Below are 144179 nucleotides of genomic sequence, written 5' to 3' on the forward strand. Positions count from 1 at the left end.
TTGGAATTAAATCACTCTCACTACTAAAGTCATCCTTAGGCACTTCATCTTGTCTCTAGGATGAAGATCTCATCCCTTGGACGATCTGGTCCTCAAGTGCTTCACCTCGCTTTTGGGATGAAGACCTCATCTTCTGGATAAGTTGCTTTCACAAGCGCTTGGACTAGTCTCTAATATGAAGACCTTATCCGCTGGGTGAGCTGCTCCTCAGGTACTTCAACTTGTCTAGAATGACGACGTCATCCTTCGGATGAGCTATTTCCCAAGTGTTTCACCTCGTCTTTGGGATGAAGACCTCATATTCTGGACGAGCTACTTCCCAGGCGTTTCACCTCATCTCTAAGATGAAGACCTCATCCTCTAGACGAGCTGCTTTACAAGTGCTTCACCTCGTCTCTAGGATGAAGACCTCATCCTCTAGATGAGCTGCTCCTCAGGAAATTAAGTTCATCACCGTTTTGAGGTGCTTGACTTGCGTTGGGTGCTTGAATCTTTAGACTGAGACAATACATATTATGATACGTCTTCATTGAGTCGTGCTCCAAAGTAACTATGTTGAAGTCGTTCATTCCCTGGACGGTACAAAACCCAACCTCCATAGTGGAAGTAGTAGTCAAGGTATGCTTTTTGCTGTTTTAAAATATAGCTCCACTAGTTAGCATAAAAATATAACCAAATATTGATTTTCTGGTATTAATGCAACCAATAAAATCTGAATAAAAATAGCCTATCACCTCTAAACTATCAATTTGTTTGTATATGAGCATGAAATCCTTTGATCCTTGAAGATATCTTTTTACCTTCTTTGCAACTTTGTAGTTTTCAATACTTGAATTACTCTTATATCTTCCTAAAACTCCAACTATGAAAGGTCAGGTCTAGTGCAAACCTGAGCATACATTAAACTATCAATAACTGAAGCATATGAAACATTCTTCATTTGTTCCCGTTCAAGATCATTATAATCTATTCTTGTAAATACATTTCATAATCACTAGAAATTGTTGATTGATCTTTTTATCCCCATAAATCTTCTTAGTGTTACTTTACTACCTTGATGAGAAACTTTTTGTTCAATTGGCTCCTCAACAACTTGATCTATCTCTAACAATTTTTAGAACTCGAATAATTGGTTGTTTGATACGCTTTTGAACTAAAGGAGCATGAATGACAACCACTCTATTATTTTATTTAGAGGGTTGAACTTCATTATGATTATTTTGAATTAAATCACTCTCACTACTAAAGTCATTTATAAGAAACTTCACATTTCTTGATTCCACAATTCTAGTGTTATGAGATGGACAATAAAACATTATAACCTTTGGACTTTTCAACATATCCAATGAAATATTGACTAATAGTCTTAGATTCTATAAAATGTCACTTTAGATGGACATCCCAAAGGTGTATATGTCGTAAATTGGATTTCCAACCTTTGAATAACTTAAAAGGTGTTCTTAAAACAACCTTGGTTAGAACTCGATTCACTATATACATAACCATCTTAAGTGCTTCAATCCACAAGAATTTAGGAAGCTTCGCATGACTCCTCATGTGTTTTCACCATATCCATTAAAGTTCAACTTCTTCTTTCTGCCACACAATTATGATCCAAAGAACCAGCCATTGGGTAACAATCTCATGTTCTTGAAGAAATATGCAAATGGACTAGGTGCTTGTCCCTTAATAGTGTATCTACTATAGTACTTTCACCTCTATCCCATCTCACAATCTTAAGTTACTTTCTACATCGTAATTCTACTTCAACCTTAAAAACTTTAAAGGCATCTAAAGCTTCATCCTTAGAATAAAGCAAGTAAATATATATGTTATAAGTAACCATTTATAAAGGTGATGAAATATCGTAGATTTCATAAATATATGTATAAATTATTTTTAGTAGGCTTGAACTCCTTTTTGCACCTTTTATTAATTGCTTGATTATCTTAATAGAGATATGTTACAATCTTTGATACCATAACATAAAGGAATTCTCATTCACAACACATTGTTTTAACCTAGTAGAAACATGATTGAACTATAAGTAGTGTAATTTGTAATTTACTAGAGTAAATACCATCACATACTCACAAAAACCAACAACTTTCGATTTATTCAATAAAGTAAAACCATATTCCATAAAATTAAAAGAAACACCCAAAGGTGCAAATTAGAAAATGGAAATTAAGTTTTTACCAAAACTAGGAAAAAGACCTTTTCTAAACACAAAAATAAAACCATTGTTTAAAACTAAATTGCATATCCCAATGGCCTCCACGTTGAACTCATCTTGCTTCCAAATGTAATGTTCATTTCCCATTCGCCTCCTTAGGTTTTGCATACCCTATATGGTATTAAAAACATGGATTGTAGTTTTAGAATCAATCCACCATGTGTTATGATTAATACTAATCATATTAGATTCATAACAAACAAACCAAAATATATCTTTCTTCTCTAGCCATTTCTTAAACTTTGGAAAATCCTTCTTCACGTGTCCCTTTTTTTCTTTACAAAAGAAACACCTAGACTCCTTTGCTTAGCAGGCGTCTTTCCCTTCTGATTAATCTGATTCTTCTTATTCTTAAGGAGAAGTACTCAAGTTCACCATTCCACCTTCCTCCATTGTAATATTTCTTCTTCTTGAACACACATGGTCATAAAATGCATAATTGACCACTTATGGTTATGTGTGTTATAAGAAATTTTAAAATGAGCATATTTATGAGGTAAAATGCACAAAAATATAATGTACTAGAAAGGAATCAAACGTGGTAACATTCAAAGCTTTCAGTTGAATCACAATGTCCCTTATGCGCATGATGTGATCGCACCCCTCTTAATCTTGGTAAGTTTTAAAGATGAAATACATGTTCATCACCATAATTTGAGACTATAACAAACATCATGTTTTATTGATGCAAACATGTATTAATGAATAAATCTAGTGACATAAAACTTGTTTGTGGGCTAAAGTCTTACTCAATTAGACTTATATAACCAAATGATGAAACTATTATGTTTTACCGATGCAAACACGTGTCTTAATGAATGAATCTAGTGACATAAAACTTGTTTCTAGGCTAAAGTCTTACACAATTAGACTCATATAACCAACAAATAAAACTATTATGTTTTACTAATGTAAAACACAATTAGACTCATATAACCAACAAATAAAACTATTATGTTTTACTAATGCAAACATGTCTTAATGAATGAATCTAGTAACATAAAAATTTTTTGTTGGCTAAAATCTTACTCAATTAGACTCATATAATCAAATGATAAAATTACTATGTTTTATCGATGCAAACACATGTCTTAATGAATTAATCTAGTAACATAAAACTTGTTTGTGGTATAAAGTCTTATTCAATTAGACTCCTATAACTAAATGATAAAACTATATTATGTTTTAGCGATGCAAACACATGTCTTAATGAATGAATCTAGTGACATAAAATTTACATGTGTGGTTAAAGTCTTACTCAATTATACTCATATAACCACATGATAAAACTATTATGTTCTACCTTCCAAGCATTTCAAACATTTAGAATAAATATTTGCATATCAACATTATTTATAATGCAATCAAAATAAATAATAATATTCAATATATAAATTAAAAAATTAACCCATATGGTGCATTTACGTAACGAGTTCAAAGTTTTTTCTTTCTACAAAATAATTATGTCCAACCATAATTATATAAGTATTGGTCTCGTACAAAAGTCATATATTACGTACAAAATCATATAGTGATATTTTCTTTAGTTCTATCTGACGGAGTTCTTTTATAAAATAGATTTAAAATGAATATTCATATATCAATCCTTAATAAACTTGTGTCGTAATTCAAACAAAATGCACTACTTGATAATCGCACAAGAAAATATTTCATGTTAAAATATGGATATAAAAAAATTATATACTCCTCAGTATTTTAACAAAATAAAATGTGCATTTTTAATTCATCTTTAATCTCAAAATAATAGGCACACCCATTGTCCAAAAAAATGGTGACAATTGTTATAGGTAAGTGATAGCGTTCTACACACTACATGAGTACATAAAACACATCTAAGACTCCTTGGAGCGATTTTGACAAAGCTTCAAAGGGTCGTAGTGTCGATGCTCTGAGACCTTTTGTACCTATAACAACAACACCCAACAATGGGTTAGCGCCACCTTATCAATGACAACACCTCTAAACGCTGATAATATTAAGTATGACATCAAACACAACGAAAGAACACAAATAAAGAATATATAAGGATAACCAGAACATATTCAAAACAAAGGTATTTAACCTTGCTTTAAAACTAATGAGGACAAAGGAATAACGACTAACCTTCAACCATTGTCATTGACATGAGAATCCTTTAATGTGCTTTTCAGTTTCAAACCCCACTCTCTAAACTTTGATGGTATAGTATGGTAGAAGAGAGTAGATTTGATGAACCAAAACACATAGCTCATGTGAAAGTTATAGAGCTCCCATCATAGTAATTTCCATAATAAATTGTTACCAACTATATAGGATTACGATATCAAAATTTATGCCATAACGATAAAATTGATTGTAAAATGTACAACATGAAAATAATTGCCATGTGAATATCTCATATTATCCTACCTATCATGTATTTGGGAAATTTTCAACAATGCCTAAATACCCTAACATTGAGGCACTAGACTACATAGCTTGCACACGAGTGAGCAAACTATTTTTTGTTGACCATTCATTTATATATTAGTTTTATGTTTGTCTATGTATTTAATGCAGTGGTTGTTAATCTGACTTATTAGGAAGGTTTATGTGTGAATTGAAACATCTTTATTTAAATCGTGATCTTTTGGTATATGGGTTGAGATACTCCAAGTGTGTCTTATATGTGCACAACGCGAACACAGACACACACACACACACACAGACACACAGACACACAGACACAGACACACACACACACACACACACAAACACATACACACACGTACACACACACACATAGATATAGACACAAACACACACACACACAAACACACACGCACACAAACATTTTTATTTATACTTACACATATTTTTTTATTCTTTGCCAATAAAAAAATTTGTAACATGGGGGAAAGAGTGAATGAGTAATGCGTGAGAAAGAGTGAACAGGTGATCAGTGATGGATCTTTCAGGGAGATCACTAAGGAGATACAATAATATTGATATTTGAGTTTAACTCACAAAAGAATTAACATTACTTTGAACCCAATGACGTACCATTGGAGGGAGGGGGGAGCCGTGGCCCCCCAATTTTGTTTGATTTTTTTATTTATGTTATATGAAAATTGTTCTTTTTTTCAAATTATATATAAAAAAATTGACTTTTCGGAAATTTTTAAATAATAAAAGCATATATTGGGAATTGATGAAAGTTAAAATAGGTATCTTTTTATTTATTTTATAAAATATAACATTTAATGTTAATAAATAATAAAGTATAAAGTATAAAATTAAATCTAATAAAAAATAAACAAATTTATTAAGATATTTTTTATTTTTTCTCTCACCGTTTTGTGAGTTTCTCACATATTATACCCACTCTAAACTTTTACTTGTTTTGTTTTCTTTTGTTTATAAAGAAAAAAAGAAAATTGAACACAAATTCATTATTTTGTGCTCACATTTTTTGTATGCTTTCATCCATTATTGAAAAAAAAAAGTAATTTTTTTTCTCAATTGATAATGAAATATTATTTTAATAATTAATATTATTTTTTATCTTACGAGCATTTCGTATATTCAATTTTATAAATATAGAAGAAAAAGTAATGCACTAAGTATTTTTTATATCTGATTTTTAATTGTGATTTGATTATCATATATTTTTCTTTTATTAATTATGTATTGCAATTTTTATTTAGATTATGATAAATTATCTTTTAGTCTTTTTTAAACATAAGTATATTGATGAAGAAATAAAATAATAAATTAATTATTTAGAAGTAATAAAATGGAAGATAACGCGAGGAAGAAAATAGAAAAAATCAATCTTTGACAAAAAATAGGAAAGGCAATTACATCTACTTGATTGATTTTTTAATTCGTCTTGTCTTATTTTAACTCTTCTTGGTTCTACAACTATAATAGAAAGATAATTTTCTACAATGAAAATTATCAAAACAAGATTGCGAAATAAAATAGATGATAAATTTCTTGCTGACGATATGATTATTTACATTGAAAACAAAATATAACTGAAAATTTTAATACTGATTCAATTATCAATGAGTTCAATAATTTGATTTTAAGTGTATTTTGGCTCTCGACAAATATTGAGTAAGATCCGCCACTATCTGAACCTAAAATCTTAATTTAATGAAATTATGGATCTTGTTACTCAATTTTCTCGTTTGTATTTAATGTAGGACTTAGACTCACATAGATTTTCAATTGTATTCAATGTCAAGGGTGAATTTGTTGTATTTGAGTCAAATGTGTGTTTTAGGAGAATTTTATTTATAGAGAGGCTAGAGAAATAAGATAAAAGTAGTTGGAATATGTATGGAATTATAATGTGGAATAATAAAATTATTAGTATGACAACTATTTAGTGCAACAAGCGTTATGAGCTAAAGACAACATATGTTATGATCTAAAGACAACATAGTGACATGTCATTCTACAAGAGTAAAAATAGGTGTGAGGTTGATACAAAAGTCAAAATTTGGAAAAATAGTATTTTAAAGCATACTTTTCTATCTCTGTATCTTAAGACAGTGATTGGTACATCTTGTGTTTTTGCTCTTCTTATATGTTAGTAGTGTCTATTTTTCCTCTCCAAAAAAAAAAAATGGAAGTTATAAACATTAACTCGAAGTCATACAGAAATGAATTTGAGATGACAAATCTAAGACATGGTTTTCAAATATAAGAACAGTTAAGTTAAATAAATACAAATGATAATGATTTAAGCCGGAATAGAATAAAAACTGATGAGTAAGTTGCTAAAATTTGGAGCAAGCACTTTTAATACAAGTTCTTATGGAGCCAAAGATTGCCATTTTGAGGACAAATCTCAAGGAGCAATATTAGATTTATGATATTTTGTCATACTTCGAATTTTAAATAAATTTTAGAAAATAATTTAATTATTTTATAATTTTTATTTATTATGATTTCTTTTAGTTAATTAATTCAAATTTTAAATAAATTTAGGGATTCTAATTTAATTTAAAGTCTCTATATAAGTATTCTTATTACGACTTTTACGGGTTATTCTTTATGTAATTTTAGCTTTCTATTTTGTGTACAAATTTAACTATTTCTATATTTTATTTTACAAAATATTTCCAAACCCATGAATGATTAATCCAAACAGGGCACTTCCCCGACATAACATTCTAATAATTCTTTTTCCTTTAGCGCGATGGATTTCTTAATTTTATCTCCACTTTCCTATTTTCTTAAATGAGCCAACATAACTTTTTATATGAAATTCATTCATGGTAATAGTCTTATTATAATGATAGGTGACATTCATTTCTTATGTATTATAGATTTCATCAACAAGTTAAGTTTGATGAATAAAGTGTTGTTGTTGTAATGTGTGATTATTGTAATGTTGTTATAATCTTATACTTACCCTTTTGTAGAAATTGGAATCAGAATTGGTTGAAAAAAACTATTAAACCAATAATAACATCACCTCTTCAATTGCCTCTTTGTGACTTCCAAATGGTAGCCTCACCAAGAAAGAAATGAGTGTTTGTTGTTTGCAAATTACAACCTCATTGAACTTGTGCGTGTCTGAGAAAGCATAGGGAACTTGATGATGATGACTATGGGTTCTCTGGCTCGACCAAACTCCCTCTTTTTCCGAACCAGTGGAAGGGCATTTACCCATAAAGTAGGGAGCAACAAGGTTGTGTCTTTTCAGAAGTTTACATGGAATGGTTCATTTCCCTCTGAGAAGCTTGAAGTTGAAGCAAGACAGAAGAACAAAGAAGCACCTGTTGTTGTAGTCACCGGAGCCTCCAGAGGCATTGGCCGTGCCATTGCACTTTCCTTAGGTAAAGCCGCTTGCAAGGTAAGTTCACCAATTCAGAAAATTTAACTATCTTAATAACAGATAAAGCCAACAAAATAGTGTATATAATCATAGTAACTCTCACTTCAACGCTTTTGTGCGGTTAAGTAGGAACTCCAAATTTGAAGATTTAGTGCATTTTGCATACATGATATATACTACTCTCACACTCTCATGTCATTCTCTTATTGGGGTTGCATGTTGTCTACTCTATTACAGGTTTTGGTCAACTATACCAAGTCATCCACGCAAGCCGAGGAGGTTTCCAACTTGGTAAGTACAATCTCAAAACTTCTTCCTCTTTCTATGGTGCTTTTAATTCTTATACTTTGTGACCAAGTGCATGCATAATTTATAAGATGCAAACGACTGTGTATGAAGAAATATTGGAGTAACATCGAGTGATGAAAATATGATAGAAAAGCAGATATGATGACTTGAACATATGTAAAGAAGACTATTGACACCACAGTGGTGTGAATGGTGTGTGATTCCAATGTTGGGTTTTTAATAAACTTAAATGTATTAACCATTATGGGTAACTAGCCGTTGTAAGAAACTAGCCGTTGTGAGTAGTTGATGCACTAGCTGTTGGAGTCTAGATAGTTAATAAGTTAGTCGTTTGTAGCCGTTTATAGTCATTGAGAGTACAACGGTCAGGAAATGTGGGTCTATAAATTGTATTGTGTATTGTATGAATAAACAACAACAAGAGGTGAATAAGTTTTTTCACAAGATTAGAGAGTTGTTGTCTACAAAGTGGTAACAAAATGGTATCAAGAGCTAGTTAGCTTGAGTGTCCGAGTGAAAAAAAGAGAGAGCTAGAGAGTTTGAGTGTTTGAAAGAAGAGAGCTAAAGACCTAAGTGTTTGAGAAAAAAGAGAGTGAGATGGCTAGTCTTACAAACAATGTTTCCTCGCCCAAGTTGACAAAGGTTGTCAACTATGACAATTGGAGTCTCAAAATGAAGGCCCTTCTTGGATCCCAAGAAAATTGGGAGGTGGTTGAAGATGGTTTCGATGAACCAGCCAACACTACAAGTTGGTCAAATGTCCAGTTGAAACTGCTGAAAGACGCACGTGTGAAGGACAAGGCAGCTTTGTACATCCTGTACCAAGCTGTGGATGAGTCTGACTTTAAGAAGATTGCAAGTGCCAAATCTTCAAAAGAAGCGTGGGATATTTTGGAAAAGACGTATAAGAGAGATGACCGAGTGAACCAAGTGCGACTTCAAACACTTAAAGGTGAATTAGAGAGCATGAGAATGAAAGAGACAGAAGGAGTAGCCGAGTACATTACTCGAGTTGAAACCGTGGCGAACCAACTTGCTAGAAACGGAGAGACGTTACCTACTAGCCGAGTTGTGGAGAAGATCTTGAGGTCATTGACAAACGACTTCGAGAATGTGGTGTGTGTGATTGAGGAGTCCAAGGACCTATCAAAGCTCACGGTTGAAGAGCTTGCAGGATCTCTTGAAGCACACAAACAACGAAAGAATAAGAAGTGGGAGCCACTTGATCAATTACTCCAAACGAAGATGTCAATTAAAGATGAGAAAGCTCAGAACACTCAAGGTAGAGGACGATATCGAAGAGGTATAAGAAGCGGTCCTGGTGGTAGAAGCCGAGGATCAAGAACAAAAAGAACAATCTGGTCAACAAAATTGGCACGGAGGAGGACGAGGTCCATGGAGAGGAGGTCAATCAAGCAACTCAAATGTTGAGTCCTTCAAGTGTGGCAAGTATGGTCATTATGCAAAGAAGTGCTACTCGGGCAAGTGTTTCAGTTGTGGTAAGTCCGGACATTTTGCCAAAGATTGTAGATCTGAAAGTAGAAAGGAAGAGACGATCAACCTCACAAAAGATGTTGAAGAAGAAGCAACATTGTTGATGATGACGCGTAGCTCGAGAGCATAAGCAAGTGCTGAACTCGGCAAGAAGACCGAGTAGCGTGGAGAATTCAGCAAGAAGGCTGAGTATAGTCGATAACTCGAAAAGACAGTCAAGTAATGTGGATAGCTCGGTAAGACAACCGAGTCGGTTGCATAGGATGGTGAGACATGTAGATAGCCCACAAAGGGTGGTGGAGCATGAGGCCAAACGCCTACATAGCTCGGATAAGTTAGTGGAGCAAGTGGATTACTCAGATAGCTCGGTTGAGCATGTGAAAAGCTTGAGTAGCTCAGAATTTGAAGAAGAAGAGCTTCTAATCCAAAGGTTAGAGATTGCAAAAAGAGACTTGCAATAGAGTATTGAAAAGGATGTTAGAGACAATTTAATTCTACAAGCAAGTTTAGAGAGAAGGAAACAAGCTTTGCAAGAATTTGAAGAAGATGTTTCAAGTTTGCAATAACAGTTACAAGTTGAGAAGGATTTGAGAGCTGCACTGGAGGTGCAAGATGAGAAGTGGCTACTTGAAATGGATGAGGAGATTGAGCACAACAATACGTGGGTGTGTCTGATCTTTCAAAAGGAAGTCGGCCTATTGATAAGAACTCAATTAACGACAAGTCGGCCACAAAGACAAAGAACCCAATGAGTAACAAGTCGGCCAAAGAGAAGAACAAGTTTGTCAGTAAGAATGCAAAAACTGAGAGAGCAGAGAACAAGTTAGCCACAGGGAAAGCAAAGTACAGGTCGACCATAGATAAAGTGAAAGGGAAGTCGGTCATGAAGAAAGCGAAGAACTTAACAATTCATGAAAGGGACAAGCACAATGTGAGAAAAGTTATTGCACGTTGGAAGCCATGATGAAGAATAAAGAAACAAAGATGGAGAATAAAAGAAGCATTTAAGTTTACGATGGAGTTTTGTTGGGTTTTTAATAAACTTAAATGTATTAGCCATTATGGGTAACTAGCTGTTGTAAGAAATTAGCCGTTGTGGATAGTTAATGCACTAGCCGTTGGAGACTAGATAGTTAATAAGTTAGCTATTTATAGCCGTTGAGAGTACAATGGTCAGGAAATGTGGGTCTATTGTGTATTGTATGAATAAACAACAACAACAAGAGATGAAAAATTTTCACAAGATTAGAGAGTTGTTGTCTACAAAGTGGTAACATCCAATGTCAAAAGAGGTAGATTATATTGATTTATAGTCTTGGCTTAATTATGTTTTCAGTAGTTGAAATTTGGAATAATTATAACCATATTGCTGATCTTGCATGAAGAGGCCATATTGTTGTACTTATATGTCTGTCATATTGATAGATCCACGGTTTTGGATTTGTAAATTATTATATATTTTCTTATTAATAGGAGTTGAATATAGGTATTAGGTAGTTTATAGCAGCTCACTCACTGTTCAACTGTCTAAGCTAGATTGTTATATACTTGTACTGAACATGAGTTTGGTGCTATATAGAAGTATGTGTTCAAGCTAGATCGGTTATGCTTTTTGACTAAACTGCATTAATTTATTTGATTATTACTTTCAGATTGAGGCATTTGGTGGACAAGCTCTTACCTTCGCTGGAGATGTTTCAAATGAGGCTGATGTGGAGTCTATGATTAAAACTGTGAGAAAATTTTCTTTTATTCATTAGATTGATGAAATTATACCACCTGGTTAAGTGACTAATTCGTACGTCCAATTGCAGGCAGTTGATGCATGGGGAACTGTTGATGTATTAGTGAATAATGCAGGTAACTTGGATAAATTATGCTACCCCTTATTTATTTGTGTATTTTAATTTCAGATTTCATAGATGAATCATGGGTTCAGGAATTACACGAGATGGGTTGTTGATGAGAATGAAGAAATCCCAGTGGCAGGACGTTATTGATCTGAATCTTACTGGTGTTTTTCTCTGCATTCAGGTGAACATGTTCAAAATTTGAAGTTCTTGTTGTTAAATCAAGTATAGCTGTTTTTCTTTTCTTTCATTACTGGTGCCGATGGTTTTCTTTTTACCAGGCAGCAGCAAAGATTATGACTATGAAAAAGAAGGTGACAACTACCATCATAGAACCCCCTTCGGCCATTAAGTTGACTTTTTTTTTCTCAATTTTCATCAGTTTGTGTTTTATTATGTTTATATGCTAACAACAATGTCTATGTAAATACTAGATGTAGGAATATGTTTTCATAGTTTCCTGTTACTTTTGCAGGGAAGAATAGTTAACATTACATCCGTTATTGGTCAGGTTGGTAATGTTGGACAAGCCAACTATAGTGCTGCAAAGGCAGGGGTAATTGGCCTCACAAAAAGTGCTGCAAGGGAATATGCTAGCAGAAACATCACTGTAAAATCTTTGAGCCTGATAGTCAAAAGGAAGGTTTATTATTGGTTGACAAGGTTAATTAAATTTAAAACTCAGCATTTCATTACAGGTTAATGCAGTAGCCCCTGGATTTATTGCATCTGATATGACTGCCATGCTACGACCAGACATGGAGAAAAAAAGATTAGAGTTAATCCCCTTAGGTGAGTGACTGAAATACTTTTAACTCTGAAACACTTTAACTAAATTTTTAAATAATTGAAAATGTGCATGTTGCTAATAGATATTGTTCTTTTACTTCGGATTCAGGAAGATTTGGTCAACCAGAAGAAGTTGCTGGACTTGTGGAATTCTTGGCTCTTAATCCTTCTGCTAATTACATCACTGGACAGGTCATTTATTAATTTCCCTCTTAATATTGATGTTCTAAATATAGAACTAACTATTGAGTTCTATCACTAAACTATTTGTTGTTAAAGAAATTCTTTTCATGTTGAAATGAAAATGGAGTTTATTCTGATAACCTGTGCTAACATCATCTTAGGCTTTTTGTATCTTACTTTGTTTACATTTTGTCATCCAATTATTCTGCCTTCAGTTTATGTAAACCATAATTTCCACGTAGCAGGTGTTCACCATTGATGGAGGTATGGCAATGTAAGTCTCAGGAACCTGTTTCCGAATATAGCAATTTGAACTTCTTTACATCACAGTTCATCGCAGGCCACAGAATTTCAACTTCTGTCGTATGGGGATAGTTTGTCCTATAATGTTCTATGTTCTATGCCTAAGCTACCTGGTGACTTGTGGTAGAAGTTCAGTTTAGTTTTCTCACAGGTTGCTTCTTCAGATGAATTTAGCATATCGCTGGTGACTCTTATGGTCACATTACATTTTACATTTCATGCAATTTATCATTTTGGTCATTACCTTTCCTTAAGGACTAGACGCTTGAATAATGGATTTCTGTATTTTGTTTTTCTCCCATGGGAGAGGGTGTTTGGTGTTGTCTTTTCTTTAGGTACAGTATTCTAGTTGCTTATTCCAGTTTAATTCTGATTCAATGATATCAACAAAAAGGTCAACAGTATTTCTCATCTGTAATCAAGTCGGCTGTAGGCACTGTTTCCAGTCTGGTACGATTGGCGAAGTTGGTTCTTATAACACTTGATAAAACCAACCACAAGTTTAACAAATTATGATCACAACAAATATAAATTATGATGACAGTATTCCTAATCACATTTAGCAGTTTGAAATTCGAAATTAGAATTAGTACAAGAGCATGAAGCATCTGTGCATTCTTGACTCCGCACAGAACCATAAAGAAAGTTCAAGATGCTTGGTGCCCTAAGGTCAATAGTACCAACGTCAATCATGTAACGTTAAACCATAAAAGAATTGCAAAAACAGTATAAGAAAGATCAAAGACATTACACATTTTACTGAAAGAATATAATATTGTGAGACCAGATTATTAAAGATAAACGGATAGCATTTTTATCAGTTCAAAAAGAAAAAAAAAAAAGAGGATTGCAAAGTGAATGCAATTCCTAAGAAGGATTGGGTTGCTTTGGTGGTAGAGATGAATATTTTTAGCTTAGTGAACCTCTCTAAGGTTTGTGGATTTCTAAAGATATGACGGCTTAATTGCAGTATGACTGTTCTAAGTTTGATTGGAAGATGATATTGATGTATAACATTAATAGTTGTTTGAGGTATTAATTTACATCCATAGTAAAGTAAAGAATGGTTAAAAAGACAGTACAGGATAAAAGAGTGTAACATTAAGAGTTGATAGAAGTTATTAATCTACCAGCTATGCTTGTGTCTTTACATTGCTGTATCCTAAGCAAGCTACAACTGTGCTACTTGTGAGATCCTGACAGACAGATCCAAAACAAAAATCCTCACCCTTCACGAATTTAAATAATCACTCTCCTTCCCGAATAAAAATAGACAGGTGTTGATGTTGTAAAGTTGTGAAGCATTCGGTATGAAAATAGTCAGGAAATTTGTTTCTCAGTTCCAAACAATGTTAGTAATCCTTGGACAACCTTCACTGGCAACAACTATTTTGAAAGAAACTAACCAACACACTCCACCTGCACGGTTACATCCTTGATTCCAGCATTATGTAACAGATGCAAAACCTGAGACTTGGCGGATGTCTTGTCTGTATCTGTCGACAAGTGAAGATGCAGAGTACCAACAACATCTGTGTTCGTGAAGCTCCAGGCATTAAACTTTTGAATGCCATAAACACCTTTTATCTTCAAAACGTTAGATAAGGCATCCTTCAACTCACGCTCTTGCACCCTTGGCACCCTTTGGAGTAAAACTTCTGCTGAATTTTTCAGTAAAGGTATCACGGAGGATACAATTAAAATAGAAATAAAAATTGAGCAGGCAGGATCAGCAATAAGCCATCCCTTGTACTTAATTAACAGTGTAGATATAACTACACCAACACTTCCCAAGGTATCAGCAAGAACATGCAAGAATATCCCTTCCATGTTGTGATCAATATGGCGATGGCCATGCTCTTTGTCGACAAGTGGAGCTTCTTCATGGTCATGACCGTGATCAATATGGTGTTCACCATGGTCATGACAGTGAGAAGCTTCAAGATGCTTAGGACTCCGAATACTGTGATTGTCTTCATGATCGTGACACTCACCATGATGCCTACTCCCATGGCTATGATGATTATGACTATGATGATCGTCATGATCACTAATGGATATAAATTTATTATGGCTTACATGTGTTGTTTCGTGAGGATGGCAATGCAGATGATCATGATCATGATCATGGTGGGTGTGATGGTGATTATGTAACTCAGAGTGTGAGTGTGAATGGGAGCATGATGATCCAGACCATCCATGGCCATGGGCGTGATGATGCTCCTCGTGAAAGAATATCAAGCCAATGACATTGACTATAAGCCCTCCTATAGAGACAACCAACAAGCTATTAGTTGATATCTCTTGGGGATCCAATATCCTCTCAAAGGACTCGACCACTATGAGGGCTCCCACAAGAACTAGAAACACAGCATTAGCATACCCTGATAGCACCTCAAATCTTCCTCTTCCATAGTTATAGTGATTATTCGCAGGCAAACGAGATATATACGAGGCATACAACCCGATGGCCAAAGCAGCACAATCAAACAACATGTGACAAGCATCAGATATCAGCCCAAGACTATTGCTCATAAAACCAACAGAAAATTCCACAACCATATAAGCAGCATTGATGAGAAGAAAAAGCGCGATTTTCCTTGATTTCCTCTCACTCAAAACATGTCTAATAGGCTTCATAATCACGTCACTAAAAGACTCCTCTTCATTGGAATGAAAAGGATCCAAGTCTCTAACACCAATATAGAGCAATAATCCACAGAGCAACAAACCCCAGAGGGAAAGTTCAGGGAAGTAAAAAAGTTCCAATACCAGGGTACACACGAAAGTGACCAGAAACTCCCTCTGAGAGTCTCTCAAACTCACCAAACCATCATCATCGTTGTCATCGTCGCTGTAATTCTCACTCAGCAGCACACCGAAAATAACAGTGTTGGCCAGGGGCCATAGCAGATTCCCAAAGGCAACACTGTCTTCTTCAGACTCAAACACAAAGAAGCTAAAAACGGCGGGAACAAAGAGAATAAGAGTGGTGAAAAAGAGAGTAATTAACCGAACCCGTTTGTTGCCAAGCTGTTTAAGCGTGGTTCCGGAATCAACGAGCTGGTACCGAGTGAGAAAGCCGGAGAAGAAAGGAAGAAACAAAGGCCAAATCCTGCCAGAGACGCAGGTGGGAGAGAAAGGAAAGCATTCGACCCGGTCCCAGCCGAAGGAGAGCATGAGGAGGCCAAGGGAGAGGAAGAGGAAGCCGCGGAGGTTGGGCCGGCGGGGGTTTCTGGGCTGGGCCGCGACGGAGCCCATGAGTTCGGCAAGGATCATGGAGGCGGTGCTGCAGTAGCGGAGGGCTTGGAAGCGGAGGAGGAAGACGAGGGCGAGGAGGAGAGATTTGGTTAGGAGGATCCTGTGGTGGGAGTGGGGGAGGGAGAAAAGAGAGTGTTTGGGCTTGTGGTGGAGAAAGGGGTTATCTTTGGAGGAGGAGGAGGAGAAAAGGGAGAAGGTGAGGGTGAGAGTGAAGGAGAGGAGAGAGACAAGGAAGGAGAAGGGGAAGAGAGAGAAGGAGGGAGAGGAACGGAGGAAGGGGAGGAGTGAGTAGAGGGAGCGGAGGGAGAAGAAGAGGAGCAAGAAGAGGGAGGATCTGGATTTTGATTTCGATTTCGGGAAGGAAAAAGAAGCCGGTGGGCGGCGGCCTTTCGAAGGGGTGGGCGTCGGAGTAGGGAATGATGAGTATCGAAGGGCAGGGTAGGGTCCCGGAGTGCCGCCGAATGTGGCGGTTCGCGGAGGAACTGAGAGGCGGTGCGGGCGATGGTGGTGGTGATGAGGGTGAGAGTGACCGTGATCGTGATCGTGATCGTGATCGTGATCGGCCATTTGGGGGTGGACTATGGGTCTGCGGTTGTTGAGTCGACGGGCAAAAGGGGTACTGTTTGGCTGAGTTCGAGTGAATTGGGTTAACAAAAATATTTCTTAGGGTTAACTATCTTGTGAATACTCAATAATATATATTTTATTTTATTAGACAAAAAATAATTGATTTTTTTTATTGAAATGTAAAACGATGGGTTTTTCTTAAACTTTTAATGTACTTCAAGATTTTAATAATTTTCAATCATGAAATAAAGTTAATAATAGAAAAAAAAGAAAGGAATGGTAGACAATAAGATAATAGGGAGTAATTTTTTTGTATCTTATTATTGATAAGGAGAGTTATATGGGTATCAATCATATCAATAACATGAGTAATTGTATCATTGTATCGAATCAATGGACGACCATTAATTCATAACACTCTCTTGTGGGTGTCCATTGATAAAAAAATGAAAGAATGTGCTTCATTAAAACCTTAATAGAAAAAACTCTTTGGGATAAAAACAAACCTAATGAAGGAAAAAAAATGCATCATTTTATATAATATTGTTCTTTACATCTTCTATTTCTCCCCTTCATGTAAAATTACATCATTAAGATGACGAAGTTCAATCTTGTGAACCAATTGCTTAAAAGTTTTCCTTGACAAAGACTTTGTAAATAAATCTGCTAAATTTTCACATGAGCAAATCTTTTGGATCTCTACATTACCATTTATTTGAAGAGCATAAGTGAAAAAGAATTTTGGAAGAATATGTTTTGTTCTGACTCCTTTAATATATTTTTCTTTCAATAAGTACTCAATAAGACACTTATGTCACACACGTCCTCATTACTTTAATTAATAAAAGGACTTGTTCAATTTTATTGAATAACCCTCTTTAGAATTTGCCTTGTTGGGCAAATAAAATCCTTCAGGGATTTTTATAACATCATCCATTAGATGTAAATGCAAACCTTGTTGTGCAATTAGGATAATCAAATATTGCAATGTTGTTGCATCCAATACTAGAGAATATGTCTTTTCACAAATTAATATCAAGTTTTTTGAAAAACCTTGAGCAACCAATTGTGTTTTGTATCTAATAATTCCATCATTCTTAATTTGATTTTTGTGCAAAAATTCATATGTACCTAATGGGTTTCACACCTTGAGGTGTGCAAACCATAGGTCCAAAAAACCTTCCGTTTAACAAGCAAACCTAATTATGCTTATTTACATATTTTCATCTTGGCCAATCATTTCTTTGTCGACAATCTTCAATGATCATTGATTATTGATCCTCATTATCATTCATAACATTTATCGCTATATTATATGTAAAAGTTTCGTCAATGTTAACTTCATTTTGGTTCCATATTATATGATTCATGACATTATTTATTGAGATCTCATCATTTTCAACAATTTCAAGTACCTGAGGTTCTTCTGGAACCGAATCATTAATTATGTCAAATGAGTCTTTTTGAATTTCAACCTTTTTGATTAGGTCAGCTTGCATTTTAGCTCCCTTTCTCATTCAAGAGTTTTTATCTTTGGAACCAATAGACCTACCACGCTTCAAACGTGTCTTTGGAACTAACAAGTCTACCACACTTCAAGCGTGTTATGAATTATCCTTTGAACTTCCAGTTCACATTCTTTTGTACGAGGAACAAGATAAGATAATGATAATTCATTGCAACCAATATTCTTTTCCAATTGTTTTCTTTATCCCCTAATGTTGGAAAAACTTATTCATCAAAGTGATAGTCGAAAAGTCGAACTATAAATATGTTGAACTATTGGTAGTTCAAGATATTTTATTATTGAGGGAGAATCATATCCAACATATATTCTTAATTGTCTTTGTAAGACCCGTAGGATTTAATTAATTAATTAAATAATTAATTAAGAAATGCGAGTGGGGAAATAATTATGAAATTAAATTATGGTTGGTATGATGTGGAAAAGTTCTAGCTCAAGTGGTTGAGAGTACTTTGATTGTGTGAAAGGACTTGGGTCAAGTCCTATGTATGCTAACATTTGTGTTATTGTTTTATTATTTAAATCTATGTAATCATGTTCTGGTATGATATGATGTCTGAATTGGATTTGTTAAGCATGAAACATGACTTGGTTGAATTGGTTGTGCAATTGCTTTGTGATTGAATGGTTATGGGTTCAAACCTTGGAGAACTAAACTAAAAACTTTATTTTTGGCATTTTGGCTTTGAATTGAATATGAAAGGTTGGGGAAAAACCCTAGATAGTTGAGAGGCAACCTTGGGTAGCTGAAAAATAGATGATAAAGGTCAATTAAATGGTAATTAACAGTACCATTAGGTAAATTTTCGTTTTGGGTAATTAAACTTTACTAAAAGCCAAGTTTAAAAGGGTAAAAAGTGGTCATAGTGAAGGTTTTGGCAAGCTGGAATAGCAACCTGAATTAGAGCACGAAAATAAGAGAGATTGGTGAGGTTTGAGTGAGGTTCTGGTGAGGTTTGAGTGAGCACACCAAGAAGGGAGAGATGTGGTGATCATTGGAGTATCTCGAACATTTCAATTTAAGCGAAGGAATTCCAAGTTAGGGGAGCTGGACTCTATTTATTTTTGTTGTTATATTAAATTCCATGAATGATATGATGATGTGAATGCATGACTCTCGTTTTGATTGTGAAATTCTTATTTCTGGAAATTTTCCAGAAACCGCCTGGCGGGCCATACATAGCCACTAGACGGCTCATGCCTATTATATGAGTTTTAGAGTGTTTCTGGGGGCAGTTCCTGGCGGTGAAACCCTGTACCGCCAGGCGACGCAAATGGATGGCTAAATTCTGGGCTTATTTCATGATCTGCCTGACAGTGATGAATTTCCCCCGGGCGACGCGAGTTTGTCGATGCGATTTTTGATTATGTGCTTCCAGGGAGGATTCTAATCGAGGGGAAATTTGGGGATTGGTGATTATAAAATAATTGAGGTGGTATTTTGTTGATTTCCGACTTGAATGATCTGTATAAGTAATGGAACAGTGTTAGGGTTGGAAGGAAAGGAGACCTTGCTATTAGACCAATTGATGTTGAAATTGTAAGGGAGAAAGTGGTAAAGATTGAGTGGGGAATTACACATGAGTCTATATGCGAGTGAGTGAGAGTGTGAACTAAGAGAATATTTGACAGGAAACGCAACAAGAGAATGGGGGAAAATGTGATAGGCTGTAACAGAACCTGGAATTTCCAGGTCTGGTGTACCGCCTGGCGGGCTAGAGGATATCGCCAGGCGACAACGTGGAAATCAGGGGCATGTGGGAGAGTTTGGAGTGCGTTAGGTTCAGGTTAGATGCGATGATAATCTGGTCATGAAATGATAAAGGTGGGTTTGCTGGTGTTCCTTAAGTTGTGGCTCGGAACGTATCCCTTGAGTTATGGCTCGGGATAGGGGTTAAACACGTGGTATTCCTTGAATTGTGGCTCGGAATAGCATCTCTTGAGTTGTGGCTCGGGATGGCGGATGAACATGAGGAACCCTTGAGTTGTGGCTCGGGTTGGCGAATGTTGCCGGTGTGAGTGTGCTGGTTGTGGCCAGTACGGATGGGTTCAGATAGATTGCCCTCCTCAGTTGTTGGCTGACGAGTTAGGTAGTCTTGGGACGATACGGACTATGTTCGTATATGGGAACTCTACCTGGCGTTACGGTGTATGATTCGTAGCATTATTTCCCGCACGTGTTCTATCGGTTGTGGTCGATAGGTATGGCAGCAAGTCACCTTAAAGTAATAATTAGACGATGTAGAACACGAATAATCTGACTGGGGGTCAGATAGTAGGAATTAAAGTATAGAACATATGTAGAATGTTTAATTATTCCTAGTGATATGTGAATATGTATATGAAACTGTATAATTATATATGTTTTATCTGTTAAGCTCACCCTATCTGCGTGTGTTTGGCGATGATCGTGTACGCGGTACACAGGAGCAGATGTTGTTGATGCAGGTGGCTCTGGTGAAGCTTAGTTGCGGAGAGGGGATATCTTGGGGATTTTACTTTATGATTCTGAATCAGTTGTAAACATTTATGTTCTTGGACTTTTATTTTATAATTGACGAGTACTTGTTCGGAATTTTCATTATCGATGTACGAAATAAAGACTTAAATTTCCCGCGTTTTGGGAAATGAGGAATTATTAAATGTGATGTTATTATCTATTTTCTTTATTTATTTATAAATTCGTAATATCCTGACGGGATGTTACATTTGGTATGAGAGCAATGGTTTTGAAAAATGATTTTTGGGGTCTATGGGGAGTGAGCTTATCGCGTTACGCTTGTGTGACTGATTGTTTGTATTATTGTATTATTTTGGATGTGAAATCCTAATTTGAGCTGTGTGTATGAACAACTATAACATGTGGCGCGCACAAGCTATGGCCTACAGGAGGAGAAGGAACACTGTTGGAGTTGATGACATAGCCCAGGCGATTCATCGCATGGCGGACGCGATGCAGCCCATAGCTGCACCACCCAGAGCCATAGTGGCACCCACTAGACCAGTATCTATGGAGGACTTCATGAAACATCGGCCAGTTAAGTTCTCCAGCAAGGCCACTCCTGACGAGGCAGATGCTTGGATTCGGGAGTGTGAGAAGATTTGTCGAGTGCTGGAATGCACGGATGAGCAGAAGCTGTCGTTTGTCACATTTCTCCTGGTGGCAGACGTGGAGTACTGGTGGCAGGGGATGCAACAGTTGATGCAGACCCGTGAGGAGCAAGTAACATGGGCTACCTTCAGGATGAGGTTCTTGGAGAAGTACTTCCCCAATAGTGCGAGGCACGAGCGAGAGGCAGAGTTCCTTACCCTTCAGCAGGAAACGATGACCGTGCAGGCATACATTGAGCGGTTCAAGTACTTGGCACGTTTCTACTCACCTGCGATTATAGAGGAGTGGAGGTGCAGGAAGTTCGAGGGCAGACTAAAGCATGAGTTGCGTCGCTTCATTGTGCCGCTCCAGATTAGAGAGTTTCCAGTTTTGGTCGAGCAGGCCAAAACTGTGGAGCAGTTGGGGACAGGGTCTAGCAGGGGAGGGAGACAGCAGAAGACTGCTCCAGATGTCAGATCACAGAAGAAACCATATAGCAGGCCACCAACTACCTCCAAGAGGCTACAATGCTATAACTGTGGCGGGGAGCACTTGAGGAGAGATTGTACTAGACCTGCCAGCAGTACAGGTGGAGGCAGTAGCACTGGTAAGTGCTACGTGTGTGAACAGACAGAACACTTTGCACGTCAGTGTCCTAACAGAAAACCAGTTGGAGGTGCGCCAACCAAGAAACCTGTGGGAGATCGGCCCAGAGCATCAGGGCGTGTGTTCGCCTTGACGACTACAGAGGCAACCCAATCAGGTAAGTTATTGCAGTTCTTGTGTTTGTTGTGTGACCACGAAGTTGTGGTGTAATTTGACTCAAGGGCCACCCATTCATTCGTATCCAATGAATGCGTGGGGAGGCTCAGGCTTGCGATGCGAGAGTTGGAGTGCGAATTGATAGTCGTGACGCCAGCATCTGGAGAGGTATCCACCACTTCTGTATGTGTGGGGTGCCCCATGGAGGTGGCAGGCCGCAAGTTCAAGCTGAATCTCATTTGTCTGCCGATGGAGGGTCTGGACGTGATTTTGGGCATGGATTGGCTGTCGAGCAACCATGTAGTCATTGATTGCGGACGGCGCAGGGTATTGTTCCTAAATACAGCAGGGTTGGAGCTTATCTCGTCTAATCAGGTGGTGAAGGAGATTGAGGCTGGAGCTACATGTTACATGATTGTGGCTCATGCGGAGAAGATGAGTACGACCGAGAAAATCAGCAGGATTCCGATAGTGGATGAATACGCAAATGTCTTTCCGGATGAGATTCCAGAGTTGCCGCCTAGCAGGGATGTGGATTTCTCCATTGATCTCATCCCTGGCGTTGGGCCAGTTTCTGTGGCACCGTATAGGATGGCGCCTGTTGAGCTAGCCGAATTAAAGAAACAGATTGAGGATCTACTTAAGAAGAAGTTTATCCGACCGAGTGCATCACCGTGGGGACCGCCGGTTCAGTTAGTGAAAAAGAAGGATGGTAGCTCCAGATTATGTGTTGATTACCGGCAGCTGAACAAGTTAACGATAAAGAATAAGTACCTGCTGCCGAGGATTGATGACTTGTTGGATCAGCTGAGGGGAGCTGCGGTGTTCTTGAAAATAGACTTGAGGTCTGGATATCATCAGATCCTGGTCAGGCCGGAGGACGTACAAAAGACTACTTTTAGGTCACGTTATGGCCACTACGAGTATGTGGTGATGCCATTTGTGGTGACCAATGCGCCGGCCATATTCATGGACTGTATGAATAGGATTTTCTAGCCATATCTAGATCAGTTTGTGGTAGTGTTCATCGATGATATTCTGATATACTTCGAGAACAGAGAAGAACATGCAGAGCATCTGAGGGTGGTGTTGGGGATCCTTCGAGAACATCAATTGTACGGGAAGTTATCTAAATGTGAATTCTGGTTGGAGGAAGTACAATTCCTGGGCCATGTAATCTCAGCCCAAGGAATATCAGTTTATCCGGCTAAAATCGAGACAGTGGTGAAGTGGGAGAGGCCCCAAACAGTTATAGAGGTGCAGAGTTTCCTAGGTTTGACAGGGTATTATCGACGATTTATGGAGGGTTTCTCCAAGATGGTGAGTCCCCTCACACAGCTTACCAGAAAGGACCAGCCTTTCTCATGGACAGATGAGTGTGAAGCGTGCTTTGAAGATATGAAGAGAAGACTGACTACCGCACCGATATTGGTAATCCCTGACACGACTAAAACATTTGAGGTGTACTGTGATGCCTCGTATAAGGGGTTAGGTTGTGTACTGATGCAGGATAAACGACTTGTAGCCTATGCATCGATACAGTTGAAGGTGCATGAGAAAAATTACCCAACACACGACTTGGAGTTAGCGGCAGTCGTGTTTGCTCTCAAGACATGGAGGCATTATTTGTATGGGGCGCAGTTTCAGGTATTCAGCAATCATAAAATTTAAAATACTTGTTTGATCATAAGGAACTGAATATGAGACAGAGACGTTGGATGGAGTATCTAAAGGACTAAGACTTTGAGCTACTGTACCACCATGGTAAAGCTAACGTCGTAGCGGATGCCCTAAGTAGGAAGAGAATTCATGTGTCAGCTATGATGATTAGAGAGTTGGAGTTGATAGAGCAGTTGCGGGACATGAATTTTGGGGCTGGATATGGGGCCTGGACATATACGATGCAACATGCTGAGGATCACGAATGAGTTCCTAGATGAAGTTTGAGTGGAACAAGGTAAGGATCAGGAGCTGCAACAGATCATTGGTGAGTTGGACACTGAGAAGGGGAAGGATTTTCGGATGGGCAAGGATGGTATTCTACGGTTCAGAGAGAGTGTGTTCCCAGCAGCAGAGTTTTGAGGAAGATGCTCTTTGATGAGGGGCATAAGAGTCATCTTAGCATACACCCAGGTATGACTAAGATGTATAAAGATTTGAAAGTTACTTCCTGGTGGACAGGCATGAAGATAGATGTGGCCGATTACATCGCTTCCAGCTTGGTATGTCAGAAAGTGAAGATTGAGCATCAAAGGTCGGGTGGTATGTTGGAGCCTCTGGATATTCCTCAGTGGAAATGAGATGGCATTTCCATGGACTTCGTCACACATCTACCGAGGTCAGTGAGGGGGCATGACTCCATCTGGGTGATTGTAGATCGGTTGACGAAGTGTGCACACTTTTTGCCCATAAATCAGAAGATGTCCCTGGATAAGCTGACAGAGTTATACGTAAGAGAGGTGGTCCAACTACATGGTGTGCCTGCGAGTATTATATCGGATAGAGACCCAAGGTTCATATCGAGGTTTTGGCATTCTTTGGAGAAGGCCTTGGGTACTCAGCTGAGAATGAGTTCAGCATATCACCCTCAGATAGATGGACAGTCTGAGAGGACTATCCAGTCATTGGAGGATCTGCTGAGGACTTGTGTGTTAGATCATCTAGGCACTTGGAGTGATATGCTGCCATTGGTAGAGTTCACGTATGATAATAGTTACCATTCCAGCATTGGAATGGCACCGTATGAGGCATTGTATGGTAGGAATCCTATGCAGACAAGAGGAGGAGGCCACTTGAGTTTGAGGCTGGTGATCACGTATTTCTCCGAGTGACCCCTACAACAGGCATTGGCAGAGCACTTAAATCGAGCAAGTTGACTCCACGATTCATCGGGCCATATCAGATCATGAGGAGGATTGGTCTTGTCGCATATGAGATAGCTTTGCCACCGCACTTGAGAAACTTGCATAATGTTTTCCATGTGTCACAGTTGAGAAAATACATAGCCGATCCTACGCATGTTCTGGAGGATGATGATGTGCAGGTACGAGAGGACTTGACCGTTCAGGTCGGACCAGTGAGAATCTTGGATTCTCAAGTAAAGCAGCTCAGAGGGAAGGAGATCAAAACTGTGAAGGTGCTATGGGATGAGGCAACTCAGGAAATGACATGGGAGATGGAAGATGTCATGAGGCAGTCCTATCCTCATCTTTTCACTGGTAAGTTCTCTTTTTCGAGGACGAAAAATTTTAAAGGTGGGAGTATTGTAAGACTCGTAGGATTTAATTAATTAAATAAATAAATAATTAATAAATGCGGGTAGGGAAATAATTATGACATTAAATTATGGTTGGTATAACGTGGAAAAGTACTAGCTCAAGTGGTTGAGAGTACTTTGATTGTGTGAAAGGACTTGGGTTCGAGTCCTATGTATGCTAACTTTTGTGTTATTGTTTTATTATTGTTTTGTGAAATTCTGATTTTTGGAAATTTTCCATAAACCGCCTAGCGGGCCATACATAGCCATTAGACGGATCATGCCTATTATATGAGTTTTGGAGTGTTTCTGGGGGCAGCGCCTGGCGGTGAAACCTTGTACCGCCAGGTGACGCAAATGGATGGCTAAATTCTAGGCTTATTTCATGATGTGCCTGGTAGTGATGAATTTCCGTCAGGCGACGCGAGTCTGTCGACGCGATTTTTGATTATGTGCTTCCAGGAAGGATTCTAATCGGGGGGAAATTTGGGGATTGGTGGTTATAAAATAATTGAGTTGGTATATTGTTGATTTTCGGCTTGAATGATCTGTATAAATAATGGAACAATGTTAGGGTTGGAAGGAAAGGAGACCTTGCTATTAGACCAATTGATGTTGAAATTGTAAGGGAGAAAGTGGTGAAGATTGAGTCAGGAATTACATAAGAGTCTATATGCGAGTGAGTGAGAGTGTGAACTAAGAGAATATTTGACAGGAAACGCAGCAAGAGAATGGGGGAAAATGTGATGGGCTATAACAGAACCTGGAATTTCCCAGGTCTAGTGTACCGCCTGGCAGGCTAGAGGATACTGCCAGGCGACAGCGTGGAAATCAGGGGCATATGGGAGAGTTTGGGGTGTGTTAGGTTCAGGTTAGATGCGATGATAATCTGGTCATGAAATGATAAAGGGTAATTCAATGAAAAAGGCTTCTCTTTGATATATTTTTGAGTGGGATAACAAGTTATGAAGGATAAAGAATGGAAAATCCCGAGTGGGTCGTGAGGTTTGAAAATAGGTTTTAATTTGGAATGAAGTATAAAGCACAATTAAGGTTGGATGGGTATCGAACATAAGCCAGTCAGAGTCTAAGATAGTAGATTGAGATGATTAATCACATGCACAACAGGAGCAATAGTATATTATGAGGTAAAATTTATGTTTAGTATGGGTAGGAGTGGATTAAATATCATGATAACAGGTAATATTGACCTTAATCTTAAGCTTGGGTGTGGAGTAAGGGATGGAGAGGTCTGTGGAAGGGAATGAAAGATCATTATAGGTACTAAAACATGTTAAACCAGAAACAAGCTGTTCTGGTATAGCGCCTGGCGGGAGGGAACGACTCCGCCAGGCGATAGAGAGGGAATCAGAGAGAACCTAATAGCGCAACGCCTGATGGTCGGGTCTGTGGCGCCAGGCGATATATGTGCAATAGTGAGCCACTGCTACGTAGGCGCCTGGCGGTGAGGGTAATACCGCCAGGCGGTGACTGCAACGAGAGAGTTTATTGAGGCGCTGTGCTTCTGGCGGTATGAGACACCTGCCAGGCAGTCTGGGAGCTGGCAGTGCCTGGCGGCACGTGTCCTCCGCCAGGCGATTTGTACTGCTGCAACTTGGTATTTTGATTGCGAAATTGTGATCTACAAGGTGTCTAGCAGTGCTTTAAAGGTGGGTTTGTTGGTGATCCTTGAGTTGTGGCTCAGAACGTATCCCTTGAGTTATGGCTCGGGATAGGGGTTAAGCACGTGGTATTCTTTGAATTGTGGCTCGGAATAACATCTCTTGAGTTGTGGCTCGGGATGGCAGATGAACACGAGGAACCCTTGAGTTGTGGCTTGGGTTGGCGAGTGTTGCCGGTGTGAGTGTGCTGGTTGTGGCCAGTACGGATGGGTCCAGATAGATTGCCCTCCTCAGTTGTTGGCTGACGAGTTAGGTAGTCTTGGGACGATACAGACTATGTTCGTATATGGGAACTCTACCTGGCGTTACGGTGTATGATCCGTAGCATTGTTTCCCGCACATGTTCTATCGGTTGTGGCCGATAAGTATGGCAGCAAGTCACCTTGAAGTAATCATTAGACGATGTAGAACATGAATAATCTGATTGGGGGTCAAATAGTAGGAATTAAAGTATAGAACATATGTAGAATGTTTAAGTATTCCTAGTGATATGTGAATATGTATATGAAACTGTATAATTATATATGTTTCATCTGTTAAGCTCACCCTATCTGCGTGTGTTTGGCGATGATCGTGTACGCGGTACACAGGAGCAGATGTTGTTGATGCAGGTGGCTCTGGTGAAGCTTAGCTACGGAGAGGGGATATCTTGGAGATTTTATTTTATGATTCTGAATCAGTTGTAAATATTTATGTTCTTGGACTTTTATTTTATAATTGACGAATACTTGTTCGGAATTTTCATTATCGATGTATGAAATAAAGACTTAAATTTCCCGCATTTTGGAAAATGAGGTATTATTAAATGCGATGTTATTATCTATTTTCTTTATTTATTTATAAATTCGTAATATCGTGACGGGATGTTACAGTCTTTAAGGACCCAATATAGTCCCTTTTGGTGGGGAAATTGAAACATATACACCACACTCAAAAATTCTTACATGATAATATTAGGTCACCAACTGCATAATAAAGTATTTGTGATAACTTGTTGGCTTGATGCATATCAGTAATGCAACATGCAAAATTGCATATCTCCAAGTAGCCATCAAAAGATTAGCTCTCATAAGTAATGGTCTTGCAACCAATTTTAGACGTTCTAGTAATGATTTCACAAGTCTATTTTAAGTATGAACATGTGCTACTAGATGCTCAACTTCAATTCCAATTGATATACAATACTCATTAAAAGCATGAGATATAAATTCACCAGCATTATCAAGACGAATTTTCTTAATCGGATAATCTAAGATGAGCTCTAACTGTACTAATAACTTTGCAAATATGTGATTACGAGTTGATAATAAACAAATATGTGACCATCTAGTTGATGCATCGATTAAACCATGACATATATAAATGATCCACATAGTGGGTGTATTGGACCACAAATATCACCCTTTATTCGTTCTGAAAATGAGATTGACTCATTTCTAATTTTTCTGGTGATGGTCTTATATCAACTTCTATGAACGTATAGTACATGAGAACTCATTGGTTTGAAGAAGTTTCTTGACTCTTATGTGGGTGTCCACATGAGTTCAATATTGTTCTCGCAGGAACAAATTAGTTGCTCAGATGCTTTATTTCTTTCTTTAATGGTATCATCAAGACCCACTGCATCTAAATGTATTTCAACATTTCACATCCAATATAAGTAATTCTTCCTTGTAATATCAAGGGTCACAAATTCCACAAATTCAGAATTTGTAAGGTTTGACATGTTTAGAATTAGCATAACAAATAATAGTAATAATAGTCATCATAATAATAATTATCATTATAATAATAATAATAATAATAATAATAATAAGAATCAGACAGAGATGAAGATTGATAAAGTCAAACCATTCTTATGATAAAAATAACAATATAAGATAAAATTGATAAAATTATAAATGAAGAAAGGATTAGAAAGAGTCTGGATTAAGACATGCAGAATATTGTCCTTAGAGAGAAAAAACTTCCACTAGCCCATAATTGGTTGGAGCATGGTGTTGATAACGTGTTATGAAATAAAGTTATTAACATAGAGAAGAAGGAAAGGAAGGATAGAGAATAAGATAATAGGAAGCAACTTTATGTGTCTTATTACTGATAGGAAGAGTCCTATTTATAGATATAATATGGTAACCCCAGAAAGAAATAAATCAAATAGTTAATACATAATACATAAAGAAAAAGTAATGAATCATATAAGTATCAATCATATCAATCACATGAGTAATTGTATCAAATCAATAGACGACCATTAATTCATAATATAATCAATATTTATACGATACTTACCAACGTATCTTTATCTTTAGGAGGTCGCTATAATTTTTTTAAAAGTTATAAAATTAAAGTTAGAAAAGTACTTATATTTTGTAAGACTCATCGATAATTGATAATGTTGAGTCACACTTATATAATCGTATTAAATGGATCATGAAAATAAGTTCAGATTACGCTTATTATTAAATATTTATAATTGTGGATGCTTATTTTATTTGTGGATATTAAAAATGTGTTTAAATTTAAGTAAACTTAAAACTCAATTTACGGTATTAGTGTTTGTTTAGCTTTTATTTGTGCTACATTGAAATTGGAAAATCTTGCAAACTTGAGAATATTAGAAAAATAAAAAAATGTTCATGGATTTGTTAGCTATTGTTCCAAACTGAGGAATATTTTTAAGATTCTTACATAATCCATTTTTATATATGAATATATCAACATATAAACTACAGGGTAAATAGTATATACAATCAAACCGTCCTATGCATGATTAGATAGGTTACAAATTATGCATTAGACATGCATCTAATCTTACCAATACTCGATCCTTAGATGAGCTTATCAAATACCGAATAATACAAAATCTTAATTAGGAATAACAAATAAATTTGCTTTTGTGAGTATTGTCTAAATTCGTTTTCGTTCTGATGAAAAATTATTGCATTAACTAGATATGGATATCGTGTAAAATCTTTTATGTAGTTTCAATTTTTTAACAATTCAAGAAACTACTCTATTATACAGGAACTTTTAGAAACTATGATTCTCACAATTATATTATTAGAAGAGTTTAAAAAACTTACCTGGGTCGATTACAAAGTTCTCTTAATCAATGTTTTCCCTTCTCTTACTTTTCTTTAATGGCTTCTTGATGATATAGAATTACCAAGTACAAAGTTTTTTCCTGTCAAAGTCACTTTTCTTTTACATTCTCTTTTGGAACATAATACTCTTCAACTTTTCAAGAGCAATTGTCATATTTTACTTCTAGTATTTTAAAAACTTTAATAAAATACTATAATACTCCTATGAAGTGAGAAGTGAGGGAATTAATTTAATAAGCCTAAAATAATCACCATAACTTTATACCTTTATATTCTAATAAACGATTTTGACACTTGACTCAACGAACCCAACAACTTCGAAAACGGACCCAAGAGCTGTGAATAAAGACATAAGAAATAGCAAGGTTGCTACAGTAAGCCCAACAGAACCATGAGAACCAACTTAGAATGCGAAGAGCACGGTTCAAGAACAACTTACGTGACAGGAGAACGAGGTTTGGCTAGCTTGAAAGGGACGTAGGATCAAACCCTAGCAGAGCTTTGGAGGAGATAGAGAGCGTGACGGCTGCGTTTTCTGTAGAGTGAAAGGAATGGGTGAGACTAGGGCAAATTAGGTCTGAATCTTCTTTTTGGGCCAGCCCTTCGGCCCAAACGATTGGGGCAGCCATTAAAATAAAAGGCAGAAAATAAGTGGGCCTTACATTCTCCTCAACACAAAATTTTTGACCTCGAAAAAAAGACTTACCAGGGAAACAGATGCGGATGTGACTTTCTCATATCCTCCTCCAACTCCCAAGTAGAGTCACCCGTTCTCCGATCCCAGATGACTTTGACAATATTGACTGTTTTCCCTCAATGTTCCTCAACTCGGCTCTCCTCCAACTCCACTGGTAGTACTTCCACAGTGAGATCCGCCCTGATCTGCACATCCTCTGCTTCAAGCACATGAGAGGGATTAAAGACATACTTCCTTAACTACGACACGTGGAACACTGGGTGAAGATTTGCCAACTATGGGGGTAGAGTTATCTCATAAGCCACCGGCCCAATCCTCCTTGAGATCTGATAGGGGCCAAGAAACTTAGGAGAGAGCTTCCTTGAGCGGAGCGCCTTTCCCACACCAGTGGTTCGGGTCACCCTCAAGAACACGTGATCTCTAGCCTCGAATTCCAAGGGCCTCCTCTTGCGGTCTGCATAAGCCTTTTGTCTGCTTTGTGAAGCCTGCATCTTGTTCCTCACCAATCTCACCTTCTCGATGGTTTGCTTCAACAACTCTGGTCCAACCAACACTGCCTCCCCATCCTGATACCAACACAAAGGAGTCCTACACTTACGGCCATAAAGAGCCTCATAAGGTGCCATACCTATGCTCGCATGGAAACTATTATTATAGGTGAACTCAATCAATGGTAATACTTCATCCCAAGCGCCCAAGTGATCCAGTATGCACGTCCGCAGTAAGTCTTCAAGTGACTGGATCGTCCTATCAGACTGGCCATCGGTCTAGGGATGATAGCTGAACTCATCGCGAGTTTGCTTCACAGAGCGCTCTGCCAAAACTGTGTCGTGAACCGTGGATCCTTGTCTGATACAATGCTCGAAGGCACCCCATGCAACCTCACAATCTCCTTGATGTACAATTGAGCCAACTTAGCCATAAACATCCTCAGGTTCATCGACAAGAAATGTGCGCTCTTGGTCAATCGGTCCACTATGACCCAGATGGTGTCATGTCCTCTAAAAGTTCATGGCAAATGAGTCACAAAGTCCATCGAGATGCTATCCCATTTCCATACCGGTATCTCCAAGGGCTGCATAATCCCACCGGGGCTCTGATGCTCCATATTTGCCTTCTGACAGGTCAGATAGGCAGACACGAACTGTTCCACATCCTTCTTCATCCTTTGCCACCAAAAAGCTTCCTTGAGGTCTTGATACATCTTAGTCATGCCCGGATGCAAGCTAAGACGACTCTTGTGCCCTTCCTCCAGGATTATCTTTTTCACCTTGACATTATCAAGCACACACAATCTGCCCTAGAACTTGAGTATTCCATCACTACCCAAAGCAAAATCCTTCCCTTCATCTAACCCAAGCTGTTCTCTCACCATGTTCAAGCTGGCATCCACCAACTATCTCTCTCTAACTAAATCTAGAAAGTCATTAGATATAGTCGGGGTACTATATCTAATGAACTCTGATCCCAACTCTACATGCAGTTTCATATCCCTGAACTACTCTAGTAGTTCCACCTCCTTTATCATAAGATGAACGACGTGTACTATCTTCCTACTCAAGGCGTCTGCTTCCACATTTGTCTTCACCGGATGATACAAGAGTTCAAAATCGTAGTCTTTCAAAAATTCCATCCACCTTCTCTGCCTCATGTTCAGCTCCTTCTGATCAAACAAATACTTAAGGCTTTTGTGATCGCTGAACATACGAAACTGGGCACCGTAGAGGTAGTGCCTCCAGATCTTCAAGGCAAACACAATAGCTGCCAACTCCAAGTCATGAGTGGGGTAGTTTATCTCATGCACCTTGAGTTGCCTAGAAGCGTATGTCACTGCCTTCTTCTCCTGCATCAACACACAGCCCAATCCTAGATGAGAGGCATCACAGTAAACCTCAAAGGGTTTTCCAACATCGGGGATCAATAGGATTGGAGCGCTGGTCAATCTTATCTTCAGCTCTTGGAAACTTTCCTCACACTTATCTATCCAGGTGAAAGGTTGATCTCTCCGAGTGAGTTGTGTCAGGGGCGCCACTATCTTGGAGAATCCCTCTATGAATCTCCTATAGTAGCCAGCTAACCCCACAAAGCTCCTAATCTCTGTTGCCAACTTGGGACTTTCCCACTTAACCACTGCCTTGACCTTTGCCGGATCCACTACAATACCGTGCGCGGATATCACATGCCCTAAAAACTGAACCTCTTCCATCCAGAATTCACACTTGAACAACTTGGCATACAACTGCTTCTCCCTCAAAACACCAAGCACCAATCTCAAGTGTTCTACATGCTCCTCCTGAGTCCTGGAATAGATAAGTATATCGTCTATAAAGACTACGACGAACTTATCTAAGAATGACCAGAAAATCTTGTTCATGTAGTCCAAAAACACCACTGGAGCATTGGTCACACCGAAAGGCATAACCACATACTCATAGTGGCCATATCTAGACCTGAAGGTCGTCTTCTGCACATCATCAGCCTTCACTAAGATCTGATGGTAACCCGATCGTAGATATATCTTCGAGAATACTGATGACCCATGCAACTGATCCATCAAGTCGTCAATCCTTGGAAGTAGATACTTGTTCTTGATCGTCATTTTGTTCAGTTGCCTGTAGTCCACACACAGGCGTGAACTCCCATCCTTCTTCTTCACCAACAGCACTGGTGCTCCCCAAGGCGAAGTGTTGGGTCAGATGAACTACTTCTCTATCAACTCCTCTATCTGCTTCTTGAGTTCCACCAACTCTGCCGGAGTTATGCGATATAGGGTCATCGACACCGGACATGTTCTTGGTACCAGATCAATAGAGAACTCTACCTCTCTATTGGGAGGCAGCCCTGGTACCTCCTCTGGGAATACATTCTCGAACTCGTGTACCATTGGTACGACCGATGTCCGCTCCTCTTTCCCCACCTCCATATGAGTGAAAATTATGAAGCACTGCGTGCCCCTTTGAATCTCCCTCACGACTCCCTGGGATGATAACAACTCAGGCTCCTCTGAGTTGGGAAACAACAACCTTTTCTCTCGACAATCTATAAGGATGCGATTGGCAGATAACAAATCCATCCTCAAGATCACCTCCAACTCTTGTAGAGGTAGGCAGATTAGATTCACTTTGTACCTTTGTCCCTCTACCTCCACTGGACACCTAGCGCACAAGGACGACGTCCTGACCAAACCCGATGCTGGAGTAGACACCACAAGTTCACACTACAGCTCACACATCGACAGACTCAACTTTTTCACACATGCATCCAACACAAATGAGTGTGTCGCTCCAGAGTCATATAGCACACAATAAGCCTCCTCGGCTATCATACAATGGCCTATAATGAGGTTACCTGAACCCGCTGCCTCTGTTCCAGTCATGACGTATACTCTGCCCGATGCCTGAGGCCTATTACCTCCCCTCCTCTGGTGGTTTTGGGCTGGGGCCAAAACTGGGGTACGCGTCGCTGTCCTCGCGAAGGTAGGGCAATCCCGGCCGAAGTGGCCTTCTTTGCCATAATTGTTGCACCTCTTGAAGCCTGCAAGCTAGGGGAAAACATTCCTCTTGTGTGGTCCCCCACACTGGTAGCACTGAATCCTGCTTTGTTGGGAAGAAGACTCCCTAGACCCCTGAGACTGGAAATGGGGCCTAGTATAGGGTTTCCTCCTCTCCTCGTGCCTATGCCTAGACCCAGATGTCCCTCCCACTCTCTGCTGGGATGGGTGCTGAGTTTCCACCTCCACCTTCATCTTCTCCATGACCCTTGCCTTTTCCACCAAGGCTACAAAGTCCTTGATGGATAGCGGGGCCACTATCAAACGAAGGTCTCCACGGAGGCCGTTCTCAAAATTCCTGCATCGCAACTCTTCATCCAGAGGCATGGTGTAGAAACAACTGAAGTGCTTGAACTTTTCTGCATACTCAGCCACAGACTTGGCTCCTTGGGTCAACTGCAAAAATTTCACCTCTTTAGCATATTTGATGCTGTCAGGGAAGTACTCGAAGATGAACTTCCTCCTGAAGACGTCCCAAGTAACTGGTTCCTTCATCTCCTCCATGATGGACTTCATGCTGATCCACCAGTGCTCAACCTCACCCGTGACCATGTATACCGCGAATGCTAGTCTACTCTCCTCGGGGCACATCTTGGCATCGAATATCCTCTCCATGTCCTTCAGCCACTGATCTACGACATCCGGACTGGTCTTCCCATTGAACTTGACTGGATAGTGCTTCAGAAAGTCCTCCAGACTCCATTCCCGATGGCGAGGTCCTGGTTTAGGACCGTGGATAGGGGCAGTAGTCCTGTTTTCCTCCAACTGACGGAGGGCCTCCATGTGTTGTCTGTGAGTGTCCTCAGCAGCCACCCTAGCAGCCTCCATCTGTTGCATTACCAGTTGCTGCTGCTCAAGCGATGCAGTCTGCCGCTGCATTGATGCTTCATGTTGTTGCATCATCGTTGTACTTTGCTGCGTCATAGCAGACACCATCACTTTTATCGCCCTGGCGATATCTGGTGCGTCGTCCTGAGAAGGCTGAGAGTTCCTATGCTGAGGTGCCATGTCACTAGCACACAAGAAAAACAAGAGTTAGACTTGGTTGGCTTAGAGCTTAGCTAGCAACACACAAGCTACAACGGTAGCTAACCAGGCACACTAGACCATAGATCCTAAGGAACGACCGCTCTGATACTATAAATGTAACATCCCAAAAACTGGATAACCTCAGATTAATAAAACGCCACATACGTGAATATTCAGAGACTATAAAATTTGGAGTATGAAGGTACACAGAACAACAAACATGCCCCCTTACATAAAAAAAGGCCACACACGACCCAAAACAAAGTACACCAGTGAAATAGTAGTTCTAGGCCTTGTACAGACAAGACCATCATAACTAATGAAATTCCTTCTGCGATGGGTCCCACAATGGGCCCAATACCCGTCCATAACCATCAAGCTGCATCATCTCTACTATCATTGCCATTGCCAGGGGTTCTCACATCTGCTCACATCAATAAAATTGATGATCATCACAAAGGAGGAAAACCACACACAAGGATACAAACAAGCAAAAGGGTAAGCTAGAGCACATGATTATTACATCATAACACACAACGTCTAATCACATAGTCAAGCATAAATAATGGAAAACCACACAGGAGATACCAAACCATTTAAAACTCCAATACTAGACATCCGGATACGTATAATGAGGCACCACCACAAAATAGTGGAATTATGTCCTAGCAATGAGGCGTCACCACGAGGCCTTCGCGGAATTACACCCTTGCAAGAGGCACCACCACGTGGCCTTCGTGAAATTACGTCCTGGCCGTGAGGCACCACCATGTTATCCTCATGGAATTACGTCCTGTTGTGTAGGCACCACCATGAACTCTCACCTCGAGGTTCGTGGAATTAAGTCCAATAGATGAGGCACCACCATGGACTCCACCTAGGAGGGCCCATGGAATTACGTCCATTAAGTGGGGCACCACCATAAGCTCTCCCTACAAGAGCCATGGGATTACGTCCTACTCACACTTTGTACGTGTTTCACCAACCAATCAGAAAGTTCCCATAATACCAACATCGTGCATAAACAACAATTCATACGTCTCATGCTTCCCAATTCATACAAAAAAAACCAATCATATCAGTGGCCATTCACATCATAGCACAAAACCTGCCCCAGTCTCACTCAGGCTAGAAGACCTCGCTCAGGCGAGAGATCCTCTCGCTCAGGCGAGCTCCTCCTCACCTAGGCGAGAACTCGAGCCTTTGAATAGTGGTCCCTGCGGATTCTCGCTCAGGCGAGTCCATTCTCGCCTAGGCGAGATCACACCTCGCTAAAAATGAAATCCAGTCGCCTGAGCGACAATTTGCACGTAAAAGCTTGGGCGAGCCTCTATTAGTCTCGCCTGGGCGAGACACGCTCGCTTGGGCGAGAAAAACAGTGCCCACCATTGTTCACTCGCGAAAACACAAAACACAACACCAAAAGGAATCACGCTTTAACCAATATCACATAATCAACCATGAGCATACATCACGCATATGATTCAAACCCAGAAGCATACAAAAATTACAGATAACTATAAGCTCAAGCTTCCCTTACCTGGAAAGGGTTTAGCAAACGACTTCGACACTTGACTCAATGAACCCAATAACTTTGAAAACGGACCCTAGAGCTGTGAATAAAGACACAAGAAATAGCAAGGTTGCTACAGTAAGCCCAACAGAACCATGAGAACCAACTTAGAACGCGAAGAGCACGGTTCAAGAACAACTTACGTGACAGGAGAACGAGGTTTGGCTAGCTTGAAAGGGACGTAGGATCAAACCCTAGCAGAGCTATGGAGGAGATAGGGAGCGTGACAGTTGCGTTTTGTGTTGAGTGAAAGGAATGGGTGAGACTAGGGCAGATTAGGCCTGAATCGTCTTTTTGGGCCAGCCCTTCGGCCCAAACGATTGGGGAAACCCTTAAAATAAAAGGCAGAAAATAAATGGACCTTACATTCATCCCCGCCAATAGATTAATCAAAATTTTTGGAAGAGTCAATGCAATATACACAAAATTTATATATTTAATTACTCTCACTAATTAAAAAAATATAATTTAATATTGCTATAAATATAAAATAAATTACACATATATAAAGAATTGTGCATTGTTTTTTCATATTCTTAAACTCTTCAATAATTGAATTATAACTAAATTTTTTTAGCTATTTTTTTCAATATAAATAACCATATTATCTGCAAAATATTCATCTTCATTTTATTAACGTACATAGATTGATTCAAAAGTTTTCACAAGCTTTCATTTGATTGTTATGCGATGAACAACTATTTTGTCTTCTTTTCATCTTCATTGGTAGTTTCTCTTTTATCACTCTTAAAAATGAATTTATTCTTTTATTTTTTCATCAATATATCTATTTAAAAAAGAACTTTAACACTAAAAAATAAGTTATCTTAATCTAATAAAAATTGAAAAATATAATTACTAAAAAAATAAGTTATATTAATTCTTTGGAACGTGTTTATATTTACATTGAAAAAGAAATAGTTAAAAATTTTAGTTTTGATTCAATTATTGATGAGTTCAGAAATCTGAAAGAACGAAGGACAATATTTTGTATATGTGTGATTTCTTTTGTAGGTACATTTATACTAAATTATATATTCATTTTTATTTTCATTTTTATTGTGTCAATGGTAATAATTAAATATATAAATTTAGAATTTTGAGTATATTATTTTGGCTCTCCAAAATTATTAATCAAGATGTCACTGCCTAGGTTGGCTCACCAACCCACTAGCAGATAAAGGGTTATACAATTTTTTTGTATTTGGGTTGGGTTGAGCTATTTTTTTAGTCAACATATAGGGTTGGTAACATAATATATTTTTGTGATTTTGGTTTGTATTTGGGGTTGAATATTATTTTGATTATATATAGATTTATTGAAGTTTATGTAGATTTTAATCACAACTATAATATAGTCTTTTTTCGGGACTAAAGAAAAAAAAATATTTTTTCAATTAAGTGAGCCAGTGAGCCCACCTGTTTAACCCGTCAACTTGGGATGAGTCGGGCCAGGTTCAAATTTTTTTGGCTCGCTAACAAGTGAGTCGAATTGGGTTGACTCACCAAGTGACTAACTCGTAATGGGCTGGGTAGGACTAGGCCGGATGGACCATTTTAACAACTCTAGTTTAAATTATTAAAATACTCACAGTGTATTAAGTATCCTTTTTATTTATATATATATATATATATATATATATATATATATATATATGTATGTATATATATACATATATACATATATGTCATAAAATTCATTTGTATTTCTAAAATATTTTTTATTATATCGCAATCTTTATATAATTATGTTCAAATCATGTATGTCAATTAAATACTTTTTACGTCTCACATTTGATATTTCTACTATTTTTTTGATATTTTTATTTATTGTATATTTTCCGTTAACATGAAAATGTTTAATGCTTTCAATTTAAGTGTTTAATAGCATAAACTTTTCATTTACTAGGTAATATAAAAAAAATTCACCTTCTTTATTCTATTATTATTAACTTTTGTTTTATTTGCAGAATTCTTTTGTTTCGCTAAAATAATTTTCGTTATTTTTCAACCATCGACTAGGTTGATATTCGAAAAGTTTTCTTCGATCTCTAAGATATTTTAATTTTATCACACCTTTATTATACATTTATTTTCTTTCCTGCAATTTCATTCACTGGTCTCTCAACTTGATATTTTGATATTATGTTTTTAATATTTTTATTTGTTGTTCATTTTTATCATATATAATATTATTTTGATATTTTGATATAGTTTTTTTTTATTTTCTAATTTATTATTATATGTGTAATTTTGTTACTATAATTGTATAAATATATTTTATTTACTATAATATAATAATTTAATGTAATTTCCGTTAATCATTTTATCATCATCCAACATATATTGAAGTTCAAAAGATGAAATATCTATATAGTGATGGATCTTGATCAAAAAGTTTGAAGGGGTCAAAATAATATACTCAAATTTTATATATTTAATTATTATTACTAATATAACAAAATTATATATAATTTAGTATTAAAATCCTTGTATTTTTTTTCCTTGAACAAAATTATAGTTTTAAAATTGTATTTGATATAAAACTCATTTTAAATTATAATTTCATCTCTTTCTCTGGATATTCCCATATTTGAGGATGTTTACTTATGATAACTTCTAAAGAATTAATATGAAACATTCCGTCTATAATTTGAAAGAATTAATATGAAATTTCGCACTTATAATTCTTAGAATATTAAGAAATGGTTTTCTAATTCAGCAATTGAATTCCTAGTATCATGCTTGAAAATAGATGAAGAAGTAAGTTTGTATTGTTTTCATCTTTAAGGGTATCTTCTCTTTTATCATTTAAAAAAATGAATCTATTATTTTATTTTTCATCAATATACCTATTTAAAAAAAAGAGTAAAAAATAATTTATCAAAATCTAATAAAAAACTGAGAGACGTAATTACTAACAAAAATATGATAATCAAATCACATTTAAGAAATAGGTATGAAAAAACATATAGTACATAAATTTTCTTTTTATATTCATAAAAAAATAAATATACAAAAAAATCATAAGATGAAAACAAGAAGTAAATATCAAACTAATACTTTCCTAGAGAAATAAGAGAGTTACCTTTTATCTTAACAGAGAACGAATGAGAACTGAGAGAGAGAAAATCAATTTATGTCTAACTTTTTATTTCTTTATTAAAACAAAAAATAAAAGAAGAGATATAAGAATAATAAATGAACACAATACGTGAGAAACTTAAAATGAGAGAGAACAAAACAAAATATCTCAATAAATTTTATTATTCTTTATTATGTTTAATTTTTTAATTTTATTATTTATTAATACTAAATATTATTTTTTTATAAAAAAATAAAAATCAATTTTAAAATTAAAAAAAAATATTTTTGAAAAAATTTAAAAAATCTTGGGGGGGCCATGGCCCCCCTACGGACCTTCTAAGGTCCGTCCGTCACTGGATCTATGTTATAATTATATTATTTTTAGTGTATTCTTGTTCTTTGTGTGATTTTTATCGAGTGATATAATATAACAGTGATTATGTATAAACAAAAGATTTAATTAGAATTTAAAGAATTGAAGTAAGCATACATTTCAAATATTTTCTAATTTGAATATTTATTTTTCTTTTATATTTTTTCAAAAATATTTTAAATTTTATCAACAAGGTTTCATTAAATTTAATAAATGTTTTGGTTCTCATTAAATTTTATTTGGTATTCTATTTTGAAATGTATACAATTCTAATTTCTTTGTAAATATTTGCTAGAAAGAAACAACCTTCATTTTAAAATTGAATATTTGATAATATTATATTTTATTTACTGTAATTTTTTATTATTTTATAATAATTAATTAATTGATATTGAAATAGTGAGAAAATGGGTACAGGTATGGTACTACAAAAAAATAAAATTATTGACAAATTTATCGATGGATTTTTCCGTCGGTAATTATCAATAGATTTATCAACGAATGCTTTCGTCGATAATTACCGACAAAACATGATTTTCATCGATAAAATTTTACTAACAAGTGTTTCACTGACATATTTTTTACCGTCGATAGTCCGTCGATAATGTTGATTTAGCAATGGATTTTGCCCATTACCGACGAATTTTAACCGTTGGTAATATCAAATTTTCTTGTAGTGTCGGTAGAAGTATATACCTGTTACCCGGTAGGGATGTGGATGAGACAAAAATTTGATATCCTATAGATTTGGGTAGGAGGACGGGGATAGAAATTTTCTCTAGAAATAGGTATGGAATAACGAAATTTATCTTTGTCCCGTCTATTACCATCCCTAACCCTAATTACTACAACAATACAACAATACAAAGTCTACAGCCTTATGTTGTGTGAGGCTAAAATGTTGTAATTAGTCTCACTTTAATGAATAGGCTTCATTCGGGAGGCTAAAAGACTTATCAAATAATGAATAATACAAGGTCCTAAGTACTACAATAATACAAAGTCTACAAGTCTTAAGCTAAGTGAGGCTAAAATGTTGTAATTAGTCTCACTTTAATGAATAAGCTTCATTTGAGAGGCTAAAAGACTTATCAAATAGCGAATAATACAATACCCTATAACTACTACAACAATACAAAGTTTACGAGTCTTAAGCTAAGTGGGGCTAAAATTGTAATATTCCAGTTGGATATTATTAATTTTTAATAGAATACTATCTTTTCTCAAAATGCGAGAAAATTAAAACCTTTGTTATCGTAACCACTAGTGCAAAATTAGTTTTTTATACCTGTATATTATACCTGTTCAAATTTATTAGGTATAAAAAAGAGAGACCATAATAATTTTATGAATAATATGAGTTCTTTTATTCCCGTTGGACCTAAAATAGGTATAAAAAGTAATTTAGTGATATTTTTACACTATTAAATAAGACTTTCTATAATTGTTATAAGTATAATAGGCATAGAAAATTCGATTTTTCTCTTATCCCTCCCGCTTCTCAGTCATGTTTCATGCTTTACTGTGTGTTCGCTTCTCCAGACTTTCCCTTTTTTTTGTTCTTTTCCATTTACTCCCCACTATCGGTCTCATTCCATTCGTCTAGTGTTCGTATGATGCTGCTAAGCTCTGTTCGTGTTTGCCGTTTGGTTCGTCATTCGTCGTTCGTCGTTCGCCATTCGTCGTTCATCGTTTGCCATTCGTCATTCGCATTCGCGTTCTGTCATTATCTTCTCCATTCTCCTTTTCTTCATCATTTGCGTTCGCTCTTCCATTGGAGTTGATCTCCTCTGTTCACGTTCGTGTTTCGCACCTCCATTGCTGTCACATTCAAATTGTTGTCACGTTCAGGCAATATCACTATTCTCCTATTGTTTATTGGTTTGCTGCTTTTGCTATGTGTGATGATCCCATTTTCCCTCTTTTTGCTAGGTTAGGTTGTTTCTGCAAAGATTTTAGGGTAGGTTAGTCATTACCAATAAGTATTTGGTGCTTTGCAATATTTATTTCAGGTTTATACAATAATTCATATTGAAATCAATAATTTATACAAACCTAAGCCAACTCCTCTAATAAATAACTTGGTTTTTGTCTCCTTAAAATATTTAAAAGTCATGGTTGTAGAAATGCATGTTGTTATTCCATATATGTTCTAGAGAGTGGCCATGGTTCTGTTATTCTTGATGAACTTGTAAATGGAGATATCTAAAGGAATGGGATTCTTTTCGTTTCTCAGCCATGCCCGAGCTGCAAAATATATAGGAAAGTCTATATTAGAAGGAATCATATAATAACATTTAGGAATTTCAACACAAGCAACCTCTTATTTAGTAAAACAAGGTCCAGTAAAAAACTTGAAATGAAACATATAACTTGTTGACTCATGTTTTTTGCAGTTGTCCATTTTATTTTAGTTTGGGTTATTAGATAACAATTGCCAATTTACACTGATGTGAAAGCATTATCGAGATATGGCTATGTAGGTAGTATTTCAAAACTTATAATGCTTTTCATGTTGGGTAAAATTATAATGTCGAGTGCCAAATTGTTTAGCCACATATTAATTTTCCAGCAACTGATTGATTGAGCTAATATTTTATTTCATATTTCTATCATTTTACACTTCTGCAAGCCAATTATGTGTAATGATCATAGAGATATTATTTTCCAGGTATGTTTTAAATTCTCAGACCATTGCTCGACTCATTCTTTCTATGGCTGAGGTGACGCATAAATAAAAGACCTTTTCTCTGTTATGCTATGCTATCTATAATATTTTCAGGAACTAATGTATTTGAAATTCAATTTTCAGGAGATGCTTAGTTCTTATAATACATCATGCAGGGTTCGTGCTTTTGATTTAATTCTAAACCTTGGGGTTCATGCATATCTTCTAGAACCGATAGTTGCTAATGATGCTTCTACTATAGAAGAAGAATATTCTCAAGAATCCTATTATGATAGTGACACTATAGTTAGGATGCAACATTTTTTTAGTGAATTGAAAATATAAGAATATAAGGTAAGTTTACATTGTTTTCTTGCCATTATTGAGATTGGGAATTTGTTTTTCTTTAGTTTATGTTTTAAGAGTTAGATAGATATTCTAGATGGATTTGTTGTGATATTAATATGTGCTAGGAATTGCATAGAGCACCAGTTGGACTTTCAGGTGCTGTGTTATAGAATATTTTGTATGGTAAGAAATACAACTTTTTTTTATCACATTTGTCAAATGTTTCTAGATGATTTTTCCATCTGAATAATTAAGTTCTACTTCTGAATTCAATGATGACATTATAATACATTCAAAGGTAGACTTTTAGAGTATGATAGATACATTCATAACCACGTGCAGATAAATGCACATCAAGAAAACTGTTTTTGTTCAATATTGCGTAGAAGTATATGTCAAAGCTTATATGATCTTTTACTCTAGTGTCTTATAACATAAATTAGGATTAGGATGCTTACATTCCTAATACTCTTAAGATGTAGACAAAAGACATTGTACAGAGGGATTCACTGTCGTGTACATGTCCCTTTAGACTACTAAATTGTCAGGATAACTACATTAACTAAAAATATGAACATTTAAATTCTTTGAACGTACATGTGCCATTGGTTAGTTCTTCCATCTTGTACACATTATAACTAAATAATATCACCTGAAGATGTTCTAGTTAGTATATTCTTTTAAATTTGTAGAGTAGAACTTGAGGGCTAACACTTTTGAATGTGGAATAAATTAAAGGGTAATTGTTGTAGTCCCTGGTGGTACCTAATGCTTGATGTACTTGTAAGGTAGTGGAGTATTGTTGAAATAATCATTGTCTTTAATAACTAGAAAAATATGTTTTTGAGGTAGTGTTCACGTATTGGAGTGGGTTTGCATTTGTTTCAGACTGGTTGGTTCAACTTAGGTGGATAAAGAAAACATTTTTATCATCTATTTCATATGAATGTTCTTAAGATAATTATGTTATCTGTCTATCTGCTTTTTCCATTTTTCAAGCATAATGGCTTAATCATGATGTTGTCATAAATTATCATTTATGCTGATGAATTGCTTTATACAGTCTGAAGAAAAGGATGCATCTGTTTGGGCATCTGCTCTCAACTATTTGCTGTATTTTGTTTGTGATAGAGGAAAGATTTGGAGAAACCGTTTAGTAGGGCTTGATATAAAGGTGAGAAATAATTCCCTACTCTCCTATTTGATTCTATTTGTATTTCATGGAAATTTCATTTTTATTTCATAGCACATTCTGCTGGCTAAATATTTTTCTTCTTTTTTGGGAGGTTGGACAGGGTGTCAGGGGAAAGGATTCCTACTAATTATTGAACTTTGGAATTTAATGTAGATCTATAGAACTTAAGTCTTCTATTTAAGGTAATGAAAGAATGGTGATGGGGGATGTAAAAGTTTAATAATTAATATTTTTCACACTAAACTAGATAAAATTAAAAATAGTGTCACAGAAAGAAGTTGAGCCTGTTTCAAACATCTTTTTAAACCAAATGGTCATGTCGCTACTTCTAGAACTGAAAACTGACGTTTTCTGTGGTTGTATTGCAAGGAGAGCATTTCACTAATGTTATTCTTATAAATGTTAACTTTCTTCTCTAAGTCTTTTCTTTGTCACCTGTCCCTTTTACTTTCATATTCTCATGCTACCTTATTTCTTTCATTCCCTTTATTCCTTGTTTTGAGCCATAGCCATCTATTGGGAACAAGTGATTGGTGCTAGTTTTCTCATAGTTGCTATTCTAGAATATGCGTCTTCATTGTCTCACTTTGATTTTCACCATTGTTAGAATATAATCAGTGGTTATAGATTTCTAGGAAATTAACCATTACATAATCTCGGAAATTAGGATGATTGATTCCTAATTATTACGTGTCGCAATTGATTCTGTTCAATAGCATAAATACATATTGTGTGGTCTACATTAAACACATAATACATTCAAAACATATACAATTCTATATATAACCAATTTTTGGTGTCTTGGTATTAGTCACTCTATCATCTCCTTGGTTGAACAGTTGTTGTATATATATTTTTTAACCCCCCATGAATGATTTTGTAAGGTTGAACGCTTGAAAAACTTTCAGTGTTTAGGTTTAGGTGAACGTACCTAACTGGCATCAGCTTTGTTTTTCTGGAATTGTTGAGTAGCTTGCAACTTAATGCTATTGGATTTTGTTTTAGAATTTCTATGAGGAGCTAAAACAAACAAACTATAAGGTTGTAGTACTTTGGTTTCTGTAATGTAGATGTTCTTTAGTTATTCAGTACTTTTTTGTCTTCCATTAAGACAGTTTGTTTCCCATTTGGGCACTTAAGTCTGTGTGCAAGCTATATGGTTTTAAGCATGTCAGCCATAAAAAAATTCTTGATACATGAATTTCTAAACCCTAGGTGTTGTATCTTGAGTTATTAATGCATAGCTATTTGCTTACTGCTTTATGTCATTATGATATAACTGTCTAATTTAGTTACTTCCAATCTACTGATAGGTTCTGAAGGCACTTGTAAGAATCAGTAGGGAGAACTCTTGGGCAGATTAGTTCACTGTAAGCTTATTTCCATGTTGACCAATATGTTTTATGAAGTTTCTGAAGTTGCTGCATCTGTACACGGCAAACCAAAGTTTTTTGTGGATCAACTTGATCTTATCGGTGGAGTTCAATTTATTTTTATTAAGGTGTGTTTATATCTTTTTTCCAGTCGAGTTTATTATCATTGATACTTTTCCCCCTTTTTACCAATAATACTATTTTGTATCATTATTGTATCCTTGCTGCACAAATAAGGCCTAACATGTTATGGGTTGGCCACTTAAATTAATTCTCTTTTCAATATGTTGAGAAACAAGTATATTATGGGTGATCTATGATATTCATTATTTTGCAGTATTCAACACATCCATTATCTTGAAATAACAAAACTAGTATTGGAAATGGTGTAGTTGCCTACTCCAGATCATGTAATTGGTTTTAGGAGTATGAAAGAGTATCAGAGAGTTATAAGTAAAATGATTGTGAAAAAACTAGAGATAAAGATTGTGAGGTTGGTTGACATGATGGGTTAATGGCACAAAAAGATGTGATTGTGAAAATGCATATGCAAGGTAATCACCACTATAAAGTTTATTGCTTAAGAAATATGATTTTTGGTATAACTTATAAATGATAATGAACCAAGACATAATTTGCAGGACAAGACCTCTACGCTAAAAGGAAATTATTTTCTGTGAAAATTGGTCTGTCATGCACAAAAACTTAATGGTAAATGGTTTTTCTAGGATTTGGAGTTGATGTTTACACATCCTCTAGTGGTTGTGGACTTCAACCAATGATTACAATGGGCTAGATTCATTTAGTCATTGTCGTGTTGCTTGATTTGGGGACTTTTAAGCTTTCATCAATTTGTCATTAGGGTTGTGATTGGTTGATCCTACACAACCTGTTTGGATACACACTTAGAAATGAGCATCTCAACTAGAAAAAAAAAAACTATATTATACCATGAGGCACATGCATAGAATCATATCCGTAAATATTGTTGACTCATGGGATATGGTAATATGTACAATTTCTAAATCACATATTAAGTATTTATCATTAAAAGATTGTTGACTCAACTATTCATAGTGTAGATTTTCAATGACGCATCTCCAATGGATCAAGGAGTCTTGAAGGAAGTTCGTGAGCAATGTGCTTCGTTTCTTTTAAGTGTTTATATAAGATGATGTTAGGTGTTTTATGACTTATAGAGTAATTCAGTTTGGAGTAGTATTATATTTTATATAAACATTAGATTCTATTTCATGTAAATATTAGATTAAATGAGATTTGTTTTCTGGATGTTTTGGATAATTATATATAGGTTTGGTATGTGGTAGGAAGCATAAACGATTTTTCTTAAAAAAATAAAAAATCACTTTTTATACCTGTTGAGGTCATACTTGGTGTAAAATGTGTAATTTTTTATACCGGTTGGAACCATAATTGGGTATAGTAAGTCGTTTCTTCTTACATAACTTTTCTTTTCCAAGAGGACTTTCTATACCGGTTTTAGAAATGGTATAAAAAATATTTTTTTTATACCTGTCATGTAACCGATATAGAAAGATCAAACCTTCTATACCACCTACATCTATACCGATGCTAGAATCGGTATAAAAGGCCTTTTTTAACCGGTATAAAAAGCCTATTTTACACTAGTGAATAATTCAAAATCCACAAAAACATAAATATCAAAATACAATATTCAAGTCTAACAATATAAGTATTTACAAAGTCTTTAAAATCCATCAAGTAATAAAACTCTGTAAAAAGAAATCTCCCCAAGCTAGTCTCACTCCAGCTCTATGCCTCACCAGCACCACCTGCAACATCATCTGTTGCTGTGTAACGCATTACACAATCATCACCAAATACAAGCAGATAGAGTGAGATAACAATATAAAGCATATATAACATTACAGTTTAAATATAATCACACACATCAAAGGAACTCCTATCCTTTGATTCCACACAACATGGCCACCACCATGTCATCCATGCTCTACATCTTTAGATGGATACCTCAAGATGTTTTGTTGCCACACCTATAAGCCACAACTTGTAGAACATGTGTGGGAAACCTTCTACGAACCACACTCCGTAACGTCAGGTGGAGTTCCCAATACGAACATAGTTCGTAATGTCCCAAGACTACCAAACTCGTCAGTTAGATATAGAGGAGGACAATCTATCCGGACCCATCCATACAAGCTACAACTCACACACTCACACCGACAACACTCGCCAACCCGAGCTACAACTCAAGGGTTCCTCCTGTTCATCTGTCATCCCGAGCCACAACTCAAGAGATGCCATTTTGAGCCACAACGCAAGGAATGTCACGTGTTTAACCCCTATCCCGAGCCACAACTCAAGGGATACATTCTGAGCCATAACTCAAGGAACACTCCAACAAGCTAACCTTTAAGGTATCACCAAAGCCTTGTAGACCACACACATCTAACACATACAAAAGTCTTGCCTCTACATTATCGCCTGACGCTGCACCAGAGCCGCTAGGCAAAACCCAGTTCCAGACTGCCTAAAACTGCATAAGACTTGCAAACCATGCACTCCCTCAACCCGTGTTATCTCAAATAGAAGAACCTATCCTTGCACTGTGGTCACACTAACCTCACAAATACAGATTTCCTACAACCCAACCATCGCAAACGAGGCTACCCTTATTCCTAGAAGGTGTTCACGTAGATATTCTCCTAAGAATATCTCACGCAAGGCCAGCAAGGAAAAACGGAAAACAATAGTGCATACATATCACAAATGGTTCGAAGAAAAGAAAACAAGAAACAAGACACCCTCATTCAAAAACTTGTGATACGTATAAAAAAACAGTAAAGAGTAAACGAGAGCCATGCATCACTTTGTACAAAAGAAAGGAAAATAAATAGGTACAACCCCCCTTAGAGGTTCAAACACACAACCATGCCAATGTTAAATAAATGCACAACCATTCAACCAATTCATGTTTCGTGATAATTCCTATAAATCTAGGATTATATTATCACTCCTCATGATCAAGCATATTACCAAAATAAAAACAATTAAAAGAACACAAAATTGGCATACACAGGACTTGAACGCAAGTTCTTTCAACATGACCAAGTACTCTTAACCACTTGAGCTAGTACTTTTCCACATTGTACAAGCTAACATTAATTGCCATAAAGGCTTCCACTACCCGTATTTATTAATTAATTATTTATTAATTAATTAAATTTTTTGGGTTTCACAAAAATGTTGTAATTAGTCTCCCTTTAATGAACAAGCTTCATTCGAGAGGCTAAAAGACTTATCAAATAATGAATAATACAAAGTCCTAACTACCACAACAATACAAAGTCTACGAGTCTTAAGCTAAGTGAGGCTAAAATGTTGTAATTAGTCTCACTTTAGTGAATATGCTTCATTTAGGAGCTAAAAGACTTATCAAATAATGAATAATATAATACCCTAACTACTACAACAACACAAAGTCTACGAGTCCTAAGGTAAGTAAGGCTAAAATGTTGTAATTAGTCTCACTTTAATGATTAGGCTTCATTCGAGAAGCTAAAAGACTTATCAAATAATGAATAATACAATACCTTAACTACTACAACAATGCAAAGTCTACAAGTCTTAAGCTAAGTGAGGCTAAAATGTTGTAACTAGTCTTAAGACTGCAATGATATACTATGAAAGAGTAATACAACATCAATGAAATAACTTGAAAAAGCTAATTCGTTAAGGACTCTTGATAGTTTTATTAGATCCATTTGATAATAATTAACATAACCTATAACTAACTTGTTAGATAAGTTATATTCCCTTTGAGAAGATCATACTAACAATATACATGTTATGTCTATAGAGGGGGTTTCACTAGGGAGTACAACACCAATGAGACCTGAGCTCAACCACAAAACCTTAAGGTAATGGGTTTATAAGTCTTTATTCTTATATAGTGCTCTACTTTCTCATTTCTAGCTAATGTGGGACTTAGACTCACACTTGGATTCCTAACAATCTCCCTCTCAAGTGTGGGTCCCTTCCACCATATTGGTACATTCCCCCTCCAGTGGAAGCATTCCCAACCACGAGTACTCTTTTTTTATCTTTTTTGTACCGTCGTATTTTTTAACACGGCGTGCTTACTTGGAACCCTTACAAGGAAGACTTTCGATACAAGGATCATACTACACTCGTCTGAGCCAATTTTAACCATCGGCTCTGATACCACTTGTTAGGTCTATAGAAGGGGTTTCATTGGGGAGATACAACACCAATGAGACCTGAGCCCAACCACACAAGGCATTGCCAACATTCTCAACCCAAAACCTTAAAGCAATGGGTTTATGGGTTTATATTCTTATATAGTGCTCTACTTTCTCATTTTTTAGCCAATGTGGGACTTAGACTCACACTTGAATTCCTAACAATACATGGCCTAGAGGTAATCAACAATTTGGTTACGGGATGACTTAATTGCTTTAATGAAGACTCCATGTTAAAAGACTAAAACGTGAGCATTGGATCTTGATCGGACTTAGTCATGGGGGAATAGGCATGATTCATTATCAAAATATACCTTATTTATTTATAACAGTACATCAAATATAAAAAAGAAGTATCAACTATTTTTCTAGTTAAGTATATTTTAGGCTTGTAATTGTTTTTTCCCTATTATGGTTTGCATTCCTAATTTGTTACTTTTATTGATCATTTTCTTAATTTAATGATTATTTGGTCCTAATTTCTTGTACTAGTATCTACTAAACTCCTTACCAAATTTTTTTCAAATTTGTTTGCAATTATGTATTTATTCCAGTTTGACTATGATAAAGTCGTTCTATGTTTATATAAGAAAAATGCACTCCAATTTATATTTTAATATTTGTATCTTTTTTCTAACCAGTGTTGAATGATAAGACTCCTTCAAGACAAGTTTAAATCATACCTATTATTACACAATCCCTTACTCTTGAGCTATAAGAATTCTTCATGATAGCTCGGAATCATACCTATCACAATGCAATCCCTCAATCTCGTTTCTTCTTTTGGTTTTAATCAAAAATTATATCCATGTTTTGAAATTTTGAATGTTTGTAGTGCAACACTTTTTTTAATAGAAAATTGGACTCATATTTCTTTTGGGTTTTAATTTCCTCAAGACTCTCTCATCTTGGGATTAAAGTCTTTAGGACTTATTGTCCTTATACCAAGCACTTGTTTAGGGTTTTTCCCTCTTAATTAGAAGAAAAATGGCGAAGAATTTTAGCCTTTCTTCATTTGCAAGGGACTTGTTAGCCCCTAAAAACAAAATTCATTGAGTACATGTTAACCATTTTGCTGATTATGGTTTAAGATGGTATCTAGAGTGTTCTTCAAAATTGTGTTGGCCAAGCAATTCCATTATCTCTAGAGGATTTATTTTGGTGAACCTCTCTTAGGTTCACTTTCATTATTCCTCCTCTCCAGCCTCATCATTATTTTTGTTATTAGGTTGACCCATTGTATTTAAAGTATTATCTTTCTTTGTGAAGTTTACTTTTTCTATTCTAAGGCCCTTTCCTAAGGGTTGCTTTTTTTCTTTAGCTTTTTAGGAAAAAAAATCTTTCAACATCACATCAACTACTAAGATAAATTCTTTCATCTTTTCTAACCATATGTAAAATTTTTGGTAGAGTCAAATAAAAAACGGGGTATAAGCGGAATTTAGGAAAAATACATATGTTAAGGTATAATTTACTCTTATTTGAATAATTATTGCACAAATTTTTTGTATAATTTATTTTCAAATATATTATGGGGATACCATTGCATACCCCAATCATAGACAACAAAAAAAAAGCATCTTTCCAATTCATATATGGAGTAGATGCCTTGATCCCCGTTGAGTTCAGAGAATCCTCAAGGAAAAGATAAAACTTTGGTCAATCTCACAATGATGATAATTTACAAATTGGACTTAAACATGACGAGAACAAAATACTTGATGCTTGAGAAGGCTAATAGATCGATAAATTATCAACCGTACAAGAAGAAACTCAGATGAAGTACGAGTGATATTCTCTAGCAAAGTATCAATGTCATGACTGAGAATGTGAAATTTTTTTGAGGATTTCTATTAGGTCTTGTTCTTTTGAAATGAATTACTGTTCAAAGGTAATTGCGAGCAATGATTCAAGGGATTTATTGTGTTCTTTTTTATTGAATGGAGAGTGGTGGAAGGCGCTGATTTGCGATATTGGTCTTGTAACAACATCCCGCTTTGTAGGTGAGATTTGAGAGTGATGGTGCTCCTTTTAATAAAATATCCTTGTTATTTTATTAGAATAAACTAATGGAAGAAGTTGCACTCTCTAATTGCTCAAGGTCCGCCCTCCTTTCCACCATTGTTGTTGGTGGAGGCCATGCATGGTTTGAGACAACACAACTTGGAACTAGATCTGTTTTGTAACCATATCTGTGAGTGAGTGGAACCAGTTCCATTTTAATTGGAACCTATTCTATTTTGGTGTAGCACTCATGGAACCTGCTCCGTTTGACTTGTATCCTATTCCCTTTTCATGCATTTTTATAACCTGTTACCTTTTCATGGAACCTGTTCCAAATATTAAATTTTTCAAATCAAATTTATTATAATATTAATTTTTTCAATTAATAAATATTATTAACAATTTTATTTATGATAAAAAATATATAAAAAATTGATTACAACTTATCTAAATATCATTTTATATTACTTTTTTAACACCAAGGACAATTAGGTAATTTTACATTTTTATTTATTAAATTTAATTTTTTTAGTCACATTAATCAAATATTTCATAAACTTTCACAAAAATTACTCTCAAATTCACTCCACTATCACCCCAAATCCATGAAAAAGAACAACATACACATCACCTTCTAATCAACCCAAACGAATCATCTTCCCCTCTCTCAAATCATCACTCACATAAGAATATGCTCTTAGGAAATTTTTAAAAAGGGTCTAAGGAAAATCTGGCTAGGAAAGACAATGTTGTTAAGTTTGTCCATTGTGACTCACCTATCTTTTCTATTTAGAAATTTCTATGCACCACATAACTAACAATTTAGGTACTAGTATCAACTAACACCTTCCTTCATTAAAAGCCCATAGTTTCACCAAAATCATCTTCAGAGAAAAAGTGAGTTACTCTTTACTAGTACTTGACAAGACAACACTTTGACAAGGAACACAACAAGGAAGATCGCCAAATTGATCTAAACTTCAGACATGAAATACAAAAAGAGTCTCAAATACGAGAAGAGGTAGCAAAGCAAAGAGTTGCACAACGATACAACACACGAGTAAAAGAACGAGCTTAAGCTCGGAGAAGTGAGAAGATAAATTTAAAATTCCTCATAATGCCACTTCATTAAAGACTTTGCAACTTTTGGCATCAAAGACAACAAGCAGTACATTTGACTAGAGATAGGAACATTATATACGGAGGACTAGGAAGAGATTGATCTAGATCCTCAATAAAAAATTAAAGACCAAACCCGAGTACCAAAAGTTCGCACTTAGAATTAAAATAATCAGGAAGCATAATATGCTTACCACATAAGCAAACTATTTCTCATACAATAAATATAATGTGACAATAGTTAGATAGATGATCAACAATTATACTCTATAATCCAAATTAATTATTCTACTTACAATTGCTTAATACAAGAGAAATTAAATCGCAAAAATACGAGAATTCAACACACATATACTCCAAACTTTATGGTCAAAATCTTAAGAAATTTTTTTAATACTTTAATATGCGTAAATTTATTTTATTAAAAAACTAATATATATATATATATATATATATATATTATAAATTTTTTAATCATTATAAATATTAATTATATGGTGAGTTGCGTATAGATATCTAAAATAATATAGAAGTTTTTTTTGCAATAATAATTTCAAAAAGTAATATATATATATATATATATATATATATATATTAAAATTTTCAATTTTCTATAAATGTTAAGTATGGTGGTTTCCGTCTTGATATCTGTTAGATAAATTTAACATTAACTATTTATCATATATCAATTTTATAAATTTATTTATTTAGTATGTTGACTATCGGATTCACTTAATAGTATAAAAATACAAATTAAAAATTTTCTTTTTCATAAACATCTCATATTAGAAATATATATAATTTTAACTTTAAATCTAAAATAAAAAACACAAAAATTAAAACAAAATTTTAAATTTGTGAATCAATAAATTTATTTTCTAATAACAGAATTACATCCTAATTTTTTTTTATTAATTTTTCATATATTTTCTTAATTGAATTTACATTTGAATTTGATTTCAAAAGTCATTTTTCTTTTTTGAGTTACTTTACATTTTTTTAATAAATTATGATGACATTTTTTTTACCATGTTGTCATGACTCCTATTACAACGTTATAACAATGATAGCCTATCTAAAAACTTCGTTTTCTCATTTGCACAAATTATTTTAGATAATATATATATATATATATATATATATTAACATAACTATTTTATGATATGATGAATTTTAATAGACAAATGAAATAGAAGAATTCAGAAAATCCTAATAACAAAACATTATACATCTCAACGTAAAAATGGAAACATCTAAACCTTTCTTGTAAATGTTGTAAACATTAACGCTATCCTTAGTTATCACTTTCCTACATTGAAATGGACAAGAATCTACACTAACTATTGCCTACACTACTTAGATTTTTCTAAGCAATTCATGAAAAGAGCTTGTAGTGCTAAGCTGAGATAATGACTTCATTCTAACTATTGTCTAATAAATGATGGTTCATGAAAAGAACTTGTAGTGCTTAGCCGTAACAATGATTTTTCTTAATGAACCAATCGGAGCTAGTGTCATCAACAGAATTCCAAGCACGATGCATGTCTGCAACATAATAAAAAAAGTTCGTATCAATATACACTACTAAATTTTTCACATTAAGAGACTATTTTTACTTGTTATAAAATTTTACAAAAAAAAAAACTTATTTTTACTATTTTCTAAAAATTTTAATTGATAAAAAAAATTGTTTATAATTATTTCTTAAACAATTATAAAATTCGTAAATATTTTTTACGAATTATCTGTGAAAAATATTTTGTAGAGTATATTTTTCAAAAAAATTGGAAACAATTTCTCTCAAATTATTATTTTATAACAATTTATAAATATTTTTTAAGAAAAAATTTTAAGAAAAAATTTTCAAAAACAAATTGATAAATAATAATAAATTACTAAACACAAGAAGAATATCTAATAAGGAAATTTGACATTAATCTCAGTTAACATACCCAATTCACTATCCAAGATAAGCTAAATCTCTTTGGTTTGTGCAGTCTAAGCCATATGATACATGGTAGCTGTAACAAGAATATATATAATCAATATATATTGGTAATTAAATAATAATAAAAAAAACAACAAAGAAGAACTTCCATATGCTTTTACTTACAAAGTAAGATGTTGGGGCAAAGGCAAAGCCTCCTAAAAATCCAAGAAGAGAACCAAAGAAGGGGATGCATATGCCAATTATCATTGTCAATGCTGAAATAAAAAGGATAATTATAAAATATGTATGTATGTATTTATTTATAATCATAATAACTCAAACTAAAGATAAAGTTCATGAGACCTCACTTACCTACAAAGATAGTACGAGCAACAAAACGGAGTGTAAAACAAGGAGGGAATTTCATTCGCTTCACCAAAAAGGTTTCCATCATATCAAACACCGGCATTGAGAATACCTATTATGATTTTTGAATGTTTCACATATTATCAATGAATTTAGTTTGTGAAAGAATGAAAAAAAGAATCTGATTTAATCTAAAATAATTTTTGGGTGTAATATTTAAATGAAGAGTGTTAATTATGTAGTGAAAGTTACCTGGTAGCCTCCAATAACATGGATAATAACAAACATGTTAGCTGCAGCAATAAGCCAAGTAGGTTTCTCTAGTGTGATGAGGATATTGTCATCAACAGAGTTTCCAAACACATAGTATCCAATGAAGGCCACAGGAAAGTAGCAGAAGCCAACTCCCAAATATGCAACTATCACTCCTTTCCACATTGCTATCTTGGAAGGTTTCTCAGGCGTAGAAGGTATGGTTGCTTGGATTTCCAAAACCACATTGTGACCAGCATAAGCGAACGCTACATCTCCCATTGCAGTCATGAAGTTGAACACAGCATCCGCAGTGCTATGCGCTTTGTACCCATAGTCCACATTAGGTACAGTGCCCCTCTTAAGGGAAGCCACCCATGCAATCGTTGAGTAACTTCATGCATGCATCATATAAAGTTATAATAACAATTAGCAACACTTTTCAACACCCTCAATTACTTACTTACTACTACTACTACTACAGTTTAAAGAGACTGAGTTTGATGATTACGTTATAGACATGACCGCTGCGGCCAAAGACACTGCAGAAATAGAGTTGAAGTTTGGCAACAGAGAGAGAGCGAAGTTGACAGAAGCAAATATCATGATCCAATAGGAGCTCCTAATTTTTTGGCACGAGGGACAAACAGTTTCTAGAAACTTCTTCAGTGATTTCCCTCCCGTCACCATGTACACAATGCACGTGCCAACCTCAACAAGTAGCTGCTGCGGAACCACGATGTAGAGACCCAGCTTCTCTCCGAAAGCTTTCTGCCCTAGCTCGTGATACCTGTCGGATCTCACACCAGGTTCCATTTCGTGCATCTCCACCATTTGCCATAGCGTGAACAACGTGATCACCCATGACATGATCAGAATCACACTCCCTGGACCCCTGTTGTTTTCGATCCATTGTCATCACACAACAACAAATCACGTCAAAATCATGTTTTTCTTTTTATTACAGTTATTGTTGATGATGAAAAGTAAAGTTTTAATGTACCAGCCCATCATCGACATGGCATAAGGGAGGGTGAGGACGCCGGCACCCACCATGGCGGTGAGGTTGTGGAAGGCGGAGTACCACCATTTGGCATTTCGTGAAGCGGTGACCGGAAGCCAAGCATTGATGGCATTGTTATCAACAGTATTGATATTCGTCATTTTGTTCGCTTCCACTGTTTGACGAAGATGAACTCATTTTAAGCAACAGTTCCCACAAAACCCGCAAACTAGAGTTACGGTAGTAGCAGAGACAGTGACAAAACATGTGGCTTGGGTAGTGGATCAACTTCTGCTACCTACTTTTTCGTCACTGTAGGACCACTCAAACGTTAGAACTCAGTGTTGGGATATTCAGACTATTTTTCGTCTCTACTTTTGGTTCTCTTATCTTTCCAATTTTACATTTTATCTTCTTTTCTCAACTAGTTACGCTATTATTATACATTAAAATTACTATAAATTAAAACTTCAAATGTAGGAATTTATTCAAAACACACATTATTATATTTTAGGCTAAATATACATTCACAGTCCATTTTTTCAAATTACAACTATAAAATATTATGTTAAAATAATAGTATAATAATAATTATCAATAAATTATGTGATTGTTGAAAAAACATGAGTCTGGAATGATCTTGATCTTAGGTTTTACTATTCATCTGTGTTATAACGAAGGTTTAATCATGTTTTTGTCCATAATAGCGAAATCTTAATTTGGTCCCATGGTACGATGACAGCTTGACACGTGGCAAAACTTTTTAAATTAAAAAATAAATAAATAAATTGAGTAACTGACACGTGATACCCCATTTAACGCTGTTACTATACCACTAACGGAAAGGACTACATTGAGATCAAATCTCCCAAAACAGGGACCAAATTGAGATGAAAAAAAAAAATAAAGAGACCAAATTGAGATTTCGCTACAAAAATAAGGACCAAAGACATGATTAAACCTATAATGAACAAGTCTATGATCAAGCAGGTCAAATTTAAATAACTAAATTTGTTTAAAATATGATATAAGTTTACATATTTGTAATTAAATTTTTATTAAAAATGTTTATTTATTTAAACTACTTTTTTTTAAATATTCTATCATTTATGTTTATGATCACTTAGATAATGTAAATTTAAATATATTGACTTTTACTTCTTGAAACACAAAACTAAATGAAATATTCACTTTTTGATAACTAAATTCTGATATCATTTTCTCTTTCGTATAAAAATGTCCATAGAAATATTTTTAAATAATTATTAATTAAATAATACATTAAATTTATAATAGTTATTAATTTAATTTTAAGATAATAATTATTTAAATTTTAATTCTTTCTCATTTTCTATAATTTAGTGCAAATTTTCTAAAGGCTTTTAAAAGTTTCATTTTTTTTTATGCAAGAAAGAATGTCCAAACATATCTAGAAAAGTCATAAAGACTAATGCATGTGAATTTTCATCAATATTAGTTTTATAAGGATCAAATAAATCAAGTGAATTAATTCAAGAGGTTTATAATTAATATAAAACACTTTTAAATTTGAAAGAATGTTGATTTCTTTTCTTTTTTGACGTGCAAAACACAAATTATCATTTTAAAAATTGAGTTTTGGTCGATCAATTATAAGATTTTTTTGGATAAAACTTTTGAGAGGAGGGATATGAGTATATGAGTTTCTCTTCTATGTCATAATCATGTACAATCATAATTTATAGTAAAATGGCATATTGGAAAAGGCATGATTTAGATTTATCTCGTAGATGTTGTCATGTCTCTTTTCAATCCAAACTAATATGAAAGGATTTGATTAAGTTTAGTTTTCTTTAACGAATCAAATTAAAAAGTTGTCAATTTTTAAGTCAATTATAATCCTAACCAACATATAAATTTTATAGTCAAAATTTTCATCATAACTGACATAAATTTACATCAACTTTGACTACTTCATTTTTATATTTGTTGAAATCTAACGTAAAAATACTTTTATATTAATTATAAGTTTCGTGTATTAAATATTTATGTAATGTAATTTAAGTCTAAAAGATTTAAGTCAAAAAGGAGACGCAAAAGGGCTATTTTATGAGGGAAGGAGACTTTAGATTGTATTTAAGAATGTTTGGCCAACGAGGAAAATGTTGGACAGAGTGAAAGATAAGATTTTTACGGCCTTTTCCATTTGTGTGACCATGAGTTGGAGAGAAGAACGAGACAGGATTTTGTCTCAAATTCTTTACAACAAACCTAACTCAAAGGGGGAGGGTAAAAATTAAAAAGGCTTCTTTTGTCTTTGGTTACACTTTATGCCGAAAATTTTACGGAAGAATGAATTTGGCTCAATTGTTTTTGGGCTATTTCTTCATGCAAACTTCATAATTTCAACTTATATTTTCATAAATTTCTGGATTTTAAAATATATAATTCAAAATATAATTTTTTTAATATTTTAGATTATGTATTTTAAAGTGTACAGCTTAAAATATAAATGTTTATTATATTATATAATTCAAAATATAAAATTATATTTTGAATTATGCATTTTAAGATGTAAAAGCTTGTGTTTGGACTATATATTGTGTAAAAGAAGTAAAAAATATTTTGAAATACAAAATTTACATTAATTATCTAATTTATTTCTCCTTGATTGCACTCTAGGCCGAAAATTTTGGGCAACAAACGACTTTGACTCATTAGTTTTCTTATTTCTAGTTTTAAATTAAGGATTGTACCATATAAAATAAAATTTTATATTATTATTGTATAATAAGATGAATGCAATGAAGGTTAAGGGGCGTAGATTCTCACATAGACTAGATTATAACCGGTTGGATATGAATAATATCTATTCGATTTATAACAAAAATATTTATTCGTTATTTATTTATTTACCGGTTGAGTATTGGTTTAAAAATATTTATGAATATTTTATAAATTGCAAATGTTAGTGGACATCCACAAATATTAAAAAAAATTACAAAAAATATATAATAAAATATAAATTAAATTTAATCTAATAAAATATAAATTAAATTTTAATATTAATTAAATTTAAAGTTAAATTATGACTTTATCTCTATTTTTATGTCGATTTTGTACATTTTTATTTATATGTTTCAATTAAGTTACTATTTAAAAAAAATTTGTATCGAGTTAAACGTGGTTAAAGTAAGGGTGAATGTGAGTAAGTGACTAGGCATGTGGAAACACTCACCAGGAAAAATGAAATTATTGATGTGGAAGAACATTCCCCCTTAGTGTCAGATGCACTTTTCCTTGTTATCAAATTCTTCATTTCTTCATTCACCATCTCACACCCAACAAACAATCAAACAAAAATGTTCAAACCAAGAGCAAAGGGGCACTCAATCTACTCTCCCATCAATGGCGGGTTCAACCCCCTACACCAAACCCCATTTCCCACTTTCATGGATCCAACCAAAACCCACCCACCAAGGTAAGTCTTGCTCCGGTTTCATTTTTCTCCCACTTTTTCCCTCTAAGCCCTTGACTTTGTGAAAATGAAAATCCATGTGGGGTTGATGAGAACAGGATGAAGATGATGATGCAATGAAAGTGACCCCAGTTTAGGTTCAAGGGGTTCTTCCAGGGTGTTATATAAGAGCGGAGATAAGGAATTTGGGGATCTGGGTCCTTGCAATTTGGAGAAACAATTTAGTGATGCAATGGTGTAGTGTGTGTGTGTGTTGGTTTCTCTATAGCATTAGTCATAGCCACAACACACTACTATGTTTTCCCCAAGAGACATGCCTTATCATGCTCCTGCGTTCCATGGCCAACGAGCTCATTCCCCACCCAATCCATCGCTACCTTTTCAACACCTTCACTCTCATCATCGAAGAGTCTACCACCATAGCCCGTCACCAAGTCTACAACGTCACAGAGGCTTACCTCTACACTCGCGTCAGCACCCAAAACGAGAGACTTAAGATCAGCAAGAGCCCAAAGGAGAAGAAACTAACCATTTGCTTAGAAAAAAGGTGAGAAGGTGGTGAACTGCTTCAATGACGCCTGCTTCAAGTGGAGATTCATCTGTGCAGAATCCGAGAAGAACAAACCCCAACCACCACACCAACAACATCTCTCTTTATTAGAAAACCCTTTTCTATCACTTTTTTTAATATATTAATTATTAAAACACAATAATCCACATCACAAATTTCATTCTGCGTCGTCCTACATAACCATGTCTAGTCCTTAACGAGGTTTAACTCAATTTATCATAATGGATATGATCGGGTATGATCGAAGGCAAATGATAAAATGACTATTAATTTTTATTACTTTCCTTACTACTTTATGTGTACTGACACATTCATTCTATTTTATTTTCCTTTTTTAATTTAATTAAAAGCTGAACAATGTAGTAGATGAAAGTGGAAGCTCACTTTCGCGTATGGGTCGAAAAATTCTCACTCTCTCACCTTACCCCATTTTTTGAAACATTTTTAAATAGAACCCCTTTTCTCTTCACTCTAAAAAATTTCCAAACCTCTCACACTTCCATTTAGAAATCTCACCCCCATCCCATTTGTTGTAAAACAAGTATTGGTTTCCATTGTAGAAACTGCAGTTGGAAAAATAATTCCCTTCCAAACTTGGTGGACTTTCCAAATCTGTTTGAAAAATGAACTTAAAAGGAAATTTTTTTTCCAAAATGAACTTAAACCTCGTTTACAACCACATTGATGGGTGAATTATTGGTGTGCACGGGTTGTGGTCCAACAAGTTTGGGAGGCAATTGTGGATGCAGTTGCAATTTCCAAATCTGTTTTTAAAATTGTCCAAAAAATAGTTGGTGGATTACACCTTATTTAATCTTGGGTTCCAAGTTTTGAAGGGAATTTTGTATCCACTTGCACTATCCATATATGTTATGACCTTTTTGTTCAAAAAGTTGGTTGTGGATTACAACTTAATTGATCTTGGGTTGCAAGCTAATTATCCACATGGGTCAGGAAAGTTTTCCCACAATGAAAACCAATACTTGGTTTACAACATATGGGATGGGGTTTGTTATTGGTGTGCACAGCTTGGGGTCCACCAAGTTTGGGAGGGAATTCTGTATCCACCTGCACTATCCAAATATGTTATTTTACTTTTGTCCAAAAAGTCGTTGGTGGGTTACAACTTAATTGGTCTTGGGTCGCAAGTTAATTACCCATATGGGTCAGGAAAGTTTTCCCACAACAGAACCAATACTTGGTTTACAACAAATGGGATGAGATGTGTTATTGGTGTGCAGAGCCTAGGTCCACCAAGTTTAGGAGAGAATTCCTTTTCCAGTTGTAGTTTCCACAATGGAAACCAATACTTGGTTTATAACAAATGGGATGGAGGGTGGGGTTCCTAAATGGAGGCGTGAGAGGTTTGAGAAATCTTAAGAGTGAAGAGGAAAGGGGTTCTGTTAGAAAGAGAATGGGGTAAGGGTGAGAGAGTGGGAATTTTTCTAAGTGAAAAGAAAAGAGATTCTGTTTAAAAATGTTTCAAGGAATGGGGTTAGGTGAGAGAGTGAGAATTTTTCATCCCACGCGCGAAAGTGAGCCTCCACTTTCATCTGTCAAATTGTTCAGCTTTTAATTAAATTTAAAAAAGAAAATAAAATAGAATGTGTCGAAACACGTAAAGTGGTAAGGGAAGTAGTAAAAATTAGTAATCATTTTATCATTTTTTAAGATGAAATATTTTTTTAAAATAGAAACCTAATTGAAATATATAAAAAATAAGAGACATAATTTAATCTAAATTTAATTTAATAAAATATAAATTAAATTTTAATTTTAATTTTTTATGGTTAACAAATATTCGTCGATACTATTATTGTATAATAATCGCATTATCCTAATTATAAATGAATATTAAAATATTTGTTACACGCTATTTACAAGTATCAATTATTCGTTGTAAATTTTATTTGTAGATATACATAAACGCTAATATTTTTATCATTCCTGCACATGATGGAGGGAGGTGCAGAGGGCGAGGAGAATTTGAAATAAATTTAGGATTTTAAATTAGTTTTTAATAAGGAGTAACGAAGTGATTTTCAGTTAAGACTATAGACTATGGGTGGAGGAAGAAATCCTCCCACTGAGTGCTACAAACACCTATACTAGGCCCATGAACTTGTGAGGTAATTATTGAACTATTCAATTTAGGTGATTAACAATAATTGATTAAAACTATTTTTTTATTTTTTTTATTTGTAATAGAAATGTTTAAATCACTTGTTGAAGTATTCAATTTATCTGCAAAACTAAATCTAATACTTTTACAAAAAACCCAATTAATTTCACACTTAACAGTAAATAAAATAATTCTATAGGCTATCACAAAATGAAGTTCATAAAACTTAGAACTTGAAATTTTTATACGTATAATTTTCATCAAAATATAGGTATTACATTAATTGTCTTAATTTTTTATTATTAAACATGCAATAGTTTCTTTGTAAGCACAATGAGTATGTAGTAGCACGCCAAAATACCTTGCCAAAATTCTACAACTTTCTTCTTTACATGATATACCCTTTTGGTGGAAAGAAATGGGATATGAAATCTAAGGGTAAAAGATAGTAGAAAGCCTAATCAATATCATACCGAGTCAATTCGAAATCATTCCTACAAATAGGACAAGCGTGTTGAGTTTAAAAGTATATTTGAACACTAAACATATAATTTTATCAGTATTATTAATTCTAATTCTTGCATATTCCACATGAAGTTTTCAAAGTGATCATCACAAAAACTACTATTTACCATTTATGCAACTAAAGAACTAAAATTCTTAGAGCTTCGATTAGACTTTGTGCAGCTATTTGCATCTTCCAAAGCCTGGCCATGTGCTCCAAAAGAAAAATACCGGTTCATCATTTTCTTATTGAAAGAGCCACGCTTATAGTTCAACTGAAGGCTTCCACCACCATCCATGGATCCATTGGAGCAAGAGGGTCTCATTATATCAACACCATTTTGCTTATTATTAGAAGCATGAGAAGAGATAGATAGTTCTTGAAAAAGACCAGAAGTTGCATGAACAGGTAAAGGGCCTTGTGGCTTTACCTTAATCACACCTTGCATTAAGCCTGCATGAAAATATTTTCTGTCCGAAGCACTTGGAAGATAAGTCCTTATAGACACTGTTCTTTTATTGTTTGGGAGAGAACACATTTTTGAGTATCTTTGCCTCAATGGGATGGGAAGTTCCTCCAAGTTGTTCCTTGAATTAAAAGAATTCTCAGAAACATCATCTTCCAACTCCGAGGCTGCTTCTTTTGTGTCTCTTATCCCATGCCACTGCAGCAGAAACTTCAAACGCCTTGCACCATAATTAACAGAACTATTGTTGCTGTTGCATGGTGAATTGGGTGACTCATAATTGTTTATTTCACTTGACCATGAATTTGATTCCATACTTGCCTGATCATAATTGGTATCACATGAATTCTCAATGCCCGTGTACAACAATATCTCAGAATCTGGTATTCTAAATGATGTTCCAGGACTTGCTCCAATACCATGAGTTCTGAGATGGTTAACGAGAGCATTTCTTGTGATGTAGTCCGTACAATTAGAGATCCCTCCAGCTGAAATTAATTGTTTGATTAAAGTGTCAGAAGATGCTGATCTTGATCTGGATCTTTGTTGCCTAAGATGATCCAAAGGGGTCATGCCATCAGTGTCACGAATATTGAAATCAATTGATGAAACAGACATCAGCAATTCCACCACATCACATTTGATGTTATGCATCACAGCAACATGAAGAGCTGTTCTTCCTTCATTGTTCCTCACATTGATGATGTCTTTCATGCTCACAATGTTTTCACTTGTCAATTGCTTCATCAGCTCAATGTGCTTGTCCAGTCTACAGAAACCAGGGCTTCTGAAACCAACCACTGCCATGTGAAGAAAAGTATCTCCATAGTTATTGTTTAAAGTTGCTAATGAGGGAGATGCTCCAATCAGAAACTCTACCACAGGTAAGTAACCTCTGTAACAAGCTATATGTAATGCTGTATTTCCTTGAGTATCAGTTGAATTTACAATATCATAGGATTCGACTAGATTTCTCACAACCTGCATCGTTAACATGATGAAAATAAGTAATAATGAGTTTATAGTAACATTGATTAGATAGTACCACACAATTGTATGGTACTATCTGAATATTTCACAAAAAAAAATTATATTTCACATTCATCTTTGAGGAGCCTGAACATGATCTACTGTGTAGTATCAATAAACATTTTGTTCATACTCTACTTCTGCAGTTATCAATTCTCCCTAGCCAAATGAAGAAAAGAGGGATTCCAGTGAACCATAAAATGAACCAGGTTTTTCCATAATTTATTAAGGATCCAATATCAGGACTTTTGAATTCTAACTATAACATTATCATTAAACAAGTAGGACTCCTGAATTTTCTACAACCACATTCAGAGTGTGTTTGGTTTTCCATTGAGAATCTCTCCAACTGCAAACCATGATTTAGACAAACATGCACTAAATGCTAAGGCTATGTTTGAATTTTCAATTACACATATTGAATGATCCATGAGAGTGGAATTGACACAAAACAAACACAGTCTTAAGTAATCTGGCTCACCTGAACCTGGCCTCTTGCAGCAGCTGCATGCAAGAGAGTAGAACCTTGGGCATCTCTATAAGACAAAATCTGAGAAACAGAAACACCAGCTAGAAGCTGCTTCAGTATTTCCAAATTCCCTCCTCTGGCAGCAGCATGAATGGCCCTATTCATCACATCCCTCTTGAAAACCTTAGACCCTTCATCCAACTTCTCTTCCAATTCTGCTCCACTGCCAGAAAGACTCTCCTTTCTTGACAGAGCAGAATGAAGCAGGAGCTTAAAGACCTCACAGTTCTTGCCCCTGGCTGCAGCATACAGCATGTCAGTGACACCATACTCTCCTTCACCAAACACCAACAAAGGGTCTCTCCCCAACAACTCAAGAACAAAGTCAGCATCCCCAGCCGAAGCAGCAGTGTAAAGAAGCCATCCACCATAGCCTGCACGGATGAGAGAGTTGTGCCCTTTTCCCATCTCACACTCAATCATGAGATTCCTAGCAACCTTGGACCGGCACTTGGCAACATCCTCAAACTTAGACTCATCGTCCCACACGGCTTCAAGGCGGCGAATGCGGCGGAGGGACGTGAGCTTGATGAGGAGGTTGGTGTCAAGGTGGAGAAGCTCAGTGACCAAATCATAGAGCCCATTTGCAGCGGCATAATCAATGGGAGATGCATACCACCATTGGGAGCCAGTGCTTTCCCAACGAAGAGGAAAGTGAGAGGGAGGCATAGTCACTGTTAAAAGTACCCCAAATCAGAGATGACCCTTTTGCAACAAAGGACAATCACAACCAGTTTGTGCAATTCTAGTTCCGAGCAGCGGTGAAAAAGAGGCCTTTGAGACCCCTCATAAAAGCGAAAAGTGAAAGCTAACAGAATAAGTGCTTATTCTCTTGGACTAAAAGTTGTTGAAAAATGAAAAATGAAAAATCCTTGGAACTGAGGGTGTGTGATGCATTAACCTAGTAAACAGTGAAGTAGAAGGCAACAAAAGTTTGATTCCGTAATAGGCCAACATGTCATGAACTTAAACAGTAGCAAAAGCAAAATGGTGAACGATGTTATATGACAAAAGGAAAATGTGCAGTAGATAGGATTTGTAAGGGAGGCCAAGGCCACGCACTTATCTTTGATGGAGGAAAAGTTAAAAAGAAGGCTTAGAAAGATTAAGATTCTATGGTCCGTGAGGTCACAGCCAAAGGCTATTTTTTCACTAAATTATTGAAATTCCGTAGACCCCACTATGGTGGAGGTTGCTTTCATTCACTTGGGAAATTTCATGGATCTTGTCATCATTTGTAGAGGGACATGGAGCACCCATTTAGATGCGCGGAATCTTTTGTTCTTAGCTTAAGGCGCAACATTTCCTTCATACATAATTGTTTTGCATGAATTGCGCCCTCAGAAATTATCGGCATCGACAACCATAAAGTTTTGTGGTGTTCATAATTGGATCGTTAGTTTTGCACAGCATGCATTGTGGATACAATAACATTAGTTTTACTCCTTCGGACCAATGATTTGGACAAAAGGAGAAGGGAACAAAGAAATGTAAATACCGAATGGAATGCTTGGTTGTCGTATTAAAGGAAAATAATTAACAATAATAATAATGTTTGTCATTTCTGTAATGAGTATAGAGAGAAAGACCACAAACTTCGACTTTTATATTCATTTGTAAATGTCGTTATAGTTATGAAATGCATAAAAGAAGTCTATATAGTCTAGAGGTGTATAGATGAGTTTAAACCTATTTGGTAATCTTGCTTACTATGGGGTTAGTAAAATTTCAGTGCTTTTAAAAGAGTCAAATTGAATCAACAATAATTCTTTGTTATTTTTCTTATGATTAAATAATTTAAATATTTAATTTTTATTTTTATTATATATTATGTAGGTTGATATTTTAGTTTTTAATTATCATATTCATAGTAAAGTTTGGTTAAATTAATAAATACTTTGATTAGATTGAATCAATAAATTTTGAATGTAATATATATATATATATATATATATATATATATATATATATATATATATATATATATATATATATATATATATATATATATATATATAATAAATTAAAAAATAAAATATTTTTAAATGAATTAATTCACTTAATTCACAACTTATTATATATTTGTTGAATTACAGAATTTCTTACTAAAATAAGTAAATAATACTGAGCTTATCCATTTTTAAATCAAATCATGATTAGTTCATTTTTCAGCTGAATTGACTAACTTTAACATCATACTATGTAAGAATTTCCGTCACTTTTAGTTATATTAATTTTTAATGTTACCGTGTCTTCATATATTCATTTTGAAAAACACTTAGGTATTTGATTCTCTCTAATCCAAAATTAAATTCATAATGTAAGCGGTTGATCGAAATTTAATTCATAATTAAAACATTTTTAAAGTTAATATCTTATTAATTTTTCAAAAGCGTGGTTATTCATATTATTTAAAATTAATATAACATACTAATAATTTCTTAATATAGTTCACTATTTAGTTTTTCTGCACGTTACATTTTTCCTATTTTTAAAAACTGTAATAGCTTTTCAAAATTAAATTTATTCTTAATAAAGAATTAAATTATCCATAACATTTATTGTGAAAAGTAGAAACTTTTAATGCATTACGCCACAGAACTTGAATATATACACAATTACTCCTCCTGATTCTTTAAACATAAAACCACATAGAAAATCTGATACAGTTTAAATATAAAATTATTAAGTATATAAATTACATGCAATCGGTTTTAAAAAATCATATTAATAGTTATCTGGAACTAAAATGTTGCATGATCTCTTACCTATAAATTAGGTTAAATTACTCTTTTGGTATTTCTATTTGTCAAGTAATATCAGTTCGGTTCTCAAGGTTTTTTTTGTCTTGATTTGGTCTTCAGTTTCTTAAAAGTGATTCAATTTGGTCCTTAACTTTAATTTTGCCTAAATGGTGTTAAAGTCAACACCACGTGTCAATTTCTGATTTTTTTTTTATTTTTTATTTTTATTTTTTTGATTTCACAATTGTGTCACGTGTCAGAATGATTTAATTCGGTTCCTATATTTGTTTTTAGTTTCAATTTAGTCTCAATTTTTGTAAAAATGAAGCAATATTGTTCCTTTTTAAATTGACACTCAATTTAGTTTTGTGTATAAATCTTATAATTATATTCTCACTAAAATTGAAATTTTTATTAAATATTTGTAGAAATATTTTTCAACAAACTTTTTTCTTTTAGTTTTATTATTAAACAAAGATAAACCCCCAAACTTAATTTCAACAATTAACAATTTTTTCATCATATATAAAGATATCAAGTGTATCATATTATACAAACTTAGTGAAAATTACAAGTCAAATAACTTGTCACACATAAGTTTAGAAACTAAATTTCAAGTTTAATACAAAACCAAAGTTTAATGTTTTGTATAAAATTTAAAGTTAATTTAAAATATTTATAGAAATATTTAATAAAAACGTTAATTTTGGTAAAAGAAAAAAGTAAATTGAGTGTCAATTTAATTGCTTCATTTTAAAAAAATTGGGACTAAAAACAAAGAAAGGGACCATATTGGATCATTTTAACACGTGACACAATTGTGTAATGACATGTGTAAAAAATTAAAAAAATTCAAAAAAACTAGAAATTGACACGTGACGTTGACTTTAACACCATATGGTCAAACTAAGGACTAAATTGAATCATATTTAAGAATATAAGAACCAAATTGAGACAAAAAAATTTGAGGACCAAACTGATATTACTTGACAAATAGAAGGATAAAAGAGTAATTTAACCTATAAATTAATTTCAATTGGTTTTAAAAAAACTAGTAGCAGTAGTTATATACAACAAAAAATAGTAGTAATTATCTAGAAAATATTATTATTTTGACGTTCAACAAATTCGCATACATATTTTATTTCTATCATTTATTATTCAATTACTTTTTCTTTGTAAATATAAAAAAAAAACTTTTTTAATGAACAAAGTACTCCTAAAATGGGTTGTCAAGTGGTGTATTAAAAAAACATTTTCCTGTATGAAACTAAGGTATAGAATGTTTTCACACGTGAGATACGTCAGATTTAGTTAATAATTTAAATAAATATGATTTGGTTGAAAACTTAAAATATTCATTTCAAAAATTTAAATATGTTTTTCTCTCGTTAACATGCATATTCTATATTTGTTTATTCTTACTGACATATTCTCATGTTACATTTACTTTAAGGAACTATAGTCTATACTTGAATATACTATGGTTTTATCTTAATCGTGTCATATTCTTTGAAATAATTTAAAAAATGTTACTTTTTGGCATATACTACGTTTTTTTTATTATCGTAGTTTCCTTTTCATAGTCAAATTGTGTATTTATACTAGTATTAGATATGAAAAAAAAAAATCTTGGAAAAAAGATTCTCTCAAATAGATCGGGTTTTGGTAAGGGGGTCAATTTTCAAATAAGTTCTTAAAATCTTTTGGAAACATTTTATTGATACCAAAAAAATATAAACTTATGTAATTCAAATTAATACAACACATGAGGTTTTATATTGGTTCATTCTTAACCTTATCTACATCAAATATTTTCTTTTGTCAATTATCAAGGGTTTTACTACTCAATAAATTATTACAAGTATCATGACTCTTTTGTTACAACAAGTACATCAAGTTAGTCTTTTATTGTGATTGAGCACTAAGTACACTATGTCTCTTTAAGTCAAGTACATAGTAATGAATTTATAAATATCTCTTTCTATGACACCTCCCTTGAAGTCATAAGAGATAGAAGACACCTCCTTTAAAATTCACAAGAGATGAACACCTCCTTTGAGTCCCGCAAAGAATGAAGACACCTTTCTTGAATCACACAAGATGAAGAAACACCTCCCTTGAATCCACAAGGAATGAACACCTCCTTTGAATCCCATAAAGGATGAACAACTTCTCCTAGTAACAACAACAATGCTCAATCACACAAGAACCAGATGGTGAAAGTTATTGTTCTACCCACACTAGATTTTTTGAAGCCTTCCCAAAGAGAGTTTTCAAGTACTCAGACTTCTCTAGCTTATGTATTTTGTGAAGAGAATTTCATCATTTATGGAAGCCACTTACAAAATTAGATTAAAAATATGAAAAGTTAAGTTACAACTGTCTTTGATAATCGATTATCATAGAGGTTTTTCTCGAAAATAAATTTTTACTAAGATAATCGATTATCACCTGAGATAATCAATTAATCTAGTAAGTTTTGCAAAAGTTAAGGCTCTCTCACTACTTTGCTACTTGGGTTCTGCCTTTTGACTCTTGATCTACTAATTCAACTAAATAAGATACACAAATTACAAGACTTCCACAACTAAACTAACTATTAACATCTTAAGTCTTCAATGTATCTCTTGAATCCAACCATTCTTTAAGTCTTCAACATTTTTCTATGAATCATCCTTAAGTCTTCCACACTTCTTTATAAGTCATCATCATCAAAACTCTTCATTAAATTCAGATGTACATCTTCTTTTTTTCAACAAAAGCCTATCCTGACCATTATTTGGAGTCTTCACATCACACAAGTATAAAATCATCACAAGAAACTCCTTCTTGCTATTACACCACCGTGACCCCTACTTTTAAAAACATCACTCTACATGCATGCATTTATTTCTTATAATTTGTCATTGTTGGTCATTATAAAAATAGAATACATTTGATTATATCATAGCATACGTAAAGAAAAAAAGAAAACAAATACAAATTAATCAATTAAATTTTCATGTAATCAATTATCCTTGGACAAAACAATTTTTACACAACCATGAGTCCTTGGAATAATTGATTGGCACCTTTTATAAGCAATTCTCCATAGAAAAAAATTTATTTCTAGGAACCAAATGCTTTTGGAATAATCAATTATATCTTCCCATAATTGATTATTTGTTTCAGAATATAGATAAAATGATGAAGTTCCATATGTTTTTAATTTGTTATTTTACTTGATAATCCATTAAATTGATACTATAATTGATTATGTGCTCACATAATTGATTATTTGTTTTAACATATAGAAAAAATGGAGAAGTTCCATATATTTTTAATTTGTTGTTTAACAAGTTAATCCATTAATTTGATATTGTAATCAATTTTATGGGTTTTAATAGATTAAAATTGAAAAATAAGGCATATAGTACACTTCAAAGCACTTGAGATCGAAGATTCATCAATAATTCCTAGAGTTCTTCTAATTTCATAAAAGTTATCTCTAGGTAAGAGCTTAGTAAATATATAAGGTAATTAATCATTTGTATGACAATATTTTACAATGCAATCACCTTTTGCTATATGATTTGTTATAAAACGATATCTAATCTCAGTAAGTTTTGTTCTATAATGTAAAATTGGTTTCTTAGTAAGGTCTAGGCCCGTAAAAGAAATGAACCTATGAGTTGAGGTTGAATGAATATATTCTTGCCCAAAAATAAGCTTTTGAGTCAATAGATTGAATTATTGAGTGAGATTGTTGAGATCCTTCTACAAGAAATACAAGATTTACAAACACGTATACATCTAATTACATTCGTACATTTTGTTAGTAGTTGAAAATATTATGGCGTAGATCATTTTCATGGACATTGTAGAGCATTGGTGGAGGAACCTTATCAAGAAATGGAATATATGGAAAATTTGGATGAGGAAATAAAAATAGAGGGGGGTGTAGTATCACCCTAGTCTTATTGATGGAAGGCAAAAGATTTTCTTTTACAATAGATCATGTAAGAAGCGAGTATCTATTTCATAGATAATATAACACTTTGCGGTCTTTCTTTCACTTGATAAACAATGTTTTTGCTTACACTAAGTGTATTCTCAATCTAACATTTTACTTCACGAAAATGCTCATTATGTTTATTCTATGTTAAAGAAAATGTTTACTTCCTTCATTTGCCAAGATGATCCAAAAAAAGCCAATGTAATAATATCTATTCGTAAGGCTTGTCTTATCTATTATGAAAGATTATTTATACAACTTCAAGTAAAGACACTTTGGACAAGGGTATATAAATATTAGGAGAATGCTAATCAGTCCCCTTAGGACACTAGTTAAGAAATAATAAATGTGCTTTGGTATCATCATTTTTACATTGAAATCTGAAATAATTAAATACAATAATTAAAATAGTATAAATGCACATAATAAATTTTATAAAGATAAAAATACCCTTTTAAATTTTTAAATAATAACTAACTGTTACAAAACAAAGACTTTAAAATTTTTAAGGTCTATAAAAAGAAAAAAAAATCAATTAAGTCTCAAATTAACACTTTAATTGTTCTTTTTTTTTTGTAACATTTTTATATGTTTAACACTAATTTTTTTGTTGGTTTTTCTGTTAATTTATACTTTCTTATTTTTTTTTAATTTTTAGATGTTTAACACTATTTTTTTGTTGGTTTGTCTAGTAATTTAAACTTTCTATATTTAATTATATTTAATTTTTAGCAACATTAAAATATAGTTATTTTATTATTTAATTAGTTTTTAACTTTTATTTGTGAACATTAATAAAATATTAAATATACATGTACAATATTTATAGGCATTTTTGTCTTTTAAAGAAAATAAAATTACATTAGTAATTATTAGATCATATATTAATACTTATCTATATACCTTTGTAAGATCAATGTATATTAATTATCCTTATGACATGGTTAGCAAGACCCTAAATGTTAATAGTTATTAAGATGTTACTTCAAAAGAAGAGATACATGTAATACGTGAATGAAGTACATTTAATGTATCCTCTACATTTAAGAAGATAAGACAAAATGAAGATGTTCAAATGAGTCAAAGATGCTCCATGACCAAAGGAAAATTTGTAACTATTCTTTTCTTTAAGGTTTATATATAAAGACATCATTCAAAAAGAAAAAAAATAGAGTTAAGTTTTACAAAGTGCTGAAATGTTGAAAAGACCTTTTTAACCTAAGAAAACTATGTAAAAACACTGTTGTGTTTATTAACAAACTAGTAGATTGTTTAAATGTTGTAACTCACAACAATAGTTTGCATAAAAAAAGTCAATTAATTGATTAAGACCTGGATTTAATATGCATTATGAAATGAACAGTATAAAAATATATCCTCCTTTCCATTTTCTTCTTAAGATTGCATGTTATAAAATTTGTATTAACATAAAAGTGAGAAGTTTTTAAGGTAGTTTTAGAAATTATTAGAATATTTTCAAAAGTGATTGTCGCTCTAGTTTTCTTAAGAATAATAAAATGATAAATACTTAAAAATAATCATTAAATTAAGCAAAATTTAAAGAGATGCTGTTTTCAAATTTCATTTCACTTAAATGACAAAAATACCACTCGAGTGAGACTGTTATTGCTTTATTTATATAATTAAAAGTGTTTTTATTCTACAGATATAATAACTACTAAAAGTATATTATTTTTGCAACTATTTTTTTATATATTTTATTATAATTTTATTATTTATGGGTGATTATTGTTCTTACAAATAATTGTATTAAATTTTTTAATTATAGAAAAAACCGTAACACATAGTTGAGATAACATCCGTGTTTGTGTTTCCAATAATGATAAAATAATTTGAATTTTTAAATTTGTTCACACATGATTATATGCTAAAGTAACATGCTGCTCATCTTTTGATGGCTTATTTTTGTAATTAAATCATTGAGTAAATTATATGATAAGTAAAATGAAAACTATATAGCAGAGACATTAACGAGAAGCACAAGATGCAATGCATAACATAGTACTACTACATTTTAGTATTAATAAAGGGAGATTTTTAATGCAGTAATATTAAACGGATAAATTTATCTTTTCTTAAAGTTTTCCGGTTTCTTTTCTTTCATTTTTGAATTCAACAAAATTTGTAAACAATTACGTTTTTAAAATTTATTTATTTTATTTAAAATAGGTTTAATTACGTTTTAAATATATGATAAAGGTTAATATTTTAATTGACTTTCTATTCAGAAAATTCGATTTCATTGTATGTTCAAAATCTTTTTTATTTCTGAATAAATACTTTGCCAAATTAATTTTTATCGTCAATGGATGATATGATGGTTAATTATAACTTATTTCTATATCTTCTATTTTCAATTCACTAATAAACTAATTTTTTTGTCTTCAAAATAAAAATACAAGTTTTTTAATGAATTAAAATCAAACGAGAGAAAATTTAAAAGTAAAAAGTATATCTTAACAACTTAACAGATTTTTTTTTTAAAGAAAAAACTCCATTAAAAATATTTAAATTTATAAATTTTTTAAAACTTAGTTAAACCTTTAGACTATTAGTCTCCAATAGCAAATATTATTTTATAATAATTTAAAAAGGTAATTACAAGATAATATTTCAGTTTAGTTCTTGATATAAATAGTTTTAATTAGATTTTATTTATCTTTTTACTGAGCAGATTAGTATGCAATAAAATATTGAAATCCGTGTATGAATAAAATATAGACGATGGTGTTTAAGTTCCTGAATCATATATACTTTCTGTCAAAATTTATATAATGAAAAAGTTTCATAATTAAAAGGACAAAAGATAACTTTCAAATGGTTACTATAAAACAAATTTACCAACCATGCATTGAGTGTTTTCTGAGCTCCATAAACAGCTCATGGCTTACATTATGTGTCGTCTTCTATAACCAACGCTCATTGTTCTGCTCTATGGTTATAACTGTGATGTTTTTGAGACATTAATTAATGAGAACAGGAAAAGGGGCCAGAAGGTTCAAGAAGTTGACCCAAGTGGAAGTGGAAATTAGGTACATGGACACTAACTGGAGTGGAAATATTCTATCATTTTAACTTTTCGCCATTCTTATTATTATATGATTACAGAAGTTTGAATTATTGTTTGTTAAATTATTCGGTTGATTTATTGGTAACAGACAGAGAGAAAAATGACATGAAACAACTTTGGTGTCACCATTTTGGCCATTGTGTGTAACAAACACACCTTTGGTGAATATGAAAACTCCAAAAACATCGGTGGCCACTTTATTCTAGGCACCACCAACTATAGCTTCTATTGGCCCTTTTGGTTGTATACTAGTGTAACTAATTGCAGTTACAAACCAAATCTTTTCATATTTTGCATCATAATAAAATCTCACCAAAACATACTCTAGATAGATTTGAATTAACTAAAACAAGTGTGAATTTATTTTTTTACTTCTTTAAGCAAACAATAAAGACTTAAGCAAACTAAAAGGAATTATTAATCAGAGAATAGAATTAAATTATCAGCAAATGTCAAAACGATCCTAAGAGAAAAAATCAAAGTTCAAAAAAATAAATGAAGTAGACTCTGTTTATAGAAATTGAAAAACAATACTTGAATTTCGTATAACCTCATAATTAACTATGAAATTACAAGAGAATCAACTCAAAAATATTTAACCTTTCATGCAGAAGACAAATAATTACAAAATAAAATAATATGGGATGTGTTGTGATGTGATCGAGAGGTGGTTGACTATTGATTCAATATTGATGAATGTTTATTAGGAACATTTGGTGAATTGAATCTCTTTCTTAAAGACTCAATCTTTTTTGAGTTTCATTCGATCAAAAGTAACCAATTCTATAGAGATTTCAACACAGTAGATGATGTCATACCTCAAGTCAAGGGATCTACAACCAAAGCTACGACTAGGAGGATATAAGAAGACTAGGTCTCCTTTGAACATGATAGGCCCAAGTTAAAGTTCATTTGGGCTAAGGAGGATGTGAATACCTTGTCTAGAACTTTGTAAATGTAAATATTATACTAGAGTTTATTTTTGGGCTTTGTATTTTGGGCCCGGTAGTATAAGGTTTTCTATGGGCCATGTATTTGGGCCTTTGTGAAGTTTGGGCTTGGAAATGAGTTTGGGCAAAAAAGGAGTGGGATTGGGAAGAGGAGACGTTTTAACCTAATTGGAGCGCTAGCTTAGAGAGCAAGCTAGGTTAAACTCCTCTCCTTATGCGCACACATGCATGGACAATGTGACTTGCTTATGTGGCAAATCACACTTCTAGCATGCAGTCTTTTTGGCTTTAAATTCAACTTTCTTGACCAAATTTGCCTCCCATTTTTGGAGATACCTAGCTCTCCTTTTCTCCTATAAATAGAACACCCTAGGCCATGTAAAATCATTCAAGAATATAATAAAGTTATGTTGTTGAGATGACTCTAAACTATTCTCCTTTTGTGAATCAACCTGGGTTAGAGTTTCCCTTTGTGACTTCCTCAAGCCTCATTCCTTGAGTGTTGGCCTAACCTCACTTGAGAGCTTCATCCCTTCACCATAACAAAACCTTCTCCTTTTTATTACTCCTTGTTTTTGTGCCTTCAACATCCATGGATTCATTTCACATATGCATAAGGCTTCATAGCTTGAAGATGGACTCATCATGTGGTGTCTAGAGCTTTAGTTGGTCACGCTTTAAGATATAAGTTCATATTCTTCCTTGTTTCTACAATTTTGTGTTATCTACTACTTGTTTTCTTGATTGTCTTGAGTTTTTACTAATTTAAATGTATTCCATTGTCTTCTTGTTTGGTGCATTTATTATAGTTCATCTTGAACCTTTCATTGTGTACTTTAAGGTGTTCTATATGTGTTAACTAATTGCTTCAATGTTTTATTGAGTCTTCTTTCATTTTTGTTCGGTGCAAATGCTTCTATTTTAAGTCATTTTGATTTTACGATCTTTACATGTTGTCCAGTAGTCTTGTTTAGCCCTTATATATCATAATTTCAAGTGTTGTTTGGTTGCTTTTGTTATCCTCTTGTTTTTGGTCTATGCGCATAATATGATGCTTGTGGTAAATTAAATTTCGCTCCTAATTGAACATCTCTTCTCTCTTGGAGTCTTGAAAGTGAACCTTCACATCTAGATAACATTGATGATCTTAATGTCTAGTAGGAATCTTCCTTGTTGCTTACTTAATCACCTAAAACATCATATTCTATTTGTCCTTTTGAGTGTTTTTCATTTTTAATTTTGAGTTCTTACTTGTTATTAGACCATTGCTAAGTTCTTATAGTTAGGCTTCTATTGTGTTTGTTTCAAGTTCATAATCTCTACTTTTCTTCTTTAAGTGCTTCTTGTTTTCTTCTTTAATTCACGTGCTGGAAAACTATTGAACAAAAGTGTAAAAAGAACAAAAGAAAGATAGAAAAAAGTTTGACCAAAAAAGAAAAAGAAAAGAAAAATTGATTAAAAGTTGTGCATCATGATCACTACTACTACTTGAATTGGGGTGTTGAATTGTTTGAATTTTTTTAAGCTTCTTCTTCTTGCAATCTAAGCCTTCATATGTCTCAAATTTGAGCTAATTGAATGACCTAATGCATCGAAAGCATTCGCCCATTATGAGACTAGAAGCATTGTTTCAATTCTAGTTGATTTTTGGGTTTTGAAATCTACTCTAGTGTCATTCTTTAAGTGTTCTTTAATTTTTGCTTAGCCTTTTGTTTCTAGCCTTATTTTGTTGTTTAATTCGTCTTTCGTTATGTCATGTCATATAATTTCTCTCTTTGAGTTTAGCTTTCATTCACTTTAAGCTTTTCTTGTTTTATTTCCTTTGGCTTCTTTTGGTTTTGGTAAACATCTTAGTGTAAGACTCCCTTTTGAGGTGGACCAATATCTTGATATAGCATCTTAGGCGGTGGAAACCAAAGTGGAACTCCAAGCTTCAAAGAAAATTCACAAGAACAAATCAAACACTTGAGAGAGCCAAAAAAGGATGGAGCGCATACACTTGAAGGAGAAAATTGTATGGTTGTATTTGCTTTGAGTTGTAAATTGTTCTTCTTTTACTAGTGTATTTTCGGCCTAATTAAATGTCTTGGAGGAGCCTTAGGTGTTCTCTCATCTCTTAATTAGAACCTTATTCATATAGTACAAACATTTGTGGACGGTAAGTGTGTCTTGTAACAACAAGTCTCACCATTAGAACTTCTTAACTTAGGCTTTAAAGTTCTTGCTTTGTTTTAGTTATTTTAGTACCTTAGTGTGTCTCTTAATCTTTCACTTAATTTCATCTAAGAAGTTTTTTTACAAGAGTCTTTGAGTTCCTTTGGCTAAGAAAGACTTGGTACATAAGCAATCCAAGTAATTCACTTCTTTTTTCTGGAAGAGAACTCAAAAAGCTTGCTATCTACTTCTTCTTTGGAATTTCTTAGTTTTAACACATAAATATAAAAAATAGTTTAATCATGTCTAGGCAATATTATCTACATAGTGCAAGTGATCATAAGGAATCTATTCATAGTTTAAAACATGTTTCTCAACAACTCAAATCACTTAAACTATGTAAACAACAAAAGGCAAGACAAAAATTGAAAGATCAAATTGAAAGAGATGCCCAACTTGCCATCTTATAGGTGGAAAATAGAATATTAAGACAAAAGGATGAGAAAAATAAAAATAAGCTTAAATGTAAGAGTAACTCTAGTAGGGGGTCTAGAAGTAGTGAAACTATCTTTGAGGAAGAGGGAGGGTTAAGCTTAGGAGATTACTACCAACAACCTTCTCACATTAGGAGACAAAGAAGAGACCATATCCCTAAGGAGACTAGAGTTGACCTACCATATTTTCAAGGAAAGGATGATGTGAAAGCTTATTTGGATTGCGAAATGAAGGTGGAGCAACTTTTTTCTTGCCACCAAGTTAGGAAAGGAAAAAAAGTGCCTTTATTAACCTTTAGCTTTCAAGGGTATGCAATGTATTGGTGGACTTCCTTAGTCCAAGAGAGGCTTCATAGTAATGATCCTCCAATTGAGTATTGGAATGATCTTAAGTCAACCCTTAGGAGGAGGAACACTATTACAATAGAGAACTTATAAACAAATTCCAAAGGCTCCAACAAAGAAATATGTATGTAGAAGAATAAAGGTAGATAATGGAGTTACTTGTGATGAGGACAAGAATAATTGAAGAGCTGGCCATTACCATAGCTAGATTCTTAAGTGCCTTAAATCTTGATATAAGAGATAGAGTTAAGCTTCTACCTTACAGATATTTAAATGATTTAGTGCAAATGAGCATTAAGGTAGAACAACAAAATTTGATAAAATCTTTTTCAATAATAATCCAAGCTCAATCAAACGTTATGTGAAGAAATATTTTAAAAGAAAAGAAAAGAAAGAAGAGACACCTAGGAACTTAGCCAAGGAAAAGGAAAAAAATGGAATAACATCATCACACACTCGCTCTAGTGATATCAAATGCTTTAAATGTCTTGGTAGAGGTCATATAGCATATCAATGCCCCACCAAAAAGACCATGATTCTTAGGGGTGTTGAAAAATATAGCAGCCAAGATGAAAGTGATAGTAAGAGTGAAAGTGAGGGTTCTAATGGATCTAATAGTGAAGATGCTTACCCTTGTGATAGGGACCTTCTTATGGTGATAAGGATCTCCAACAATCAACCTAGTCCACAAGCACTAACAGAAAGAGAGAATATTTTTCACACAAGTTGCAAAGTTTTAGAAAATACTTATTCTCTCGTTATGGATAATGGATTGTGTTGTAACTACCGCAACACTAGGTTGGTTGATAAACTAGCATCGACTATCTTACCCATCTAAAACCTTATAAACTTCATTGGCTTACTGAAGATGGGGATTTAATAGTTAATCAACAAGTGAAGGTGAAGCTTTCCATAGGAAATATGAAGATAGTGTGTTATGTGATGTAGTACCTATAGATTCCTGTGGCATCTTATTGGGGAGACCTTGGCAATTTGATAAGAAAATCATTCACAATGGTCTCACCAACAAGATTACCTTCACTCACAAGGAAAAGAAATTGGTACTTCATCTTCTTTCACCATCTCAAATGGTAGAGGATCAGGTTCAAATGAGGAATAAGAGAAATGAAGGAAAAAAAAATGTCCAAGTCTACAAAATAAAGATGAATCTAACGTGTGGGAGCTTCGTGTTTCTTTCCCCAAGGTCATTCAGCGTGAGAACATTTTGACAAAAAAAAATCTTTAAAGATGGTATGCTGGGGTGGAAATTATGGAGAAAAGAATGATTTGAATGGGAGAAACCTGAGATGACTAAGTTGTTGTAGCATTTGGCCAATGTAGTTTAGATAAGGAAAGAGAAGATGAATAGGTGTGCCAAGATGACAAAACAAAGAAATATACACTAAAATCAACATACATAAAACTACAAATTGGAACACTAAGGAAGGATGCATATATGTATAAAAGCTTTTGGAAAACTAAGGCTTTACCATCAACTGAATTTTTTGCATGGAAAGTGTGTTGAATATGGCAGTTGATGATTAAATTTTTACTAACATTTATAACATATGATCTTAGCTTTATTGGAGTTTATTGGAGACTAGAGTTAGTATTTTAGCTAGAATCTGCTAAATTGGTATTATCTAAGCTTTAACCAAAATCAGTACGCACCAATAGAGATTTGATTTACTTATTTGAATTGATTTTTTTTTCAAACAATGTGCACAAACTAAACACAAACAAGTGATTATTCTCAATTGTGATATGTGATTTGTTTGTTTAATTTCTTAAGAAGAAAAAAAAAGCAATTAGAATATGAAGATACTATCATGACTTTCTTTTTAGGGCGTCTTAAGCCAAATGGGTGAAGATATGCGCCTGATAATAGAGATTATGCAAAATTGAGTGTTTACTAGTTTAAAGTTCCAAAGGTTATATCAAGAATTTAGGGCTACGGACAAAGAACCATTGACTCCACCATACACATTAGATTAGACGCCACACTTTCCTCTTTTTTAATACTTTTTCTTATCTCCCATATCTCCCATATGGAAGGCTAAGCCTTTCTAAATTGATTCTCTTATGAGCAATGAATTGTGAAGTTTTGTGCTAATCAAGTTCACTTATCTAATTACTTAACAAAGTGTGCTAATCAAGTTTTGTGTTCCGTCACGTTTTTGCTCTTAAATGATGCTTTAGAGAGTGAAAGGAGGAAGGGGTATTTAAACTGCATTAGGCTTGAACTCCTAAGCGGTGTGAGACTATTGGGTGTGGTAGGAACATAAACCCTCTAGTTGAGGTCTCAAGGAAATGACGAATCATCCCCAATAGAAGACTTAAGAGACATGGTGGTTCATTGTAGAACCTCGTTATCAGACCACGATGGACATCAATGTTCCGATCCCAAGCTTGATGATAGAATCGTTGTCAATCACCATGCATCCATGGTATAGTTTGCTTTAGAGCTTGTGCTCTGTCACGGTTTTGCCTTAAAATGTGCCTCAGAGGGTGAAAGGGGAAGGAGTATTTAAACTGCCTTAAGCCTCGACTCCTGAACAACGTGGAACTATTGGGCGTGGTAGAAAAAATTGTAATTGAATTTTTTAGGAGACAACTTTGGATTTTTGAACTTTATATTCGATGATCTACTCCTATGATCTAGTCCTACATTCGACACTACTCTTTAATTTGATTGTGAAAACGATAACAGTAAGTAGCGACATGCAACAACCTTATTAAAACAGGAATGGATATTGTAAATAAAAAACGTGTCTTGTATGGAAGTGGGGCTGAATTAGTAACACGTTTATTTTTTACATGTAGGAGCACTCAAAATTTTTGGAGTATGTGTGATGACCGGGTTGGAATGAGTACTACTCACCATAACCAAGTTAGTAATCACTTCTATTCTATCAATTGGACTCATTGGAACATTTTGACTCATAGTAACAATATCATTTTTGGGAATCTAGTGTTTGACCCGGAGGAAGTTTTCACTATTGTTGAGATGAAAGTCTAGGCTGGGTCCATAAATAAATTCCCAAATACAAAATCACTTACTCTAACTAGTACTTTAGTTGAATCACGTGCATAAAATCTATATGTTATTAACCTATTCAGGTAGAGGGCTTCTCCCTGTACCTCCAAAGCTTTCTTTAGTACCCCTAAAATTTCTTTTAATTCCTCCTTTACCCTCCTCAGTAAAAAGTAAAATTTAATTTTCTCTCTCCTATATTTATTACAGCAACCCACATCCCTTCACCCTTAATATTCCATCCTCAATATTTTGACCAAGCCACAAGAGCTCTTTATTGTCCTTAACATCCAACAGCTCTTTATTCTCCACAACATCCATTATCTTTCTCTTTTATTCGCACAGCAGCAGCCTCCACTTCCAGATCAGGAGTGTAGTTGGTTTGTTTGCTTTACATCCTTTCAACCATGCTTTCCAGTTAACTCATTCTTGACCTATTTAATGACTTAATCATTTATATATTTTTTTGTTCAATTAATCCTTTTTGGATGTTTTATACTATGCAATTCGTTGAAAAGTGTTGTTTGAATCTTTTTCTGGATACTATGGATGTGGACTTTTGTCAATTTTTTCTTCTGAAAATGGCTATTATGGATGTCGACATCCGATTCAGGCAATTGCACTACGGATGTCGACATCCGAATCACGATTTTATTGTTTTACTTACGAGTGTCATTTGTGAACTATTGAGATCTGGTGTGAAAGGCCTTGTTACAGATCTCACATGTATTCTACAATGTTACAGATGTTGACATCCAGTTTAGGCTTTTTAATTGCGGATGTCAACATCCAGTTTCCCTTGTCTAATTTTTGTTTTCCTATTTTTTTAATTGCTTTGTTACGGATGTCAACATCCGATTTAAGTGATAGTATTGCAGATGTCAACATCTGGTACACCTCTTTGAAATCTTGGTTACATATGTCACGATTTTGGATGTAGCATTACGGATGTCATCTGTAAGATGAAATTTGGTTACAAATGTTTAACTTATTAAGAAATCAGAACAAATCCAAAACAACACCACAAGGAGTAATAATGCGTGTATAATGGGATCGGATTTTCAAAGCCAAGAATTTTCTGCAGCACACGTTCCAGTGATAAGAATCAATGGATAAAAATCAAACTATTCAACTTAAAAAGCGTTTGTAGAATCCACCATTAGCAATTTCTGATATATGAATATGAAGTATAAATGGAGGGAATTTTCGAATTTATATATGGTATGAATGCTATGAGATTGTTTTGAAAGTGTGACATGATGAAAAGTCAAAATTAAGTTGACTTTTCAATCCCATCCAATCTTTCTTCCCATCCAATCTTCAATTTTGACTTAAAATAAATTTTTAATAATTTGTATATTTTTTAATGTAATAAATGATGATTTTTTTTGAAAAGAATTAATTTTATAAAAGTATTGAATTATTAACTAGATGTGGACATCCGATTTATTTCACGCTGAAAGAAAAAAAGGGGTACAGGAGAAATGTTCAAATCAGAATTATTCTCAACTTACAATTACAACTACCATAGACATTAACTAGCTTTAAGGGGCATCGACAACATCATGCACAAATTTAACTAATTATTGTCCCGATCAAGATTTAAATGATGTGCTGCCTAAGGAAAAACTGTCGAAATCAGTTTTCAAGTTACATCTTACAAACAATTTAACAAACTAAATACTCTGGAAACTACGAACCAGATCATATACCCCTGCCCTCCCTCTCTGGTGGTACAAAACTGTGTAACCAAGACACAACCTATCAACTTGAATTATAGAAATTGGAAAACTGTGGCGACGAGCACAAGGGTAACACAATTTAAAATAGGCGAACCAGATGTCGACATCCATAATCAACGCATTTGGATATAGGGGAACCTGATGTCGATATTCGCAATTGAAATTTATAAACCGGATGTCGACATCCGTAATATGACAGTCAACAAAGTGACATCTATAACATTGCATCTCAGCACTAAAAATACATGAAACAGATGTCGACATCCACAATTCAAAAGTCTAAATCGGATGTCGACATCTGTAATGCACCAGTTAAACATCTTTTCAGCCATCACAATAAAAAAACGTAAAACGGATGTCGACATCCAATGTAAAAATGGAGGTTGCGGCTACTACTGTGCGTGAATAGAAGACACAAATGTGGAGAACAGAGGTGATGCCGCTGGAAGGGGCCTAGGTCAAATTAAGGGTTTCAATATTTGGGAGTGCAGGGGTGGCTCGTATAATAAATAGAGGAGAGAGAATTACTTACTTTTTTTACTCTTTACTGTGAGTGCAAAGGGAAATTAAAAGTCTTTTTAGAAGTACAGAATAAACATTTGGAGGTGGTGGGAGAAGCCCCCTTCAGGTAGGTCTGCATGCAGTCTATCTACTCAAACAGGTTGGTCAGGAAGGTTGAATTAGGTAGGGAAGTAGGACGTTATAAGTACATCAACAGAATAATTGTTTCACTCTAGTAGGTATACACGGATATAGTGGCTTTCTAAATACAAAGTTAAAGGCTAAAATTGGATGACTAGAGTTATTACCTGTGAGAGGTTACAGGTTGGATTCCCACTAGGTTTAATCTAGTCGGTTTGAACATCATAACGAATGGAGGTCCTAAGCTATTTTGGAGTAAAACACCTTTAATCTAACAAATCTCAGATTGTCCAGTCAAGATCCTTTTCTTGCAGTATTATAGAAAGGATCGTGTGCAACCGCATATATGCCATAAAGCAACAAAATAGCACAAATTTGCCAAACTTGGAATTCAATCAGATTCAGACAGAGGAATCAAAAACTGATTTGATAATGAAATGGATACCCTCAAGAATTCATAGAGGAGAAGTATGCAGGACGCGCAACACAAAATGGTGATTATATTGAATATACCCAAAGTTAAAACATGGGTTAAGAAATGCACCCACAAACAAAAATATTTAATCTCACCACCTCTTCCAATACTTAAACTTCATCTGGTGACATATTTTGTATTCAAGGATTTCTTAACACTGACCAATATGCTGAAAAAGCTATCAGCATTACATGCAATAAAGGAGAAAAAGAAAGTGTTGCTTTCTCAAAGACACGAGCACTTCCGATCATCCTTTTCTTTTATTTTCTACAGAACACCGGGTAAATATTGATCAATAATATTACATTAAATTTAAACATTAGTTATCAAGATTAAAACCTAAGTTACGTCATTTTTTTAATACTAAGTTACAAATTTTGACGATAATGGTGTCTTGGAGCCTGTTGATGTGTACAAGTAAATGAAGAAAAGATCTGTTGTGCATCCTCTCTAAAATTCCAACTTTAGAGCTTTCACAAACGCTTTCAAAAAATTTACACGAAATCATTACCGAAGCTATGGAACAATCTTCAATAGGAAAAGGTATATATATTGGAAAAGGAAAATTTGGTTAGAAAATCAGCAAGTTCGTGACAGGAGAACAGCAACTAAGATCAGGAGCCTCAAACCTTTGTCAACTTAATCCTTCTATGTTGTTATTGTAATCAGTCAGTGTTTCTTTAGCTGTCCTCCATCGGAAGAACTAATTCTGCTCAACATTGGCCCAACTTTTCTCTATGTACAGTGTTGTTGTCTGTTATTGCTATACTATCATCCTGAAAATACTTGTGTCCTCATTCTTTATCTTTCCTGGAAGTTACTTTTGAGAGGATCTCCTCAAAAATTCTGAAACCAACTTTGAGAACGAAGAAGAACTGTTCTGCAGCAATTTAGTAGGGTCATCGTACTCTGCAATTGTGCCTGTACACAACAAAATGGTAGTACTTGTCAGCAACTCAAAAGGGTGAAATAATGTTACGATAAAGCTTTTCCATGGGAAAAGCTTTTCCGTCCTTTTGGTATGATCACATATATTAAGTACATGCTTAGTGTGCAAGTGAAAGTAATACCTTCATCAAGGACCAAAACTAAATCATTATCAATAACTGTTGGAATTCTATGTGCTACTGTAATGACTGTACATCCACTTGTTTCTTCCCTAATTGTCTTCTGAATTAAATTGTCAGTTGCCGTGTCAATGGATGCCGTAGCTTCATCCAGTACCAAAATTCTTCTTTTCTTCAGTAGTAACCTAGCAAGGCAAACAAGCTGCCTTTGTCCAACACTCCAATTTTCTCCATTCTCCGCCACTAAATCAGTCAAAGAACATTTCGTATCAATGGCAGTATTCGGGAGTAAAAAGTACCCAACTGTGAAGTGGGACAGTTAGTGAAGTTACACTGCTCAATGGTGCAACTTTTTAAACAGAAATAACTATACCTGGTGCATCAAGAAGTCTTGGATCCCGCCTTACTATTTCAGCAAGATGGCACTTTCTGAGAACCTGAAAAGAGCAGTTCTTTCAGTAATAATATAAACATTGGCATTTTCAAGACAGTGTATGAAGTGCTAATGCTAACCTCCCAAAGTTCTTGATCTGCATGTTGTTCTAGAGGATCCAAGTTAGTCCTTACAGTACCTAGAAACAAGGTTGGATCTTGAGGAATTATACCAAGCTTAGATCTTAAATCTTGCAAACCAATCTTGGAAATATCCACACCATCAATTAGTATACTTCCTTCCAAAGGCTCCACCACTCGAAAGAGGGCTTGCAAAAGAGTAGATTTTCCACTCCCTGTCCTGCCTACTATACCAATTTTCTTTTGTCCTGGGAAGACACAAGTGACGCCTTTGAGTACCATAGGAGCAGCAGGATCATACCGTATATGAAGGTTATGTAGTTCAACATTTCCTTCCTTTGGCCAATCTTGTTCAGGCCTGCAATCTTTAATAATTAAGGGTGCTTCACTTGGTATGTTAGAGAACTGCAATATTCTCTCAACTGATATCATTTTGTTCTCAACATTGCAAAGGTTCCATATCACCCAAGCCTGGAGCACATTCAAGTTCAAACCGTAAGTGGCTACCAGACCCGCCAAGCCTGAAATCAGAAGAAGAGACTTAGCATTTCTATATAATTACCTATGGATCTAATCTTAATTATTTCATTTACTTTTTAACAAGTATCTGAGTATGAAGTACAAAGATTGATGAGAGATATGAGAGAAACATATGTCAATAACCGAGTACTGCCATATAAATCAATCAGAAAGAACCTCTAGTACGTGAGTAAAACCGCATCACAGTACACCCAAAAGGATCTAACACAAACAAGCTAAATTTCTGAAAATTTAGTTTTCTTTGTGGTGGTAAAGTTGTAGCCGAGGTTAATAAATAACATGTAAGTGTTCCTCTTCAGAGCATGCAAATAACTGCTTCTAAGATGAATAGAAGAAGAGAGGGCTTACTTGGATCAATGGTAGACCTTGGAAGAGTAACCAAGATGACCAGAACGAAATAAAAGACCAAATTGAAGAGGAAATTGATTCGTACAGACAACCATTCCATGGTGCCGAAATTGTAAAAGGCTACCCGAGAATAGTCGTCTATTAGAACGTTAACCTTGGTCAAGAATAGTTGCTCTTGATTGAAACAGCGGATTGTGGCAGCCCCAGCAATTGATTCTGAGAAGTGATGTAAGATAGGAGCCTTTCGAATCCCAACCATCCGGGCCAGTTCCCTGGCTGTTGTGATGTAATAAGACTGCAAAAGTAAGTAACTTTTTTAGTTGGCACATGAAAAGATTTGACAAGATGAGGGTTCATCATGACAAGAGATCACAATAAAATCTATATCAGTTCATGCTGAAAAATGTTTGATAGGAAAATTATATGATTCAATTTGTGTACATTGTCAAAGATTGATATATGTCTTACCTGATACCAGATGGAAATAGCAAGAACCACAAAAAAGAGGAGAATGACTTGCCAGGCAACTTGGGACATTAGTACAATGATACTCAATAACTGTATCAGTGCAAATACTAGTCCAGCTAATCTGTATGGTATGTCTGTGTCAACTGTACTTTGATCTGTTGATGACTGTAATAATCACAAAGAGAACGGTTGGAATATGATTGAAGCTTGTATTAATCATAAGATAAGAAAAATCAATGAAGTAGGAAATAATTGTGAAACTTACCCTACTCAGAATTCGGCTTGAAGGTGTGGTGTCAAAAAATGAAACAGGTGCCCGGAAAACTGATGTGATCATTCCGTGAAAAAAGCGTTGAGCAGTTTCCACAGCAACAGCTGCCATTAAAACAGTCCTTCCCAGTATGAAGATGGTGCCCCCAGAAGATAAAAGAATAAATATTTTCATTAGCTTCTTGTTGTCGACCTTGCCCTTCTGCTCTGTGGCCCATGACATCCAATAATTGCTTCCAATTTGCATTACTTGAAAGAGGATCTGGCAGAGAAGAATAACCGGAACCAGTGCTCCTTTATAAGCAGATGTGACAAAAGTTGAGTAAACACTCCATTTTACTCGACCCGTCTCTCTCTCCTCTTCTTTGTTTCTCTTCCAATTTTCCATGATATCTTGAATATTTTCTCGAGTAACTTCAATTTGATTTTTTGGGCAGGGTCTGTAGCTAGCAAAATCATCTTCTTGGCTTGGGTTTATTTGATGTACTGTTTCTTGGTGAGCAGCCATTTGTTGAACAAGTTCAGAGTTGGGACATGCTATAAGATCTTTATACCTTCCTGACTCCACTATTTTTCCATCTTTCATCACCTGCCAAAAATTATGTTAACAGTGAAGGATAAAAAACTTGTGAAGTAAAATCCACATCTAAAGAGGAGAGTGTTCAAGAGCTTACCAAAATGAGGTCTGCAGATTCCAAGAATTCCAGTTGATGGGTTGCATAAACAACCGTTTTGTCGTATAAAAGTTTCATGAGACATTTCTGCACAGGATTTCGAATTAAAGGTGATGTTCATTGAAGACAAAAATAAACATTGCATCAGACGGTACATAAGTGAACAACGCATATATTCTAATCATTACCACTTTACCTTAAACAAATGAGTTCCGGTATGAGCATCAACAGCACTAAAAGGATCATCAAGGAAATAAATATCTGAATTATTATAAACAGCCCTTGCCAATTGAACCCGCTGTTTCTGCCCACCACTCAAGTTAATGCCCCTCTCCTCCACCAGGTTCAAATCTCCATCACCCCACATGTTGATGTCCTGCTTCAAAGCACAGCCATCCAAAACATCTTCATAAAACTCTTTGTTCATTTGCTTGCCAAACAATATATTCTCTCTTACGGTTCCAGACTGAATCCAAGGACTTTGGGGTACATAACTTCTAGTCCCATAAACTTTGGTTAGAGCCCCAGATACTAATGGAATCTCCCCAAGAATACAGCAAAGCAAGCTTGATTTACCAGACCCCACTGACCCACAAACTGCTACCTTCTGACCTTTCTTTATCACTAACTTTCTTGTAATTTGAATTGTTGGTTTCTTGTGGGTTTGATCGTGTGTTTCCCATGCGTATTCCCCCGGGTTAATTTCAATAGCAACTGATGAATTTTTTGAAGTGTGCCTATTTATGAACTGGGTTTGATCTTCTTCATCGAGGAAATCCTGGATTCGATCAAGGGAAACTTTTGTTTGAATGATCATGGAGATAAGTTCAGGTAAGTTATAGATTGGTTCTTGCAAAATACGAAAAGTTGCTAAAGCTGAGAGTACTGTAGCGGCTGTAAGTTCTGTTTTCACCAGCATACAAGCACCAAAGGTGACAACAGAAACTAAAGTTGGTGATGTCCAGAATAGTGTTGCTACTGCTGAGCATGTGTAGAGGTATTTCTGCAGCCACCCCCTCTCAGTTTCCCTAAGTTGGAGGAGTTTCTGCAAGAATGAGGTCTCCCAAGAATGCAATTTTAAAATTCTTATGTTCTTCATGGTCTCTGATGTCATTTTTATTCTTGAGTCCTTAGCTTCCATGATTTTTGAGTGCAAACTTTCTTGCCTATTGGCCAAAGGTGTGTTACACACCATGACCAAAATGGTGACACCAAATGCAGCAAAAGAAGGGGTATAACCCAGATTGATGTACAAGATTATCAAGGCCAAAATGACCTGAACTGGAAGCAACCAAACTCCATGAATGTACCAGCAGAAGTCCCCAATTCTTTCAACATCAACATTAATCAGATTGATGATTTTACCTTGCGTTGCTCCAGCACACTTCATCGTTAGGGAGTGGCTATAAATTAGAGACATAAGAGCTGCACGCACCCGGATTCCAATTCGTTGAGCCCCGAAGTACCATTGTCTTTGACTCAGTGACTCCACGGTCTTTGCAAGGAAGAAAACAAATGCTAGAACCAATCCATATCGGACGCTTGAATCACCATTATTGCCCAATAAAAAATTCACAAAATTTGTGATCAACAAGGGCCCTATATAAGAGGCACCTGTGTTAACACCTACAATACAAGTGTAAACAAAGCATAAAAAATTAGCATAACCAGTGTATGAAGGACTTTGATTAAAGGTGCACAAAAAACCAAAGAGGAACAGTAGCAGTGACACTGAATAAAATATAAAATATACCAGCTAAAACTGCATTTAAGGCCAAAGACTTCCATATAGAATCGGCTATAGCTTTTGCCAAGGAGCCCTCTCCGAGTTTCTGTTTCCGAAGTGACCCTTCCAACATGGAAGAAGCACTTTCCGCCGATTCAGAACAAGGAACCGGAGGAATATGAGAAAGTTCAAGCTTTTTAACCCGACCCGTTTTGAAAATGGGGTTCAACCAACGGAAGATAAGCTTGTTCCACACACTTGCATTAGTGAAGGCCTCTTCATCGTGTTCCTCCATGGAACACTCCTCCTCAATCTGAAGCAACCCCTCTTCCATATCACTGCGCTCCCTTCTACACACATTAAAACAAAGAACCACCAACAAAGGCAAGGAAAACGAAGCAACTAAGTTATCCTCTGACAAGAAAAACCACAAGTCCAACGCTTCCAAATCTTTCACTACCCTTACAGACAGAGAGAGCACATCCACGAGAGAAGAGAAAATCCACCACAGTATGAGCACAAGAGGGAATCTTTTATTCTCCCTCACTCTGGTCCTCACTGAATAAAACGAAACCACAGTGGCCAAAACCCAAGTGAGTGTCAACGAAACAGAGTAAAATCCTATCACTCTCGTGGAGGTGTATTGGTGAAAAACAAGAACCATGTTCATAAGAGATAAAACAGCACAGGATAGAAGAGTGAACGCAGGCAAAAGCATTGGTCCCCGTTTGAAAGAGCCATCAGGAACACGGGTGCGCTTGCTTTGTCTCAAGCTATCCACCAAAACCCATATCAAAATGGCGTAAAGGAATGCCACATTGAGTGTTCCCAGCACAGCATCCAACACGACCATGGTTGGGAGTGAAAGTGCAACGAAGAGAAAAGGCAGAATCTGTAGAATGCAGAGAATGCAGGGAATGCAGAGAATGCGTTATGTTATTCATATACCCGAATGGAAAGAGAAGAGAAGGGAGAAAAGGAAAACCGAAAAAGAAAAGAAAAGCATAATGGGTTGAAAAAGAAAAAAGTGTTGGCACACCTTGGTGTGGAAATAGGAAGGAAGCGAAAGGAGAATTTACAAGTGTTGAAGATGATTGACGGTAGTCGGTAGTAGGATACTGACAGATAGGATTATGATAAACTAGAGGATGGAGTATATATGGAACACACCACACACATGGCAAAGAATCACAATTATGAACCAATATTTTCACTATATTTCTTTCTTTTCTAAATCAAAATTATATGTTAACTAATTATTTAATTCAAAACAATTTTATCAAATCGGTTTCCCTAATTAGATTGCATTATTAACTTTTTGTTTCCAACGTCCGTTTGGTGGTTCTGCTTTACTGTAGTTTGTTAGTCCCATTATTTGGACAGCCAATAAATTTTTGCACCCACATTATATTTATTATTTTATTCAATAATATCTTTTTTTCATAAATATAAAAATTAACCTTTTTAATACTAAAAAAGGATTATCAAATGCATCTTATTTAGAAAAACATTTTCCTTTATCTTTTAGCCATAAATATGGTCACAGATTATGGTTACAAAGGTTAAAAAAAATATAGTTTTTTTTTTATAAATTTGTATTTTGTAGATGGCTCAAGTCACTGTCTCAATCACTGGAATCTTTGACGACCAAACTTTGATGAGAGATTTTTGTGTACGTATGTATGTATTACGCATGTAGCTGGAGCTAATAAGTCAACTAATAATATAAAATATGTACAATTTGAATAATTTGTGAAATATTATTGAAAAGAAAGGTATAGTCTTAGACAGTAATTGATTGTATATGTAGTCTTAAAAGTAATCATTACGTGATTCATTTAGGTTTTTATAGACATATCAAACTGAGCCAACATATATTGGCTCAATACGAGTCGGGTTAAAAATGAGTAAATTTAATCCGGCTTATTTTTTGATAAATCAGAAATTTTGTAATCCAATTCAACCTATCATGGGTTTGTGGGTTAAATGGGTAACTCACCTAAATTTTTTTTTTTTTTTTTAGTATTCAAATATTTAAATAAATTTTTAAATAACCCATGAGATAACAATCATAGTAAAATTAAGAACCAATATTTTGATCATGCTCACCACCAATATGTGAAGAATTATTTCCAAGAAAGTATCCATTAGTCTAAGAAAGCATGACTAATATTACAAATTTTCTGTCATGTTATTCGACAAAATATAAATAAAAAAACTATGCATTATTTTCATGCTAATTTATAAAAAATTGTTTATAAGACGGTTACTTGAGTAATTTACTATAAAGATTATAGTTAAAGATTAAGGTATCAACATATATATATATATATATATATATATATATATATATATATATATATATATAACTTGACAATAAAATTAATTAAACATTCAACTATTCAAATATAATTAAGTAACATTCTAGCATTTAAAAATGTGAAATTTGTGAACAAATATAATAGGAGTAGTAAATAATTATTAAAAAAATTTTAAAAAAAAATTTAAACAAATTATAAAAAAATGTTGGTGGGTTAAGTGGGTCAACCCTCAATCCGGTTCGAACCTGTTTAACTCATGGGTTAAGTGAACCGGATTGAGTTCAACCCACTTTTGAAAAAATTGAATTTTTCTCAACCCAACACAACTCAAACCTGTGATGAACTAGGTTGGCTTGACATCTCTGGGTTTTTAATAATAAAAATTTATTACAGATCCTTTTAGTATTTAATAATAAATAGATAAATATCTTTTAGGATTTTATACTAGAATTAAATATTCTATTCACAATTGTCAAAGAATATATTTCCCCAGCGGAATCACACTATATCAGTCTATTAACTTCTTTCCACCAAAATGCAAAGATTTAATTCTTTTGTTAATGTTATTTACGAGAATAAATTATCATATTTAATTATGCTGATTAAAATGTACATAAGTACATGCAATGATTGGGTTTAATGCATTATATCACTATTTAGCAAAAACAGTCAAATTCAATAAATTTGATTAAGGTTTTTTAATTTGTTTAATTTTTAAATGTTTTGTTTAAATAAAGTAAATCAAATTCATTATATTTTAAAATTTTATTTAAATAGTGTATCTCCATCTCCATTATTGGTAAATACAAAATATAATTTTAATATTAGTAATTAATAGAATCACGTAACTGAAAACAAAAGGAAAGTTAATTACAAAATTAGATATTTGAATGAAGTTTTAAAAGTGAGTTGGAAAATTTCCTAAATAAGTGTTCTTAGTATTGTCTAATTATTGTTTTATTGAAAAGATCATAAAAGCTTTCTAAAATTATTTAATCATAAATAATATATATATATATATATATATATATATATATATATATATGAATCTTATATAAAAAATAAAGAGTTATAATATACAAAAAATTATTAAAAAAATTCTTACTAAATGCATTTACGTCTGATGCTTATAAATTATATATATATAATAGAAAGGGATTACTAATTTAATATAAAAAATAAAGAGTTATAATATACAAACAATTATTAAAAAATTATTTTTACTATTATTTAGTGTTTTTATGTATTTACGTCTTATGTTTATAAGTCAAGCATAAATTTGTTTAAAAGAAAATTTAACTTATTTTTTTCTTTTACTTCTTTTACTATTTGAACAATTTTTTTACTAGGCGAACAAACTTTCGATTAAACGAATAAAACCTTTGACGTCGACTAGTATTGTATGCATGATAGTGATTGTTATGTGTCTAAAGATTATTGTTTGTCATTATTGTCTGTATTTCACTAAGAAACTTTTTTCACCCTAAATATTTTCGACATTGAGATTGATTTTTTCCTCTTCTCCCTTTACTAATTGGCATATCTATGACTTTTTTGCTTAGCCATAGTAGATTTTCTTAACCTATATAATTTTGTAAAGTCCACTAAAAATATGTAAAAAATGACTTTTTACTCAATTTTTTATGGTAACTTTTATTAGATTGTATTGGAATGTAAAGTGTTGAAATGTGACATATTAGTCATAGATTTAGTAGTTAAAAACTTTAAATGATTATAACTTTTTGGATGAAAACGTTCTAAAAATGAAAGTTGGTTGAAATTGGATGAGGAATGTGGTGACCAATAACCATAGGGGATTGAGGGTCTTAAATTTTAAAATTTTCATCATTTACTATATGTTTTTTATTTTCTTAGTAATTTTTGCCTATATTTCTATACTTTACAAATCTATTTGATATACTCATAATACTTCAAACATTTGTGTGGTGTTTTCTTATATTATATAGAGATTTATCATATTTTCAGAGAACTTAAATTTTAGCTTAAAATAAAGAAAAGACAAGCAAAAAATTTACATATGTTATATATGTACTAGACATATATTTATGCCTGGTAGTTTGTCAAACATAAAATTTACATCTCCCACAATTACGTCTAACCTAAATTAAACGTAAAAATCCTAAAATATCATATGTAAAAGGTTCTTTTTTTTTGTGTGTGTTAGTTTGATTGAAATTATTTTCATTGATCATAAATTATTTTTTACTAATATCAACTAAGATTAATTTGTTGAAAATCTTTAATTGATTTTTCCACCAACTTTTTTTTAAAATTAATATGTAAACTAAAAATCGAAGGTTGTTGAAAACCAAAGTTGAATATTTTTCCTAATCAACATTTAAAAAAGTCTTGCTACACTTTAAACAAAAAAAGGTAACACCAATAATATCAATAAAAAAATATTTATGAAAAACAATATAAAATATTTATTAGATAAAGAGGAATAAAATATTTATACGAATATAGATAAGTTATTAGATAAAGAGGAATAAAATAACAATATAGTTAAAATTATACGAATATAGATAAGTTATTACAAAGTGGACTTAACATATTTTTCAAAATTCTAAAAATTTAATTTGGTGTTGCTTTGTAATTATGTATTAAGTAAATGATCAATTTAATTTTTTAAATTGTAATTTGTATTCATATGAGTCTTTAAGAAGACAATTCCTAAAAATTGGAGAGTTTATTTTATCCTAAAAACTTAAAATAGTAAATTAAAATGGAAAAGATTGACATTTATTTAAGCATTTCTTAGTTTTAAGGATTAATATAATAGTAACATAGCATTTGAAAGGGTTAAATTAACTCTTTAAAGTTATATTTTAAAAGGAATATATTTTACATTTGTTTTAGCTCAAAGTTCGTTAATATAATATACTTAGAGTAAATCATGATATTTAAGTTATGGTTCATTTTTTGTAGTTGGGATTGAAAGATTAGTATTATGTAAGAATGGAAAAAAAGGACTCAAAAAACGAGATTGAAATATTGATGTTGTTTGTAGGAATGGGAGAAAAGAAAGGCAAAAAGAGGAAGTTCTTATTTTATGTGATAATAGAAAAGAAACTTTAAAGATGAATCATCTTTCTTCTTAATCTTTAATTGAAAGATCTATTTTTCTAAATTTAATAATCTCACATTTACTTATAAGTTGAGACAATCTTTTAAGAAAATATTAAGAGAAATCTCCTAAAAAGTTCTATCTTAAAATACTTAAATTTTAATAGTATTATATTAAAAAAAATATTAAAGTTCATTCTAGGGTTTTTCTTCAAAGATGGATAAGAATAGAAAAGTGATCAGAAAATGGTATGATGGATATATACATTGAATGACGGGTTGGTCTTATTGTGGATGAATGATGAACGGAAAGTGGAAAGGAAGATATATACCAAAAGAAGTTGACTCCACCTCCATTCTATTTTCCATGCGTCGGTCAATTTCCTCCCTCTTTGGAAGGTTGTTGGAAAATCAAAACAAAGAAGTAAAATTAAAATTTTTCTTATGAAAAGTCAATCCCGACTTGTTATAGACTAATCAATTATTTAAGGAAATATCGATAAATATAAAATAATTCTGACAATGAAGGATTTGTTTATTCTATAAATTTCAATGATAAAATAAATTAAATAGTTCATAAAATATCTATTACTTCAAAATTATTCAACTTTTTTTACGACGCTCAACGTGGTATCTGATAGTCGAAATCTTTACTATTTTTGAAAATGAACAAAAGATATCAAAATGGTCAACAACATGCAAGGTCACTAACAGAGGATTATTAATAAAAACTAAATCTTTACGGCCAACCTTCTTCGGACTCATCAATTTTAATGATTGCAGCGTCTATTATCGATTCTTATCAAAGATTCTTTCAACTTAATATTAGATCGTGACATTTTTCTTATTTATCTTATCTCGCGTTTTTTATTCTTATTTTAATTATTTTTTTTACAGAATAAATCTAAAGTAAAAAAAGATCATCATCTCTCTGGTAAGGATTATATCGGTCATGATATCGAAAATTGATACATGTCAAGAATCCAACACAAAAGGACTTCAAGTCTCGACGACGGACACATACTCGAAACGCAAACAATATTAGAGAACAAAAGATATTATTAAAGTGGATGAACAATAATACATGTTGGAGGTGATATCAATTGTCCGCATAGGTCAAGTAGACTAGGTCACAATCGAATCGTGACGCTTACACTGTTACACTTTTAAGTAAAAATAGTTGTGCTCTGACTAATGACTATAGCTTTTGACCTAGTGGTAAACGATCAATCCTAACAACTGGTATCAGAGTCAGATTACAAATTCTAACTAATTATTATAACTTTTAACCTAGTGGTACACACTCGATCTTCACAAAAACAAACATAATTAAGATGTGATTGAGTCTTGACTAATACTTGAACAGCGCAAAATCCATGAAATAACCTTATAGAAGTTAAAATTTTGTAGATTCCTTTTACGCAAATGCAACATAATACTGATTTGAGTCTTAATATATTTTCTGTATGTACGCGCTCCTCCCAAATCAAAGACCGAGCATCGGTTTGATAGCCAACTAATCAAAAAGCGTATATAAAATAAAAATAATAATATTTTGACTACTAAATTTTGACAACTTTCTCTTACAACATGATGTGTCATTTTTTAATTGATTTTGGAATATTAGAAAGAGAAAATGGAAAAATAGAGAATCATTTAAAAAATGCCACACAAAGTTGAAAATTGTTAAAATTGAGTAGTTAAAAAATCATTTTCCATAAAATAATCAAATAGATAAGCAGATGAACAGAAGTATAGTGGTCTTATGGAATAATTTCGGTATCGTAAGAACAGTTTAAATATATAAGTATAAGGATCTCTCACTCAAAATTTTATAATTAATTTTGTCAACATTGCTTCTGCTTTCTTATTTTCTAAATTTGGGCCTTTGTAACTTTCATCAATCAATCATTAATTTATGATTTATTGTAGAAAGATCCAAAGCTGTAAAGAATTAAAAATCTTATTATAACCCAAAACTACTTGATACATACACATAAAGCTGGTTTAACAAAATGTTTATGTTTTGAGCTGTAAAAAAATGAATTATAACTTATTTTAGTACAGAAAAATAATCACTAAATTATTCAATACTTGAATCAGTATATTTGGATCGCTTAAGTTACTTATTCCGGTTACATAAGTTTATATATATATATATATATATATATATATATATATATATATATATATAAAGATAATCTTACGCACGTGTAGATTTGCAATTTATAGTTATTTTCTCTGAAATATTTTATTTTCAAATTATTCTCAATAAATAATTTTATTTGATTATTTAATAAATTTAGCATGGAAATATAGAATAATTTTTCTTTTATTGTGGATCTCATTATTACGTTTCATTTTTAAAGTAGAGACCTAACCATTATAATGGAACCTAAACTATAAAGTTTAACCTATAATACTTTAATATAGAAAATCTTATTTCACCCTTTAAATTTGAAATTACTCTCATGACTCTTTTTGTTAAAGTAAAGTAGCGCTCGTCATAATAAAGCGTACAACATAAAGATGTTTTGTATGTAAGATGATAAATTATGAAAAGTATATGATTATGTAATAATATACTAGTACTTTGTTTGACAAATAATATAACACTTTGCAGTATTATAACTTTGTGTGATAAGTAAAGCCTTCATCAGATCATTAGTGCATATAATTTTTAAGTTTACCTTGTACTTAACAAAAAAAATTCTGGAAGTTTATTTTTGTGTCGTAAGGAATATCTTCATCTTTTATTTAACTAAATGATTTGCAAAAGTACAAAGCTGCTAGATGAGCTAAATTTTGTTTTGTTAAAAAAAATATGCTATAAGCTTATATCAACTCTAGTCTAGCTATATATCTTTTATGGTCTTTACATTTACTTTGTTTTGAGTAAAACACTCTCTGGTTTGGTGTGGATAAATATTGTCCACCTATGTTATTTGAAAAGGAGATTGACATTTAATACTACATGGAGAATATATAATATCTCTTTATGTCCATGCTCATCGGACACTATAAGATGAACCTATCTAACTTCAAAAGCTCTCAACGAACATAAAAAGAGTTGCAACGACTATTTCTTCCAATATACAACTATCGTTTGAAGAAAAAAACAGAAAAAAAATAATTTCTAAGTACCGAAATACTACTAAAATCTTTTTGCACCAATAAAAACTTTGTAGAGAACATTATTGTATTCATTTAGCAAACTATAAGAGATTTCTTATTTTTAGTATATCTTGAGGTGCAAAAACTTTCTATTCATGATTTGTTTGATCACATATTTACACAAACCTAATATTTTTAGCTAAGAGTGGTTGCATTCAAAAACACATTCAATGTCTTAGATTGTCTAAACAATAGTTGTCTTAGCCAAGAATGCCTACTTTATAAGTATTTGTGTTTCAAATAATATTCGGTTGTAACTTGAAGTTGTTGTGAAAATCAATCAATTAATTAAAAACTGAATATGGTATATACTACTAGGTGAACTAATATAATAATCATAACGTAAATCTTTCATTTATCTTTAGAAAAGATTTTTTGTTGGTCATTTGTCAAGTAAAATCATCGTATGATTGTGTGTTCATTTTTCGAGTAAAATCATCACATGATTGTATTATCTTACAATACTTTGTAAAATTTGAAAAATCTTAACACACAATTGAATACTCTCTTGCTGTGTTTTGATTTGTTTTCACACCTTCATTTGTTTATTGTACGGACGAAATTGATATTCACATGTTACAATGATATCTCATCCCCTTTAACCTTAGTTTTATGTTTTTCTTATTAGTAAATATATGTCTTCACTTCCACTTGTCTCACAAATCTTCAGTCACAAATTTATGCAAATTCTCATCTTAAACAAAATTTATGTACCTAACATTAAACAAACTATTATTATTTTTATTTATGATCAAAATATGAATATCAAATAAAAAACATTAATACGATGCCTTATTAGAATTTAACTCATATTTTTCTTAACAACCACTAATGGAAAAAAAAAATACTAGGGAAACACTATTTTTCCTTTCAACAACGAAAAAGAACAAGCTCACACATATGTATATTTTAATTTAAAATGAAAAATCCTAAACAAAAACTCAAGCCAGGTAAACTGTTAAAATATTTGTATAATAATCAAATCACTATTTTAACAATAGAATATAACAACATATCCATGTCGACAATAAAATTATTTTAAGCACTTAATATCTAAACTTTTTTGTTGGATACTCAAATAAAATAGAAAGAAATCAATGTACAAATGACTCAAAATTTATTTAAATCTTTACTGTATAAAAACTTATTTTTAAGATTTTAAAATAAAACTAATGAATTTAGAAACGGTTTTCAACCAAAAAAAAACGTTACTTAACAAAGCTAATTATAAATCTAATGAAGTACAATTATTACAATAATCTAATAATTAAAGAAGGCCTAGATCAAACAAACCCTCCACTTGTTCGGCGATGAAATCGCTTATTTATAATTTTCCAATCGGTGACTTTTTATTTTGATAGGTTATATTGCTGACTTTGTGCCACTCTGGCCTTATCTGAATCTCTATTTTAAAAATTAATTCAAGTTTTTAATAAGAAGAAAAATCGTGATCCCTTTTGTCTTTTCTTTTTTCCAATTTTCCCAACATGAAAAGAATTTTATCTGTTTGGCAAATTGGTTATTTAAATTTTAGCAAATTAAATGTATAAAATATTTAAAAAATTAAATATATATATATTATAATTTCTTTCTATGTGTAATGAAAAAAGTGAAAATTAAGTAGTAGTACTAGTACGTGCCATAGCCTGTTATTCTGTCAGTGTTTTGGATCGAAGCTTGCGGTCTATTCGTGAGAATCTCTTATTGTATGAAGCATGATTTGTATGTGCATGTATAAATATGATTTAAATATGTTAGGACAAAGTTGAGAAACAAAACATTTCAAGTACATGAAGAAAAAGACAAACTTTCTTTATGCAATAATTTATTCCACTGATCACCATTGTCACATGGTTTGTTATGGGTCCATACGCCTTAAGGTCCCATGTCGTAAGATTATTTATTATATATTTATTTATTTAAGGAAGGATTTATTAAACACTTTGAAGGATGTCTTATGTAACATCCTTCACTTCCATACCATGAAATGAAACGGTCTTTTTTTTTTTCTTTTTTCCTTTTTTAAATAAATAGCCGTTTACGACACCGAGACTTTGTGTATCACAATGCTCTCTCTATTCTCTGGAAAACAAAATGTGTTTGCTCCACTTGCATTATTACAAAACAAATCCAATACAATTCGTATGGTTTCACATGGCATGTCACATGTGAGGCATGTGTCGTGTTTCTAGCACTAAAATTAAATTGTAATAAAAAATATTATGAAAACAAAAGTATCAAAAAGTTGATAAAAATAATGAATTCAGATAAATCTCTTAATTACTTTAATATATGGTTTTATTAGTTTTCATAAAGCATAAATTCCAGCTGATATATATCATTGGTGGTTACAAATAGTTAAACATTGGCATCAACAAATATGAATCTCCTCTTTCCAAAAAGGCACACATCCTTTTACATGTGTTGTTCATTTAGCTTCTTTTTGTAGTGTTCGGTTTAAAAGGAGAAAGGAGAAGAGATTTTATGGATGAAAAACAAAGTAGGATTTGAAGGAATATCTTATCCCGTTAATGGGGTCAAGGCAAGAAAAGAAAAAAGTAAATATAGGTTTATATACTTAAAGTTTTAGTATACTTTTAAAATTAATTAAGAATAGTTTAGTTTAGTTAATATAAAAGAAATTCTCTCAATTCTCTCTTATACACTAAAAAATCGTACATTACATAGGAATATAGATTAAAGTAGTTTATAAAAACGCTCATATGTAACTCATGATTTGAAATTATTGAGTTACAAAGTTATACCCTTTGAAAAATTAACTACGAATCCGATCTTTCATGTTTAATGTGTGGAAAAAGATTTACTTATGTAATAAATTTAACATTTGACTTCAACTGACTTGATAAAAATTGTACATGTGGAAAAAGAGTTACTTATGTAACAAATTTAACATTTGATTTCAAAGGACTTGATAAAAATTGTACAACCGCATTTTTTAAATTAAAAACAATTTTTTTTTTCAAATGTCCTAAGGTTCGACATACAATTAAAAATTTATGTTGAATTGTGTTATAGTCTCTATTTTAAAATTTACATAAGACGTTATAATTTCTGCATGAAGTTTCTTCTTCTTTACTTTCTTTTTTGTGATTTCGATGTTTTTCTTGTCTTCTCCGACAACGTTTTTCATTAAGGTTAATGGTCTAAACCTTCATTTAATTTTGAAATTATACCGTAATTGCTTTTGAAGGTTAATGGTCTAAACCTTCATCGAGGTTAGTAGCAATATGAGTCCTCCATAAAGGAAATTGAAACGCAAATGCGAACTACATCAATAACATCGATGATGCACCAAATAACTTTCCTATTTCACCAAAATGTCCAAACAACATCAAAATCGGTGAGACAAAAACAAGCAAGATAAAACAAATGAAAAAAGCGATTCATGAATGTTGTAGTGATGTGTGTGTGTGCTTTTAGGACTTGTAGCCAACATTGTTGGATACTGGTACCACAATGTTGTCAGAGGCTCGTAGCACTATCTTTAGAGACTGAAGCATATCTTGGCAACATGAAGGTAAATTTATGTTGGGAGTGTTTGAGTCCAATATAAATTTATGTCACTTACATCCATGTAAGAGTGTTACCTAACGTGAAAAAGAAAAATATTGTACATAAAAAAACTTCTTCTATAATAGTGATAAGATGAGTAAAATACCATTTTAGATACTAAGAAGTGAATATTTTACCAAGTTAGCTAATATGTCAAAACAAAATCCAAGTTTTCAATAATATAGTTAACGTTTATACATAAATATCTCTATTAAAATAGAGATTTAGTATAAACTAAAAGTGGACATTGACAAGTAAAAATTTGACACTAATTAAATAATAATGTCATATTTGCATTGTACATCTAACATATTCTACAACCATTAATGTTAATTCACTAGCATTGACTTTTTAAATTGAACTTAAAATGGCGTTGCTAAAGTGACACTAACTCGTCACTAATTTTTAAATTAATTTTTTATTAGACAAGTTTTATATTAAATTTTATTTAATTTAGTATCATCAATGCTAAGTAAAATTTATTTTTAGTATAATTTAATTTGCCTAGTTGAAGCAAATGATAGTAATTTCTTTAGAGAAAAGTTGTTTCTTGTAAGTGTCTCCATTGTCATCTTCAACCAAAATAAACTTAAAAATAAAAGAGTAAACATAACAAAAAGAACATATATTATTTGCATATATGAAGTTGATGGATAACTCCGAAGGGGAAAGCGACAAGGTGTTCACATAGTTATGGAGTATAAGAATGATTCCAAAGGTGCAGTTACTTAGGTGGAGGCTACTACTGAATAATTTACCAACAAAGGATAGGTGAAGGGGGTCCAATTACAACATACCTTGTGTGAGTTAGGCCTATATTATGAAGAGAGTGCATCACACCAATTTTTCTCCTATAGAGTGTCTCAAAAGATGTGGTAAATGTGTGATAGCTAGATAGGAGTGAGCTTAATGCATCATAACCAAGCTAGGATACACTTTCAACACTTTCATATGAGTAGCTTTAACACTAGGCAAAACACAATGTGGAAAGGAATGTGGTTGGCTATAGTTAGGGAAATTTGGAGACATAGAAATGAGGTGATCTTTAAGCAAAATAAAGTTGACACTGGAGAGATTTTTAGTCTCACTTAAGTAAACACTTGGGCTTGGTTGAAACATAAAATTCCTTTGATAAAGTTATCATACGATGACTAGTACTTCTATCCTATTATGTGTTTAAAATCTCTATGATATGATGCTTTATGTGTTTAACTTGTTAGGTGAGCATGACAAGCGTTCCCATGTCTAAAGGAATGAGTTCTTCATTAGTGATCATACACACTTCTATTGGTTACTCTATAGCAACCAAGAGAACTTAATCTCAGGAACGCTACGATCCATGCATACTTCGTTTTGTATTCACTTTCTGTGTAATCTTGTAGGCTAGTTAGGGAAGGTTTGATATGGATACTTACTTTGCCACTAAATTCATGCATATATTAATTCTAGTTGTTGTTGTAGTTTTTAGATAATGGCTTTGATGTGTGCAAGGTGACTAATTTTAAGATTTCTGCCCAACTTGACACTGGAAAGACATGACTCTTGCATTGAAAGTTCAGTTTTGATTGTACTACTGGTTTATTGTAGTAGCACAACAGGTTGTTGGCGCCTACCTAAGCTTTATTCCCTTACCAAAATTGTTGCTAAATGTTGTTTGAAGGCCCTTGTGATATATATTTTTTGTGTCCAATGTCTAGGGGAGCCTTACCTTTTAGATGTGAAAGTTATATTGTTGTCTTTGGCAAGTTTTGAAGACACACTATGTCTCTCTTTTATCTTTTTGTATATGGGCTAAAACACTCATCAAGTGCTCTATGATTAATTTAAATTAATTCTTTGTTGATACAAAATATGAATAGGAAAAGTTTCATGGAAAAAAGAGAGTGAGATAAGACTTCCTTAATATTTTCTTTGTCTTGAATGAGTTGCATTATGTTAGACATTGCTTAATAATAGAAAACAAGAGTTGAAAGAATATATGAGTTCTTTATAAAGGAAGATGAAGAATATGAGTATCAATATATTTTTATAGAAAAGTGAGAAATGGAAATTTTGTATTTTAATAGGTGAAAATGAAAGTCACACGAGATATTATTATTGACCTAATTAATACAATCTTAAATAAATAAAATTAACCTTTATGTATTTTAGTTGGTGAAGGTTTATTTGATGCTATCATTTTTACATTTTTACATGTATAAAATGTTTAAAATCATAATGTCTATTGGATTGGCGCTAACTTTTCTTTACACACAAAAGAATCTTCTTTTAAAAGAATTTAAGGTCAATTTCAAATCCTTTCAAATCTTTATTCTCTATTGCCATTATGAGAAAGAAAATATATTTGAAAACTATTTATACTTGTCATGATGAATTCTAATTTTATTTTACTAAGCAAATTACCAAAAATCTTAATGTTTGAATCTTTATTTTGTTAAGAGAAATTCAAACTGTAGACCATTTTCCAAATTATTAAACAAAAACACTTTAGAGAACGAATAAAAGTTTCTAAATGGATGTATTTGCGTAAAAAAACAAAACACTCAGCAAATAAGTTTAGAGAAGATATATTTCTTATTGAGTTATATGGCTAAATTTTACTAATAATAAGTGAAAATATTGAAAATGACTAAACTATTTTTGAAATGACTACATATATAGATTTTATGCAATCAAAAATTCACTTTTTTTGTTTTCATATAGTTTTGCTAAGTTAAAATCAAAACTACCAAAAAAAATTCTTTAAGAAATCTTAGAAAATATTCTGAAAATTGCACTATTATAATGCTAGAAATATTCTACCAAGAATACTAAAAAAGAGAGAAGATACACTAAGAATAAAGATAGACAATACTCTAAATGGAGTAAGCCCTAATAGAAAGATAAAAAGATTGAGGGTGGAAGAATTTGTGAATCTCTTAATTTTAAGGGATAAAAATACAAGAAGGAAGAATTTATCACCATCTATGAATTTCCTCCAAAATGGTATATTTTCCCGTAAAAGAATTGTAAAGTTGTGCGTAGTCTAAAAAGTGATGATGCACGTTACAAAAATAAAAATAAAAAGAAAAATGCATCGTAGAATCCAGGGACAAGAATCTGAAGAAATTGTGACATGACCCTAGCAAGTAGTACGACACATGAAAAAGAAAAAAAAAAGAAAAAGAAAAAAAAAGAAAAAAAGAAAAAAAAAAAAGAAAGATGGTAGATCTTTATCCATGTCACAAGATAGACACATAAGTGAAGATGATTTGGCAGCGTGGTTAGTTGCGAACTTATCTTGGAAGCGAGGCAGCATGTGTTTGGGTTGATGTTGACGCGTGTCACGCACCTCACCCACGTGGGACCAACCACACAATTTTCGATCGGTACCACACTCACACGTGATATTTCTGGAAACAACCAAATGTTGCTGACTCAACTCACCAGTCAGATCCCTAACTATCCTCATCATGGCGACATCCTTTGCTGATCATTTTATCATCTTCATCCACCACAAATAACCTTTGCAACTATTTATAACCTCAAACTCCCTTGTATCATAAAAGCTTTTTGTTTAATAAGTATCGTCTATGTATAATAAAAGCTTGTTGTTTGATAGTATCTTCTAAGTAAGACTTTTTCAAGTTTTCCAATAATTACTTTTAATTTAACAATAGTTTTCGATATGACAGTACACAATTATATTATATGAGATTTTTTTTGTAAATTTGTTAAAAAAATTTATAAAAAAAAAACTTATTTATGTTATTTTTTAAGAATGTTAATTGACAGATAATTTTTTGTAAATAATTATTTTTTATAAAATTATAAAATTTGTAAGTATCTTTTATAAAATTTATTGTGAAAAATGCTTTATATAAAATATTTTGCAAAAATATTGATAACAATTTCCTGTAAAATTTTTTTCATAACAAAATTTATAAGTATTTCCTATAAAAAGAAAATTTAAAAAAAAAATTTGTAGAAAATATGAGTTTTTTTAATAGTAAATGATCGATTAAATTTTTGTTGAAAATATTTATTGAATTTAATATATATAAACTTAAGTAAATTTTAAATTTCTTATAAGTTTGATTATTTTTAATTATGTTACTAATATTTTTTTATTTACTAAGTAATAAATATTTTATATTTTTCAATTAATTTTTATAATTTAATTTTTTAATTGAATAATATTATTTTCTTACTTATTTCGATACATTAAAAGATTAATTTCGATATTTTGTAATTAATATAAAATAATTTTAATATTAATGTAATACAGAAAAATAATATTTATTATTCATTATTTTATACTAACCAGGAAACCTTACATCTTTTAACATACAAAGAAAATAAAGTAAAATAACAGGACAGATAAAAATCATGTCAGATAACAAAAAGTATCAATAGAGTAACTTAATTGAAAATTTTAAAATTTTTAAATACTCTTAATCATACTATTTAGGTTTGTTGGTTAGTCATATATTTTAATAAATAAAAGCAAGTAAAACAAAAAAAAAGTACAATTTTTTTATGAAGATAAGATGAATAGGAAAGAATTTTATTATATTTATATTATTATTATTATTATTATTATTATTATTATTATTATAAATATGAAAAAAATATAATTTTTATTATCGTTTTCATATTTTAAAACTGTTGTTTTGGATAAAACTTAGATTCACATAAATTGAATACGACTCAACCATATATTGTTATACAGTTTTGGTAAAAATACTATGAACTGAATACCTATTTTATGATGACGATTTCAGTAATTATTCAAAGAAGTTAGATTGCGTGGCTTTAATAATATAGAGAACGAATTTTATAAAAAAATGTATTCACTATTTTTATGTCATTCCAAATTTAAATGTAACTAAGTTTATTGAATTTGATTAGATGGAATTAAATAATTATATACAATACAATCATGTCTCTCCATTAATGAGCGTAAATAATTCAAGTACTCTTATATAAGAAAATCATCCCATCATGATTCCTAGTTAGAGGGCTAATTTCAAGAGTGAATAAAGACTAAAAGGAGTTGTGTTTCAAGTTTAAACGCAATCTATAACAATTTTGGGAAAGAAAATGTAAGAAAATTGGCATTGGGGGAAAAGTCTTAGATATGATGAAAGTAGGTTAAGTAGACAATTATAGTATAAAGTATATAGTGAAATAAGAAAAGTGGAGGCACATGCATTTGGAATATGGTACCCATGAACGTCGAAGAAAAGCACCTTAAAGAACAGGATGCGACCCTAATCCTACGGTCATTGGTTGTTGGGGAGAAGTGTCGTTGGTCCACTGGATTTGTAGCAGCCATAGTTGGCATTGTCGTGTTATATTAAACAAATACTAAATGACAATTGCAGAAATAATATCAAAACAGGACTTAGCAAACTGCTTCAAGATTTTGCTTTCCCTAATCACCACCATTCATGCAATTAAAGTATTCATGGGATTGGAAAAATAACATGTAATTGCCTTATACCGCCAAAAGTGTTTTATATTCAATTTAGATTGATGTTGAAAATATTTTGTTGGCTTGAATTAATTTGTCATTCCAAAGCTTTTATATATGTATATACTAATAATAATTTAAGAATGTCTACGAAGTTAATAAAATGAAATGTATATATATATATGAAGGATTTTGATAGACACAAACCAATTTGAAGGATTTTGATAGAAGAAATATGTTGTGTATTGACGATCCATTTTAAACAATCATCTATAAACAAAAGCATGTTTGGATGTGTCTTAAGAACTCTATATATGCTAAGTTATTAACTCTATGAAAGAATCCAAAATGGATTGACACTTGGCTACCTAATTATAAAAAAGAACAAAAGTTAAGCACAAGATCCAATAGTCATCTTAGAGATGTTTACAAAATGACACGTCTAATTAACCACATGCAAAGCTATCCATCTAATGAGATAATATTTGTACTTTATATGTCAAAATAAGGTTGGACACAAAGACCTTGAGATAAACACTAAACACTAGATCCTCTACCTAAGCTTTCTAGTTTGAGAGAGATTTTGTTTGTAAAACCATCACTTCATTTCATCTCTTTAAGGAGAGTTCTTTAATGGAAATCTTCTCTATTGAGATTTGAGCATTTCTTTTTCAACTTTCTTTGTTTGTATATTAGGAGTAAATAAAATAAATAAAAAATTCATAAAAAAAAGAGTCAATGGTAGCTCGTGAATAAAGAATATTTGTGCTTTTTTATGTTAGGGAGAGATAAAGAGAATTTATTAAAAGTGACATTTGTTGGTAGAACATAAAGCTTAATAAAAATGATGTGCAATCTTTTATGATGTCTTTAGTACAAGTGTACAAGGTTATTCTCTAAATAGAATCATGTTACGCATTAATGTCTAGGGATGACAAGCGGAATGGACCGCATGGGTTGACTTGCAAGCCCACAAAAAATGCGTGACATGCTGAGATTTCAGGCCTGTCAACCCATATAGGCCTAATCTGCATTGGCCCGCGACATGTGCGAGCTTGAGATGGGACAAGGCGGTTCAATCCGAGGTTCGTTTTAAAAACAATCTTGCTTTTGTGTATGTCGATTACTTTCCAAATTCTTGTATAAATGAAGAAGACTAATGCTTTATATCTCTAAATGTGCTAATATCTCAAGAATTCATCATGCATGTCAAATTATGGATATGAATATGATAAAAATGTTGCATTATCAATTTATTATTCAACTTCTGAAAGTCTCTGCTTAATTTTGTAGGACATTCAAAGCTTTATAGAGAGAAATTAAAAAACAAAAAAACAAGTGGGCTAGCCCACAGACTAGGACCTTAAGCGTTTTGTTTTGTCTTTCAGCCACACCATTCATGCTAGGTGACCTCGACATGGTTATTGTGGAACGATTCCACATTCCTCTATGTACTTGGCAAAAGGTCTTAAACATTGTTGTCCTGAACTGTCGCATCTACCATAGTATTCTCCACCACGGTCAAATCTAACAATCTTAATTCTTTTGCCAAGTTGATTCTCAACTTCAACCTTAAATGATTTGAATATGTCTAGAGATTGATATTTTTCATGTATAAGATATACGCATTGTTAAATCCTATATCGTACTAGAATTTAGCAAACAATTCCAAAATTTCCCTAATTCAGTATAGGGAAACCTTGAGTATCGAATCCAAGGAAATAGTGCGTATTAAATACTTTAGCTTGTATATTTAACCTTGCTTAAATGGAATGTAATGGGGGAAACAAATAAAGAATCAAAAGAAAAGTAAATGTAATTTGGTTTTAATATCTAGAAGAATTTAACTATGAGCTTATATGTATGAATGCAAGCAACTATTGTAAATTATATTACAAGAATGTATTATGCAGCTAAACGTTGATGTCTAAAAAAAATTCTGAGTTCTTAAGATGTTAATGTAGATGCAGGGTCGAAGATAAATGCACAATGATATTTAAGAATAAGAAATGCAAGCACATATGTAGAACTGAAATTTACCTAGTTAAACCTATATGGCAGTAAGAAAACATGACATTATTTTTGGTGAAAATCTAAAAATGATATAAATAACTTTGAAATGCTATTTAAAAGGATTTATGCAAGTTTATAACATTGAAATGAAAGCAAAGATGCAATGCATGAGGCATAACTATGAAAAATGCCAATGCAATGTTGTGAGAAATTTTAGAATGATGCAAGGATGTAAAAGATGTTGATTAATCATGCAAGGGGTATATTGAACCTAAAATCACTCTTTCAACCTAAATCTAGAATGCAATATTAGAATGATGCAAAGATGCAGGGTTGTATAATCTGAATGCTAATTTTGGATGCTTATGCATAGCTAACTATAAATGCAGTGCACACCCCCTTGATTAATATGCATTTAAAGTTCAAAAACAACAGCACAAAATTAATGGTATGCATGAGAATCTAAATTAAATAGATTGAGATGAAATGTGTATGCAAAGATGATCTAAAGTACTCTAAAAGAAAATGGTTGGATGGGAACCACGAATATTACTAAAATTAGATGAAAATATGCATGAAGTCATATGGCAACAGAAAACAGAATATGAATGCAATAATTTTTTTGACCAAAGAATTCAACACCTCTGTTTGGATGATTAAACTGCTAGGCCAAAATGCTTTACACTTAGCAAATTCAAAATGGAATGCAGAACAAATGCACAAAACTTAACTATGCATGGAATGATGTTGTTTTACCATGTTGCACTAATGAAAACTACTAATCAGAAGTCTCATAGTCCATAAAGTAAGGAAACTAAAATTATTGATACTAATCAAATGGTGAAAAATAAAGATCGCTATAAAAATCACCAGCAAAATTCATGATTGAGAAACCAACTATTGTATTAAATTAAAATAAGACAGAAAAAGCAAAATTGGTGCAAAATCATAAATCAACAAGCAGAATAGTAAACACAAAATATGCTTAGACAGAAATCAACATTCAAAAACTGATTCAATACTCGAACAAGGATTACTTTTGCACTTGAGAAGACATGCCATAAAGTTGTGCCCACACTTTCTTCATAAAATTTTTTAACCATATACGAACCCTACCATAATCAAATTCTTGAAAAAATAGACAATAAAAGATTGTCAAACTTGTATTTATCTATCATTTTCTAGATACCACACACCACATGAATGATAAACCAATGGATATCACAAACCTTTGTGCTTCCATTAGTCACTAGCACATCCAAATAAATAAATAAAATGTATGATTGATCACACAATTAGCATACCTTACAACCAATTCCAAAAATGAGCAACAATTGTATACTTAAAGAACAAGTGTTAAAGAAGATCTTGAAACCACATACACAATCTATACACACTAAACATATATAGGAATCCAATTTTCTACAAATTATATGAAAGTAGTGTATTCAAAATTGACTTCTATATCACTAAATATCTAGCAAGAAGAATGACACCTTCCAAATTCTAAGCCAAGAATTAACCTCCTCATTTATATGAAAAAGGCTTAAATACCTTTTTGGTCCTCATTTTCATAGTGTTTGTTGTAGATGGTCATCATTTTGACAGAATGTTTAAAATGATTCTCATTTTTACCGAATGTTTAAAATGATCATCATTTTCGCAATTCGTGTTTTATTTGGTCCTTTTATGTGACGCCGTTTAAATCATTAACGAAGCATTGTACAAGTGGCACGATTTGTATTAGGATGTGTTATGTGCCACTTGTATAATGCTCCGTTAATGATTTAAACGTCACAAAAAAGGACCAAATAAAACACGAATTGTGAAAATGAGGACCTTTTTAAACATTCGGTAAAAATGAGGATCATTTTAAACATTCTGTCAAAATGAGGATCATCCGCAATAAACACTACGAAAATGAAGACCAAAAAGATATTTAAACCTATGAAAAAATAATATACATATAGCACATTTGATAAACATAAGGAAACCTATGAAACTTCTACCTTTTTGCTTATATATTTTGTCTTGATTTAATTTGTAGTGTATATCTCTATATAACTTATGATAATTATCCTAAATTAGGTTGTTTAAATATTTATTCTTAAAATATTTAAAAAGAAAATGTTCAACATAAGTGTTCTTTAGATTTTTTTATTATTTTAATTTATCAATTTCAAAAGGCTTATTTTTTATTTTTTTTAAACTTGACATAATTTTTTTCTATGTAAAAGGTGAAGAGTTTTTAATATCTTTATTTATGTCTAAGTATGTTAAAGACTCTTTAAGAATTTCAGTCCTCTCTTGAGTAATCAAAAGTGTTAGAAATATTTGTGAAATTAGATTCGAGGTCAAGACCAAATCATTTTATATGCTTAGTTTAATAATTAGGTCAATAAAATCACAACTTATAAATTTAACATATGAAAATGACAAGAAAGTGTTCTTATGTTAGAATATAAGAAGAAAATCACGTGGTAAGTTGGAGGAGGCACGTGGTTGGAAGAGAAGGTCATATCCACAATTACTCGTCCTATTGGGTTTTTGGTTTTTGTAGAATTGTAAGAAAAAATGACAAGTTGTGAAATGATGATTATAAGGAGACAGTAATCTAAATCATATAAACTCTAAATTTCACTAACTAAATATCTAAATATAAAAATAGATATCGACGTTTGACATGGAATTTAATCAATATTTTTTACGGTTTAATTTTTTTCAAACCTTCTTGTTATGGCGTGGAGTTTGAAAACTAAGTCGTTTGAAAATTTGAAAAAGAATAAATAAAGAGAAAAAGAGTTAAAACTTTACATTTTTTTCTAATATAATGTTTTCGTTTTTATTCATCCAAATAATTCATCTCCCGTTTTATTTACCAATATATACTAATTACTGTGTATGGTGAGAAATTAGTAATCCGAACCGATTTTTCACCGCCGTTGATTAATATTTCTAATTAATTTAATTATTTAATAAATATAGATATTTAATATTCTTAATTATTTAAAGTTTATAAAAATTATTTCACTTAATTTTATAGAAAATAATTTTCTTAACAATGGTTATTTATTTATTTTTAAATTATTTTAGCTTTAGCTTGTTTTTATCAAATAAAGATAATTCATATTTTTTTCATGAATTCAAGTGTTTTAATGTTTCTTCAATATTTAAAAGTATTCAATATTTTCAATTACTTTAATTATTTTATTTTTATTTAATAACTCTGCATTTTAATATTTTAATTTTTAATATTTTATAAAAATATTATTTATGACTAAAAATAATTTATTTATTTTTTTTTAGAATTTTTAAATATTTTTAAGAACGATTGTTATTAATTTTAAATAATTATAATTTTAAATTAATAATGTGGAACTGTAATTAATCTCAATATTTTATGTTAGGAATGAAATCTTAAAATAACAACTTTAATTTGTGAATGTATTGATAGGTTTAATAATTGGTTTCAAGCTTGTTACAATCATAAATAGTTGATATTGAAGAAAAACATATTATGAGAAACACGTATTGAAAAACATGAATATCTTTTATTGGAAATATGATTGTTGGTTTGAATTTTAGTTAAATTGTTTGGTTTCAACTCTTGAAATGTTAAGGATAATTTTTCTTAGAATGTCTTCGATTCTTACACATTTTTTTTTGGTTGTTTACGTTTTTTCATATTTATTTTGGTGGGCAATTGAAATTATTTTGAATAATTTTCTTTTTCTAACATTTTTTTGGATTGAATAATATTTGTGGATACCTATAATTCGACCAATAAGATTTGTTGAATAATTTTTTAAATAATTTTTTACGCACATAAGAAATGTATTCTACTTTGTATATTGGATCTATATAAGTTGTGTAACGGTGGTGTTCGTATATGGAACTAAGTAGTCATCAAAAGCTTTTGATCTCCTATTTCACAAACTCCTACAACACTCATAGAGTACCTTTTTCCTTGGAGCGAGTGGTGGTGGGATACCTGCAAGTACTCTGACCCTCAAGTAAGGGACAAGAAGTATATGATAATTACAATAATAGTATAAAAATTAAGATATCTTTTGGGTGATACTGAGTCACCTTTATATACTTGACTCTAATTAATTACCTCTAGGAACGTTTAGATCCTTTCACAAATGCTAATGAATGCTCTATTGTAATTATTGTAACGTTAATCACAAGTATTATTTTCTTGTCGAAGCTAGCAGATCCTTGTCTAAGATGTTCTCATCTCACACCCTTAGTTTCCTTGGCTGGGATGTATTAGGTTACCTTGGTTGAGATGTATCAGGTTACATTGACTAAGATGTATCAGGTCTTATTTCTAAAGATCACCAAGTTATTGACCGGAAATAAGGAAAAAGGGAAGGAGTTTAGGAAACAATCATATATTTGGCCAAGATGTATTGGGACCATCTTGGCTGAGAATTGCAAGTCCAACACAAATCAAGATGTGCAAGTCCTGCACAATACACTAGCCCGCCATGCTCATACTAAACACAATGTAACAAGAGTCTTGACATTAAACTTAGGTGAGTCCAAGATGTATTGGAATGTGACATTCCTTGTTATGTTGTTATCCTCTTAGGCTGAGACATATTGGAAAGTGATGGTTTGGATTGAGTTGTGATCACCTTGGGTCAAGAAGTATTGGAAAATAGTGCCCTTAATTAAGTTGAAAGCTTGGTAGGCCATGATGTGTTGGAAAGCAACGACTTTAACTTGGTTGAGATTTCCATACGCTGAGGTGTATTGGGAAACAACATGTTTGATTATTTTGAAATGCATTAGGGACGATATATATTGGGAAACAACTTTTGATTAATCTGGAATACACCAAGGATGAGATATATTGGTAATTAACTTGCTTGTTTAAGCTGGAATGCACCAAAGAACGAGATATATTGGGAAGCAACTTGTTGGTTACAGATGGAATGCACTAAGGCTGAGACGTATTCGGCTCCTAATACAGTTCCTTCCTCTGTAGAATTTAGTGCAAAGCAACCACGCTGGCCAAGATAAATGTGCCTTTCAACTTTCAAAAGTTAATGGAAAATAACCATGCTAGTAGAGATATGCATGGATTTCAAAATGGATCATTTAACTTCAACATTTAATGCCAAATATCCATGCTAGTTGTGTAAGACTCAGAAATTTAAATAATTAAATAAATAATTATTTAATAGATGCGGGTAAGGAAAGTCTTTATGACATTAATTATTCGTCTTTATAATGTGGAAAAGTAGTAGCTCAAGTGGTTGAGAGTACTTGGTTAAGTTTTGAGTAGCTCAAGTCCTGTGTATGAAGTTGTGTGTTAATTTAATTGCTTCTTATTTTAGTAATATATTTTTATCTTGGTACATGATATTATATTCCTAGAGGTGTAGGAACTATCATGCAACATGAATTGGTTGTGCACTTGCTTTGGAGCTTGATGGTTGTCTGTTCGAACCTTGGCTTACGCGAAATAGGTTCCTTTTTGCCAAATCTCCTTTTAGCATGGATGGGAAGGGTCAGAAACCCTAGCCAGTGAGAAGCCAGAAGGCTGAGAAACCCTTTAGTAATGACCATTGAAGGACCATTAAATCTCTTTCATTAAAATTTTGTTTTTTAATTAATTCCATGAAAATAGAGGTGGAAAAGGGAGAGCAAAGGTGAATGAAGAAGGGGGAAAGAAAGGCCAAGGAACTCAATTGGAGCAAGGATTTCCAGGTAAGGGGAGCTGCTCTTATTTGATTATATTCGTGCTTGTTGTTTTGTGTGTGCCATGGCCTAAATTGCATGAAAATTCCATCGTTTACGTTGTCTTCGTAAATTTTTGGGTTTTTTCCCAGAAACCGCCTGATGGTGATGAATGAGCCACCAAGCGACGTATACTTTTAACCCAATTTTTTGGTTTTGGCTTTGAACTACTTGATAGTGAGATGAATCTGCCAAGCGACGTGAGGTGGTTGCTTCTATTTTAACGGTGTTTTGTGGATGCTATGGGGTTGTGACCGTTCTGTTAGTTTTCTATGTCGTGTGCATGTGTAAGACTATGTCAATATTATTATTGTGATGCTTGAGGAGTGAATTTGGAAATGTAAGCATGACATTTTGTTAGGGTTGGGGAATTAATCTAAAATTCGGGAATCAAGTTAATCATGAAGTAATTGTAATGGTATAATAGTATGGATATTTTTTCTTATAGGGGAATTGGAAATAATGTAATTCTAAATTGTTGGAACCACTTGATTGAGTTGGGAATAAAAATTGGTGTTCTCGCAGGTGCTGAAAAACCTGGGATTTTTCCAAGTGCTGATGCACCGCCTATCGACACCCTGTTGGCCGCCAGGCGACCGTAGTGAATCAATGTTGTATCGTGAATTTAAGTTGGATGGTTCGCAGTGAGGTTTTGGGAGTGAAATTGGGAATTAATCTAAAATTTGGGAATCAGGTTAATCATAAAGTAATTGTACTGGTATAATAGTATGAATATTTTTTTCATATAGGGGAATTGGAAATAGTGTAATTCTGAATTGTTGGAACCACTTGATTGAGTTGGGAAAGAAAATTGGTGTTCTCACAGGTGCTGAAAAACCTGGGATTTTCCCAAGTGCTGATGCACCGCTTGGCGGCACCCTGTTGGCCGCCAGGCGACCATAGTGAATCGATGTTGTATCGTGAATTTAAGTTGGATGGTTCGCAGTGAGGTTTTGGGAGTGAAATTGGAATCAAATTATGCATGTTCTAATGAGATAAAAATCAAAATGGGGTATGTTATGAACAAGTCAATGTATGAAATAAAATGATGTGCTCATATTAAATGGATATAACGAGAGGCCTGAGCATTTCCTGATGATGTAATAATATGGAGATAAAGAAGTAGCCGAGTTGGAATGGAAAGGTTGAGAATTTTGGTTCTTTTGTACATGGAATGTTATAGTTTTGATCATATGGATTAAAGGTTTGAGGATAGGATAATAATGGTAAAATAGGACATTTAACTTACTGGAATCTTTAATACGACTATAGAGAAGGGTTATCTAAGTTATAAGTGGCATATGGTCAATGAGGGTGTTGATTTTAAATTCTAGCTTTAGGTTTGAGTTAGATGAATGGAATTATGTCTGTGAATAGATCTAACTGAATCAATTGTGCTTGGTAATGTACTTAGAGTTAGACACTAATATTGAGTACAAGTTAGTGTCTTTGCATAAGTTTGGAATGAATTCTATCAGGTTATAGAGTGCTAAACCAGTAGCTGGCATGCTATTGATACAACGCCTAGCGGCACAAGTGAAGTCGTTAGGCAAAACGGGTACTAGGGGCATCCTTAGGTCGCGTGGCGCCTAGCGGGGAGTGGCGAACCACCAGGCGATAGAGGGAAAAACATTGAAGTATTTTGGGCCTGGCGCCTGGCGGCGAAAGATATCCGCCAGGCGGTCTGTACTGGATTTTCGCCTAGCGGTGCTTAGGCAGCGGCAAGCGATAGCGCTGCAACCAGGAACTTTTCTTGCTTTCATTATTATGTTGCGATGTGAGACTTGGATCAGGAGATGTTGTGTCATGAGCGGGTAGGATCAAGGCTGGTGATGAACACGTGATGACATGATGCTCTCGTGTGGGGATACGAGCGAGGAGGTTCGTATGTTTCGTGCTCATACTAGAGAGCTGTTGCGAACAGGGAGGTTCGTAGCTGGTGGATCACGTGTGTTAGACTACGAGTGGGGAGGTCCGTAGAGTTGGACTACGAGTAGGGAGCTTCGTAGAGATAAGACCACGAACGAGCAGGTTCGTGGAAGCATCATATATCCTGAGTCCATGGTCAATTATTTGTGTGACTTGCAGGTTGAAAAGGCTTGGGGTATTAAGGTCTTGGCTAAGAACTATCTAGAATAAAATAGTTGGGTGCATCTTGATTTTATTAACTATTATGTTATTTATTTATAGGCTCACCCTTTTTGTTTGTGTTTGGCGATGATCGTGTGACTTGTCACACGAGAGCAGATGATATTCCAAGTGATGCTGGTGATGCCTAGAGACAGAGATAGGGCTCGCATGGGATTTGAATTGCATTTATATACAAGTTTAGTTTTCATTTAGTTCATTTTTTAGAACTTGTAAACGAATATGGTTTTTATGGAGTTTTCTAATTTGAATTTTAAGAGTGTTGTATGAATTTTCAAATTTTCCCGCATTTGGGAATAATAAAATTATGATGTTTGAGTTTCAATTATTATTTATTTATTTTATTTAAGTAATTTCCAGTAAGGATGTTACAGGCTGAGATGTGCATGGCTTCCAAAATAGGCTACTTAACTTCAACATTTAATGCCAAATAACCATGGTAGTCGAGATGTATTCACCCCCTATGTCGAGATATACCGGACCCATTTTGGCTGAAATATATCAGACCCTACAAAATGCATACTACACAATTTTGTAGTTTAAACAACAACCTAAAAATGTTGCCTAAAGTAAAAAAACCGTGGTCTTAAATTTAGGCAACAATTTTACTATAGTTTTCTAACCATGGAGTATACAGCCGTGACCATTGCTAAAAGACAATGGTTTTTTTACTAAGGCCACAAATGTTTTGAAAACCATTGCCTTATAAGAAAATAATAGACAACATGTTATTTCATAGTTTTATGCAACATAATTTAAAATGTTGTGTATTCTTTTAGGCAATGATTATGTTTATGTTTAAAACATAATTATTTAATCTCTCCCTGAACAATTGTCTCATTGGGAATCAAACTCGTAACCTTAACTCTGATACCAATTGTTGGATTGAGCGTTTACTATTAAGCCAAAAGCTATAACTAATAATTAAAGTGAAACTCTTTCTTTTTAAGATTGTAGCAACCAAAATGTCATGATTTGATTGTGACTTGGCTCAGCTACCCTCCACCATAAGACAATTGATCCATCTTACAATAATTTAATTATGTCACATGATGGTAATTTAAAAATATTTAAAGTTAAATTATCACAATTTAAAAAATGGAGTCTAAACTATCCATATTTTAACAATTATTGCCTATAACTATCAACATTTTCTACCATATTGCTTAAAATAAATAGACATTTTTTTTTGTATGCTCTCTAGGTTTAAGGCAAATAAAACTCACTACATAAGCAACAATAAAAAAATTATGGCTTATTCCTATTTTACGCAATGGTTTTCTAGTTGTTGTCATGCCAACGTTGCCTAATCTATAAGTATGAAAAATATTCATAGTGTATATATAGTATAACTGATAAGGAAACAACACAAGGAAGAAGCCACAATTTTATTATTTTGCCCACATTTTTTATGGGCAACCTTTAAAAAAAGTTACCTAAATAATCAATGATTTATAAAATGTGGCCTTTAGTAGTTTTAAGCCACAATTATATATTTGTGGTCATTTCAATGTTTAGGCCACAATTTTATATATGTGGACTAGTTCAATGTGGTCTAAAAGTAAACAAAGTGTAACAAGAGTCTTATTCCCTTGTGATGATAATTGAAAATAGGGCTAATGTTCTTTATCGATATACCATCGACCTTAGATCCAATGGCCCCTACCCATCTAATGAACATAATGTACAATAGCTGCATAGGTCGACATATACTCGATTCCTCGCATTGGTAATGGTGTGCAGGCCAAGATATACTTGATTCCCTACATCGGTAGTGGTGTGTAAGTTGAGATATACTCAATTCCCCGTAGGCTGATATATATTGGGCCTTGTGACATTTTATCGAGGTTGACATGGTGCTAGTAATCTTAAAGCTGACATGATCCTTACACACATATAGTTATTATGCTTTTGGCTAGGATGAGCCCAATCCCCTTGGTGTTGATATTACCTTGGCCGAGATTATCTCGATCTTATGTAGCACAATACATAATGGTGAATGAGATGATTCAGGCAATAGTAACAAATATGGTCATAGTGGTGATCCAGATGATCATGGTCATAAACAATGCACTAGCCCCCAGGCTCGCTGTTGCACGTAATGCAACAAGAGTCTTATGTCGAGATTATGTGTGCTTGTACTCAAGATCAAATGGATGTCCTTTGTGGATTTCAATCACCTACCATGGTGATAAGTTGCCAACTAGAAAACGTGTTAAGACAAATTTCGGATACAAGCAAGTTGATCATCAATGTGTAAAGTCTGAAGAAAAATCTCAGCATTGAAAATAATGAAAAAAATACACTATGAATTAACTCAATGTTATGAACAAAGAAAAATCCCAACTTCTCTGAGCGTAACTCTTGGAAATCTAAAAAATTTGGTATTTATATACAAGGTTATAGGAAGGATCATCTCGGTAGATGAAGCTTCTTGACCCAAACTTAGATAAAAATTGAAGTAATGGGAGGGATCATCTTAGTAGTGAAGTTTCTTGACCCAAACTTAAACAAAATTGAAGTTATGAGAGGATTATCTCGGCAAATGAAGCTTCCTGACCCAAACATAGATAAAAATTGATGTTATAGGAGGGATCATCTTAGTAGATGAAGCTTCTTGACCCAAACTTAGATAAAAAATTGAAGTTATGGGAGGGATCATCTTGGCAGATGAAGCTTCCTAACCAAAACTTAGAAAAAAAATTGAAGTTATGGGAGGGATCATCTTGACCCATGAAACTTCCTAACCCAAACTTAGACAAAAAATGAAGTTATGAGTGAGATTATCTCAGCATATGAAACTTCCTGACCCAAACTTAGATAAAAGTTGAAGTTGTGGGAGGGATCATCTCGGTAAGCTTCCTGACTCAAACTTAGATAAAAAATTGAAGTTATGAGAGGGATCATCTTGTCATATGAAGCTTCCTAACTCAAACTTAGATAAAAATTGAAGTTGTGGGAATGATGCACTTAGAGGTTAAGGTTGCATATATTCAGGGCGACCTTGCCGAAGCGCTCCATGTACACTTGTAGGGATTCTCCCCTTTCTTGATGAACGTTGACTAAAGCTAGAAAGGTGAGGTGATGAGGTTTATTGGTGGCAAACTTGATTATGAAACATGTAACCAATGTTTTGAAGCAATCTATAAAACGAGATGGGAGTTGAGTGAACCAAATCAAAGTCGATTCTTTGAGAGACATTGGGAATACACAACAAAAAATGGCATCATCAATTGTATACATCCTAACTTGTGTGGCAAAAATATCCACATGCTCATCTAGGTCAGCGCCACCATCATATCGGTCCATGGTGAGACCTTTCCATTTCCAGAGGAGTTCCACATCGATTACCCCATCTACAAAGGGATGTCGCCTTGATGTTTCTACTCCACAAAAAGTTTGATTAGTCATTGTGTTCACTCGTGACCCCTCTCTCCATGTAGTATCTCTTTCTTCCTCTGTTTGTTGTCTGTGCAACACCTTTGTGCATCAGGATGCCTCCTCCTACTGTTTCTGCATTCTTTGATTATACTCCCGCAGAGTATTGACCTCTATTGTATTTTTTCGTATGATCTCCTCTAACTGTTTCTGCATTTCCTGACACATTTATTCTCACATCTCTTGTAATGCTACATCTTGATATATTATTTTCCTACTTCATACCATTCCTTCCAAGTACACCTCGACTCCACGGTGGGTGCCAATGTTCGTATATGTAATTGAGTAGTCTTTAAAAGGTCTTGATCTCCTACTTCATGAACTCCTACAACACTTTTGGAGTACCTTTTCCTTGAAGAGAGTGAGGGTGGGGTACTTGCAAGTACTTCAACGCTCAAGTCAGGGACAAGAAGTATATAATAATTACATTGATAGTATGAAGATTAAGATACCTTTTGCGTGATATTGAGTCATCTTGATATACCTAACTATAATTTATTACCTTTAGGAACATTTATATCCCTTCATAAATGCTAATGAAAGCTTTGTTGTAACTGTCGTAATGTTAATCACACTTATTATTGCCTTGTTGAAGCTAGCAAGTCTTCTCTGAGCTGTTCTCGTCTCACACCCTTAGTTTCTTTGACTAAGATGTATTAGGTTACCTTGGCTAAGATGTATCAGACCTTGTATCTAAAGATCACCAAGTGATAGAAAAAACGGAAGGAGTTTAGGAAACAATCATATATTTGGTCCAGATGCACTAGGGGATCATCTTGGCTGAGAACGACAAGTCCAATATAAACCAAGATGTGCAAGTCCTACACAATACATGTGGTAAATAAGCTTTGAAAGAGGATCATCTATAAAACAATCCATTGTGTTAGAAAAGGATTTAGGGTTTAAGTAAATTAAGAGGTGATTAATTATTTTCTTTAAGTTGCTTTAGACAAACTTTCTATTTGAAAAATTAAATGCAGTTAAATTAGGAATTAACAATGATAAAAGATTGGGTTACATCACAAAGCAAAGATAGAATGATTGCATAAGAAGGTTCATATCAAATGATTCTATATCTACTCTTACTTATTCAATCTTAGAATAATTGGTTCTATTATCTTCAAAAGGTTTGTACAAAGCACTTGCTTAACAATTACAAACTTAAGACAAAAAGCAACAACTAATCAACACTTAAACACACTCAAAAGGATATAAGTCCAATCAACTCTTGATTAATAAGAGTATATCAACTCAAATAAGCTATTGATCACACAAAAAAGATATGCACTAACACACATAAAACAATAAGACAAACTTCAAGGAAAGAATTTACAAAAATATCACATTAAAAGCAAAGCATAAGGCTTTTTCACAACATATCACAACCTTGAATATTAAATCTTGTAAGTGCACTTTGAAAGTTTGAAAAATTACTTAGAATATCTTAATCAGTTCATTTTTGTGATTGAAGATGCGTTCCTTGTATTGAACAAGATAGACCATGAGTAGAGCTAAGTTTACACCTAAAATATTGATTAAAGATCGATAATCTTACATGATCATTCTCATTAATTATATATTGGGTTAATTATGTTTTTCGTCCCTCAACTATTGCTAATTTTTGGTTTTAGTCCCTCACCTAACGTTTGCACTATTTTAGTCCTTGACGTTTTGAATTGAATAAAATTAGTCCTCAATTTTAAACTCCGTTAATTTTAATTGACACTTGTCAAACGGAATAGCACGTTAAGATCTGGTTCTCAGTTGACTTAAATTTTTTTGTCATGTAGTTATTTTTTTTTGTAACGTGTGAGGGTTTGTTCCGCGCCCTTCTCCATCACTGGCACTGCCACAATGGTTCCTTCTTTTTCAAAGTCTATGGCCATCACATACAACCACCACAACAACCACCACAGGCGCGCCTCGCCGGCGTTGGCAGAGGGCCTCCTCCTTCGATTTCTCTCTTTTACGTGAGGGTTTGCCTCCTCTGTGTTTAATTCTGTGTGCTCTTTTCCCAGCCACCACGACCTCCACGTTAGCCAGCGTCGTCTGCTAGACACTGCATGCATACATTGACACAGGGACACTGAAAACACGGAGAGAGAGGGTGAGAGTGTGGTGTGAGGGGCCATCATTTTAACAGAACATGATTTTACTTTATTACATGCTTTGAAGCCGGAACTGAACTACTAATAAAGAAGCTCATTATTATTATTATTATTCACTTTAAAAGCCTCACTTTAAAGTCACAAATCAATTATTATTTCTTTCCAAACTTTATTTATTTATTTTTTGTGAAAGATGGACAACTTGGACTGTTGCATATTTCGTGAATGCTTTTGTTTTGTAGCTTAAGAGGCTGCCAAAGATGAGGAACAAATTATCTTTTAGAAGGGTGGTCTTTTGGGTTTGGTTGGGTAGTTTGTGTGATATGAGGGGTTGTTCTTTCAGGATATAGTGTCACTTATGCACTGAACTTTGTGTTTCTTGTCGTGGCCACCCCATGTTAGATTCTTCTTACTTGACAGAGCCAGACATACATGCCTTCTCATTTCAAATCTCTTTGATTACCTCTGACTTTTTGCCTCCACCACTTTCCTTTCTTCTTATCTGCTTCTACTTGTTTTACTCAATCCACTTTCGTTTCTCCAATATTTATTGCGGGAAAGAGAACAACAACAATTCAACCTCTGGTACGAATACTGTGTTTCTGTTCATATTTATTCACGTCTCTTCATATTCTTACCATTCTCTTTCTTCATTACACTTCGCTACATTATATAAAGTCTTTCAAGGTTTAAATTTTAAAAATTAAATCTTTTGCCAATTTCTGTTATGGGTCTACTTGATTTTATTTTGCTCATTTTAATTTTATTTATTTTATTTTTTTGCTGTATTGTGTGTGTTTAGCTGAACATGAAAATCTGTAGCGGATTGTCTTTTTTTTTAGTGAAATCAACTGATCACTACGAAGCCTTTTTTCTAATGTCTATGCAACTTTCTAGATTTAAATTCTCAGAAAAAATGTTGTTGTCCGTCTATACATAGTCTTTCAATTAATGGCTTTTTTTCCTGGACCAAGTTTTGCATGTGCAATGATCATTGAAGCAGGAAACACCACTTATTTCTTAGAAATTGGAGCCAATGTTCTATTGCTTCTGTGGTTCTTCTTTTGATTCATACATGTTTTGTGTTGTGGCAGGTGCTGAGCTTTAAAGGAGGGACAAAGCTGCAACGTGGCTAGCAAAGGAAAAGGTGTGGTTGTTGATAGCATGGATGATACCAACCTATTAAAGATGCAATCACGCCCTTCATAAGCCAGAAATTTTCGGTATTCAACATTGTTGGTAAAAGAAATTACTTAACGCCTTTCTCCATTTTTTAATTTCCATTCTCCCAATCATACAATAGAACCCAACACGCATCATCCATTTAAAATTCCAACACCAACACCAACACAACACAACACCAGAAAAACAGAGTCCATAACTAATGAACCCATCGTCACTCTTCACTATCAACAATCAATAACCACACAATGAGAGAATCAGTAAAAAGAGGAGGGTGTTCTTCGGTTGTGAAATCTCCAACGAGGGCGTTGGTGGCAGACGACGCTGGCTAACGTGGAGGCCGTTTGGCTGCAAAAAGAGCATGCGGAAGTAAGCACGGAGGAGGCAAACCCTCGCGTAAAAGAGAGAAATAGAAGGTGGAGACTTTGAAGAAGAAGGAACCACTGTGGCAGTGCCAGTGGTGGAGAAGGGCGCGAAACAAACCCTCACACTTTACCAAAAATATAACCACATGCAAAAAAAATTTAAGTCAACTGAGAACCAAATCGTAACGTGCCATTCCGTTTGACAGGTGTCAATTGAAATTAACGGAGTTTAAAATTGAGGACTAATTCCATCCAATTCAAAAGGTCAAGGACTAAAATAGTGCAAACGTTAAGTAAGGAACTAAAACAAAAAATTAACAATAGTTGAGAGACGAAAAACATAATTAACCCTTATATATTTCATGACAAACTTATACAATCTTTTATATAAGGTAAAATTAAATGTATGACTTACTGCATGAAATATATTTTTAAAGGATGTTTTAATCTTATTATCTCTCAACATCACTGTTACGTCTCAATAATTACACAAATCTCTCGTATATTATTTTGATATATTAGTTTTAATGAGTAGCTTCTACCTTACAAATTAAATAAATAATGAAATTTTTTGGCACATTTATTATCTTTAACACGTAAAAAACTACATCTCTTATCTGTAACACATGTCACAAAACCAAAGGTGTCCTCCAACCTATTCTAGAACTCAAAATAAAAGGAGAGTATATTTGAAATTTTTATTTACATGGAGGTCCAGGAAGAAATTATGGGAGTGTATGAAGAACTTACGGAGGTGCAGGAAAAAGCTCCCAATGCAAGAGCTCACAAAGACACCGATAAAGAACAAAGTGAGGATTGAACGGGTTATAAAATAGAAAGGAAAAAATGGGGTGCAAGAAGAAAACATGGAGTGCGGTGAGTAAAACCCAAGAGAAAAAAACATTGAGCTGATGCTATTTGTGTAGTACCGTATCGTTATTGTAACTCGTTGTGAGACATCATTCGTTCATCTAATTTTATCCGAGTGGCTATCGTCGCTCGCAGCTGAACTCACTCAAATAAACTCTACTCTATTCCTATGCAAATCGTTCCTAGGATTTGTAACTTCGATTGATCCCAGGTACTCTTGTTTTGCATTAGGTTTACGTTAGCATCTTCGAAAGCTGGTTGGAATTGTTGAGTGTGTTTACATGTGAGAAATATATCTTCGTTATTGTTCGTTCCGTCTATGACCTTTTTAGGTTTTCCATTATCTGATTGTGCTTCTTAGAGTGAGGTCTGAAGTAAAGTTTTCTTCACTATCATGGCCATGCTTTCGATGGTTGAGGATTTTAAACGAAATAGGAGATTTGTGTGACTCAGTTCAGGTAGGTCGGTTAGAGAGTGTAACTATCTGAATTGTTCAATTATAAATCAGAACAATGTTTCCTTTTTGTGCTTTGGTTTTGAGGACACCTTTAGCAAACATGTTTTTTATTTCGGAAAAACACAGTCCATTAAGTTGGGTAGACTTTGGGTTATGTTGCAATTTTTGGCATTTCTATTGTGCTATGCTGTGTTGTGTGTCTGAGAGTGCTGGTATGAGTTTGAGAACAGCAGATAGTGTTTCCAGCAGACGACTGTGTTGCTCCTATTTTGAGCTTGGGCTTTGTTTGGACCTGTAAACTGTTATGTTAGAGAAGAAAATGAAAAGATAAAACGAATTAAACTTAAACTTCACTAATCAGTTTAAAATCAAATTATATACTTCAAATTTTACAGAGGTTATCTCAATTAACTTGTCCAAAATTTGAGATACTTCAGATGATTTTAACTATTAGGGAAGTTCAATTTTTTTTTTTTTACTTTTTATTTTCTTCTTCTACAAATGTTTACGAATAAAGTTGATCCTAGAGAAATATGTTTTCACATACTTTGCTCACTTGTGGCCTATTGTCACCTAATTTCTGTCAGGTACCTCGTCCTGAGAAAATTGGAATGAATGGATATGACAATGTCAGCAACAACTTGTTACAGTATGATTAGATTCAGTGGCGCTCTCCGGAGAACATTTGTATCACCATATCCCAAGAGAAAGTGTGCAAAAAGAGTTTTGAGAAAGTTTTCCATATGTGCCTCACCATTTACTTCTACAGTTGACCCTATCATTGTCCACTCCTCTCAATTTCAAGTATTGGCTTCCAACCTTTCGGCAGCCAATGTCCCCCAACGGTCAGAGGAATGGTTTGCCCTTCGCAAGGACAAGCTTACTACTAGCACATTCAGTACTGCGTTAGGCTTCTGGAAAGGGAGCCGTCGCGGTGAGCTGTGGCACGAGAAGGTGTTTGCATCAGAGGCACAAATCATGGAAGTTTCTAAGAATAGCGCCATGGAATGGGGAACACTCAATGAAGCAGTAGCCATAGAACAGTATAAAAAGATCACAGGTAATGAAGTGAGCTCAATGGGGTTTGCTGTTCATTCGAAGCAGTCTTATGATTGGCTTGGTGCGTCCCCTGATGGGGTTCTTGGGTGCGCTCCACAAGTTGGATTGTTAGAAGTTAAGTGCCCTTATAACAAGGGCAAACCTGAGGCTGGCTTGCCTTGGTCAAGCATGCCTTTTTATTACATGCCTCAAGTGCAAGGGCAGATGGAGATAATGGATTGTGAGTGGGTTGATTTGTATTGCTGGATGCCAAATGGGAGCACTATATTTCGCGTGCTGAGGCAGCGTGAGTACTGGAACTTGATACATGAGATTCTACGTGAGTTTTGGTGGGAAAATGTGGTTCCAGCAAGGGAAGTTCTACTGTTGGGACGTGAAGAAGAAGAGGTGAAATCATATAAGCCTGCATCTACACACAAAAAGACAGGATTAGCAATTGCAAAGAGCATAAAATTGGCCAGTGAAACAAAGCTGTTATGCAGAGAACTTGCAGGCCATATTGAATTTTTTAGTTGATTCAAGTTCAGAAGTAGTTGGTTAAGCTATTGATTCATTTTGCATCGAATTTTTTTTTACAACCTTTCATGTGTTGGTTGTTTTGTGAGACAGATTTGGTGCCTAAACTGGAGGGAGAAGTTGCAGGTTCTGTCTTTGGCACCCTGTTAAAAATCTAACACCATTTGTAGACAGTGCTCTTCAAATCTAACAACATTTGTACACATCTCTTTAGATTATTGTTTCTATTTGTTTCTTTTTACAGAAACACTAAGTAGGTGTGTTAAGCTCTGTAAAATATTTTTAAACAAAATTTAATTTCACATAGACATTTCTTGAGATGCACTTGAGAGAAGAAGCAGAAAAACCATAATTTGTTGAACAAGTTTTTTGGAAAAAAGACCAAGTCAAGTCGGTATTATTAGCCGTGCAAGAAAAACTGCTGAAAAGATTGAGAGTTCGATTTGGTTATCTACTAGGAAAAGGAAACACAAGCACTCAATCCACGCTGCTGAAAAGAACAGGTATTTATATTTTATAAATCTAATGTGCGAGCTGATATGTGATAATTACCCTATGATTATAATTTTCATCATTCTTTCTAACCATACTAGCATTTTGATCGTTCTGCCACTGGTTTAATTCTCAACACTCGTAATTATTTTACACCTACCTCAACATTTTTTTCTCCCTCTAGTTTTTCAATAAAACAAAGTTATCAGATACATTCTTTAGATTAGATATTCAAAATAAAGAGTCTCTCTGTATGTATATTCAAATTGCTGTTAACCTTTTTAGCTCTATCTAATAGCAAAAACATATAATTAAATCTTGCAAAAGCTTCTGTTTCTTGTCATAGCTTCTTTTAAATTGTATTTTTTATTTTTAGTAATAAAGTTAAGTCACACTCTAAATAAAATACAGGTTCGTTGACAAACCAATGTAATACGTTGTTCTAAAGGTGACTAGGGTTCAATTTTGAAACCTTCAATGACCTTGTTAATTTGGGTGAAAGAAAACAAATCATTTGACTGCTATTAAGTCATTTATCTAAATTTTCTCAAATTTTTATGGATTCTAAATTAGATGTGGTCTGTTTATTTTCATTAGTTAACTTTTGATGGTCTAGTTTCAACAATCTAGTTCAACTTTAGTAAGACTTGAACATATCTATTTCTTTTATCACAAAAAAATAAATAAAAATATTATGTTTTAATGACTAACACTTTCATCTTGTGTACAAAATACAATATACTAAAGTATATTTTATCAGTAATGTCTACTTATATATACCTGTATATGTTATAAGTAAACATTAAAGCATATTAATATATAAGAAGCTTAATACAAATATGCAACACCATGTATAGAGCGCTAAAATGATTATGTCAGTATAAAAAAATGATATTAAAAAGAAACTAAATTATGCATAGAAGATTGAATGTAACATATATAATGTCAGCATGAAGCTACTACGCTTGACACATCAATAGAAGATTAACATGCTATCTAGCAACATAGTGTACTCAGTATTCAATCTTGTGTAGTATGGAGAAGCTGTGTACTTGGTCAAAGAAACATAGTGTACTCGGTATTCAATTTCATTCGGAGATTAGCATACTTGTTCATCAAAGTACCTCCAAGGTAGTTTGTCAAACTCATCAATTTCATAGGAAGGTAATCTTAAATTTTCATTGGTTTAATTGCATTTTCATTTTCATTTTTCATTGGAAATTTAACAAATCAAGTATTTTACATACTACTAGATATAAGTGTAGAGATAATCAGAAAGTCTTGTTGAAAAATGAGAATCACCATGGAGGCTTGTAGTTGAAACTAGGAACACTATGTAACCTTTGGTGTAATCAATTACCAAAAGAGGGATTTAAGTCTGAAGCTTAAGCTTGAACACTATGCTTCAGTTAGAACATCTGGGAATGACTAGGCTTTGTGATCTTTACTAAAATGAATGAATTGTACTATACTTTTTGTTGTGCATTTTTATTTACATTAGAATCTTCTAGCCCTTTTCTGGTTTGAAATTAACTCCATGTCTACATAGAGCAGTGATATTTGGATATGTGCAATAATATCTCAAGGTTTGCCAAACCCAGTTTCGTTTGATAACGATAGAGTTAGAATCTCTTGTTCAAACTCTGATATAGGAAAGCATTTAGTATACTAACAAGCAGAAAGGACCCACAATTTTGTAAGTGTATACTACAAGGAAGTACATTTTGGAATTAGTTGATTGGATAATGTGATAGGTTGTTAACCTTTGAGGATACGTTTCTGGTTATGCAGTATGTGCATGTCAATAAATGCCTCCTTTCTATTCTTTTTCCAATCTTCAAGACTCGAATCTAACATATTTTATTTATGTCAAATATCCATAATTTAGATTGATATATTGAAGTGTGGTTTTACTGCACAAAGTAAGGGAAAAGGACTACCTTGACAAAAAGGAATACCTTGATTTTTGTAAGAACCTAGATAAGGATATTTTAGGATTAATAAAGTGTTTGAAATAATGATATTCAATTATTTTAATATTAAAAAGTTTAATTATAAATGAAAACTTTATAAACGAGTTTCATTATTTACAAACATATCATCTCTCTAACAATCTTCTTCCTAGAACCCTCCAACTTCTCTCTAGATTTCTCATTTTGGTGTTCATCTCTTTGAAAATTAGAGACCACTATGGTGATCCTTGTTGCGAACTCTCCACTTCTGTTTGATTAGTTTCCCCAATTGAGTAAGTTGGTTTTCTGCTATTTTCTCATGGTTAATTGTTATTCCTGTTGCATGTGAGTGATTCTAGCTTACATGTGAAGTCTGAGTCATTTTTGTGAGTCTCTACTAATAAGTGGTTCTAACGATATGTCCTGATCATGTTTGTGTTGTACCTAGGTTGAGTTTGTGCATCCAATTAGCTTGAAGGAGGTTTGGTACTCTTTTAGCTATCTGAATTGTCTCACATATAAGGGAAGCTAAATTTAGTGTTTTTAAGTTATAAATATTGAATTGATAGATTGTATGATGATATTATGCATTGGTGGTGTGTTTGATCTATGGAAGGATACATACTAGTGTGAAGTTAATGTTTTAAACTTGAGAATGTTTTTACCTATGAATAACAATTGAATTGGTTTTGTAATTAAGAATAATTGGCATTAATGTTTGTGGTTAATTTGAGTTTGACATGTGTTTTGCATCTGTGAAGGTTTTTTTGATATTACTTAGATTAAATTGGGAACACAAAATTATGCAGAATCATGTTCTATAGAATTAAGCAGACTCGTTGGTTAAGAATTTACTGCTAAGTGAACTCGAAGTGAAGGGCTCAAAAATTTGGGAGTCGTTGGTTGAGTACTTACTCGCCTAGCGAATCTAAATTTAAAGAGTTCACTGACTTTGTAGTTGTTGGTCGAGAACACCTTCGCTGAGAAAATTTTAGAAGGATTTTCCTCCTTGAGGCCTAGTGATACACTCGTTGGCCGAGCCATCTAGTCGTTGGACGCATGGACATTTATGCACTTTTTGCCTAGTGAGAGGATGGTTTTGTTGAGCGAGTGAATCATAGTCTAAGTAGTTTTTATGTGATCAATGGTTGAAGTTTTGGGTTGCTGTGAATGATTTTCTATGAAATGGTTGGTATATGAGATTACATTAAGAATTATTGATACTAATTCAAGGAGGATTAGTGGTGATTGGTAGTAGTGTATGGATTAATATAGGGATTCAGTTGGAATTTATCCTGACACTCTAATAGTTATCCAATTCTCAAGTAGAGAAGGATAAGGTATATGGTGAGAGAAGCAAGAAGTCTTATGCTAGGGGTTTTACCTTGGTCAAAGGCATTAATGGACTAACCTTGTGTGTGGTAGAGTAAAACTCTTTGTCTATCGCTCTGCAGAGCATTGAATGCCACCACAAGTGCACAACTTACCAGGGTCCAATATCAATGCATGTATTCGGATAATTGAATCATAGCTTTAGGTCTTTGAGTGAAATAAGATGATGTATTATGTATGACTTAAGTAATTGTACTCTTTAATGATTAAATCTTTTTGTACATTAGTGTACCCTTTTCTCCATGTCTTGTTTGTCTTGTCTTGTTTTCTTTTGTAATAATCACTTGACTGGTGTGAGCAGATGAAGAGGTTGCAGTTGAACCAGTTAAAGAGGAAGATGATGCAATTGTATAGATGGTGTTTAGGACTCTGTGTATATATTTTGAAAAACTCCAAATCTTTAGAGTGTCATGTATAAACTTGTATTTCAATTTATCTTTTGGATGTTTCAATTTATCTTTTGGATGACTATAATATGATAAGTTCATCTCTATGCTTTAAGATATTTAGCTATGAAATGTTTTGTTTAATGATTTTATACTTTTAAATAGGATGTTAAAGTTTTTTATATTGTATGTGCCAATAACAATGTTGTTTTTTAAAGTACCTACTTTTATTTTGTATTACATTAATAATTTTTCTACTTATGAAAATAGATATTATGAAAATGTGTAGAAATGTGTGCAATGTTAAGAATACATTGTACATTGAACTTAACTTTTGGCTTTAATAAATAAATAAAGGTTCAAGGCTAGCATGTACTCATATGGTGATAAAACAAAGAAATGATCCCATTAAAGGCCTAAATACTTACGAGATTTTATGTTGATCATGAGGCTTTCACGAGACCAATAAAATATAATCATCTCTTTTGTATTCTCAAATATATAACAAGTAATTAAATAAATTTCATTGTTCGTTTAATTATGTTTTGTTTTACTCATTAAACATAATTAGTTGCTCCAGATCTCAAACTTCGAACACTTTGATTCCTAGGTGTTAGTACTATACTTGTTTGGACGTATATATTATGTTTTACTAAATCCCTCCATGTTTAAATCTTTATAATTAAATATATTAATTTAGAATGTTATAACCATGATTATTGACCTTTAATATTTTCCTCATGTTTCAACCATCAAATACACATTAACAAGGAAATCAAGTATAGGACAATCAACCAGAGCAATATGATGATGAAGAACAACATAATTGACCTCATGGTTATACTGAATTTTAGTGTTAGAGAACTTTAGATATTATTATTATTACTATGTTGAGAACTTTTGTTTCATATAATCATATGGTTGAATGTATTTTTATTAAGATGGTTGGATAAATCTTTTGATTCTTGACATTATTGTTAACTTTAGATATGAACATTGTATGTTTACTATTTTCTACTCTTAATTATATATATAAAATTATTTGCATTTAATTTGGTATTTTTTGAATTTTCTCATAAATTTTAATATGTTAAGGATTATGATCAAAGCTCGAGTGGGTATATCAATATTACTTACAAATATATTAGTAGGTAATTACGGATAAATCTGTATGTAATTGCATACGAATTTATTCGTAGAAAATTACTTACTAATAAATTCGTAGGTTTTCTACAGATAAATATGTATGTAATTACTTATAGATATCTATAGGTTATCTACATATATATTCGTAAGTAATTTAGCTTTGACAAACTTATCTATGAATTTTTGTCTGTAGGTAATCCGTAGATAAATCAGTCTTACCTATGAATATTGTGCGTTACCTACGATTTTTTGTAGTAAGTAATACCATATTCTTTTTATAGTTGTTGTCATTGCTTACTTGGCTTGTAAGTAATCCTCAAGCTTCTCTAGAAGGTGTTCATGCATTCCGCACTTTGCACGTGTTTCACACTTCAGTTTTTAGTTCCTTAGTTAGTGGTGTAGGATTAGGGGATTAAGCTTGTTTACTTTCTTTAAAATCAGCTACACCTCATCTATAAAAAGAAGGCCACTTTCAGTGTATTTGTAGATTATGAATGATAACGAAACTCTAGTAAACTGGAGAGTGACCGTGTGTTCTTCTACTTTGGGTCTTATCTTTCGCAATTAGCTCGAGTGTCGACTCCTGTTTTTCACTCATCTTCAAGTGGCGTGATTTCCTGCATTTCACCTTCCATATTGCATCGTCTTTCATGTTCCAATCCATATTAGCGGATCTTCAATCACATAAGTGTTTCTTCCTTTGTATTCAATTATGTTTCTGTTTCATTTAATCAGTGGAACGTGTTGATCTTTCGTTTTTCAGCATGTCTCTTAGTTCATCCATGCTATTTGTGGCTTGATTTGTGGTTACACTAAATTTGTAATTGTAATGATCTTTAACCGAATATATATGGCATATATCCAATTAATTTAGGATTAAAAGTCAATCTATGAGCTTTTATTCATATAAGTTAAGGAGCTAAAAAATAACACAAGAATAAGCTAAGAATTTGAATGATAGAATGAAATGGACGTACAAAGTGAAAACACTAAATATAGTTTGCTTAACAACATAATTAAGATAAATAAAATGCAATAAATAATACAAAATATGAATAAAATATATGCATGGAAGTGACTGAATATTCAAGAAAACTAAATATAAGAACACAAAAAATGAAGAAGTAAGAGGTGGAAGAGATTTAGTTGGATAGAGGTAGGGATGACAAAAATACCCGCGCTCGCAGATATCTGCGAATAAAATTTGCGACGAATAGTTACTATTCGTGGATATTTATTACCTACGGGTAGCGGGTATTTTAATACCCGCTTATAAACAGGTCGGGTATGGGTATCATACTATCCGTACCCGCGGGTACCTGTTACCCGCAAAAAATTAAAATTAAAATTAAAATTTAATTTATATTTTATTAAGTTAAATTTAATTAAAATTAACATTAATAGTATATTTTATTATGTCAAATTTAATTATAATTATAATTTAATTTATATTTTATTTTTATAAATTTATACTAAAAAATTTATAAAATATATATTTTTTAAATATTTGCGGGTATCGGGTATCCACGGATACCCGCGAGTTTTAAAAATATCCGCGGGTATTTTTTAAGCGGATACTCGGCAGGTAAACGGGTAGATTTTTTTTTTTGGCGAGTCGAATTGCAGGTAGGCACTATCCGTGCCCGACCCGACCCGTTGCCATCCCTAGATAGAGGTAAGGCGTGCCATTTGAACTTGGAAGTTTCATGTTCGTTCTCCAAAATAAGAATTTAATGTTGAGTCATCATCTGACTCGTAAGGACCAAGATAAGAAAAAGAAAACTTAGAAAAGTATTCACTCTTCAAGTTCCAAAAATTATTTCTAATTTTATATATCAAAATAGTTAGCTCTAAATGAGAATGGGAAAAAATAAACTGCCTTTATATACTATAGAGGATCGTCTAATATTTTTTCAAACAAGTTTGCAATTTCTTTAAACATTTTAGTGATGTCTTGGAGGTACTTTGATGAACAAGTTATTTTTTAGATGAGAGATGTATGTACTCACTTGTCGATCCACAAATATAATGCTACTTATCTGACATATAAAAATTTAAAATGTATAGTTAAGTAAATTTTTAAATAGTATAATTAAGCTTAGGTTTGTTTGATAAAATAATTATACTAATAACAAAGAAAGTTATAGAAGGATTAAGTACATAGCAAATCAAATCAATGTTGCATAGTGAACTCGGGCAGATTGTACATGGAATGTTTGCTCATAATTTCACTCAAACAAGAATGTTACTTGTAGTTTCGGTCATTCTTGAACAAGCAACTCAAGTGAAATATGAGCAACTACAAACCAATTTGTCGAATAGAAAAAAACTTAGGCAAAGAAAAAAGAGAGAAGAAGACAAACATTAAAAGATACCATTGAAAGTGATGGACTACGCTTCACGGTGAGCTTCTGATGCTCGATCTAATCGATGGAAAATTGATGAACTTCATGGTGAAGCCTCTAAATCTCGTGGATCTATCCAGTGGAAGACTTGAAAAATAGGTTTCCCGAAGCTCCAACAAAGAAACTTGAAAACTCTCGGACAAGGCAACCCTAGGTTGAATCTCTCGTGAGAATGTGAACTTCGAAGGTGAGGGAAGACGCTCAAGCGAATCACTCATATATTTTCATCAAAGTTAAGTATTAATGTGATGACTTACTTCTTTATATATAAGGAGAAGCAACCTTGTATATAGAAATAGGAAGGACCCAGAAAACGCGTTTCAGGAATAAGGGGCAGCAAAACCTAGAGCCATCAAAATAGGTTATACCTCGCGAGCCAACCTGGCCTACCATGGATTCGAGTCGGGTTGGATTGAAAAGAAAATTAAAATTTGCGGTACAGACCAAAAATGGACCCGACCCACTAAGAACCTGGCTCACCCGGGATTAAACCCGTGGTGAGTCGGATTGGCTCACCAGCCTACCCAATTCTAAATATTAAATTATTTAATTTAAATTACATTAAAAATAGAAACCCTAAAACCTAAATGTGTCTCCTTTCAAACGATAGTTTCTCTCTTCTCCTCCTTCAAATGCTCATTTCTTGTCCTTCTTCACAACCTCTGCTCTCAGTCTTCGACCGACAACATGATCACTTCTCTGACCGGTGATTGTGCTCCTACATAGTGTAGGCTTCCAAGACAACGACGTTGCGTTGTCCATTCGAGCAAGCTCCTCCTCCTTCGCAGTTAGGTGTGCTCAGGAATACTAGGATATACATTTTTTAAGCTCATCTTATTGTAGCTTTGGCTTGGTTTTATTGTTGTTGTTATTTGTTATTCTATCTCAGTTGCTTTTATTTTTTATTAAAAAAGAAGGTTGAGATTGTAGAAGAAAGCATATTTGGTGGCTACTGTAGTTTAAATAGCTTCAGTAGAATAAGCTAAATGACAGTAGCTTTGGGAAGATTTATGGGAAGTCAGATGTGGTTCGATGGTGTGTGGGTTTGGGTGGGAAGATTTTAAAGTAGTGGTGGGTCAACTTAAAATGCAATATTTCCTGCCACTTCCTTGTTTTCTCTTTATAATTGTTAAAATTAATGTTTTCTTTTAAATTTTTTTATCTAGTTGTTGTTGATTGAAAAGAGATAGAGTTTTTTTAACTGTATAACCTTGCTACTTTTATCACTTTTTTCAGTGAAGGTTTTGCTCACATTTGACTCCTAAATTAAAGGAAAGGTATGTTAGAAGATAAACTAGTGCTAGATTAAAAAGTTAACGAAATATTGATGTACATACATGCATGCTTTCAGTAGTGGAAAAAGAGGAATCTATGACGACTTATTATGACAGGTATAGTCTACCTATCATAATAAATTGACCGGTGACATTTTTATAATAAAAGTAATCATTATTATGACTGATGAAAGAGAATCTGTCATAATGAATAAAAAAGAAAGACTTATTATGACATAATAAATGAACGCGGTAGCAAAAATAAAATTATGTTAAAAACATAACATATTTAAAAAGACCTATCATAATATTTCTAAATCCCTAATTTTACCATTTTTCCATTTTAGAAGCATTCCACGCACGATCTCTGATCTTCCATTCCTCAATCACTCATTTCTCTTTCTCGTCTTCCACCTCCCACATGCTGTCGACTCCACACGTTGTTGTCTCCCTTTTCGGTTGTCGTCTTCAACCTCTGCCTTCAACATGCCATCACCAGCCTCTCCCAAACTCAGTCTCACTTTTGGACCATTGGAGCCTTTGCCGTGAGAACACATTTGATCGAAGCCCTACCATTGTTGCACTGGTGACTCTGTTACCATTTGGGCAATCATGTTTTCTCTCTTTACTCCACTTAGTTGCTTGAGAATTTTTTAGATTAGTTGCTTGAGCTTATTTTGTTTGGATGAGTGATTTAGCCTTCTCGGTTGTCGATACCGCTCTCCCAAACTCAACCTCTCGTTTGGACCATTGGAGAGTTTGTCGCGACCGCTGTTGACAATGGATGTTCGATGTTTAGCACTGATTAATGGTTGCAGATGTTCATTGAGGTAGTCTTGGAAATCGTGGAATTGAAACCATTAAGGCATGCAATAATCAGATTGCCAAGTGTTGATGGTCATATATGAATCATTTGATAAGGTGAAAAGAAAAACCAATGTAGAAAATTTACTTTGCTCTCTTCGATAACCATGTTTCTAACCTTTTTGTCACAACAAATTGCAGCTTTTGTTGATGAAGCAAGGAGGGCAAGAGATATATGTGAGGTCACTTGGATTTCGTTCTTCCATTTTAAATCGTTCCTTTGAGGTAAAAGTAGAAATGTTATGAAAGTAATATGATAGAAAGCACTTAAGGTCTAAAAGTTGAATTTTTTTTGTTTATTATTAGAACTATTTTGAGTTAAGAAGTAGAGTGGTTACTAATATATGGTCTTTGGCATTTGCCTCAGTAGAACTATAGCACTCGTTAAAGAATGGAGTACGCCAACTCTTGGTTCGAAAGACTTTATTTTCCTTCACAGTACTAATTTGTTTTGTTGTTGTTTAATTAAGCATGAAATTTCCCTATCAATTATTGTAGTGAAAGGTAGCAAGATCTTTTCAATTCAATGGGGGTCCATGTATGTTGTTGTTCTCCTTGGTGTTAAAAATTCTAATTTAGCATAACCAGTAGTTGTTGTTTAGTAGACAATCTTTTATAGGTAAAAAGCAGCTAAAAGGTATTTAGCTTTTCCATATGCTTTTGCTCAAGTAAGCAATTCCACCTTTTAAATACATCTCTTTTATTTTTGTATTGCTATAGACATAAATAAATATAAATATCATCCTAAATCACAATATTCCCAACACTTGATATAGAAAGTAAATAAAAAATAAATAAGTGATCTCAAAATCATTCATAGTACTAAGAGATACTTTACTTGGTAATTGAGGTGATTATTGCTAGGATTTGAAATTACTACTTCTTTTTGCTTAATTAAGTGTGAGTAATTTACCTATGCATTAGTTCCTTCCTTCTAATGTATATTTTTATTGTAGGTTGTAGTAATTATAATTTATGCAATGATTGATTATTAGTGGAGTGTGGCTAAAATTTGGTGGTGCCTATTCTTCATGTACTTTTCCTTCCTGTACTTCGCCTACTCTGGAATGATGGCAGTGTCAATGACCCCAAACCACATCTCCACTATAATTTCTAATGGCTTTTATTTGGTTTGGAATATCTTCTCAGGATTCATAGTTCCACACAAAGTAAGTTTCTTCCTCCTTTCAAATTTAGTGCATTGTAAGCATAGAAGGTAGCAAATTTATTATATTATTCCTTTTTGGCATGGTGTAATAGAGGATCCCAGTATGGTGGAGGTGGTACAGTTGGGGAAATCCAATTTCTTGGAGTTTGTATGGATTGGTGGCTTCACTGATAAAAAAATATTTGTCCAAGAAATGCAAGTCAATAACTAGAGTTGAAATTTAGTAATGCAATTGTAGGATATAAAGGTATGATTGTCTTGGAATGACGGTTGGGCCTAATAAATTATACAATAATTATTCTAGTTTAGTCATATGAGTGGTCATCAAACACATATAGCAAGTCAAATGCAAGTGATAACATAATCTTTAATATATTACTAATTAAAAACTATAAATTAAAAAGATATTAAAAATTTATGTTGATGTGCAGGGTATGGTTAGTTTAATTTCAACTGATGGAATCTTCCAGCTGAATATTTTCATCTCCTTTTTGGTTGTGTTTCACATATTGTTTTGCACATTGACACCTAAAGCGAAAGTTTGATTATTCTCCCGATATGTATCCATTCCTTTTATTTAATTTATGAACACACATAGTTTAACATGTCTTAAGTAGCAACAATGAATGCTGGACCACTAATTTTGCCTTGAAATCTTTATTGTGCGTCTCGACTTGGAATTATAACTAGTTTTTAAATTTGGGAGGGGGAAAGTTAACTTAAGAGAAAGTTAATTTGACAAATTTGGTGGAAGAAAATTCTTTCTGGAAGCTTGCTTTGAAATGATATGTTGCATAATAATTATTTGTTTAAGATGTTATTATCTTTTAGTTTTATCAATCAAATGAAACACTTTTAATGAAATTTCTCATTATACTTTTGTTACCGTTTTGAGATTATTATAGCAGTGGACTTTAGACACTAGAAAGAACTTGGGATAAAAGCCTTTGGTTGTTGTGATTTTCTTGTTCCTATTGGCATATGACATAGGGAAGATATTGGAATGTCCTTGGATGGTCTGCTCATAGTGAGATGTGTAGAATGTTTAGTCTTTTTTTAGGATTCTTTATATATATATATATATATATATATATATATATATATATATATATATAAAATTTGATAGAGTAAGTCTCTTTTGGATAATGTTTATTGGATAAAGTAAGTCAATGAAAATTTTTATTTTAGAATTATATATTGTTATATTCAGGTAATACTAATATGAATGGAGAAAAATTGAAAGAATTAAAAAAATTTTAAAAAAATCACTTATTATGATAGGTATTTAGTAGTAAGTTGACTTGTAATATTTTGTAAGTCAGAGTTACTATGACATGTCTTTGTGGTATCATAGAAATAACGCACTTTTTATGACTCCCGCAACTATGATGCTAGAATACTTGTCATAGTAAGTCTTTTTTACCTGTCATAAAATGTGTTTTTTGCACTAGTGTTTGTTCTTAAATGTGCTTGCATAGAACTGGTTTCCTGTAAAAGTAAAAGTGCAAGTTAGGATGTGTTTGTTTGATATGGAATTTATCCTTTCTTAGTGGCCAAAATAATAATTGCATAATCATATAGTTCACTTTAATTTTCTTTGAATTTGTGACATAAATATATCATTCTATATGTGTCCAAAGCTAAATTAATTAGCTTGGCACGTTGTTTTGTGGACGTATATCCAGATCATTTTTGAAGACTTTCTTTGACATATATCGTGCTAAAAAACACTGTTTTATGAATTGTGAATAAGCCATCGTGGCCAATTTTGCTTGATTTCCTTGCCCATACCTTCACACTTTTGTTGGCAAGCTTTGAGTTTTTTATAAGTGTTTAAACTGTAGTAATTTTTCAAGAGGCAAAATATGAACTTATAAAAGGAATGCTCATCAATTAGGTTATCGAAAAATCTTGAGAAAATATATATTTCAAGTGCAAGTTATACTGAAGTTGTTTTCAAAGGGATTATAAGGTGTTACACTTAACTCTTTCTCTATCTTAGAAGACTTTTGTGGAGTATTTAGTATATGTTGTTCACTTGCCCAATCCAATGAAGTATTTAGTATATTTCAAGTCCAATAAAGTAGTGGTTTGATGATGCCGAATCATCACCCATTGATAATATGAAAACAGGGATGCCCTTTTGCCTTTGGGATAAACCAAACAATATAAGAATTCTTAATCTTTGGTTACTATTTAGGTATTGACACATGATAATACTAAAATTGTTCCATTTAGATTGTTTAGGAAACTTAGAAATAATTGGAAGACGTCCAATCCAGGTTGGCTCCACTATGAGTCAAATCTGTCACTTCTTCCTTACTTAGTTCCCTATTTATTGAAACTATGTACCTATCCTATCACATTCTTTTCTCGCTGCCATCACTGCCTAGCTTGTAAAAATTCCAAATATGTATTGCTTTTGACTGAGACAACCATTTCTCAAAATTGACACCTGTAGAGTGCAAATTGTTGTTGAAGAGTTATTGATACAAGAAGTGCATTCAAGAGTTGTTGTTACTTATCACAGTGAGTTTTTTCTTTGTTAAATATTACTATATTAGTTCATAATTCATAATATATTAGTCAATTCTTTTAGATTTGAATGAATGCTTGATGATATTATAACGTGCAATTATTTCAGAACAAAATGAATTCAGAAATTGTAGATGATTAATGTGTTCATGATAATTTGAATGATTGTTTGCCACCAAGTGTAGAAGAGATTGGGAATAAGGATAAGTATTGTGATAGAGAAAGTAAGAGACCTAGGGTAGGTACTTCTAAAATTTGGGATCATTTTACAAAAAAAAATGGTATAAAAGAGGGTAAAGAAAAGGCAAAATACAATTGGTGTGGTGCAAAATATGTTGCTTATGGTACAAAAATAGGGACCTCAACAATTTTGCGTCATTTGTCAAAGTGTCCGGTCCTAAAGAAATTAAAAGACAATAACGTAGGGAAAATGATAATTGATCATGCTCGGAAATTAAGATCTAGGGAAATTGACCAAAAAGTTGTAGATGATCTTATTTCAATGGCTATTATTCAACATAGGCTTCCATATAATTTTGTTGAATATAAGTGGATTAAAGAATTACTTGCATATCTAAATCCAGTAGTAAGAGTTCTAAGTAGGAATACAATTGTGTCTAACATTTCAAAGAAATTTCATGAACATAAAGAAAGGGAGAAAGTTGCAATGCGTAAATCTTATAGCCGAATTTGTTTGACATCTGATTGTTGGACTTCTATAAATCAAGAAGGGTTTATTTGTTGGACTGCTCATTTTTTTTATGCTAGTTGGAGGTTGTGTTGACATAAGTAGCTTAGATGATTTGGTACTTAAAGATTTGATGAAACTTTGATGAAGGTACTTGAAGCCATTTCCTTAGAACCATGCTTACATTGATGAAGATATGGAGATTTAATGTTACTCATGTTGATCTAGCCTTATATGCATGCCTTCTATCTGGATCAGTCATATGGAAAACAAGCTTGAAAATTATAATTCATATTATAGACCATTTTGCATTAATTAGATGTATAAAGTCATAGTTGTGCCTTTTAATCTGTTGAAATTTTTTTGAATAGGTTAAATGGTGTCTTTTAATATGTTGAACGAATTTTTAATAGATTAAAAGGTTTGCTGCAGTAGTCTTAACTAGGACTTATTCAATCAGTTGATTTATTTTGTAATCGATTGATTTGAAAAATCAACTTGTTGAATTTTGTAACAGTTTGACTATAAGAGTTGTATTTTTCGAAAGAGAGGTAGTGGTGGAGCTCCAAAGGTGCATGAAGAGCTCCATGGGCAGCGGAAATGGATGAAGGAATGGAGGCAAGTTGGAAGGCACTTGCAAGCAATGGAAGGTGAAAGAGGTGATAGGATTTCCTAATCTATGCTAGCCTAAGGAAGGTGGCTAGAGGTAGAGAGAGGAAATCTCTAGAAAGTGGTGACTCTCAAAGGCAATAGAGGGAGGAGTGCTCTCAACTCAAGTTGCATCTATTGCATAAAATTTCAAGAGTGTCTACAAATGAGTGAAATTTTGGCTTTTATATGAAGCCATTTACACATGAGAAAGGAGAGCCATTGGATGGAGTGGGCCTTGATCTTGGCCCTTAGATCAAGCTAGGAGAAGGAGATAAGATCATGCCCCTTGGATCTTGGCTTGAAGAACAAGAAGGATTCTTAGCCTTTAGATGTGATGACCAACTTTAGTCAAACTATGAAGCAAAGGAGCCTCCTTGTCTTGAAAATCTTGGCCATGTATGAAGAGAATTGGGCCGAGCCCAATTTTAACCCATCCTATGTTCCTTTCATGTCTTATGTATTATTGGAAAGCAAAGCCCAAACAATGGCCCAATTTAAATCTACACTACTAGATTTACATGCACTTCTTCAAGTCTTTGTGATCTCTTTGGCCCATGTAAAGAATGTGAGAAGCCCATTGATTTTGTGATCATCTAATGGGAGGCCCTTTTGAATCTTTTTCATCATTGATCTTGTAATTGGGCCTTTTAATGGGCTTAGGCTTGGGCTTGAAGGT

The 144179-nt window shown here is 33.3% G+C and overlaps 7 protein-coding genes across 9 annotated transcripts; 3 read left to right on the forward strand and 4 right to left on the reverse strand.

The window, feature by feature from the left end:
* The first annotated feature begins 7661 nt into the window (after positions 1-7661).
* Positions 7662-13327, forward strand: LOC114179958 (3-oxoacyl-[acyl-carrier-protein] reductase 4-like). The gene is made up of 10 exons (XM_028066475.1): positions 7662-8087; positions 8307-8360; positions 11525-11605; positions 11687-11732; positions 11812-11906; positions 12004-12036; positions 12198-12332; positions 12421-12514; positions 12621-12703; positions 12940-13327. Exons 1-10 carry the CDS (start codon positions 7830-7832, stop codon positions 12970-12972), a joined length of 912 nt encoding a protein of 303 aa, XP_027922276.1. The 5' UTR covers positions 7662-7829; the 3' UTR covers positions 12973-13327.
* Positions 13328-13982: 655 nt separating this feature from the next.
* On the reverse strand, positions 13983-16914 carry LOC114178915 (probable zinc transporter protein DDB_G0291141). The gene has a single exon (XM_028065062.1). The coding sequence runs from the start codon at positions 16823-16825 to the stop codon at positions 14399-14401; it is 2427 nt and encodes an 808-aa protein (XP_027920863.1). The 5' UTR covers positions 16826-16914; the 3' UTR covers positions 13983-14398.
* A 4314-nt stretch (positions 16915-21228) lies between these two features.
* Positions 21229-22257, forward strand: LOC114175127. The gene has a single exon (XM_028059894.1). The coding sequence runs from the start codon at positions 21229-21231 to the stop codon at positions 22255-22257; it is 1029 nt and encodes a 342-aa protein (XP_027915695.1).
* A 32718-nt stretch (positions 22258-54975) lies between these two features.
* Positions 54976-57205, reverse strand: LOC114179961 (lysine histidine transporter 2-like). Its single transcript, XM_028066479.1, has 7 exons — positions 57081-57205; positions 56589-56972; positions 56078-56471; positions 55832-55937; positions 55643-55734; positions 55482-55550; positions 54976-55074 (listed from the first exon to the last, which is right to left on the reverse strand). Exons 1-7 carry the CDS (start codon positions 57131-57133, stop codon positions 54976-54978), a joined length of 1197 nt encoding a protein of 398 aa, XP_027922280.1. The 5' UTR covers positions 57134-57205.
* Positions 57206-63761: 6556 nt separating this feature from the next.
* Positions 63762-66816, reverse strand: LOC114178511 (serine/threonine-protein phosphatase 6 regulatory ankyrin repeat subunit B-like). Its single transcript, XM_028064459.1, has 2 exons — positions 65712-66816; positions 63762-65182 (listed from the first exon to the last, which is right to left on the reverse strand). Exons 1-2 carry the CDS (start codon positions 66426-66428, stop codon positions 63866-63868), a joined length of 2034 nt encoding a protein of 677 aa, XP_027920260.1. The 5' UTR covers positions 66429-66816; the 3' UTR covers positions 63762-63865.
* An 18616-nt stretch (positions 66817-85432) lies between these two features.
* LOC114178507 (putative ABC transporter C family member 15) lies at positions 85433-92162 on the reverse strand. 2 transcript variants are annotated; one of them, XM_028064449.1, is made up of 11 exons: positions 92073-92162; positions 91061-91925; positions 89504-90933; positions 89308-89394; positions 88629-89222; positions 88364-88528; positions 87896-88190; positions 87008-87528; positions 86868-86931; positions 86498-86737; positions 85433-86348 (listed from the first exon to the last, which is right to left on the reverse strand). In XM_028064449.1, the coding sequence occupies exons 2-11, from the start codon at positions 91884-91886 to the stop codon at positions 86245-86247; spliced, it is 4326 nt and encodes a 1441-aa protein (XP_027920250.1). In that variant the 5' UTR covers positions 91887-91925; positions 92073-92162; the 3' UTR covers positions 85433-86244. The 2 variants fall into 2 exon arrangements, with proteins under 2 accessions (XP_027920250.1, XP_027920249.1); XM_028064448.1 differs by lacking the exon at positions 92073-92162 and having other exon boundaries at positions 91061-92064.
* Positions 92163-126563: 34401 nt separating this feature from the next.
* Positions 126564-128884, forward strand: LOC114179387. Of its 2 annotated transcripts, none has more exons than XM_028065714.1 (2): positions 126564-126729; positions 127563-128884. In XM_028065714.1, the coding sequence occupies exon 2, from the start codon at positions 127591-127593 to the stop codon at positions 128548-128550; it is 960 nt and encodes a 319-aa protein (XP_027921515.1). In that variant the 5' UTR covers positions 126564-126729; positions 127563-127590; the 3' UTR covers positions 128551-128884. The 2 variants fall into 2 exon arrangements, with proteins under 2 accessions (XP_027921515.1, XP_027921516.1); XM_028065715.1 differs by lacking the exon at positions 126564-126729 and adding an exon at positions 126736-126976.
* The last annotated feature ends 15295 nt before the right edge of the window (positions 128885-144179 follow it).

The sequence above is a fragment of the Vigna unguiculata genome, chromosome 3, assembly GCF_004118075.2.
Source record: "Vigna unguiculata cultivar IT97K-499-35 chromosome 3, ASM411807v1, whole genome shotgun sequence".
Lineage (NCBI taxonomy): Eukaryota > Viridiplantae > Streptophyta > Magnoliopsida > Fabales > Fabaceae > Vigna > Vigna unguiculata.

Bases quoted from the DNA above. Each gene is read 5' to 3' on its own strand.
- LOC114178915 (XM_028065062.1), bottom strand. From the start codon at position 16,825: ATGGCCGATCACGATCACGATCACGATCACGATCACGGTCACTCTCAC.
- LOC114179958 (XM_028066475.1), top strand. From the start codon at position 7,830: ATGATGATGACTATGGGTTCTCTGGCTCGACCAAACTCCCTCTTTTTC. The intron at 11,733-11,811 runs GTAACTTGGATA...TCATGGGTTCAG, and splicing joins TGTATTAGTGAATAATGCAG to GAATTACACGAGATGGGTTG. The intron at 12,704-12,939 runs GTCATTTATTAA...TCCACGTAGCAG, and splicing joins CTAATTACATCACTGGACAG to GTGTTCACCATTGATGGAGG.
- LOC114179387 (XM_028065714.1), top strand. From the start codon at position 127,591: ATGGATATGACAATGTCAGCAACAACTTGTTACAGTATGATTAGATTC.
- LOC114179961 (XM_028066479.1), bottom strand. From the start codon at position 57,133: ATGGTGGGTGCCGGCGTCCTCACCCTCCCTTATGCCATGTCGATGATG. The intron at 56,472-56,588 runs GTAATCATCAAA...GCATGCATGAAG, and splicing joins GCAGCGGTCATGTCTATAAC to TTACTCAACGATTGCATGGG. The intron at 55,938-56,077 runs GTAACTTTCACT...AAATCATAATAG, and splicing joins ATGTTATTGGAGGCTACCAG to GTATTCTCAATGCCGGTGTT.
- LOC114175127 (XM_028059894.1), top strand. From the start codon at position 21,229: ATGGCCTACAGGAGGAGAAGGAACACTGTTGGAGTTGATGACATAGCC.
- LOC114178511 (XM_028064459.1), bottom strand. From the start codon at position 66,428: ATGCCTCCCTCTCACTTTCCTCTTCGTTGGGAAAGCACTGGCTCCCAA. The intron at 65,183-65,711 runs GTGAGCCAGATT...TTAACGATGCAG, and splicing joins CTGCAAGAGGCCAGGTTCAG to GTTGTGAGAAATCTAGTCGA.
- LOC114178507 (XM_028064449.1), bottom strand. From the start codon at position 91,886: ATGGTCGTGTTGGATGCTGTGCTGGGAACACTCAATGTGGCATTCCTT. The intron at 88,191-88,363 runs GTAAGACATATA...TTACTTTTGCAG, and splicing joins CTATTTCCATCTGGTATCAG to TCTTATTACATCACAACAGC. The intron at 86,349-86,497 runs GTATTACTTTCA...TGTTGTGTACAG, and splicing joins AGTTTTGGTCCTTGATGAAG to GCACAATTGCAGAGTACGAT.